General features: G+C 37.3%; 1 protein-coding gene across 2 annotated transcripts; it reads left to right on the forward strand.

The window, feature by feature from the left end:
• Window positions 1-22,308: 22,308 nt before the first annotated feature.
• Window positions 22,309-89,118, forward strand: LOC149801724 (shiftless antiviral inhibitor of ribosomal frameshifting protein homolog). 2 transcript variants are annotated; one of them, XM_089954344.1, is made up of 7 exons: window positions 22,309-22,385; window positions 29,448-29,559; window positions 33,528-33,568; window positions 64,773-64,907; window positions 65,845-65,948; window positions 67,305-67,468; window positions 88,663-89,118. In XM_089954344.1, exons 1-7 carry the CDS (start codon window positions 22,335-22,337, stop codon window positions 88,863-88,865), a joined length of 810 nt encoding a protein of 269 aa, XP_089810470.1. In that variant the 5' UTR covers window positions 22,309-22,334; the 3' UTR covers window positions 88,866-89,118. The 2 variants fall into 2 exon arrangements, with proteins under 2 accessions (XP_089810470.1, XP_089810471.1); XM_089954345.1 differs by lacking the exon at window positions 67,305-67,468 and having other exon boundaries at window positions 88,616-89,118.
• Window positions 89,119-109,345: the final 20,227 nt, after the last annotated feature.

Genomic DNA, 109,345 nt, shown 5'->3' on the forward strand with positions numbered 1-109,345 from the left:
TCATCTTTGTTTTTATTCTGATTATATTCTTTGCATTGATTATAATATTTGTTTTTATTTTATTCTGATTCTGTTTATAATATTTTCATTTTTGTTTTTATTCTGATCATATTTTTTACATTGATTATAATATTTGTTTTTATTTTTTTATTCTGACTATAATATTTATTATTATTTTAATTCTGATTGTGTAGTTCATTCAGATTCAGATTCTAATATTTATTATAGTTTTAGGAGATTTCACAAAAAATCGGTCAGGTCACGATCTCATACAAACCTATAAGTGATTCATCTCGTAAATCAAGCAAATACACGTTCTGGTCAGTAAGTCTGAAATGTATTCGTCATAATAGCGGATTATGACATCGCAGATAAACCGGATTAACAGGTATTGACACAATTAAAATTTCAGCGGGAATTCGGGGGTAAATTTGTATAGAATATATCCTTGCTGTGCCTTGATCTTTCAAGACCTACTTGGTACCTGTATTCATCGATAATATTATTAACGTTTTCTTTAGCTCGTCCACGTTAAATCATGAAAATTTAAATGTTGGTAATTCTGCCCCGGTAATTTTCCCAGGAATAATTGTTTATATAATTATATAATGCCATTATAATTCATATTCATCTATGGCTTCAATCACCGCCTGCAAAATACTTCGATGAGCAGTCTCGAAGTCCGCTGCAGCTTGGTTCAGGTACTATATTTGCTTGATGATTACCTTCCTTATAATGTCCGCGTGCGCTGCTGGGGAATACTCGTTTATATATTGCACTAATATTTGGCTTCGTTTGTCGCTCATTTGTTTGTGCTTGTGATTAATTGAATCGAATAATCTGTTGGTTTCATTTTCGGCATGTGACCCCCCGCTGGTGGGTTATTTCCAAAGCATTTCACGGGGGAGAGCTTTGCCGTCTGGAGTAATTTCAACTCTAAAACTAGTGAAATTACCACTGTCAAGGTTAGCTTATATTGATATCCACAGCAGAGAACCTATACGATAATCTGGGCCCCTTCTTTTCCAATATGCTTTCTTGTCTGTGATCAAAATCTTGTACGCAAATACCAATGAATTATTTGCTTGCAACCCACCGAATGACTTTGATCTAATATTTGGCCAGCTATAATATACTCGCATTTGTGCTAGTGTTATTACCTTAGCTGGAATTGCCGCTGCTAAGCTAACGTCAAACTCAGGCTTGGTTGACCTTGCTGATATAATCGTGGTTGTTAGTGGTGTTGAATTAGCGACGATTTGTTCTAGCAATTCTTTTGTCATTATTATTTACTTCCTGATTTTAAATACCTGTCTTTGTCGGAGTCAGCGGCGATTCTATCTTGACAGAGTCAAGAGGGTGAGCAGCAGAGAGGGTGAACAGACCACTTAGGGGAATGGTCACCCTTGTGTTTTACCAAAAAAAATAGTGACCACTCATAGAGGTCAATTACCACGTCTACGATTATTGTTTGTCCCAAACAGAATTGTAGACGCCCCTCTCTGCTGCTATCAATATTGGGAATCATCATCTGAATCATGGGAATCTTCATCTGTTTCATCTTCATCTGAATCTTCGGAATTTGTTCTATGTTTCAAGTAATATTCAAGTTCTGATGGTGGTTTTTCTATTTTGGGATTTATGTTCTTTCTGTGTTTATAATATATCATCAAACTTCTGTATTCCTCTTCTGCTGATATTAATTAAATTATTATGTTATAATAAAATGGTACATCCAGAATCTCATACTGCAAGAACAGCTCGAGAACGATTAGAAACAATTAAAAAATTTCTTCCTGTCAGAGACTCATTTAGAAAAAATCTGCAAGCGCAGCAAGAAGCAAAAGTTGAGTTTGAAGAAGACACTAAAAAACTATTTAAACCCGTCACTGCAGCTACTGAACAAGTTACAACTGTCATCAAAGAAGATCTTCTTCCGGTATCAAAACAAACTGCGGCGCAGGCTGAAAAAATAGCAAGAAGAACCAAACAAACAAAAAAGATTTTACGAGACCTTCCAACTGGCATAGCCGCAGCTCAACCTCCACCTGTTGGTGAGGAAATACTTGAAGGTATTGGAGAACTTCGTACTGAAGTCGCCGATGTGAGAAAAAAACTTGCATCTAAATCCAAACCAGCAGGAGAAAACGTAGAATTAATTGCAAAATTTAACGAAGGAGTTGTTGAGGAAATTAGAAATATTGAAAGAGAGAGATTACCTGAGATGATATTAGATAATATATCTAATAAATCTAGTATTTTAAAACCCCGTTATGAAAAAACAAATGATGATAATTTCATTAAATGGATATATCGCGTATATTACAACAAAAAACAAGCTAGAGGTCTAGAATACGAAAGACTTAATGAAGAAGTAAAAAGACTTTATAGAGAGAGACGGGAACAACCAGAACAAGGAGAGTCCTACCAGTATCAGCTTCCTCCACCTCTGCAACAAATAGAACAACAACAATCTTCTTCGCCGCAGCAAAGGTTGAAGTCGGAAATTAAAAGGACTAAAGAGCTAATTAAATTACTCCCCTCGAAGAAAATTTCTGCACCGGTTGTAACATTTACACCGACAGGTTCACCACATGGATTTCGAGAAGGTGACTCACCCCCGGCCACCACTGAAGTACTTACTCCGGTAATGCAACCACCAGTATTTAAAACACCTCAAGATGAACCTAAAACAGGATCTGGTTTATGTCCTGATAATATCATCAATGACGTATCACGGTTAGAAGTTCTCATAGGAGGAAAACGTGCCGGAAATAATTCACCAGAAATAACCAATGAAGCAGCTGATATTTGTCGGCGACTATTTCAAGGTGGTATCATGGATATTGGCGTTTACCGAGAACTTATTGATGAGCTCGTTGATGACTAGTTGTTAGATAAATGGTAAATAAAATAAGATGATTGTGCATGATAATCATCGTAAACCCACACAGGTTAGAGCGGTAAACTCACGATTACCAATCTATAGTGTTATTTACGGAAATGGACTTGGTGATGTCATTCGAGGATTATTCACGAGGATAGCTCCAAAAGTAGCACCTGTTGCAAAACAATTATCGATGAAGGCTATTGATATTGTTCGTGATAAAGCTCCTGGTGCAATTGTCAATGTTGCTGGTAAGGCGTTCTCGGCGATCAAAGAAAGACTAGCACGATTATTGCGACGAAAACAACAACCACCGGTGAAACTGGCAAGTACTGAGGTGATGCCCTCAGACGTAAGTAAAATAATAAATCAGGCTGCAAATCAAAAACTAGCGGCGATATCTGAAGAAGCAGAAAAAAATATAACAGCAAATTTAATAGCAGGGAGCGGTCTTCGTCGACGATGATCATCATTTGGAAAAATGGTAACTATAATAAAAATGTTCAGGCGCGAATCAGACCCAGCATTTGATATGGAGGCACCTGTCCTTAAGTACGAGTCAGTACGTGATTATCAATTTTATTCCTATGACGCAAGACTACCAAATCAGCGGGGGAGAATCGAATTACAGGTTCATGATACAAGTAGATATTTCTTGCCCGCTGAGGCGTTTATTGAAGTAGAAGGTAGACTTGTAACGAATGTTGTAGCTAATACGCCATATGCTGCTAATTTGCGTGTTGGTTTTGTCAACAACGGGATTATGGCATTATTTAGTGGCGCCACATACATGATTGATGGAAAAAATATTGAATCAGTTCAGAATGATGTCGACGTTGCTACAACAATAATTGGTCTGGCGAGATATTCTGACGACTTTACAAGATCAGCTGGTCCAACAATCATGTTTGCTAAGGATATCACCGACAATGCTGATCATATCAGGTATGCTAAAATACGAACACCACGAGATACTGCATCTGATCCACAACCGGTTGCTGATGGTCCTGAATACGCAGCCAGACCAGCTGCTGCTTTTGATATTGTAAAAGGTGATAGCGCGACTTTCAACTTAGGATTTGCAACACGCCAAGCAGCGCTGTCAGGAGATAATAGAAATTTTTCGTGTGCAATTCCATTATCACACATCTTTGGATTCTGCAGAAATGTTAGAAAAGTCATCTTTGGAGCTAAACACACAATTGTGCTCGTAAGAAAAGGTGATGATAATGATGCAATCTGGCGAGGTGCTGGTGTTGACGAGGGTAAAGTAAATATATCAAAACTTTCATTGTGGATGCCAGTAATGACTCCATCTATTACTGAGGAACAAAAATTACTATCTTTTATGGATCAAGGCGGTAAATCATTGCTATCATGGTTAACAGTAACCACAGATGCTGCTCAAAGCAATATTAATGGTTTATTTACATGGCATATAGCATCACAACAGGGTGTTTCTGCACCACGACATATTTTTATTGCACTACAAGATAATGCTCGGACGAATAATCAACAACGTTCACATATGATATTTGATAACCTTGGAGTTAATGAAGTTTCCTTACGGATAAATGGACATCAAGAACCAGCCGAGGATATACAACTAAATTTTGTTCAAAATCATGTAGCGCGCGCATATCATCGTTTAATGTCATTCATGGGACGTGATCAAAATATAGATACCGGCTTGCAAATATCACAACTAGATTTTACAGGTCTATATCCGATTTATTATTTTTCACTAGAACATCTTGATTTATCCAAACAATCTGTTGTTGATATACACTTTCGAGCTCATGTTACTAACCCTCCTCCTGATATACCCGGTCCACCAGTTGTTCCCGGCGCCTACAGAGCGATCGCGGTCATACTTAGCGACAAGGCCATGTTACTTGAAGGTGGTAGTGGTCGAATGAGAGTTGTTGATGCACCGGTGGAAAATCTTTAATCGTGTTATTTAGAAAAATATATTTTATATAAAAATGTCGTATAGTCATGTTAATGTTGCTCTGACCCCGGGTCAGGTAAAAAAGCTTCAATCAAAAACCGCCAACAAATGCGGAACTAAAACGAGATCATATTAGTGGTGGTCCAAACAAATTATCGTTGACAAATAATCAGATTAAACATTTCAATAAAGCCCTAGAATCAAAAACTGGAGTTCAATTCCATCTCTCCCCGAGCGCCATCAAAGACATGGTTAAAACGGGTGGTATATTTCCACTACTCGCGGCCATTCCGGCATTAATAGCTGCGGCTGCTCCAGCCGTAGCAAAAGCGGCCGCGTTAGGTGCTGTTGGAACAGCCGCTGAAATGGCACTAAAGAAAGCAACAGGGCGAGGATACAAAAAAAAGGGACGCGGTCTAAGATTGCCAGGATCTCGTTGGAGGAGAGGCCTAAGGCTTCCAGGATCATTTCGTTAGACGTTCCAGCATCAAATTTTGATTTACTTAATGCCGCTAAAAAAATTAAAAATATCCGCCTTTAGAGGTGTTTTTATGCGAGATCAATTACCGAAACAACCAAACAAACTAGAAACAGGTATTATTAATCTTGACAAACGTTCTGGACCTGGTACTCATTGGGTATCATACGCGATTGATCCGCGTGGAATTGTTTATTTTGATTCGTACGGGTTAGCTCCACCTGTTGAATTTATCAAGTATGTCGCACCACTCCATGCAACAACTAGAGGTTCCAAAGTTTGGTATTCAACGCTACCCACACAAACAATGACAGATCCGCCAATATGCGGCCGTGAAGTAATTAATGTACTCGACGCTATATCAAAATCATCCAGGCCGCCACATAAAGTCGTGCACGATTATACAAGCAACCGATTTGTTGCGCGTAAAGCATTTTAAACAACGGATCTTATTATAATGGTTGACATTTACGGAAGATCTTCTACTAGTAAGAAAATAAAATCCGACGTTGATCTGTCAAAGTATGCGACTAAAGATGACCTCGCTGATATTATGAACCTGGCTGGAGTTGATCCAGATGAAGTTGTTATTTTTCAGGATCGATATGGTAAACTAAAAACCAGCAATATCAAATGGAATGATATAGTCCGGCGAGTACTCGGTGCAGTTGCAGATAATATTCCCGTGTTTACTGACGGTGGTAGAATCAGAGATTCAAGTATGTCACTTAAAACCATCAGAGATGAAATTGCAAAAAGTGTTGCTAATCGCGTGAGAAACACCGGTGACACAATGACAGGTGAACTTAGCATGAACGGGAACAAAATAGTAGCTGTAACAGCTCCAAAATCTGACAACGACGTCGCAAACAAACTATACGTCGACGACGTGGATGGAAAACTATCCACGCTACGGGCCGAATATGATGTTCACGTAAACGCGTTCACAAATCTTCGCAGAAATTTTAGAAAAATTAATGAAACCGCAGAAGATTTTTTTGGTAATCCGTTGGCCGCTGATATAAAACTCGTTGATATCAAAACTGACCTAGACACGATCAAACAAAGACAGCAAAACATCGTAGCGGGAATTCCTGAGATTGTCAACAAAACAAATTTGATTAAAATTCCAGCTGCAATAACTCCCGGGCATATCACAAACATCGTATGCACGGTATCATCGGGATTTACAACATGGTCGCAGCAAAATAATAATATCAAATATACCGCAACAGTCACTGGCGTGTACAGGCTATCTGTGTTTAGTGCTGCAAAATTTGAAATATTTACAACGTTTCCATGGCGTCATTCCACCGACAGGTTTTCCGGGGTTGTATCTGTTGTATTAAATAGCGGAACCGAAGAAATATTTATTCTGGACGCAGCTGATAAGAAATTAACCGCAACATCCTTCTGGTGGTGTTTGGAATTTGTAGCTGAAACACCTCAATTGGTTACTGTATAAAAATATATATGGACGGTGCACAATACAGATACAATCAAGCGCGTGAATGGCAGGCTGCGCTAAAAGATCAAGTCGATCAATATACAGTAAAAGTAAAAAAATATCGACGACGATTGGTTATCGTTGATGTGATTGTTTATTCAGTATCCGCTGTTGTTGCTGGAACCGGTGTAATATTATCAGCGTTGACAACGATGGCACCAGTAGCTGTAACTATCTGTATTTCAGCAGCAACAACTATTGCAGGCGTGCTTGGTATCATCACAAAAAAAATATGTACTTGTACGAACGAAAAATTATCCGATTACAAAATAAAATTACATACAGCGACGGTAGCATACTCGAAATTATCCTCGTTGTTATCAGCGAGTCTCAGTGATGGAATTATATCTGATTTCGAATTTTCAATGATGACCAAAATATACGACGAAGGTATTAAAGATACAAGTATCAATAATGACAGAATTACTCTAGCAGATCGTGACCAACACAACTCCGCCAAAGATAACGATGATCTCGGTAAGTTCAATTAATCCTGAATTTAGTGTTAATTTTCCTACTGCAATTCCAGTAAAAGAAATAGCACTAGCGCAATTACGAGTATATTACAGCTGGCCAAATATCAGATCAAAATCATTTCATGATACACCAGCAAATAATTTGCTTGTATTTGCTAACAAGAACAAACCAGATGGAACACCTGATTGGGTTGTTGTTGGAATACCAACCGGCAGTTATGAGATCGAACAAATCAGTGAGGAATTTGCGCGTAGAATAAAATCAATAACAGGAAAAGAATCAAAAATATCAATTAATGTTCATGAGCCGACGTTGTCCTCGACGATTGAAATAAACTCGCCTGATTATGCCGTTGATATTTATAAATCTTCAATCAGATCCGTGCTAGGATGGCCTGAAATTCCCCCGGTGCATGAAGGACCACCAGAACCAAAATTAAATGATTTTATCACAGATGAAGCAAAATTTATAACAACTCCTGAATATAGAGGTAAATTTCCATGGAATAGAGCCGGTGACGCGTATCGGGTTTATAATTTCAGTGATGATATAATCTACGCGAATGTTTTTAGACTGTATACTAATCCCATTAATTTTGAGATCCAGCAATCAATCGACAAAATACAAAATCTGTTTTCATCGTTATCGCAACATTATTCTGAGGATATAAAACAACAAATTATTGAGTCAATACAGCATCTAAATCAAGTAGGATCAGATCTTAATTATATTAATAATGTTTTTTCTGAAGCAGCATATAGACATGGTCTTTCCTTCCCCCGTCCTAGAAGACCATTTCTTGATCATTATACAATATCAGAAAAAGAGTATGCAGGGGGGGATAATCTCATATTTATATTACCAAAATATAAAAAGGATGAAATAGACAGAATTATCAACGAAAACTTCCCTAAAATACTCGATGCGTGGAAAAAACTAGCACCACCTCCAACCGTTCTTAGATATGATAATGATCCACATGGCGGCGGAAGGCACGTATCCCCGGGGATCGTTAATATAACACCGACGGTCGCGGTCAATCTGGTTTGTGACGTAATCGATGGCAGCTATCAAATAGATCTCGGAAGATCAAATCAAGCTCAACAAGGATACATCCTGTACACGTTCACACCACAAGTTCCCCCTGGAAGTTTAATCGTGCAAGAACCAACTAATCCCGTGTATTTGCGGTGTCACAATAATATGTTAACACGAATCAGTTTTAAACTCACAGACCACCTTAATCGCTTGATTGACATACGTGAAGAAGAGCTTGTAATAAATCTGTATGTAAAGTCGTAAGACTTCCGTCGTAAGGACTTCCGTCGTAAGGATTTCTGTCGTAAGACTTTATCGTAGATCTTCATGTAATGGAGGGTTTTTACACGCGAGGATTTCTTAACAGTTAGAAGAACATTTGTAACAGAGATCAGACTCAAATTCGATCAACTTAAAAAAATAAAAAAAATAATATTTATTAATTTTCCTGATTTTTACTGAAATTGTACAAATTACTTGATTTTGACTACCAACTACCCCGTCAGAAACATAAAAATGCACGAACTACTTGATTTTGACTACCAACTACCCCCTCAGAAACATAAAAATGCACGAACTACTTGATTTTGACTACCAGCTACCCCGTCAAAATCAAGAAAGTTCTAACCTTGTCAAATTGTTCCTAACAAATTTTATTTATTATAAATTAATTTTATTTATTAATAATATTATTTTTACTGAGATTTTTATTTTTTTTTTTACTAAAATACAACGAAATTGCTCAATTTTCCTGATTTTGACTACCAACTACCCCGTCAGAAATCAAGTAATTCGTGCATTTTTCTTTGATTTTGACTACCAACTACCCCGTCAGAATCAAGTAATTTGTGCATTTTTCTTGATTTTAGTAAAAAAAAATAAATCCTCAGTAAATAAATAAATTAATTCAGAAATAAATAATTTGCAAAATTAAGAAATTTGTACAATTTTATGTTTTTGATGGGGTAAATGGTAGTCAAAATTAAGAAATTTGTACAATTTTATGTTTTTGATGGGGTAAATGGTATTCAAATTAAGAAATTTGTACAATTTTATGCTTTTGATGGGGTAAATGGTAGTCAAAATTAAGAAATTTGTACAAATTTGTTAAATTTCAGTAAAAAAAAACAAATTACTAACCCATCAAATTCAGAAATAATATTTCTGATCAAAGATCTCAGTCATCTTCAAAATTACTACTTTGGATCGTTTCACCAGTAACGAAGTTACCTTGGATCGTTTCACGATCTAACATTATTTTTCTTAATAGTCTTATACGGGTACTAATCGTTTTCTTTGCCTCATACTCGTGGGATAATAACGACTTAATTCTTTCTACGGCGGTAGAAAGAGGAACGAACTCCTTCACATGATCATCTTCTACGGTAGCTAGCGACTGAAACATTGCCGATTGAATCCGTTTCATGAGCCTGTATTCAGATGATAGTGTGTGTGTCCCCATGGTTTTACGTTCTTGTAAAATCTCAAAGTCAGAAACTATTTTTTCAGGATTAAGTTCATCAGATATATTAATTCCATCTTTTTTTAATTTTTTAATAGCGACAATTACATCATTGATATTTTCATGGTTCATTATATAATATATAAATCTTTAAAATAAAAAAAAAATATCCCAGAACCCCTTCGAGTTCGTCGGGATGTTTCTGGGACAGCACAAACATATAACTTAATTAAGGTACGCTCAGCAAAAACCCACCCATAATAATTAATCCAGTGGGTGATACGAAAAATAGGTATCAACCACAAGTCAATATTGTGGTTGGGAATTTGCTGAGCGGGGTGGGTTCTTGCGGTTCCCCCCACTATTATAAAAATCGCAATTATGCGCACACCGACAAATTGTCAGCCATGGGGATTCGATCCTGGACCGCGAGCGTCACAGTCCAATACCATACTGATCGAGCTATCAAACATTGTTACGAACATATGTTTCGGAAGTTAATATATAGCTAGCTATATATAGCTAGCTATATAGCTAAGGAACCAATATTTACACTAAACAGCGGTTTCTGAATAATAACAGTTTCTGTATTTAACAGTTTCTGTATTTGTAGCGGTTTCTGAATAATAACAGTTTCTGTATTTATAACAGTTTCTGAATAATAACAGTTTCTGTATTTATAACAGTTTCTGAATAATAGTTTCTGTATTTATAACAGTTTCTGAATAATAGTTTCTGTATTTGTAGCGGGTTTCCTAAGCAGACTGAAAATCAATAATAACAGTGGCATTAATGCACCAGTCAAAGAACTTTCCAGAATGTAAGTTCAGTGAACACACAACTGCAGGTCGATTACAATGAGCAACGGTTTCTGTTTCACACACAGCTTCCTACGGATCAATAACATTATCATGTGTTGTATGATGGGAAAATATTTAAAAAAACATAAATAATACTTCTACGAGTAATTAGTTACGATGTAATTAGTTACGATGTAATTAGTTAAACTGACTAATTACGATCATAAAAAACCAACCATCTACGAAGAAAACTATATATTACAAAGTAATCTCCCCTTATATAATCAAAAATTCAGTAGTGTATGGAGGACCTACTGTGACATAAATTAAAAAAATTAATTCAGTGTGGTGATGATAGTTAATAATGTGGTGATGATAGTTAATAATGTGGTGATGATAGTTAATAATGTGGTGATGATAGTTATTGATACTTAAAGATAATTTTCTGTTTATATTTTTTCGATAAAGCTGTTTTATATATATTTTCTGCCACTCTTTGTACTGATTGCGGGTGAATATCAAAATATTTCGCAGCAGAAGATATTGAACGAAACATAATTATTTTACCGGTTTCTATGTTTGAGGAAATTACCGCCCTCTTTCCGATTGTCTTACATCTTCCTGTATTACCACATGCAGAGTTCACGCCTTGCGTGACAATACGAAGGTTGGATAAATTATTGTTTTGAGGATTTCCATCAATATGATCAATAACAAGACCGTCTTTGATCAAACCCTTGTGACACTCGTACGTAAATCTATGACATAGATAATGTTTCTTTCCCCCCCCCCCGCATGTGAACATTAGATAACCAGCATTAGTAATATAACCAACTTGTTTCTTCAACTTGCAGTGTCTGATGATACCATTAATATTTGATTCATAGTTTGTTATGACAGGATGTGGGACAAATATATTTTGCTCCATTATAATAATATTATATGTTTAAATCATTGTTTGTCTGAAATCTTGATATATAATCCCTCACGGATTTTATAGCGTTTTCACCGCTATTATTTTTTTTGTCATAATATCTTTTAAGCTCTCTGAACCGTTTCCCGCCGCACTTCCCACATAATTCTGTCTTTCCTCGCACTCCAATACCACACCGTAGACATGGTATTGGTCCTAGACTTCCTCGTCGTATGTTTTGTGAGTGCATCCAACAAAATTCCTTTCTACAGGATTTGTTGCATCGATTTACTGAGCCGATCATCAACCATCTGCATTGGGACATTGTATATATAATTTTCTTTATTTAAATATTTGTTTTAATTATATGAACGAGTTTGAGAGATTATCCCAAACTAGGCCTGTTAAGCATAAATTCAACCTTGACAGATTATCTTCTGACTTGCCAGTGCGAGATCTGGTTGATCCGAAAAATAAAAGTTTGATCTCGAAAATTCACGACGCCAAGAAAGAATTTTACACGGATGGTGCATCTCATACATGGTCAACGTTCAAGATTATACGCCTTGACGGAGTCAAGAAAGCTGACTTTGTCACGGACGCTACAATGAATGACAAGCGAGCGGCAACTATCATTAACTACATCGCTGAATACGAGGGCAATCAAAAATATTTCTTCAGAGTAAAATTTATTGTATTAACAGAAACAGGTAGTTGGATTATCCGTGACAAATATGATCCTGTCCTTGGTAATAATAAAACTATCATATTAAGTAAAAATTCCAGACCGGGTCTACTGACAGGTATTGACAAACCGTATTATGAACGAGCATATCCTGTAACAGCAGTTATTTATGGAATCTATGAGATAAATAAAAAACCCAACGTTGATAAACTAGCGCCGATGAAATTTTCAAGGTTAAATTGTGTAGCTGAACGAGTAATAGAACACTTTACAAACGCGATGCGTGGAAATGGATTAACTGATTTAAGGCGTGAAAAAATAAACTCGTGGGCTAATTCAGTTAAGGATACCGGTGCTACAATAAAAGATGTTGCTGAGTTAGGAAAAATATTAAAATTTCCAATAACTGTGGCGACAATAACGGGAGAAGTACTGTACCAGTCGAAATATAAATCGAAAGGAGCTCCAATAAATATTATCGATCATAACGCGCACGCATGGACTAACGCAGTAACAATATTTCCACGTGATCGAACTGTTAGATTTTACCCCACAGATAGTATGTTTGATTTTATCAACGAAATAGGTAAAACCGATCCTGTATCGGTATGGTTATTTAAAAGTAATGAGGAGGGTGAATTTGATCAGTTTGTCAAACCGAACGGTGAAATATATCGCACAGAATCCCTCCATGACGAGATGAAAAATCTTGCGATGTTTTTACAGTGCAAGCACGCGGAAAATACTGACAAATTACTAACTAATTGTTTTACCGTTCCATCTGTTGCGGCTCATTTCGCCAGAGAACGAAATTCATGGAAACCAACACGATTTGATTTACTCGAGGACGTACGCGCAAGTTGCGTCGAATATGGACATGGCGGATTATGGAATACCAAATACAATTACAATGATGTTATTTCGGTTGATATGGTTGCATGTTATCCAGGAAGTTTTCTGGGATACGGAGATTGTTCTGTGTACTTTGAAAGATTTGGTCACCCTACAAAGGAGATGACGCGAGTGGCAATTAATGGACCATTACCTGATTTTGATCTGACTGGATTCGCCTGTATTGAATCATTCGAGTTTAACGAAAATCTTCACAAGATTTGTTATGTTTGGTTTGGCAGACATTTTTGTGAAAAACGTTGGGCACCTATAGTTTTGTTGCGATATATGCTAGATTGTGCGATACTGACATCGTTGGTGGTCAGTGAGGCAATTATATCATATCATGCACAGACCAAAGTTTGGTTGCCCATGTCAGATTCTGAAGTTATTAGCGAGTTTAAGGATGATATTCCTAATAAACTCAAAACCGCAAAAGATCTCGGTAGAAAAATTATAGGTAAATTTACTCAAGGTGGTGCATATGATTATAAAAGACATCACGCACGATTAATTTTAGATGATGCCGAGTACGATTTTATAATCGCTGATACAACGGCGAAAAATACATTTGTTATTTATCCGACGGAACAAAATTAGGTACGATCGTTAGTTACATAAATGACGTATCCCCGCAATATACTCATCTAAGATCTTCCATGTTGGCTTATGTTTCTATAAATTTATTATCGATGATTAATAGATTTCCTGAGACCGCAGTCAGAGTCGCAACGGACTCGTTTTATATTTCAAGTAAATATTTAGAACCTGTTAAGAAATTTACAAGTAATGATGAACGATGGGGTTCGTGGAGAATAAAAAAGGAACTATTACACAATTATGTAGAATCAGCAGATGTTCCAGTGAGAGATTTTTATCGTGAGGGTAATAAAATATCAGAAATGTCGAAGGCACCATCGTTGAGTGATCCAATAACCAGATATAAGACAGTATATCTCAATGGACCTGGTGGATGCGGCAAAACAACTCGAACGATTAATGTTTTTAGAAATTCAGATATAATCGTGCTGACACCCACACATAGACTTGCACGTGAGATGAAACAGCGGCAAGTACAATCGTGTACGTATCATAGTTTCTTCCGATGGCGCGGAGATACATGGACTCCTGAGCGAATGGGAGAAAAATATATACCTAAAATAATTATTTGGGATGAGATATGCACGGTGTCATTGGATACATTAAAAATGTTTCTTGATTGGTTGTTGACGAAAAATACCGCTATAATAATGTGTGGCGATCATGGTCAACCGCCGCCTTTTGTTGGACCATCTCCACATGATTGGTTAAAAAATTTCGTTGATTATTACGAGGAAATAGATGATGATCATAGAGCTCTTGATGCAAATTTGAAGGAGTTTAAAAAATTAATCAGATTACAATCAAACAAAATTCAGTGTGAAATAATACGTGGAGTGATCTCAGAGACATCAATGAGTGATTTTTTGAACTCATGGAGACCCACCGATTTGATCGTAGCAAGTAGAAAAATAATCAGAGACGCTTTACAACAACAGTTATTTCAGCTGCATAAAGAACAATATTCAGAACTACCCGTTCCGTTATGTTATAGACCATCAGATACACGAAAACAGAATATTAATGTTGATATTCCAGGACCCTTGACAGAGTCAAGGAAACAGAATATCGTATTAAATGATATTGTCGCCGTTGATATCAGTGTGGTTGAAGATGCATTACGCGCTGACAAATCTCCATGGGTGTTGGGATACGCTATGACAATCCACTCGTCTCAGGGATTAACTATTTCTGATACACGAGTCTGGATTGTAGACGATCGCATCGAGTGGTCAAATTTAGTTTATTTAGCGGTATCGAGGGTCAGAAATATATCTCAATTACGTAGAATCATAATTCCTGAAATCGTTGATAAATTTAACATCATCGATGATGATATAATAAGAAAAAAGTTAATCGGATACAAACAATCTGACAAAAAAATAAACGTGACTTTGATCTTGATGTTGAATTTATTATTGAGTTAAAACAACAGCAGAACAATCATTGCGCAAGTTGTAATTGTATAATGTTATGGCGGTATTCGAGTAATGATTCAAGACAATTTACCGTAGATAGAAAAGATAATAGTCGCGGTCATACACGAGAAAATACCATGTTAACCTGTCTTGAGTGTAATCGACGTAGAGGCGCTGGCACTAGTGCTAGTTAAGTGATCGAAATCACCGAAGTGATCGCGGCGGTAGTTGTGTATCCGCGGGAATTATTTGTAGTTGTTCACGTGTAAATCCACGTTGAGGAGCGGCCGAATCTAATCTGTAGATTGCAGGTCTAGAAACGCCTACATTTCTTCCAGTGGATCTTGTCACGGTAGATATTTTGTGTGTGGTAACACTCCAAATAGGATCAGTTGCTCTCGCTTCACCACCTTCAAGTTCACCAGGCTCATATAAATATCTGACTGTAACATCACCTAATATTTTTTGTTTTCCAGCATCTTTTCGTTGTGTTGGTATATTTTTTTTTGTGACCGCGCTAATGGGTTTCATGTTGGTTGTTCGTGTAATCTCATTATTTAATGCAGCTATCACGCCTGGTAATCTTGAAACCCATTCGCGAGATCTTTTATCCTGAATAAATTCCCTCGCGTATTGATATCCAAATAACCGTTCAGCAAGTGTTCGATTAAATCGCTCAACAATTGCTTGATCACGGTGAATTGCAGTATGACCTCGTCGTATTTTGGTATTATGTTGTTTCATCAGCGATGATACTGGACCAAGAAATTCCTTGCCAGGATCAACCTGTAGTAGCTGCGGCCATCGTAGACCACCTTGTGGTCCACCACCTCGTTGATAAATTCGTTCAAACGCATCGGCTACTTCAGATGATGTTTTCGCTGATAGCGGCTCTGCTTCTTTATATCTACTTGCAACATCAACTACGGTTAGCGCGTACTTGTAAGTTTTTCCACGCACAGTATCATGCGGTAAAAACAGAATATCAGCTTGATGAACTTCATTAGGAACACTGACATCGAAATACGCGTACTGAATTTGTTTAGGACGTGGTAGATAAATTTGCCATATTGCCTGCCTGGACAACCACGCGCTAGCAGTAGAATGTTTAACCGATGCTGCATCAGCAAGTTTACCACTTGCTGCCTTGCCTCTCCAGTATCCTCTCGGCGAATAATAAATTGATTCCATTATTAATTACCAGCCCCAATCGCTAATTTACCTTTCATCGAGGATCTTACTAACCAATTAGCTAATGATTCTCTAATATTTTTATTTTTTATAGAATTTAATGAATGAATTAATTTTACATCTGCAATATGCCTATCTTGTAGATTTTGACTTTTATAAGCTACATCATGAGCATGACAAGCTCGATCAATAGCATTTATTGGTTCCTCGCCTGGTTTTGGTTGATCTTGATTATCGAGCCTGATATCGAGTCGAGTACCAGGACCGCAATAATTATATCCTGGTAGATGTTTTTCTCCGCTGTATTTAGCCCATGGAGCACCTGGAAACTTTGACATCAAATTAGCAATATCACCACCGCGCTTATTAGGTAAAAATGAAAATTTCTTTCTACCGCATACAGAACATTTTCCACCGTACGCTATTTTTTTATTTTTTGTTGTAACCGTAGCTAAATCAGTAGTTGGAGTTTTAACTCTACAGCGTAAACAATATAAATTCATGTTATAATATATATGGATATAATTGATTTCTCAGCAACTCGGCAACGAAAGCCAGTTAAGCATCATCCTGCGCTACCGAACTCCATCAGAATGATTATCATAGGACCATCTGGATCGGGTAAGACGCAGTTATTACTTAATCTGATAATGAGATGGTTGAAATGGGATAAGTTGTATTTAGTAGCACCATCCGTTGATGATCAACGATGTTATGATGTACTTAAAGATTTCAATGAAAACGCGCGATTACTGGATGAAGATAATGATGTTATAGAGTTTATAACCGATATTGATGAAGCACCATCCGTAGATTCCATAGATGGATTTATTAATAATTTAGTTGTATACGACGCTGTGATGCTAGATAAACAATCAAATCCAGCCAGAATATTTTCCCGAGGGAGACATAAAAATACAGACGTGATCTATGTTACTCAACGATATACACAAATTCCGAAGGTGATCAGAGACAACTGCAACATTTTAGTTGTGTTTAATGGCGTAGACACACACACGTTGCGAAATATTCATCAAACTTGGTGTGGTGGTGACATGGATATAATTAAATTCAAAAATTTCTTCTCACGAGCGCAAGCTACCCCACATGGATTTATAACAATAAATTTACATGATCCAAGAACAAGATATCGTGTGGGTATTGATAAAATATTTGGGTAACAGGGGGAGCAGCAGAGAGGGGTGATGATAAAATTAAATTTAATTAAACAGATATCATTAATATAATGAACAACTGTGCGTGGCTGCGTCAAGGAACAACAGATAAATGCAACAAAAGGTGCCGTGGAGAATATTGCAAGAAACATAATTATCTTATAAAGAAAAATCCTCATGCTGGTCCACGAAGATGTGTTGGATGTAACAACGGCGTTAGAGGATTATATCAGATTTGCAAAAATTGCGGTGGAGATCGATATCGAAGTTTGATGAACTATTACAGAAAAAGAAAGAACATAAATCCCAAAATAGAAAAACCACCATCAGAACTTGAATATTACTTGAAACATAGAACAAATTCCGAAGATTCAGATGAAGATGAAACAGATGAAGATTCCCATGATTCAGATGATGATTCCCAATATTGATAGCAGCAGAGAGGGGCGTCTACAATTCTGTTTGGGACAAACAATAATCGTAGACGTGGTAATTGACCTCTATGAGTGGTCACTATTTTTTTTGGTAAAACACAAGGGTGACCATTCCCCTAAGTGGTCTGTTCACCCTCTCTGCTGCTGGGTGGGTTCCAGATGCTTCATAGTAAACCTTAATCATTTCTTCGAATTCTTGATGTGATATTATTCCATCGTTGAGACTTGATGATATCAACGATGATAATTTGGTGTGTGCTTGCGTTGCCACTGATAGCAACGTTGTATATTCGTGTAATTTATCAGCCGTGCACGTATATATCTTTTTCTGCGATGATATTAAGAATACCAGAAACACCGGTTATAACGGCAACACCAATTCCTGTTACTGGTGCTATTATATATGTGGCTGATAATGCTTCGATTATAGTTACTGTTAAAACTAATACAGCAGATGCAGAATATACAATTATGTCAGTAAAAACGATACGTCTACGATATTATTATTTTTTTTTTGGGGGGGGGACTGTATACTCATTAATGACATGTTTCACTGGTATAGATGTAAGAAGTGGAAATATACCACCTGTTTGTTTTAGGTCTTTAATGGCACCCGCAGAAAGATCAAGGCTAACACCGGTCTTTGATCGTTTGGCTTCACTGAAGTTCTTGAGTTGACGTTCTGTTAGTGATAGTGTATATGGACCACCTGCGATCTGTGCTGATTTCAGCAATATTTTTATTTCTAAATTCCTTTTTATACTGATTGTAGCTTTTCAATCTGACCAGGAGTCAGGGTAACATTAACGTGTTGATATGACATTATACCTTTGATTGTTATTCGTTTATTAAGAGTGTGTTGCAGTAGTACTTGAACCTTTGGTACACATGCCTGATATGGTGACGGCCAGTGCTTGTTAACATTATTGCGTCTTGGAACCTTAAGGATATCAATCCCTTTACTTTCACGCTTATAGTTACATGTACATCGATGGCCCTTGAAGCTATCACCCTTGCATCGAAGACGAACGTTTAGGAACATGAATCTTTAAACATCGCGAAGAGAACGTTTTGAGTTCTGCCAGTGGTGGACCAACAAATTACAGTTACCAGACCATATATATGCAAGAACAACTTGATAACACATGTAAATTAAAACGACAGACCCTGGAATATTACTCTGGCTAAGTGGTAAGCATTGGCATAAAAAAATCTTAAAGTTCTGTCAAGAATTTTGTGTTAAAATGGCGACTTTGTACAAGATTGAACATTTGTTAGATCATCAAACTGTTAGTCGACTCATGCAAAATGTGTATCAGATCGTCCATGGGAAAAGAACACGAACTCTAGATAAATTTTTACCTTACGGGCACGCCGATCTCCAGTACAAAAACGTTCCAACAAAATACAGAAATATCCTTGTGAACACATAGGTTGGTTGAGAATGATGAATTCTGAACAGAAAAAAAATATATACCCAACCAAAGGTAAACTAAGATAAACATCTTGCCGCCTAATGTAACCTGAGTGATGCTGTACCCTGCGACTTGAGCGATGCGGCATAATCTTGCCGCTCTATTATCGAAAGTGAATGTCATTCGTATGCCTATCTTGAAATCTCATCCATGCACACATAAAACCACAAACACATTGAGAAACACAAATCTGTGTAGAGTACTGGTTTCCTGTATTTGTGCCTGGCCACTGTCATTTTGAAAGTCAATTCCAGAGTTTCAAAAGGAACGAAAGGACCTAAACATCTGGAAAAAAACCACTCTTAAATCTTTAGCGCACCGACGCAGCAACACTAGGGGCGTGGGTGGTTTGTGTGAACGCTCAAAATATAGAGATTGAAAAAACTTGAAGATCGAAAGTATTTTGTGACAAGACACATCTGCGAACGCGTTATCAAACGTGCCATGTCATAACTTATGTAGACAGCAAAGAGATTACACTAATGTAGTTTTAATCTGTGAAGAAGGAAGAGTCCGAACAGATGGCTCTTCTGGAAAGAGCATTACAGAGAGTTATTCTAAAATACTCTTCACACAAAGACTTCTCGAGAAACTACAGATTACTCACCTGAAGATAAAAGTCAATATACTTTTCATATCTGTCAAGAGAAAGTCGTTGAGCTCCATAAAATCTTCCACGTCCAACAAAAGAGTAAATAGGGAGACGAACATAAAGATACTTGTTATCACTGTCAAGGAAAGGATGTTGTACTGCAGAGTGTCCCAAGAAAGTGAGAAAAAAAGGAGTAAGATTAAAAAGAAGAGGAAACAGAATATGAACCAATTTCAGCCAATACATTTGACACTAAATATGCAGACGAAGAAGAAACACCGGAAGATACCGTTGCAGTCAGGAAATTAAAAAAGAAAGACATTTAAAGACGAAAATATGGACTTGTATTAAGAGTCTTAACATTTCATTGTGATTCTTGTTCACGAGAATATACCAAAAAACCTAAGTTTCTTTATGCCTTGGTTTGTTTTTACAATATGGTTAGGATATTCAACAAAACATTTACTTTGAATGAAAGAGGATAATAGGAAAGGTAAGTTTCTGTATGCCTTTTAGGTATGGACAATACATTCAAACACACACACACACATTTTATGGATTTTATATTTGTTTGATTTGTCAGTGTTAGTTAGCATATCTTTATCAATATATCTAGTCGGATTTTAAAAATGACCTTCTGGCTGTGTAAGAATAATGGACTTGTACTGAAACTCAATTGCGGAAAGATAGGCTCAGATGGATTAATAATCAAGAAGATTCACACATACCATAAATCTACTCAGAAGCATATGTGTGTAATTTCTATAATGTACTTGTATCTGAACTATTTAAGCACAGAGCAAACATTTTTTAAGCAACATTTTAAAAAATGCAAAGAAAAGAACACTGGAGTGTGTCAAACAATAAATTAAAAGTCCAGTGGGGTTACAATAAATTTTAAATTATATTTGGAGAAAATTCAATATTGTTATCAACCAAAGGAACTGATTATACAATGGCAGTGGTTAGGTTTGAGCCCTGCTTGGAACGATTGATAACTCTCTCTCTCTCTCTCTCTCTCTCTCTCTCAGACACCCGTTAGGCTTCCAGTTGCTATGGTTTGTGTTTGTAAAAAGTAAACCAAAGTCTGTCCTTAAATGCATTCTTCTTTCGATCCTGTATTTCTTTTTTTTTCACTCTGATTATCAACATTATAGGGATTATGAGAATTATTAAAAGATAGTAATCCTGTCTTTATCGATATGGTAGGGGAAGGGGTTTTAACTTTGTTTATAAGCTAGCTAACCATACATTTGTTAAACCTACAGGGTAATATGTTAATTCCGGTTAGAGACGATGAAACGGCTTAATGTTAATTCCCGTTAGAGCCTAAAATGTCATCTCCATATTAAATTCCTGTTAGAATGTTGAGAACCCCACCGTGTTAAATTCCCATTAAATCAAGAATGTCATCCCCATGTTAAATTCCTGTTAGAATGTTGAGAACCCCACCGTGTTAAATTCCCATTAAATCAAGAGTGTCGTCCCCATGTTAAATTCCTGTTAGAATGTTGAGAACCCCGCCGTGTTAAATTCCCATTAAATCAAGAGTGTCATCCCCATGTTAAATTCCTGTTAGAATGTTGAGAACCCCACCATGTTAAATTCCCATTAAATCAAGAGTGTCGTCCCCATGTTAAATTCATGTTAGAATGTTGAGAACCCCACCGTGTTAAATTCCCATTAAATCAAGAGTGTCATCCCCATGTTAAATTTTTCTTATGCCCCAGACAGATTCACACATGTTAACCCTAGGAATATTTTTAACATACTATTTCCCATCTTGACACTGTGAACCTACCAAATGGCGGCAAACAGATATTCAGATTTACTCTTTTCGATCTAAACGCAGCAAAATCTAACGTTACTTTTCCCTTGCAGCCATACAGGCCCAAAATGTTAAACCTGAGAACTTTCTTAACACGAGATTTCCCCTCGTCCCAAGAATGTCACAAATATTTAGGCCTAATTTTAATTTCCTATTGTCCCTTAAGTATTGGAAACAAATATGACTGCCTAATGTCAACTTCCTGTTTGGATCTTAGAATCATTAGACCATTTTCAACATATGATATCCTCAACTGGCGTCCTATACTATTAACAACTGTGTCCAGTTTCATGCATATGTGTGAAATACGGTTGATAGCATAGCTATTTTTTTTTTAGTAAGCCTTGCATATGATAGGTGACGGACCATCATCAATTTTCCGATTCTATGGCAAAAGTCAGTTTCTGTTATGGAAAGGCACAATAAAAGGCACAGACAAGCAAAACCTCTCAGTTTAGTAATGATCTATTTATAGCATTTTATCTGTTCTGTCTCCATTTACAGTTTGGATAATGACGTAACAAAAGAAAATATGGCAGAAGGTGGTGGCGGTGATAGAATTAGCTGGGAAGACCTTAAACTGGTGAGCATTTAAACATCATTAATTTAAATGTATATCAGATTTTTACGGGTTTATTCAAGCCGATATAAATGTGTTTCAGCATGTGACCGTTTCAAGATCAATAACAGTAATATGTATGCCCACTGTAGTTTTAACTTTCACTAGCAAATGAATTGTCTGTCCGGGATTTTCGTGAGGCCTAAAGGCGAGAAATGTTATGCAGTAATACAAGGGTTGAGAGAGAGAGAGAGAGAGAGAGAGAAATTAGATTCTTTGTTATAAATTATTCCAATAAGGGATCAAACCCAGCAACGAGTAACGGCACCTGTAACCTAGAGCTAATACATCAGCATGGTAGATACTTTGATTAATCGAAATGCCACTCCAAATGTAGAATCCATTTTCTGCCCCTTGATTGGTCATAAAATTAATTTTTTTCCTGATTTAATTTTGGAAGTCTAGATAAATTGTGACCTCCACTGTACTTTTAAGTTATTCTTGGAAACACTTTGTAGTTTCCTTCATCTTTAATGTTGGTTTTTAATTGAAAACTCTATGCTTAGTTCACATCCAAGCACGTTGAAGGATTTACCACACAGGTGTTTGTCGGTACGACTGAACAGGACAAAGGCATTGTGAGATTATCCGCCACCTGTAGTGCCGATCCCATTTATTGCATCAATTCATCAATACAACGCACGTGGTTACTATTATTAGATTATAATAGACAATTAAAGGCTCGTGTTCAGGTCAATACATTGTTTTATCGAACCATAAAGATGATTTTGACCGATACAATGCGAGCTGAAATCACTATCAATGACACAACATGTTGTAAACTGGGGAAATTCAAAATAAATTTTTATGAAACTAATAATCCCATTTAGTGGCTGTTCGTTCCTTAGGGACAACCGAAAACTGAAGACATCAAAAAAAACAAAATTGCTAAACCTGAAATTTTACAATTGTAAAATATATTTGCCAGGGTATGTATTTATAAATGAACTTAAGTAAGCTCTCGTATGTTTAGATCTGTCCTGTAATTTTCACGCTTTCAACTTTATTAGCAATCAAGCCGACTACAGTTATTGCATGACGAGTGTTGACGGCAGTGAAAAACAATATAAACCAGATCAGAAATATTCCGTCCATATATATGATTGACACCATATCCTACCAATAATAAGATAACAGTCACTATGCGTGAACTCAATGACCTAGATCTGAATGACCTGATTTAATAGTGGCTGGTGACTGACTTGGAAATGTCAGTCCTAAATATATATAGATATATATATATATGTATGTGTGTGATGTGTGTGTGTGTGTGTGCGCGCGCGCGCGCCGGCGAATGTATGAAAGTATGAAATTGAGTGTGGAATTTAAAATAAGCGAAACAGGAGTTAATTCAAACATTTTAATGTCTTTACATTTGATCTAAATCACCATTTTGCTTTAATTTACATCACTACCGACCGTAAAATTGTTTTTATCTTACATTTCTATCTCTTTTTCCCCTTTCTGCTGGTCGGTTTGACTGTAACTTTTACCATCTTTTGCCATAATTAGTTGGTTCAGAGTCATCGTCGCATGAGACAGGCGAAAAAGTATCATGCTACGATGGGAGAGAGAGAGAGATGTTGTTTGAGGGTTAAGGGAGAATTCCATAAGGGTGTTTTATGTTATTGACAATCCCTATTTATTTGTTACTGTTGGTCGATTAGTCTGCTGACTGACCAACCAACACAGTAAGAGAAAGTTGGGGAAAGGGATGGTCTTCCGATATTTTATTGTTTGAAAATAACAGGTTTGTAAGACCTTATTAAATTTTTAGAGAGAAGAAACAAGCATTAAAAAGATGACAGTAGTATGTGACTCGTAAACAAGAAATCTACCGTATAGTGTCGACAGACTATTGCATCTTGTATCATAGATATTATGAATATTGTAGATAAATCCCATGGAAAGTGTACACATGCCGTTAAGACAAACCAGGTTCTTGTAGATTACTTAGTGTAAGTTCAATTTCAAGGATTTCATCAAGCCAAATTTCTAATCTTCTCTCACTCTAGATGTAAGCGGATTTTGTCCCTTATTCATGAGACAGACAGACAGACAGACAGAGATGGTGAGGAGACAATACGAAAAACCAAAAGGACTGCGACAAATTGTGTACCATGTTAAATTCATTTACAAAACGGGGATTATTAATAGTTATATCGTTATTTTCTAACATCACTAATGACTACTCAATGAAAATTAATCATTTCACTATATAATCAATAGCATGTACTAGAATTGTAACAATGTTAATTTATGCGTATTAATGCGCGATCACAATTTGTTATTTATGTATGTTGGTATGACACATTTCTGTATACCAACACTTTAAAAGCCATGTTGTTATTATTATTATTATTATTATTATTGTTGTTGTTGTTGTTGTTGTTGTTATTGTTGTTATTATTATTATTATTATAGATAGATTAGACACTTACCTCCAAAATTTGTACACGAGCTTTATAAATGCTTTGCTTGATTAGACAATATAAAAAAATGTTGGCTGGTCATCACTTTATGAAGACTACTGCCAGCGTTATTGTTGAGTAATCTATTGAAACCCATAACAATATAGACTAGTGCCCCTTTTGACATCAGGGCACATTTTTTCGTTTTGTTTTCGGATGGCATTAAATATCTCCTAATTTTAATTTGCTGAAACAGTTCCACAAATATGACTAAACCTTTAATGAAGAAAGTGATGTTGGTTTTCAGTTCTTTATGCGGCAAAGGTTGAAAACTGATATCATAGGTTCGTCATTCGCCCTAGTTTACAACTTCACCGCTCTTGCGCCCCTTTCCCCCAACCCCATTTCCCCTTGATGGGCATTATAACATATTTTTTAGTATATCTCACCCTTGAAGATGCGCTTAGAGTAATCGTTCTAGTAGTGGAAAATGGGCTCCATCACACGACTTCAACAGAGATGCACCTGGAGACAGTGCCTCCCCATCACCATCTTACATACACGCTAGGTACTACCAAGTAGATCATCTCGACTTCCAATCAAGTTTGGTTTTGTGGCATTTAAAGTGATTTATCAGCATATGTTAGGGTATACATGGCGGCCAATATATTTGGTTGAGGAATAAACTAGGAAAACCCATGAAATAACCACCGACCCACGGAAAGCTACTAGCAAGCTTTCTAGCTTCGAAGCAAATTTCTTTCCGAGGTTTATATTATATTTTACTCTCACTTTTCTAAATAACATTTTGCTTCTCCGTACTTCAGGACTGGTTAATTGTTTCAATGTGGTTATCTGTCTCCTTTTAAATTTAATAGACATAGAAATAGTTTGCAATGTCCTCGTAAGTATGTTACTGTGTCACTTGTGTTCAAAGTATTTAAACGTGTTGATATATATATATATATATATATATATATATATATATATATATATATATATATATATATATATATATATATATATATAGAATCTGTGTTGGAGTTTGGACCGAGACAAGGAAATCCCAGTCGCGGAGGTACATTATTTGCCTCGTGGGGAGACATATAATGTAACCCCGCGACTGGGATTTCCTTGTGTCGGTCGAAACCCAAATGTAGATTATTTTTCTCACCCAATATTTTAATATTTTCCTTTAAAGTAAAAGAACTCTTCACTAGTGTAATATAGTTCACGTGTAAATGTTTACATGAGGCTCATTAATACACATTAGTTAATAAGGGCTGTGGTATGACCGTTGCATCCGAAGTACATAGTTTATACACGTGATCAAAGAAAAATAACAACATAAAACGTGTCATATTAATCTCTAATGAGGTATTATCATATTTAATATATGGATGTTATATAAAATGGACATTAAATAATTAATATTTCTTACAAGAAACTGTTTATCAGTTCCAATTTTGAAAAGTTATAGTGTAAATAATGAAACTATACCAGGCATTCAGCTCTACTGTAGTTATACTTAGTACAAGCTGTAACGAAGAGTAACATGTTGCATTAGATTATTCATGGGTAATTAGTGATCTGTGTCACTGTCGTATATATTTCTCCTTTTCTTTGGCAGTGAAACTCTTTGTGACATGCTTGTGTTGTCCTTAATATTGATTGTAAATTATCCCCGTGTATAAAAGACCCTCCAAATACGGACCCTAGCGGATAATCATGTGCTACACTTTCAAGTTCACTGATTATTTGAAAATTTATTTTCTGTCTTGGAAATATGGCAAGTGCTATAGTGAAATTTGTTTATGGATTAATGTGTTGACGGATAAATGATTCCTTCTGGCTGGTAAGTGCATTATTTGTCATTAAATATTGTAGGTATATTTTTCGTTCAACTGTGTCACAATGGATATGCTTAACAAAATTAGAAAAATTAGAATAAAGCGTATTTGACATAACACATTTCTGACTGTTACTAAATTCTCCGTAGTTGTTAAGAGAGCTGGGATGCTATGAAGTGTATAGGTCTATAGTCTGTGTTCATGGATCAGTCTTTTTAGTCATGTTCATTTCACACAGCATTGAGAATTTTGTCCTATCTGTAGCACAGTCAATTTTCAGGTAGGCGTCATTAAATGCAACCAACAGTATATAATTTGTTTCACACGAAGTATTTAAAACTAGTTACGTAACTTTAGCTACATTTAATGATGCTGACCGGAAAATGTACTGAGCTAGGCCTGCATATAGGATAAAACTGACCATGCTGTGTGGAACAAACTAGCATAATACCTTAAAGCTCGACATCGTATGCGTGTGTGTCTTTGTCTCTCTCGAAATGTTTCTGTATGTTGTGTTCTCAAAGATTGATTGACCTTAAGTTCCTATGTTTTTGTTACATATTTGTTGTTGTTGTTGTTGTTGTTGTTGTTGTCTGATTTTAAAACAACTACGTTAGACACAGCAGACGACAACAAGGGTTTCTTTTTTTGAAAGTAGTTCTCAGCGCGTGGACACCTTGACTGAGACGACTGGTCTGATATGACTAGACTGAGATAAGAAAAGTAAGTTTAGCAAAACAGCTAGATTTCTCTGTCGCATGGGTGAGAAATTTAAAGTCATACTACAAGTGTTGCAGCCTGTTTGAATGTTATATTATTAACATAATTTTTAAGAATTGACTGTTTAGCAGTGATGAATGAACCTAGAAAACTTTGTGCAAAGCGTTGCATACTTCAATGTGCATGTTTTAGATGGGTGGGGTTATGGGAGATGGTTTCTTTTGTTTATATTGTACTAAACTTCAAAAAAGAAAGTGGTATATCCTCGTAATTAAATTACACACCTATAAAAAAACGAATAATGGGATTTCTGTCAAAATGAAATCCATTAATTATATTCATTCCGACAGCCATTTTTATGTACAAGAATTCACTAAAATAGTTAGCAATATCCTTAATTGACATTGAACCAATTAGAGAAGGCCTAGCTGTTTGCTGGCAACCTGGCATACGTTGAACCCTTGTCAGTAAAATTAAGATCATACAGCCCCCATTATAAACTTAAGTCAATCTAAACAAAATTAAATCCATGGTGGATAAACACGTAAATGATTCAAGTGCGAAATAATTTCATATTTGCTTGATTCGTGTGCCATTATTTCCCGGTGCCGAAATTAGGGATAAGCGGAACTATCTTAGAACTATTCATTACTCCTAAAAGCAAGTTATTCTTTCCTAAGTTTCATAATATGTATGCTTAATGAAAATTGTATAAGCTTATTCTCAGTATAAAGGCGATTCACACTCAGAGAGAGAGAGAGAGAGAGAGAGAGTCGACAATGCTTATGAACCTAGTCGAAAGCACAAAGTACCAAATATTCCTTGGGCTGATGAAAGCTGATAACAAGCTTCTGTAGAAGGCAATGAGCTCAAATGTCTGTGATTACAAGAATGTTCTGTTATAAAGAAGTAAAATAGAACTAAAGCAAACATGAGTGACTGATAAAATGATAAAATAAAAAGAGCATACAGTTCAGACGATTAGCTAATTAGAGGATATTTGCTTGAAACGAGTGAATAACGGATATATTTCATCGAGTGGATGAAAAACTCAGTATTTTCACCCACGAGATGAAATGTATCTGTTATTCACTCGTTTCAAGCAAATTTTCTTTTTATTTTATGCTCACATACGTTGGCTACCTAAAGTTTATGACACAGTGAATTAGCAGATTTCTTATGTCAGCTGTTTATCGTACATGTTCTGCTGTGCTATGTGTACCTGACACAAAATTAGTTCTACAGTAGATTGATAAAAATTAACTGATATTTCCAGAATAACAAACTACAAGTTTCAAGGGTAACAGACAGGGATTATTAATAAGAAAACAACCACAAGCAATTGTGAAAAAGTAGTTCACTAACAGAAAATCAAAGGAAGGTAAGTATGTTCTAACCCAAAAAAGTAGTTCCTGTAGTGAAAAAATATTGTTATTTTTTCACTGCAGTGAAATATCAATATTATTTTAATTTGAAAATCAAGTAATTCACTGCTTAGCATAAAATAAATGTATTTCTTATCAACATCTGTAAAAATGAGACAGGGTGCAGGCTGCAGCTGCGATAAAATATTGGATATACTTGCATTTTGAAAGAAACAATCAGGCTTCCATGATTTTAAGATACATATAAGATGTTTACCTGAGTCTGAGTTTAAAACCTGGCCTTTGTTTACGAGCTAAACTAGTTCTTCTGTAGGAAATATATTGCGTCGCAGGTCAAGTGAAATTGTTATAAATACAAGTTTGAAGAAAAAAAACATTTTTGTTCTTGTATCAGTTGGGATTTTGTTCGCAATATTACAAGTTGATTGTTGAATTTCACTCCAACTTTTGGTTTCGCTTCCTTTCTTTTACTTATCTTAAGACCTAGAGTCATCATCCATGCTAAGTTGCATTGAAATGGTGTTTACAATGACTAAAACTTTCAGGTATTTATTCTCCTCTTACAAACCATGTAGACTACTAATGTATGTTAATAAATGTCAAAGCTTTCCAAAAATAACGATTATCCGTTGTCTTTGATAACTAAATCCTTTATAACAGGTCAGGCGATTCACTGAACTTTTCCACGGTCGTTTCTCTGAAAGAGAGGGTGTGAAGTTATACAGACATTGCAACAAAAATATCCTAGAAGCTGTTAACTTTGTCTTTGAAGGTAAGTAACTGTTGCGAGTTTCCTTATGGCTGACTCCAATATAAATAGCATTCCATATGGATAATTCATTCATAAACTATTGATCATGTACATAGGGAGCTTTAACGGTACCGAGTCATTGTTGGCAGTCGACCATTGGCTCAGAATGGAATGGATACTTTTCTAGAAGAATGCGAAGACTGTAGCACGACAACAACATTTCTGGAAGTCTTGCTCCAAGACAGAAACCTCCATCAAAAAGCAAACAAGCGTAACCGAAGAAATTTCAGTACCACACCTCTGTTGAATATACGGTTTCTAGTGACCTCGCCGAAAATTAGCAAATATGTATGATGAAAACCATATCAAGCGCTCACAGAGACGTTAATGAGATTTTCATACGACTATTTTAAGTTCTTAATCCGTAACTGGTTAATAACAATTACTTAAACTTTAACGTTGTTATACGGAAATTATCGGTAAATAACCCGAACATTAAAATTGTGATGTTTAGGGAAGATGGAGGAATACCTCGAAATGGTATATATGTCTCTTTGGTAGGAATGAGATTGAGATTGCATAAACATTGCCTTATTTAGGTCTTGCTTTTGCTTCTGGTGGCCCGTTCTCAGAACTATATCTGGCCAGATTCAGAAAGAATTTATTATAAGTTTTTTTTTACAAATTCACCGATGCTTCTGTAACCACGTTTTGGATTCCTTTGATAAACTTGTAACTCCTATAATATGTCACGGAGCAGTAGCATTTAGATTTGTAAAAACTAACTCTATTAAAAAGGGTACTATTGCAGTTAGCGAAGAAATTATATGTTGTTAAGACAGTATAAACCAAGTGATTTTATACAACATGGTCTAGTTGGTAGAATATCTTTTATCATTGTAAAGTATGTTATGCTCATTGAATATTCATCACATATTTAGAGACAAGAAATATACAAATCCTATGTAAAATATGATGCTCACTTGAAGTACTGTTTTACCAGGAAACACGACTGAGCTACCATGATTAGACTTTGGTTTATCCAAGGAGCCGGTGAATTCATTTAATTTCTAGTTATTTTCAAACAAATGTTGTTGGATAATTGTATTCAGAACTGGAATGCTAGTTTGGCGAATTCATCATGAGCTATTTTAATAGATATTTAATACCTTTTAATAGCATTCACATTTTAAAGATATTAGTATCAGAAATTATAGAACTACGTGAACAAAATTGAAGTACTGTCAAATAGATTGTGAACTGAATCTGGAAGATGGGCTAATGCAAATATGACTCTCAGAGAAAATAGAATAAGCAATCTTTGCTTTTATATATATATATATATATATATATATATATATATATATATATATATATATATATATATATATATATATATATATATATAACGTGATACCAGTTCAATATTCTGAATATCTGGTGAATTTAGTTTGATCTGGCTTTTGCACAAAGTGCATTTCTTGCCTCTATCTGCCCGTGTTTCCTGTTCTTTACACTGTCACATTCTGTATCATTAGGGGTCATAATTAAAACCCTTAATAATGTAATTATATTATTTTAAGTTTTATATTTGGATGAGTTTCAATCAAATCTGGTTAACAGCAGTCTACCCACAAAGTCAAGAACAATACCAGTGAGCTCTTCACATATATATAGTTTGCCATGTGAAGTTTGGAGTGGCCTTCCTCTCTGTACCATTGTTTTAAAGTTAAAAGGATTAGTGAAGGAGATAAGGTAATTGCTACTTAAGTTTATGTATATGTCCTTCGATTATACTTTTGATTCTGTAACATAATTTTTCAATTCACTCAAAATCAAAATGTACAATTACCAAAGAAGGATCAAGATAAATGCATTATATATTTTCTTACTCGCGTATCTTTTAGTGTTTAATTTAATACATTCATTTTTTGGAGTATGAATTCTCTCAGAATAAAAGGCGACTTAGTGAGTTATATACTGGTGGAATGGTGGAATGGTGGATTGTTATTTATGTGGGAATCTCAATGACAGAATTACCGAAGTATGGTTTCGCGTAAATTTTAGTGAAGACAGGTCACCCTCGGATACAAGCCTTTTGTAAAATGAGATAGATTGCAGTCGTTTGGGGGTTATATATTCGAATTTCAGGGCCCAAATTATATTACATTATGGTTTCTGAAACACTGTGTGCCAGTGAAAGGTACACTGGATTTTTTGTGAATGTTGTTATTGTTATTGTTAGTATTATCATTATTATTTTTATCAGCGTTTATATCAGTTTCCTCGTGATTTTCTGGTTATATTATACCGACTTCATTACGGTTCTACACACGATAATCAAGTCCTAATGACACAGTTGTATTATATCGCATGGTCATTACCAGAGTCAAAATATATGAATAAATCTTAATGCAAGAATTATATTATTATGGATTACAGTAGATTATCGTATTATAAGAGATGGTTATATCATTATGGATTACAGTAGATTATTGTATTATATGAGATGGTCATATCATCATTGATTACAGTAGATTATCATATTATTATATGAGATGATTATATCATTATAGATTACAGTAGATTATCGTATTATATGAGATGGTTATATCATTATGGATTACAGTAGATTATTGTAATATATGAGATGGTTATATCATTATTGATTACAGTAGATTATCATATTATATGAGATGGTTATATCATTAGGGGTTGCAACCTATAACATTCAGCTCTAAATGGTATAGTTGTATTTTTTAGCCTCATCATTGTCAACGCTTATTTCTATGAATAGTCTCTACGCAGTATGTTATTATTATGATACATTGTTTCATTAGAATGGCTTCATTTTCGGGGGTTGCCACAGTGCACCGATCCATAGGCTATATTAACTATCACGTGTTGCCATTGATATGACTTTGCATTAAATCTTTTCATATTCTTCAGCATTGCACTTGTTTAATATCACCTTATGCCCTAAAATAGACAAAGGTGTGATGTCTTAGTTGTTCGAATTTAAAGTCTTCCTTGTAGATTTAGTTTCTCTTTATTTAAATAAATCCTAATATTTTGTCGTAAAAATATCTCATATTTATACTACTGTTTATATAAAATGTATCATATTCATTGAAAAATCCAGTCTGTTGTTAGTAATTGCTCGCAAGGCTAGACATTATAAATTTCTTGAAAACTATTCCTGATGCAAGATCGTCTTAATCAGTGTGTATTGAGGTACGCAATAGTATTTATATTTGGCGCTAAATCATATTATTGTGTTCTGATGAAAGGAACAAAGGTTTACTTTGACCGAATGAAGAGACATAACGCACTTACCCGTCACCTTAAAAGTGACAACCCTCAACAACGAAAATCGATAGCTCACCAACGCACTCGTCTGATTTTGAAAACGGATTATTATAAATTTGCATGCAAAAGTGTTTGGGTATTAATTCTTGGTCATAGTCTGCTTAACTGATTGGGTGTTAATTATTGGACAAAGTATAGTTTTGCTAATTCTTATACAAAGCTGCTTCGCTAACTGGATGTTAATTGTTGGGACAAAGTCTGCTTAACTAATTGGATGTAAATTGTTTATGACAAAGTCCGCTTATCTAATTGTGTGTTAATTATTTGACAAAGTCTGCTTAACAAATTGGATATTACTCGTTGGACAAATTCTGCTTAACTAATACCTCAGATAAATAAGCACAAGGTAAAGAGACATATGCAAAGGTAAACATCTGTGCTAAATAATGAGCATTCTCAGATAGTCACTCTTCCCGTGTTTAGTTAAGTAGTCAACGGTATATATCCCTAGCCTTGAACAATGTCGCTGAATATCAGCGCCACACATTAACATCAATGAAATCAGATCAACCTTATTTATATTCTGGTAAATAAATTCATGTCATGTACATAATTTACCGACATAATAAACAATATTAAAACATTACAAAATGAACGTTTCTTTCTATTTTTCCTATCAGCGGAACCTGCGGAACTACGCAACGTTATAGGCCAGGAAGAGGTGAGTAAAATACATCAAAATAATAAACAAACAATCATATAAGTAAATATGTAAATTACATGCATAAAATACAATTCTCGCGTTCACACAGAACTACATTGATTACGTCCTGCTTTGTGTCACCAATGATCGTTTTCATTGTCGTCCAAAAACTGTTACACGAAGAAGTGCGTCGTTGTTAAATAATAAGAGTTTTTGTTATTTCGTCAGCTGAGTTGTTGTTGGTTTTATATAATAGACGGAGAATTTGATCGCTGTGGATATGTTGGGCGAATACCACTTCATCGTTCTAGAGACAGTCTCTGGATAATTTCATGCCAGACGTTGTCAGAGACCGGATATTTTCACGTGCAGGTGCGAAGATTCCAAGCTGGCCTCGAATTGGCATCGTACAACAGGGTTGTCCCATTGTTAAGTTTCTATTTTGCCACTGACAGGGCTATACGTTCAGCGTATACGAGGGTTGGATCAACCCCACTCTGACGCGAGTATTCATCAACAAGCGGCAGAAATTCACCATCGATGTTGGGACGTTTTCCCAGTTGATCCGCCATCAGTAAATTCCGTATCGTCATCGCGTGGCTTTTCAGAATCCTTCACCTATATGTAATAATAAATTTTAAACAGAGTAGAAATGTACCCGTACGCTTAGATGTTGACTCCTTCAAACTGGATTTCATCTCTGGTAAATAATGATAATGATGCCATAACTTTCAAGGGATTTAGCACAATGCCGATTTAATGGAACACATCATTGATATATTATGAGGTTGGTGTTCCTTATCAACATTGCTATTGTATCCAACCTGCCATAACATCCGTTTAAGATAAACAAATATGATCCTGCCTCGCACATCTTTAGAATGTAAGATTCAGATTTATCAAAGCCATCCCCAGTATAAACGAAGATAAGTCGATTATTTGTTACATCTTTCTTTTCCACTTTCTTTCGTCGGCAAATATTCCCTGGTAAAAGCCCCATTGATTAACTACAAGTACCGGTTATGCTGATAACACTTGAGATGCCCTTACATCAACTTTTTATTTCGTTGCAGCATTGGTATCGCCGACGTATTTTTTTAATAAATCAACTAAACACCGGGGTCTTTGATTCCCTCATTCATCTGTGTTTCTCCCAGGTTTTTCGCAATGGTGACTCGCGGTTTATGTCCACGTTGGACGTTCGCAGTTTTCCGGTTCGATCTTGAAAAATCACAAACTCGCCAGGGACAGACCCAACAAAATCCCTGACTCAACCAGGCAAACCTGGTTAGATCCACATCGGCTCCACGTCAGGTCAGTGATCGCACGCGTCGGTAAATTTTAACAGGCATTTCATATATTTTCAAGTGTAAGCTTTTTTGTGACAACGCAAAATCAACAATTGCGCGTGGCGTAGGTGAACGAGCTTTGCTTTCCACGAGTGTATGCAGTGCTCCAACGAAAAGATGCACACATATCTGGCCGTATGTTCGAATTTGTAACGGCAGTATTGAATAAAACAGCGGTGGAAAAGCTTCGATTCAAGAAACGTTCTCGACGCAATCCTCTGTGTAAACAATCAACGACATCACGTGGCGGTGAAAGCCAGCCCGTACCTGTTAAAATATGGAAGATGTTGCGGCGCTACCCAGTGAGTTCCAGGACATGTTGCATATTTCAGATGGACGAAGTCAGTTTCCGACGCGAGGGGAATCAATGACACAAAATCATCCAGCATGAAGACTCCTCTGAAATTCTTGATTGATGTTGTCATCTTACGAGTCTATGCTCTTAAAATAAGTAACATAAAAGAGTGAAGACAACAAACTTTGTAAAATTTAACCAATAATTTATTTCCCTAGAATACAAAGTGAGAAATGAGAAAATAAAGAATTTACGGTATTGCGAATTAAATCAAAAAATATTCCAAGAATTAAAGACACAAGCCCTAGTAATAAAAAGTCCTGAATAAAACTCAGTTCAAGTCCCGAAGAGATTTAAAATTGAAAGCGATGACGTGTCTGTTATAGCCTACGAAGTACTGGTGTGTCAACAGTCTCTAGTTGAGTCACAAAAATATTATTCCAGGCTTGAATTCAGTATAAATTCCAATGAATGTCTTTATCCAAGAATTTTGTCAGATCACTTTTGTATTTACAGAGATTTTTTAAAACTTGAATTCAGTAATTTGAAGAAAATAAAATTTAGCCCAAACTGGACCCTACATAACACAAATTAAAGTGCTAAATGTTAAAGCACAACTGATAAAATCCTCACATTCACAAGATAATAATGTCGTCTGCTTGACCTCAGGTCACATAAGCATTTTTAAAAACAACCATAACCTAATTGAAAAATAACCTTCTAGAATGATCTAATGAGTCTTGTTTGCTTACAACACAATAACCCATAAAACTCACGTGGGAATTTCCAAATCCCTGACCCTGATCAACATATTTACCAATTCTTGTTTACCTGAATAATAATTTGGTTAATAAGCTCATACAGATGGAGAATAATGAAGCTAATTTAGTTGTTTACATAAATGAAATAATTAAAAAAATTGAAAAGTCAATCAGGTCAAGCGAAAAGGAACCCAATTTTGTACATGGTCAAGTCCAGTAAGCAATGCTACACTACAATAGCATATAATGAAATAAAAAAAAAAACTACAAAATTTAAAACTAACAGACAAACAATTAAATTAAATATACATAACAGTCATCACGAGTAAACTAAAATTGGTCAAAAGCGATGCTACAACCAAAGACCTCTTCCGTTCCTAATCCTGAGGTAGTATCGAAGATCTGCTCATGCTTTGAAGATCTGAAAGTTCCTATCCCCGCCGCCTTTTTAAAAGACATCTCAGAAGTGGCTACGAGGGTAACAAACGAAACCGCTTTTGCAACCGCGAGAGCTGAAATCGTGAACAGCGCAGGAACAGAAATATTTTACCACTCAGCCACATTTGAATCACCTCAAACTTTGACAATTGTAATGTTACCGACGTTTTCTTTCATTTGACCGATTTGAACTGATGAGATTGCGTTTGGGTTAGCCACGAAGGAACATTTTCGTTCAGGTTTGTCCAAGAAAGTATTTAGTGTAACCACATTCTCATTTTGCACTATACTCTTTATTTTCGCATGTTGGTGTGATTAAATCCCTAGTTTACGAACATCAAACGAATTTCGGCCAACAATAAATCGATCGGTCTAGTACTTGTTCGTCCAATGGCAAGAGATGGTAGAGCCTCGGTTTCCCAGGAATGTCAGTTCGGTCTCAGAGTGTAAATACATCAATTGGGATATTTTTTAAAAAAAACACAAAAGCTCAACTAGTTTTGCATTTACTGTATACAGAAAATACATCAATTGGACACACCGGGTCAATTCCACGAAGTTGCCGTTCTTACAGCTCCCCTGGGGCATACATATACCGAACCAAATTGTTTCCGAGTGAGTCTAACATACGTGGGAGTGAAATCGGCTATGTGGGAAACGGTGCACGGTCGTTTTATTGTGTTTTAGGTTTCATATAAAGTTTGTTTACATCAGAATTAGTCATTTCTAGTTAAACATCTGTCTAGTAGAATCAGTCTTTTGGTTGTATTCAGTTATAATTTGAGAGAATTTGTTTATTTAAAGTATTCGTTGGAAATACAAAGTGCTCACAGATCCTTTTTATTAATTATTTTACGATTATTTTGAATTCGTTCAAGGACATTTTAAGATTATGCCATTGTGGTACATCAAGATTGCAGGCAAATCGGCACATTTAAAACTATTGGCACCACAACACATTTAAGATTAGACATTATTCGTAACAGCACTGGAGTTCATTCGGAACGCTCTATAATTTTGGACTTGTGACAACAATTTCAGGACTGTTTGGGATTTAATTCGCAATATTGTAAATTTCTTTTTAAATTTTCACTTTGCATTCTAGGAAAAGAAATTTGTTGATTTGTACTTACCTTGATGGTTTTGTTCTTTGCCGTTGCTGAGTATAAGACCACAGAGTTGTAATAGAAAATTGGGGACTTGTCCTGGATGGAAATAACTTTAAAATATTTCCGATAAATTAAAATTGCTTTTGAAATTTAAATTAACTTTTTCTGAATTTTCTTAATTCCTAGTTTTTAATTTGACATATCTGATAAATCTTCAGTGAAACCAGCAAGCTTTGACAATGCAATCTAAAGTGGAGAACATTATTTTAAATCCCACCCAGAAAGGGTGAATATTCCTTGAAAATGGACGAGTTGTTTGAGCTTGCTAGCCAGTATGATCTTTGTGATATAATTATCCCAGTATACCCAAAAGATCGCAACAGTTGCTTTTGACTGATCGGCACTGGGAATTCAGAGGTAGCCTTGACCTTAACGTCTCTACAGGTTTAACTTGACTATGTTCCACGTTATATCCTAAAAATGTGGCATAATCATGGCAAAACTCACTTTTACATGAATTAATTGTCGATTTTGCATCACTGAGCCGATCAAGGAATATCCGAGTAGTTTCTAAATGATCTTCCAGATATGTGTATGATGATGTCATCGATGTAAGCGTCAAACGTATCTAGACCAGATCATATCATAGTCATTAAGCGCTGAAAAATTGACAGAGAACATTTCATTCCGAACGGCATCACCTTATATTGATAAAGTCAATCTGTAGTTCCAAATGCAGAAATTGCTTTTCTTCTTTCCGTGAGTGGGATATGCCAAAATCCTTTCAGAAGGTCAAACTTGGTCACATATTTTGCATTTCCAATTTTGTCGTGTGAGCTTTATTGGAACTTTCAGTTCTCGCAGACATACACAACATAGTAAAGTTCGCACCAAATATAATGATCACCTTGAGCAGAGACCCGGCAACGTGCTACAACGTTGATATAATTCTTAGACTCATTTTCCAGAAAAGCTTTACAGCGTCTTTGCCTGGTTTAATGCGTGTGGGATGATTGCTGGTAATTTTTTAAAATCACCAACGCGTTTTTCGCAACTTAAGCTCTGAGACTTGGATTTGTTGACCACCATACGCGATAGCCTCAGTGACAATAGTAGCTGTGATAGTTCGGTGATTTTCCTCGTCGGTGACCGCACGTACAAGTTATAGCCAGTGTGGCCCTTGAAGCTATTTTGATATGTACAACTCTACTGTCGTTGTACGAGGCTGATGCACAGTTGGACTCACCTCTTCCGGGGAATGTTCTAATATTGCAAGTACATCAACGTTTCTTGAAAACCTTGGTAATATTATTGCATGGTCTCGCACAAATTGCTTGAGTTGATTCGAGGTATCCATACTCTTATAATTAAAACTTTATCCTATTGCTTATTCGGCAAATAAGTTTCTGCAATATTATTGTTCATTTGACTGGATCAAAAACTGTAATCGCTTCAATCTTAGATATTATTTTATTGACTTTATCTTTTTTCCTCAACTTTCTCCACGATGGGGTTTTCCGCATTCGCATTGGGAAGTCTTTCCCAACGCGTTCTATAATACTCGTATACAGATCCAGATGGTCTGCATAGCAGATAACGCAACTTGACTCCGACACTGTATGTGGGTGTATACCCACGAGCAACTTTTGATTTCTAATTGAATTGCTTATTATTAATGTCTGTGTCGATTATCTTTCATTTCCTTCTTTACATGCTTTGGTATCCGCGAGATCACAATATAATCCAGAGGACATTTTAAGGTCATGGTACGTACAATACTTCTCATTGATGATGATGACTAATCATTGATGATGATGACTAATCATTGATGATGATGACTAATACACACATCTCACTCTGCTAAATAAACAGACCAATCTTTCTGACCCCAAAATTTGTTAGGTCTCAGCTCACAACATTTTTTCCAAGCTGGCATTGGACAAAATTAACCCAAATGTTTCATTACTAAGTGTCACACGATCGTTCCGGTGACCTACGTGGTTAGAGCGTCTGCCTTGGGTGCGTGAGGTCGCGCGTTGTAACCCCGGCTTATAAAAATGGTACCAGCAGCTGTCTCGTTTTGGCGCTCAGCATAAACAGGTTGGTGTTAGGACTGATAAGCCTGGTGTCGGGATAATGTGACTTGGTGGGACATGATGATACATGTCTGATGCATCACTATAAACTACCACTCAGTAGACATCGAAGCAATAAGACTGAAACTTTTTTAAGCTAAGTTAAAAATCCCAATCACACACACACACATAGTATCACGCCAACTATTTCACCATTTTTCTTATGTTTATATCCAAAATGCTGAATGCTTGAGACCTGTCACGTTCATATATTACTCAAAAGGACAGGCCCCAAATATGTGCATAGTTTCTATCCAAGGTAATATGACACCCCAGCCGAATGGCCCTCTGCTATCAACGTCCGAAACCCATGACTGTGTAGGCCTAAGCCTGACGAGTTCTTCCAGGCTGGTGTAAACTACTGTATGTACTTGGTTATCAGTTCACAAAATCACCAAACATGCAATTGATGAAGGTGTTTGTGACAATATGAGTGTCATTTTATACGCATTTCAGTCTACTATTTCAAGGCTTATTACTTCACGTTTTTTCCCCAGCCACATTTGAACATTTTAAATGGTGTTATGAATAGTCCATGTAAATGTTGTTACATCCCATGATGCACCTGCATTTTTTGAAATTTCAGTGACTGCATGTTAAAGCAAAAAAATCACATAATAATTTTAGAAATTCTAAGATGGTAAACACATGAACTTATGAAAAAAAAAACATTTACTATGCCACCATTGTTACATATAACTCTCTTATACTGTACCAAATATGTTTAACATCTATTGCACATGAAACTAAAAATTTAACAAATCCAATTAACGAATTTAGTTTCCTATTGATGATACGTAAATTGAACAAATTGTCAAAACGTACATAAACAGTCAATTTTGTAAATATTGAAATCCAAATCACACTCCAATTAGACTCATTATACACACACACACACACGCACACACACACACACACACACACACACACACATATATATATATATATATATATATATATATATATATATATATATATATATATATATATATATATATATATATGTGTGTGTGTGTGTGTGTGTGTGTGTGTGAGAGAGAGAGAGAGAGAGAGATGAAAATGAAGTTTATGTTAGCCAAGGAATGAGATCATACATTATATGAGATTTTTAATATCACCTTCCAGTATATGTAGCATTTACTGTATATAACTGTTTGCAGGGCCATGACAGGCTTCCACGGTAAACACACATACACACATAGTCACTTGTCACTTGACATTTGGCCATCGTTTTATTCTTATTGGGTATTATGCATGCTTCGAGAAAATAGACGAATAGACTTTTGATTTGGTACCCTTTTAAGGAAAATCAGGGTCCTTTTGACGTTTTGGAATCCACCCTTGCCCCTCAACCCCTAACCTGATCCAGCTCTGATCTGTGTTACAATACCTTTGAGACAAAGAAAAAATTTAGTGTCAAACCATGTGATAGGAGAAAAAATGTTCAGCAAAACTCACCAAGGAAAATGACTTTGGAATAAATAATAAAGAATTTGTCCTTTTCTATAATTATTCCTCCAAATTTAGAATCTACTCAGCTCTGTCTGCTATCGAATAAATGTCTAATATAATGTTTTCTATGAGTTATCTAGGATAACATGTGCTGATTCAGGCTTTAGGACACACGGTAATAATGAAACGGGCGAACATAAAATAGAGTATATATGAGTTTGGCTGACCAGGATTGATTAATAATGTAAGTTATGTTTTAAGAAAAAGAATCTTTTGAGAGCTTATCCTAGTTGTAAGTAAAAAAATAGAGACCATGTTTTGTTGCTGAAATTTCAGTCCTTTAACAATCTTGAGTTTGGAACACTCATGACTAAAATTAGCACCTGACTCTTTGGTGCGGAATTGAAAGCACATGTTTCAAACACATGCAGGTCCAGAAAATGCCGAGGCTCATATAGTTTCCTCTACACAGAAGCTGACATCCAGGTTTCATCTATACTGATAAATATATGTTTGATCATGAGCACTCAAAACTTTTAAGTTATTGAATTTTGGTGTTTGCATAGGTTTACTATAGAAACTGAATTAGTACCGTGAGTCCTTTACGCCTGTGCATATTTTTTCCATGATACCATGAATCAGCAGAGAGAGAGTACTAATTTGTTTCTTCAAATTATCTAAGTGGTAAAACTGTCAAAATGTTAGAAAACTTCTACCGGAAACCCGTAGCCTCTAAAGATCGGTTACCCCCCGACAAAGAGAAATTGTAACACTTGTGTACAAACTTGAAGTTAAGTCTACATTTTTTTAATCACACAGTATATTATAAATATCACTATCTAATGTCATCAGCGGATGCTTATTTAAAGTCTGAGCTTGAGCTTTGAAAGAAACACTCTGATCAAACAATTTGTAAAATCTATTACACGTTGCAACTGAACACGTCATTTGTTCAGCAAGATGAAATAACCACCATCTGTTACATGCCACTGTATCACAGTCGCGACTCAATCAAAGAGTTCTCACGTAGAAAAACAAGTTGTAGGATTAAGGTCAGTAATGTACAGGAAAAGACACACCTCTGCTTGGCACTGAAAAAGTATGTGTATTTAAGGTTCATTCACAAGAATTGTCAACTTGAAAACAATGTGAGTGCTGCCTTTACAAGCAATGACAGAAAACTCGTATACCATTACGATTAACGATAAATCTGGAAAACTCCGATTCAACTTAGTAAAGATGACAATTGGTATCCGGGTACTCGGGGACCCACCTATTGATAATAACCTAGGTTATAAAATGCGACATAGGGTACCCGTTTATCAGATATTTTCTTCATGAACTCGAGAAGCAGCAGAGAGGGTGAACAGACCATAGAATTCCGACAAAACAAATAAAACAAACAAATAAAACATCTCGTAGAAAGGTCAAGATTTTACAAATGAACTTTTCCTTGAGATGTTTTATTTCTGTAATGGACGATTGTACTAATGAAACCTCAGTTCGAAATAGTATCTGAAAAAATAAAGTACTCTACGTGTTTATTTATTTCTTGTTTATTTTTTTGACGACCAACGTTGGTAGGTACCCTCTCTGCTGCTATTAATTTACCACCATACCAAGTTTGATGAATATTTTTCAACGCGTTCTCGCTGTCCTTTCTCCTCATCTGTTTCATCTTCATCTGAATCTTCGGAATTTGTTCTATGTTTCAAGTAATATTCAAGTTCTGATGGTGGTTTTTCTATTTTTGGATTTATGTTCTTTCTTTTTCTGTAATAGTTCATCAAACTTCTGTATCGATCTCCACCGCAATTTTTGCAAATCTGATATAATCCTCTAACACCGTTGTTACAACCAACACAACCTCGTGGACCAGCATGAAGGTTTTTCTTTATAAGATAATTATGTTTCTTGCAATATTCTCCGCGGCACCTTTTGTTGCATTTATCTGTTGTTCCTTGACGCAGCCACGCACAGTTGTTCATTATATTAATGATATCTATTTAATTCAATTTAATTTTATCATCACCTCTCTCTGCTGCTCCTCTTCTGCTGATATTAATTAAATTATTATGTTATAATAAAATGATACATCCAGAATCTCATACTGCAAGAACGGCTCGAGAACGATTAGAAGCAATTAAAAAATTTCTTCCTGTCAAAGACTCATTTAGAAAAAATCTACAAGCGCAGCAAGAAGCACAAGTTGAGTATGAAGAAGACACTAAAAAACTGTTTAAACCCGTCACTGCAGCTACTGAGAAAGTTGCAACTGTCATCAAAGAAGATCTTCTTCCGGTATCAGAAAAAATAGCAAGAAGAACTAAACAGGCAAAGAAGATTTTACGAGACCTTCCAACTGACATAGCTGCAGCTCAACCTCCACCTGTTGGTGAGGAAATACTTGAAGGCATTGAAGAACTTCTTACTGAAGTCGCCGATGTGAGAGAAAAACTTGCATCTAAATCCAAACCAGCAGGAGAGAGCTTAAAATTAATTGCAAGATTTAACGAAGGAGTTGTTGAGGAAATTAGAAAAACTGAAAGAGAGAAATTACCTGAGATGATATCAAAAAATATATCTAATAAATCTAATTTTTTAAAACCCTTTTATGGAAAAACAACTGATGATGATTTCATTAAATGGATATATCGCGTATATTACAATAAAAAACAAGCTAGAGGTCAAGAATTTAAAAGATTTAATGAAGAAGTAAATAGACTTAGAGGGAGACGGGAACAACTAGGACAAGGAGAGTCCTCCCAGTATCAGCTTCCTCCACCTCTGCAACAAATAGAACAACAGCAATCTTCTTCGCCGCATCAAAGGTTGAAGTCGGAAATTAAAAAGGCTAAAGAGTTACTTAAATCACCCCCCTCGAAGAAAATTCCTTCACCGTTACGTAAAATTTCTGCACCGGAAACAACATTTTCACCGACAGATTCACCACATGGATTTCGAGAAGGTGACTCACCCCCGGCCACCACTGAAGTACTTACTCCGGTAATGCAACCACCAGTATTTAAAACACCTCAAGATGAACCTAAAACAGGATCTGGTTTATGTCCTGATAATATCATCAATGACGTGTCACGGTTAGAAGTTCTCATAGGAGGAAAACGTGCCGGAAATAATTCACCAGAAATAACCAATGAAGCAGCTGATATTTGTCGGCGACTATTTCAAGGTGGCATCATGGATATTGGCGTTTACCGAGAACTTATTGATGAGCTCGTTGATGACTAGTTGTTAGATAAATGGTAAATAAAATAAGATGATTGTGCATGATAATCATCGTAAACCCACACAGGTCAGAGCGGTAAACTCACGATTACCAATCTATAGTGTTATTTACGGAAATGGACTTGGTGATGTCATTCGGGGATTATTCACGAGGATAGCTCCAAAAGTAGCACCTGTTGCAAAACAATTATCGATGAAGGCTATTGATATTGTTCGTGATAAAGCTCCTGGTGCAATTGTCAATGTTGCTGGTAAGGCGTTCTCGGCGATCAAAGAAAGACTAGCACGATTATTGCGACGAAAACAACAACCACCGGTGAAACTGGCAAGTACTGAGGTGATGCCCGCAGATGTTAGTAAAATAATAAATCAGGCTGCAAATCAAAAACTAGCGGCGTTAGCAGATCAAGGACTCGGTGAATCTGGAAATAATATCTCAAGTTTGATATCCGGAGCTGGAACTTCCCGAGGTGGAACTTCCCGAAAGCGGTGATCAACGTGTTAGACGAAAAATAATTATAATAAAATGTTCAAGCGCGTATCCGACACAGCATTTGACATGGAAGCACCCGTCCTTAAGGATGAATCTGTACGTGATTATCAATTTTATTCCTATGACGCAAAACAACCAGATCAACGTGGAAGAATTGAACTACAAGTTCATGACACAAGTAGATACTTTTTACCCGCTGATGCCTTTCTTGAGGTAGAAGGTACAATTATAAAAACGGATGATACTAATTACGCATATCCAGTAAAAATTGGTTTTGTCAACAACGGGATCATGGCATTATTTAGTGGCGCCACATATATGATTGATGGAAAAAATATTGAATCAATTCAGAATGATGTCGACGTTGCTACAACAATAATAGGATTAGCAAGATATTCTGATGATTATACAAGATCAGCAGGTCCCACAATGATGTTTGTGAAAGATAACTCCGATAACCCTGAAAATGATCCGTATAATATAAGACGACCAAGAAATTTTGCCGAAACGGGTGATGCTGATGTGTGGCCAGTGGTTCATGGTTCTAGCGAAAATTTCAACTTGGGATTTGCAGCACGTAGAAATATGTTGCTAGGAGGCAATAGAGGTTTTTCATGTACAATTCCACTATCGCATATTTTTGGATTCTGCAGGAATGTTAAAAAGGTTATTTTTGGAGCTAGACACACGGTTGTTCTTGTAAGAAAGAACGATGATAATGATGCTCTGTGGAGACCCGTTGGTGATGCTGGTAAAGTAATATTATCGAAACTTTCACTGTGGATGCCGGTAATGACTCCAACGATCGCAGAAGAACATCGATTAATTTCTTTCATGGATGCAGGTGGTAAATCCTTGTTGTCATGGTTAACAACAAGCACGGATAGCATGCAAACTAACGTTAACGGTCAGTTTACATGGCATATAGCATCACAACAGGGTGTTTCTGCACCACGACATATTTTTATTGCTTTCCAGAGAACTGATCGTTTAAACTCACAAGTTCACTCTCATATGATATTTGACCAACTAGGTCTCACAGATATTTCTTTACGAATAAACGGACAACAAGAACCAACGGAGAATGTACAACTAAATTATGCATTAAATCACATAGGACGTGCATATCATCGTTTGATGTCATTTATGGGACGTGATCAAAATGTTGATACCGGGTTGCAAATATCACAACTAGATTTTAAAAACTTGTACCCGATTTATTATTTTTCATTAGAACATCTTGATCTATCAAAACAATCTGTCGTTGATATACATCTCAAAGCAACATTAAATACCGGTGGTGTTGATTACAGAGCGATCGCGGTCATACTTAGCGACAAAGCCATGTTACTTGAAGGTGGTAGTGGTCGAATGAGAGTTGTTGATGCACCGGTGGAAAATATTTAATCGTGCTATTTAGAAAAATATATTTTATATAAAAATGTCGTATAGTCATGTTAATGTTACTCTGACCCCGGGTCAGGTAAAAAAGCTTCAGTCAAAAACCGCCAACAAATGCGGAACTAAAATATCACTAAAACGAGATCATATTAGTGGTGGTCCAAACAAATTATCGCTGACAAATAATCAGATTAAACATTTCAATAAAGCCCTAGAATCAAAAACTGGAGTTCAATTTCATCTCTCCCCGAGCGCCATCAAAGACATGGTTAAAACAGGTGGTATATTTCCACTACTTGCGGCCATTCCGGCATTAATAGCTGCAGCTGCTCCAGCCGTAGCAAAAGCGGCCGCGTTAGGTGCTGTTGGAACAGCCGCTGGAATGGCACTAAAGAAAGCAACAGGGCGAGGATACAAAAAAAGGGGCGCGGCTTAAGATTGCCAGGATCTCGTTGGGGGAGAGGCCTAAGGCTTCCAGGGTCATTTCGTTAGACGTTCCAGCATCAAATTTTGATTTACTTAATGCCGCTAAAAAATTAAAAATATCCGCCTTTAGAGGTGTTTTTATGCGAGATCAATTACCGAAACAACCAAACAAACTAGAAACAGGTATTATTAATCTCGATGAACGTTCTGGACCTGGTACTCATTGGGTATCATACGCGGTTGACCCGCGTGGAATTGTTTATTTTGATTCGTACGGGTTAGCTCCACCTGTTGAATTTATCAAGTATGTCGCACCACTCCACGCAACAACCTCTGGTTATAAAGTTTGGTATTCAACGCTACCCACACAAACAATGACAGATCCGCCAATATGCGGCCGTGAAGTAATTAATGTACTCGACGCTATATCAAAATCATCCAGGCCGCCACATAAAGTCGTGCACGATTATACAAGCAACCGATTTGTTGCGCGTAAAGCATTTTAAACAACGGATCTTATTATAATGGTTGATATTTACGGAAGATCTTCTACTAGTAAGAAAATAAAATCCGACGTTGATCTGTCAAAGTATGCGACCAAGGATGACCTCGCTGATATCATGAACCTGGCTGGTGTTGACCCAGATGAAGTTGTTATTTTTCAAGATCGATATGGTAAACTAAAAACCAGCAATATCAAATGGAATGATATAGTCCGGCGAGTACTTGGTGCAGTTACGGATAATATTCCCGTGTTTACTGACGGTGGTAGAATCAGAGATTCAAGTATGTCACTTAAAACCATCAGAGATGAAATTGCAAAAAGTGTTGCTAATCGCGTGAGAAACACCGGTGACACAATGACAGGTGAACTTAGCATGAACGGGAACAAAATAGTAGCTGTAACAGCTCCAAAATCTGACAACGACGTCGCAAACAAACTATACGTCGACGACGTGGATGGAAAACTATCCACGCTGCGGGCCGAATATGATGTTCACACGGGCGCGTTTACAAGGCTTCGAAGAAATTTTCAAAAAACCGATGATGCCATAAATAAGTTCTTTGGAACTCCTTCCGTCATCGATATAAAACTTTCTGATATCAAAAGTAACCTAGACACGATCAAACGAACACAGCTAGACATCGTAGCGGGAATTCCTGAGATTATCAATAAAACCAATCTGATTAAAATTCCAGCTGAAATAACTCCCGGGCACATCACAAACATCGTATGCACGGTATCATCGGGATTTGCAACATGGTCAAAACAAAATAATACCATCAAATATACCGCAACAAGCACTGGCGTGTACAGGCTATCTGTGTTTAGTGCTGCAAAATTTGAAATATTTACAACGTTTCCATGGCGTCATTCCACCGACAGGTTTTCCGGGGTTGTATCTGTTGTATTAAATAACGGAGCCGAGGAAATATTTATTCTGGAAGCAGCTGATAAGAAATTAACCGCAACATCCTTCTGGTGGTGTTTGGAATTTGTAGCTGAAACACCTCAATTGGTTACTGCATAAAAATATATATGGACGGTGCACAATACAGATACAATCAAGCGCGTGAATGGCAGGCTGCGCTAAAAGATCAAGTCGATCAATATACAGTAAAAGTAAAAAAATATCGACGACGATTGGTTATCGTTGATGTGATTGTTTATTCAGTATCCGCTGTTGTTGCTGGAACCGGTGTAATATTATCAGCGTTGACAACGATGGCACCAGTAGCTGTAACTATTTGTATTTCAGCAGCAACAACGATTGCAGGTGTGCTTAATATCATCACAAAAAAAATATGTACTTGCACGAACGAAAAATTATCCGATTACAAAATAAAATTACATACAGCGACGGTAGCGTATTCGAAATTATCCTCGTTGTTATCAGCAAGTCTCAGTGATGGAATTATATCTGATTTCGAATTTTCAATGATAACCAAAATATACGACGAAGGTATCGGTATTAAAGATACAAGTATCAATAATGACAGAATTACTCCAGCAGATCGTGACCAACACAACTCCGCCAAAGATAACGATGATCTCGGTAAGTTCAATTAATCCTGAATTTAGTGTTAATTTTCCCACTGCAATTCCGGTAAAAGAAATAGCACTAGCACAATTACGAGTATATTACAGCTGGCCAAATATCAGATCAAAATCATTTAATGGTACACCAGCAAATAATTCGCTCGTATTTGCTAACAAGAACAAACCCGATGGAACACCTGACTGGGTTATTGTTGGAATACCAACCGGCAGTTACGAGATTGAAGAGATCAGTGAGGAATTTGCGCGTAGAATAAAATCAATAACAGGAAAAGAATCAAAAATATCAATTAATGTTCATGAACCCACCCTGTCCTCGACGATTGAAATAAACTCGCCTGATTATGCCGTTGATATTTATCAATCCACGATAAGATCCGTGCTAGGATGGCCTGAAATATCACCACCGATAACACCGATACCACCAGAACCAACTCGGGCTGATTTTATCACAGATGAAAGAAAATTTATGATAGTTCATGAATATAGAGGTAAATATCCGTGGGGCTGGAGGGCCGTTTCCATTTTTACAAGTGCTCCTGATGGTGAAAACATTCCTAGAATAATAAGTAATACACGTAATATTCATCCAGATGCTAGAGCATATCCACTCGTTGATGAAGAATTTATTAAATCATATTCTGATCCTGTTATTTTTGAATTTAAACAATCAATCAACAAACTACGAAATTTCTTTACTGATAGCTACAGCGATGACGTAAAACAAAAAATCATTGAGACGATAAAACATCTAAATCAGGTCATATCAGATATTAGATACGCTAATAAAACTATCATTGTGAACATGGTTAAATACGGTGATGAAAATATTGATAATTATAAAGCTAAACCATGGTTTCTCAATCATTACAAAATAACTGAACAACAATTACCAACATTTGTAATACCGGGGATTGATGCTGGAGAACTAGTAAAATTACTAAACGATCTTATCGACGAAAACTTCCCTAAAATACTCGATGCGTGGAAAAAACTAGCACCACCTCCAACTGTTCTCAGATATGATAATGATCCACATGGCGGCGGAAGACACGTATCTCCGGGGATCGTTAATATAACACCGACGGTCGCGGTCAATCTGGTTTGTGACGTAATCGATGGCAGCTATCAAATAGATCTCGGAAGATCAAATCAAGCTCAACAAGGATACATCCTATACACGTTCACACCACAAGTTCCCCCTGGAAGTTTAATCGTGCAAGAACCAACTAATCCTGTGTATTTGCGGTGTCACAATAATATGTTAACACGAATCAATTTTAAACTCACAGACCACCTTAATCGCTTAATTGACATACGTGAAGAAGAGCTTGTAATAAATCTGTATGAAAAGTCGTAAGACTTTTGTCGTAAGACTTTTGTCCTAAGGATTTCTGTCCTAAGGACTTTTGTCGTAGATCTTCATGTAATGGAGGGTTTTTACACGCGAGGATTTCTTAACAGTTAGAAGAACATTTGTAACAGAGATCAGACTCAAATTCGATCAACTTAAAAAAATAAATAAAAAAATATTTTATTATTACTGGCACAAATTTGTGTTTGGTACAAATTAATCGGCCCAGGCAACTAAAAAAGCTGGTCGATGAAAGTAAAAATTAAAATTTCTATCACAAAAAAAAATAGGATTTATTAATTTTCCTGATTTTTACTGAAATTGTACAAATTACTTGATTTTGACTACCAACTACCCCGTCAGAAACATAAAAATGCACCAATTACTTGATTTTGACTACCAACTACCCCGTCAGAAACATAAAAATGCACGAATTACTTGATTTTGACTACCAACTACCCCGTCAGAAATAAGAAATTCTAACCTTGTCAAATTGTTCCTAATAAATTTTATTTATTATAAATTAATTTTATTTATTAATAATATTATTTTACTGAGGATTTTTTTTTTTTTCTAAAATCAAGAAAAATGCACGAATTACTTGATTCTGACGGGGTAGTTGGTAGTCAAAATCAAAGAAAAATGCACGAATTACTTGATTTCTGACAGGGTAGTTGGTAGTCAAAATCAGGAAAATTGAGCAATTTCGTTGTATTTTAGTAAAAAATAAATAAAAATCTCAGTAAAAATAATATTATTAATAAATAAAATTAATTTATAAATGAATAAAATTTATTAGGAACAATTTGACAAGGTTAGAATTTCTTATTTCTGACGGGGTAGTTGGTAGTCAAAATCAAGTAATTGGTGCATTTTTATGTTTCTGACGGGGTAGTTGGTAGTCAAAATCAAGTAATTGGTGCATTTTTATGTTTCTGACGGGGTAGTTGGTAGTCAAAATCAAGTAATTTGTACAATTTCAGTAAAAGTCAGGAAAATTAATAAATCCTATTTTTTTTTGTGATAGAAATTTTAATTTTTACTTTCATCGACCAGCTTTTTTAGTTGCCTGGGCCGATTAATTTGTACCAAACACAAATTTGTGCCAGTAATAATAAAATATTTTTTTATTTATTTTTTTAAGTTGATCGAATTTGAGTCTGATCTCTGTTACAAATGTTCTTCTAACTGTTAAGAAATCCTCGCGTGTAAAAACCCTCCATTACATGAAGATCTACGACAAAAGTCCTTAGGACAGAAATCCTTAGGACAAAAGTCTTACGACAAAAGTCTTACGACTTTACATACAGATTTATTACAAGCTCTTCTTCACGTATGTCAATTAAGCGATTAAGGTGGTCTGTGAGTTTAAAATTGATTCGTGTTAACATATTATTGTGACACCGCAAATACACAGGATTAGTTGGTTCTTGCACGATTAAACTTCCAGGGGGAACTTGTGGTGTGAACGTGTATAGGATGTATCCTTGTTGAGCTTGATTTGATCTTCCGAGATCTATTTGATAGCTGCCATCGATTACGTCACAAACCAGATTGACCGCGACCGTCGGTGTTATATTAATGATCCCCGGAGATACGTGTCTTCCGCCGCCATGTGGATCATTATCATATCTGAGAACAGTTGGAGGTGGTGCTAGTTTTTTCCACGCATCGAGTATTTTAGGGAAGTTTTCGTCGATAAGATCGTTTAGTAATTTTACTAGTTCTCCAGCATCAATCCCCGGTATTACAAATGTTGGTAATTGTTGTTCAGTTATTTTGTAATGATTGAGAAACCATGGTTTAGCTTTATAATTATCAATATTTTCATCACCGTATTTAACCATGTTCACAATGATAGTTTTATTAGCGTATCTAATATCTGATATGACCTGATTTAGATGTTTTATCGTCTCAATGATTTTTTGTTTTACGTCATCGCTGTAGCTATCAGTAAAGAAATTTCGTAGTTTGTTGATTGATTGTTTAAATTCAAAAATAACAGGATCAGAATATGATTTAATAAATTCTTCATCAACGAGTGGATATGCTCTAGTACCTGAATGAATATTACGTGTATTACTTATTATTCTAGGAATGTTTTCACCATCAGGAGCACTTGTAAAAATGGAAACGGCCCTCCAGCCCCACGGATATTTACCTCTATATTCAGGAACTATCATAAATTTTCTTTCATCTGTGATAAAATCAGCCCGAGTTGGTTCTGGTGGTATCGGTGTTATCGGTGGTGATATTTCAGGCCATCCTAGCACGGATCTTATCGTGGATTGATAAATATCAACGGCATAATCAGGCGAGTTTATTTCAATCGTCGAGGACAGGGTGGGTTCATGAACATTAATTGATATTTTTGATTCTTTTCCTGTTATTGATTTTATTCTACGCGCAAATTCCTCACTGATCTCTTCAATCTCGTAACTGCCGGTTGGTATTCCAACAATAACCCAGTCAGGTGTTCCATCGGGTTTGTTCTTGTTAGCAAATACGAGCGAATTATTTGCTGGTGTACCATTAAATGATTTTGATCTGATATTTGGCCAGCTGTAATATACTCGTAATTGTGCTAGTGCTATTTCTTTTACCGGAATTGCAGTGGGAAAATTAACACTAAATTCAGGATTAATTGAACTTACCGAGATCATCGTTATCTTTGGCGGAGTTGTGTTGGTCACGATCTGCTGGAGTAATTCTGTCATTATTGATACTTGTATCTTTAATACCGATACCTTCGTCGTATATTTTGGTTATCATTGAAAATTCGAAATCAGATATAATTCCATCACTGAGACTTGCTGATAACAACGAGGATAATTTCGAATACGCTACCGTCGCTGTATGTAATTTTATTTTGTAATCGGATAATTTTTCGTTCGTGCAAGTACATATTTTTTTTGTGATGATATTAAGCACACCTGCAATCGTTGTTGCTGCTGAAATACAAATAGTTACAGCTACTGGTGCCATCGTTGTCAACGCTGATAATATTACACCGGTTCCAGCAACAACAGCGGATACTGAATAAACAATCACATCAACGATAACCAATCGTCGTCGATATTTTTTTACTTTTACTGTATATTGATCGACTTGATCTTTTAGCGCAGCCTGCCATTCACGCGCTTGATTGTATCTGTATTATGCACCGTCCATATATATTTTTATGCAGTAACCAATTGAGGTGTTTCAGCTACAAATTCCAAACACCACCAGAAGGATGTTGCGGTTAATTTCTTATCAGCTGCTTCCAGAATAAATATCTCCTCGGCTCCGTTATTTAATACAACAGATACAACCCCGGAAAACCTGTCGGTGGAATGACGCCATGGAAACGTTGTAAATATTTCAAATTTTGCAGCACTAAACACAGATAGCCTGTACACGCCAGTGCTTGTTGCGGTATATTTGATGGTATTATTTTGTTTTGACCATGTTGCAAATCCCGATGATACCGTGCATACGATGTTTGTGATGTGCCCGGGAGTTATTTCAGCTGGAATTTTAATCAGATTGGTTTTATTGATAATCTCAGGAATTCCCGCTACGATGTCTAGCTGTGTTCGTTTGATCGTGTCTAGGTTACTTTTGATATCAGAAAGTTTTATATCGATGACGGAAGGAGTTCCAAAGAACTTATTTATGGCATCATCGGTTTTTTGAAAATTTCTTCGAAGCCTTGTAAACGCGCCCGTGTGAACATCATATTCGGCCCGCAGCGTGGATAGTTTTCCATCCACGTCGTCGACGTATAGTTTGTTTGCGACGTCGTTGTCAGATTTTGGAGCTGTTACAGCTACTATTTTGTTCCCGTTCATGCTAAGTTCACCTGTCATTGTGTCACCGGTGTTTCTCACGCGATTAGCAACACTTTTTGCAATTTCATCTCTGATGGTTTTAAGTGACATACTTGAATCTCTGATTCTACCACCGTCAGTAAACACGGGAATATTATCCGTAACTGCACCAAGTACTCGCCGGACTATATCATTCCATTTGATATTGCTGGTTTTTAGTTTACCATATCGATCTTGAAAAATAACAACTTCATCTGCGTCAACTCCAGCCAGGTTCATGATATCAGCGAGGTCATCCTTGGTCGCATACTTTGACAGATCAACGTCGGATTTTATTTTCTTACTAGTAGAAGATCTTCCGTAAATATCAACCATTATAATAAGATCCGTTGTTTAAAATGCTTTACGCGCAACAAATCGGTTGCTTGTATAATCGTGCACGACTTTATGTGGCGGCCTGGATGATTTTGATATAGCGTCGAGTACATTAATTACTTCACGGCCGCATATTGGCGGATCTGTCATTGTTTGTGTGGGTAGCGTTGAATACCAAACTTTATAACCAGAGGTTGTTGCGTGGAGTGGTGCGACATACTTGATAAATTCAACAGGTGGAGCTAACCCGTACGAATCAAAATAAACAATTCCTCGCGGGTCAACCGCGTATGATACCCAATGAGTACCAGGTCCAGAACGTTCATCGAGATTAATAATACCTGTTTCTAGTTTGTTTGGTTGTTTCGGTAATTGATCTCGCATAAAAACACCTCTAAAGGCGGATATTTTTAATTTTTTAGCGGCATTAAGTAAATCAAAATTTGATGCTGGAACGTCTAACGAAATGACCCTGGAAGCCTTAGGCCTCTCCCCCAACGAGATCCTGGCAATCTTAAGCCGCGCCCTTTTTTTTTTGTATCCTCGCCCTGTTGCTTTCTTTAGTGCCATTCCAGCGGCTGTTCCAACAGCACCTAACGCGGCCGCTTTTGCTACGGCTGGAGCAGCTGCAGCTATTAATGCCGGAATGGCCGCAAGTAGTGGAAATATACCACCTGTTTTAACCATGTCTTTGATGGCGCTCGGGGAGAGATGAAATTGAACTCCAGTTTTTGATTCTAGGGCTTTATTGAAATGTTTAATCTGATTATTTGTCAGCGATAATTTGTTTGGACCACCACTAATATGATCTCGTTTTAGTGATATTTTAGTTCCGCATTTGTTGGCGGTTTTTGACTGAAGCTTTTTTACCTGACCCGGGGTCAGAGTAACATTAACATGACTATACGACATTTTTATATAAAATATATTTTTCTAAATAGCACGATTAAATATTTTCCACCGGTGCATCAACAACTCTCATTCGACCACTACCACCTTCAAGTAACATGGCTTTGTCGCTAAGTATGACCGCGATCGCTCTGTAATCAACACCACCGGTATTTAATGTTGCTTTGAGATGTATATCAACGACAGATTGTTTTGATAGATCAAGATGTTCTAATGAAAAATAATAAATCGGGTACAAGTTTTTAAAATCTAGTTGTGATATTTGCAACCCGGTATCAACATTTTGATCACGTCCCATAAATGACATCAAACGATGATATGCACGTCCTATGTGATTTAATGCATAATTTAGTTGTACATTCTCCGTTGGTTCTTGTTGTCCGTTTATTCGTAAAGAAATATCTGTGAGACCTAGTTGGTCAAATATCATATGAGAGTGAACTTGTGAGTTTAAACGATCAGTTCTCTGGAAAGCAATAAAAATATGTCGTGGTGCAGAAACACCCTGTTGTGATGCTATATGCCATGTAAACTGACCGTTAACGTTAGTTTGCATGCTATCCGTGCTTGTTGTTAACCATGACAACAAGGATTTACCACCTGCATCCATGAAAGAAATTAATCGATGTTCTTCTGCGATCGTTGGAGTCATTACCGGCATCCACAGTGAAAGTTTCGATAATATTACTTTACCAGCATCACCAACGGGTCTCCACAGAGCATCATTATCATCGTTCTTTCTTACAAGAACAACCGTGTGTCTAGCTCCAAAAATAACCTTTTTAACATTCCTGCAGAATCCAAAAATATGCGATAGTGGAATTGTACATGAAAAACCTCTATTGCCTCCTAGCAACATATTTCTACGTGCTGCAAATCCCAAGTTGAAATTTTCGCTAGAACCATGAACCACTGGCCACACATCAGCATCACCCGTTTCGGCAAAATTTCTTGGTCGTCTTATATTATGCGGATCATTTTCAGGGTTATCGGAGTTATCTTTCACAAACATCATTGTGGGACCTGCTGATCTTGTATAATCATCAGAATATCTTGCTAATCCTATTATTGTTGTAGCAACGTCGACATCATTCTGAATTGATTCAATATTTTTTCCATCAATCATATATGTGGCGCCACTAAATAATGCCATGATCCCGTTGTTGACAAAACCAATTTTTACTGGATTTGCGTAATTAGTATCATCCGTTTTTATAATTGTACCTTCTACCTCAAGAAAGGCATCAGCGGGTAAAAAGTATCTACTTGTGTCATGAACTTGTAGTTCAATTCTTCCACGTTGATCTGGTTGTTTTGCGTCATAGGAATAAAATTGATAATCACGTACAGATTCATCCTTAAGGACGGGTGCTTCCATGTCAAATGCTGTGTCGGATACGCGCTTGAACATTTTATTATAATTATTTTTCGTCTAACACGTTGATCACCGCTTTCGGGAAGTTCCACCTCGGGAAGTTCCAGCTCCGGATATCAAACTTGAGATATTATTTCCAGATTCACCGAGTCCTTGATCTGCTAACGCCGCTAGTTTTTGATTTGCAGCCTGATTTATTATTTTACTAACATCTGCGGGCATCACCTCAGTACTTGCCAGTTTCACCGGTGGTTGTTGTTTTCGTCGCAATAATCGTGCTAGTCTTTCTTTGATCGCCGAGAACGCCTTACCAGCAACATTGACAATTGCACCAGGAGCTTTATCACGAACAATATCAATAGCCTTCATCGATAATTGTTTTGCAACAGGTGCTACTTTTGGAGCTATCCTCGTGAATAATCCCCGAATGACATCACCAAGTCCATTTCCGTAAATAACACTATAGATTGGTAATCGTGAGTTTACCGCTCTGACCTGTGTGGGTTTACGATGATTATCATGCACAATCATCTTATTTTATTTACCATTTATCTAACAACTAGTCATCAACGAGCTCATCAATAAGTTCTCGGTAAACGCCAATATCCATGATGCCACCTTGAAATAGTCGCCGACAAATATCAGCTGCTTCATTGGTTATTTCTGGTGAATTATTTCCGGCACGTTTTCCTCCTATGAGAACTTCTAACCGTGACACGTCATTGATGATATTATCAGGACATAAACCAGATCCTGTTTTAGGTTCATCTTGAGGTGTTTTAAATACTGGTGGTTGCATTACCGGAGTAAGTACTTCAGTGGTGACCGGGGGTGAGTCACCTTCTCGAAATCCATGTGGTGAATCTATCGGTGGAAATGTTATTTCCGGTGCAGAAATTTTACGTAACGGTGAAGGAATTTTCTTCGAGGGGGGTGATTTTTTAAGTGACTCTTTAGTCCTTTTAATTTCCGACCTCAACTTTTGCTGCGGCGAAGAAGATTGCTGTTGTTCTATTTGTTGCAGAGGTGGAGGAAGCTGATACTGGGAGGACTCTCCTTGTCCTAGTTGTTCCCGTCTCCCTCTAAGTCTATTTACTTCTTCATTAAATCTTTTAAATTCTTGACCTCTAGCTTGTTTTTTATTGTAATATACGCGACATATCCATTTCATGAAATCATCATCAGTTGTTTTTCCATAAAAGGGTTTTAAAAAATTAGATTTATTAGATATATTTTTTGATATCATTTCAGGTAATTTCTCTCTTTCAGTTTTTCTAATTTCCTCAACAACTCCTTCGTTAAATCTTGCAATTAATTTTAAGCTCTCTCCTGCTGGTTTGGATTTAGATGCAAGTTTTTCTCTCACATCGGCGACTTCAGTAAGAAGTTCTTCAATGCCTTCAAGTATTTCCTCACCAACAGGTGGAGGTTGAGCTGCAGCTATGTCAGTTGGAAGGTCTCGTAAAATCTTCTTTGCCTGTTTAGTTCTTCTTGCTATTTTTTCTGATACCGGAAGAAGATCTTCTTTGATGACAGTTGCAACTTTCTCAGTAGCTGCAGTGACGGGTTTAAACAGTTTTTTAGTGTCTTCTTCATACTCAACTTGTGCTTCTTGCTGCGCTTGTAGATTTTTTCTAAATGAGTCTTTGACAGGAAGAAATTTTTTAATTGCTTCTAATCGTTCTCGAGCCGTTCTTGCAGTATGAGATTCTGGATGTATCATTTTATTATAACATAATAATTTAATTAATATCAGCAGAAGAGGAGCAGCAGAGAGAGGTGATGATAAAATTAAATTGAATTAAATAGATATCATTAATATAATGAACAACTGTGCGTGGCTGCGTCAAGGAACAACAGATAAATGCAACAAAAGGTGCCGCGGAGAATATTGCAAGAAACATAATTATCTTATAAAGAAAAACCTTCATGCTGGTCCACGAGGTTGTGTTGGTTGTAACAACGGTGTTAGAGGATTATATCAGATTTGCAAAAATTGCGGTGGAGATCGATACAGAAGTTTGATGAACTATTACAGAAAAAGAAAGAACATAAATCCAAAAATAGAAAAACCACCATCAGAACTTGAATATTACTTGAAACATAGAACAAATTCCGAAGATTCAGATGAAGATGAAACAGATGAGGAGAAAGGACAGCGAGAACGCGTTGAAAAATATTCATCAAACTTGGTATGGTGGTAAATTAATAGCAGCAGAGAGGGTACCTACCAACGTTGGTCGTCAAAAAAATAAACAAGAAATAAATAAACACGTAGAGTACTTTATTTTTTCAGATACTATTTCGAACTGAGGTTTCATTAGTACAATCGTCCATTACAGAAATAAAACATCTCAAGGAAAAGTTCATTTGTAAAATCTTGACCTTTCTACGAGATGTTTTATTTGTTTGTTTTATTTGTTTTGTCGGAATTCTATGGTCTGTTCACCCTCTCTGCTGCTCGAGAAGAGGTCATTTCACACCAGCTGATTTGTTGGTGGATAATTTTGTCCCATCTGGCTTAAAGACTGAGCACCTCTCCGGTGGACCTAGTGGTTAGAGCGTCCGCGGGATGTCGTGGGTTCGATCCCCGGCCGAGTCATACCAATGACTTACAAAAATGGTACATACAGCTGTCTCGCTTGGCGCTCAACATTAAGAGGTTAGTGTTAGGACTTGTCGGCCTGGTGTCAGAATAATGTTACTGGGTGGGACATCATGCTACATGTATGCGGCATGATGCCCCAGTGCTAGACATCACTATAAACTGTCACACTGCAGACGTCGTAGCGATATGACTGAAAAATTGTTAAAGCTACGTTAGGAATCCAAAACACCCACCCACCCACCCACCCACACACACACACACACACTTAAAGATTAACTGTCAAGTATTCATAGAAGAGCTTAGACAGTCCACAAGTCAGCAATCGTTGTCATCTTCTTCACTATCCTTTTTATTTTCTCCTCGCTTTTCTCTTTCATGCTCTTGCATGATGTAGTTTTTTGGTTCGCTTTTAGTCCTCTCGATTGTTGACCCTTTTTAAATTTTTATTCTATTAATAAGATGATTGGGTCCGTTTATGAATCCAATATTAGGAGAATCGCTAATCGTCATACCCAATAGACGCTCTCTTGCTGCATACCTGTGAATCATGAATTGTCCTATCTCTTCTGTGGTTGAATCTAACATAGCTTGCTGCACCTCTGGATTCTCCTTGTGATATACATTTCTTAGAATGGGGTCAAAACTTAATGACTTTCCCTTTATTCGATGTATCACACTAACTGTTCTTACAATATGGCCCAAGTCATTATAACTGGCTTTTTTCCCGATGTACCTTTCTGACATTTTGGATGCTATCTCTTTGTTTTTTTGTCTCATCTTGCTTAATCATTGCAGCATCCTCTCCTGAGATGACAGACTTGATTACTGTATGCGCTTGTCTCTGCTTATTTACTGTGGACATCTTTATCATTACATTGCTTAGTGTGGTCCCTGCGTCTCTGTGGTCAATCTCATCTCTCGAGCAGTGTCTAATCCAAAGCTGACAATCGCTGGGAGGTTCTGAATAGAGTATGTTTCATTTGTCTGTGAAAGTGACTTAATTTGTAATGTTCTATCAAAAGCCATGAGCAAAATCCAGCATAACTGGAAGCTCCATTTAAGAATGAGAATGGAAGTGAAGATTTCACACTGGCTAAAAGTAAGTTTTATCCATATTTTCCTCCTAGTCTTTCAGCAACGGCGAGGATACAATTTCGTCACAATGCCTCATTATATCAGTATGCAGGGAAATGTTTTATTCTCAGTGGATGTTTTCTTAATGAATTCTTTCAACATGTGTCCCCATCTCACTTCAAACTGGCTAACATAACTCCTGATCACACGATTTTTCTCAGCTCCTCCTCATGTGAATGTGGTAGCGAGTCGATGAACGTGACAAGAACCGAGATATGCAAAGCCGCTGACAATCGCCAAAAGTTTCGCGTCGCTGCCTCGATGTTCTCAATAGTTACTAATTTACTGCATTCTTTTTCAACATCATCATCTTTCATATATTTAAATATATGAATGAGGCCTGATGTTTCATAGGCTGATATTATATTTATGAATCTGGACTTTTTCAAGTACAGTACTGAAAATTCTGGAAGAAATATTGCATACTTTTTGTTCCCATCTATAAGCTTAAACAGATTTCTTGCAATCTTATAGTCAGGTGCAAACAAAACATTTTCATTTGTTTCACTCAATTCAGCCTTCTCCAAAAAATCTTCGAGAACCACTTTCAATGTGCCTATATCGTCATCCCTACCATTGGAAGGTGGAGGATGACGGCATAATAATGGCGGTCATGGTGTGTGGTGTAGATCTTGATACTCTAGTATGCTACTATCAGTACCGCAAACCACAGTTTCATCTTTGCCATAAATGGTATCTGTATTTCTTCAAGCAGGGCTTGAAAATCTTGGAGAATATCTTTATCAACTTGTATCCTAATATTACAATATTCTTCCTCCTCTTCTCCTTCTCGTTTTTCATTCATTGTATCTTCATAAATTCGTTGTACATCCTCCTCATCTATAACACTGACATTAATACATGGCAACAAATAACAATACACACTTGGATCATACTAGATGTTTTTCATATCGTCGACTACATCCCCATTGCCGTCAGCTCCTGTAATGGAGGTAACGGCTCCATCTTGAATGGCCAAGGATGAAAAGCTTTCGTCTAGATCCACGTTTTCTTGCTGAAATTCCGACTTTTCCATCGAAGCCACATGGTTTAGAACTTCTGTGAAGGACTGTAATGACGTAAGTCTTGTTGAGATATATTTTAGGCCCCATGTAGCTTGCTGCTGAAAACGTTTAAAATCACACTCTTCGTCTGAAGTCATCTTTAGAAGTACCAATTCTAGATCTTCTTTTTTCACTCGTGGTAATTCCTTGCATGCACAGCCTTCTTTTCCTTCACACAGTGGAAGATGCCATGTTAATACATTGCTTGAATCATTTAGAATGCCTTTGATTGTGATGGGCAGGGTGCATAGTTGATTTATTCTCCTTTCACTAGGTTGTGGGTCTGTTTTCATGGTTAGCTGGACAAGACTGTCCATGAAAAATACAAGATGGCAGACCCTGAGACAAACCATATGTTCAGAAGATGAGACGTCACTTCCTTTTACATAGTATAGTGTAGTACATGGTTTCAGATATGTCTTAAAGTTCTGTAACTGCTGCTTTCTTGAGACGTTTGTCTCCATTTCGCAGACTTTGGCTTATACTGGTAGCTGATGTGATGAAAAAAAAAAACGTGATGTTATAGTAGTTCATGAACAACTCATCTGTGACAATATCTAGTATGACACCACTGTAATTTCTGTTAAGTATTTCATTGATCAATCAAAATGGCAATATAAAGATGACACTTTTGATGTGTAGAAATCATCTGACGATCGACGCCTGAGGCTGTTTTTGTTCAGCAGTGTTTGTTCTAATTAACACTGGAATGGTAAAGGAATGTGCAAGTGCCATTCTCTCATTATTTTAAAGTGGTTCTCATCTAAGGGGTCCACAAGCCAATGTTTCTCCTCTTTAAAACATTGAAAGCAAAAGGAGTCAAGAATTCTGCATTCCTCTGGGAGATCTTGGTCATCCAGACAAGATGAAAGGGACACGTAATGGGGTCGGAGTTATCCAGATTTCACATGACTTCTTGCAAGAAAACGCTCACCAGGCAGAAGGCAACCTTTGGGAAAGGAGGGTATGACAGGAACATATACAATGCGACTTTCTTCCTAGAGGCACGAACTATCAGAGAGATATCATATGTTTCAACATTATGTTGCAATTCATGTAATTCGATACCAACGTGTATTCCTGCTTTTTCTGCACACATATTTGTGCACTGAAAACATATGCTATTTTGAAACTGAAGAGCAGGTATGTCTCTAAGAGCATGTTTTGTGTCGGTTTCTATTTTCTCAGGTCGATGGATACTTTCCAGCTGTATAGTAATTCCATTTATTGCATCAGCAGCACTGACAGACCTTCAAGCACAACTGACTGAGTTCTTGTCCCTTTTCTGCCAACTCGTTACATAATCCAAAGATTCCCATTTACGTTCCTGCTCATCTTCATAGCCTGACACTTCTTTCTTACAAAGGATACTATAGTGCCACTCAAACAATTTAATTTTATTCCATTCGCTGTCGGTGAACTGTTTTATAGTCATTAGTTAAAGATGGAATCTTCAACCCCTCAAATTGTAGCTTTTAAATTGTTTATTCATACAGACTCAAACTTAGAATTTCAACAGACGCTAGTTGTTGATAAAGGTTCTATGTTGATTCGTTCGATTTGTTTGAAGACATTGACTGTGTTTGTTGTTTTAGGAGTTCATCACACACCACTTTACAAACCTGGAAGTCATCATAGTGATGAAACATATATCGAAAGAAAGACGACAACGAAACCAATTTATTTTCTTTTCTTTGGATTATCCAAGTAATTCTTGTAAAATAATTTCTTTCTTCACAATATTTTTCCTGTCATAAATTTAATGGTTAGATTTAAGGAACTTTACAAGATCAGATATAGCTATGCAAGTTCCATCTTCGATTTTATTGAAAGATAGAGACTCCATTGACGGTATGCATATGGAAACCTGCTGAAGAATGAAATTATTAACTATCTTACGTCAATAATTCGGTCAAACTAGATATTTGCTTAAAATATAAAGCTAGAATTTTGGTACTGGTTTTATATATTGGAAGATAAAAGACTACATTTATGACTGATGAAGAAGATGAGAGATGGACAGAAATATAAACTACAAAACATGTGACCATTATATCAATTGCTTCAACTTGTCGCCTGTATGCATTTGTCAGTTATGATCAACTGTATGATTAAATGATTTTATAAAATTCCATGTTCATTTACAAACATGATGATTGCCATAAGCTCTGTCTATTTACTTCTAATATACATTGAGCAATAAAGTACTACTATCTAATGAGGATACACTTCTAATATACCTGCATAGTCAATATCATGTCGTAAGCACGTCTTGCTGCAATTAGTCAAATAAATGACCAACATGAGAATTAAAGTGACTATTTCAAATATATATATATATATATATATATATATATATATATATATATATATATATATATATATATATATATATATATATATATATCAAACTGTACCTCACAATAGAAGGTCTATGTATATGATACACTGAGTAAGTAATATTACAAAATACTGAATACAAATAATATAGAATTCTTACAATTTCTTCATCTTGGAATTCTTTATTATAATACATACTCCGTGTCTTCAAGATAAAACTGTAAGTATTCTTGTAAAAAGTCACAAAACTATTCAGACAATGTATTTGGCGTGCCTGTCAATCAAACACATCACAACAGACAGCTAAACTTATTTTGGTACAAAATTTAGACCTACAATCTATTATGCACAATACAATATACAAATCTCATATTTAAAGCTAGCTTTCAAACACAGGGAACTGATGTCCGCATCAGCCACGGATGGGATTTATTTCATAATAATATCTATGTCAAATGATAGTGCTTTCGGTAATATTCTATGTACTCGTTTAAATTGTTTAATATTCTCCCATTAAAAAATTCAGTTTCCGCTACATTGGTATTTCACTGATCGAAGGCACACTGCTATTATTACAGTATACGTCAAACTTGTAAACCTGTATTGTATTGTTCTAAATTATCAATGATGTAGGCTGGGAACAAGCGAGGTTCTGGCAGCTGAGGGCCTGCTTTAGGCTGCCATTTTGTTTCCTCGGGCTTAGGTTTTCTAAACTGTGCGAATTTAGTTTGTAGACACGGTTATCTGTCCGTATTTGAGTACATGCAGTGTAACCAACGAGTGACCTGGCATCACCCTAACTCGCGGGGTAATCCATTTCGTTGCACTCGTCAATGAAAATTGGGTCAAGTTTTTGGGGATACAAACTTCCAAACTTGTACTACACTGAATAATTGTATGTATAATTTTATCTGGACATTACACATCTATAGAACTACATACTAGTCACAGCTACATAATGTACATTAACCCAAATCATTATCTTTGCTTTAAAAAGCCCTTCGTAGTAACTGTCAGTGTATCTTTTCAACTGTTATGCGATGTTCCTCCATGTGTCCAGTGTGTGTTGTTTCTGTACTTTTTGCAGTGGCGAGTAGTGGAAGCCCGTAACAAAAGTGACATCAATGAGGTTCGGAAGAATGAAATCCCTGCCCAAGTTAGACAGTTTGGCTGTGAACAATGCGACCACATGTGGTGGCGGAGAGTTCCGTCTAGAAAACCAGTACGTATTTATACAGTTAGATCACTTTTAGATACTGCATCAAATATCAATCATCAAGACCGAGCATTTGCGTCCTCGACCTCTTCAAGTCTCTGCTGGCTCGCACACGGTACTTACATTCAAGAATGGTTCTTACATCAACCCTACCCCTGCCCCTTCGTGTACCGCTTTGTGTTTTACTTAGACCTGGAACTAAAATTATACAGGGATTGATATCTATCTAGCCTGTCTGACTCCATGATATTGTGCCTAAGAAGGCCCCGAGTCACAGCTTTAGTACTTGATAATAAGGGACCAGCAGCCTCCCTGTGCCTTGCTGACATTAACACGCTATTTATTATGCATAGTCGAGGTTTCCGAGGGTGAATCTAGTGTTGTGGTAGTTTGGATTTCATTTCTTTTCATCCCAAAATACAATTTTATAAGTCATTTTAATATTCATCAGTAGGAAGTCAAATCCCTCCTATACATCTTGGTATACCTTTACAACGTTTTGTTTTATCAATAAATGTACAATGGTATCAAACTTTCTTCCAGTTCTAAATTGCTGCTTCTGTTTAAAATGATGGGGGAAATGAATAAAATTTTAAAGTATATCATTACATTGTTTCATGTAGAATATACCAGTAAAAGTTTCATTCCACAAAACAAATATAGTAACCTTTGTCGTGACATAGACTATAACAAACTAAGGGGCGGATCCATAAATATTGTTTATGGTGAGAATAAACAAGAAGGTAGGGGGATGAAACACCTGGCGAGGGCCAACTAAAAGTTTCCAATTTTTACAATGTAACGGTGAATAAAACTTACTCAAAGCAACATTGCGGTTGTTTCACGCTCAGCCTATCCCTCCTCCCCCCCCCCTCCCCCGCTCAGATATGCTGGATTCGGTATGTCTGAAGTTTGCTCCAGATTTTCATACCCTTGTTTTCAGGTTTCAAAGTGTAAATTATGTATGCAGAAATTTGATGCTATCCCCAAAGAGAATGAGTGGGGCTGGGCAAAACATTCATGCGACCATTGTGGGAACGAATTTCAGTAAGTATATGTTACTTTTTTCCTGATCAACCTTTTCTGTCAGTTGATAATATATAATTATCTCAGTTTTCATATGTGGAGAATCAACAGTTTATCATATATCTCTGTAGCAAAAATGACACTTTAAAAACCAGAGGTAAATGAAACGAGTTTCATTCATATCGTAGAGTTATCGGGTAACTGTTCCAATGTCAAAACAGGTTATTGGCATGTATATGTACCTAGATAGAAAGATTGCATCATATATGCTTATCAATACGGTTGTATCACATGTGACTGCTATATACAGATACACAGAACCATAACCTGCGGAACACGTGATTGCTATATCTAGACATACAGAACCATAACTTGCTGATCACGTGACTGCTATATTAAATACATATAACCATAATCTGCACTAAGCACTGTTTCTGCGTCTATAACATGTAAAGAAATTGCAGTCACAGTACACAGAAGTAGCACAACGGTATGCCAACATTCTCTGCATTATGCATGTTCCAAATTCAAACAACTTCACACTACAGCTGTCACTGTCAAAAGTATGAATTATCTGTAGAGCGCAACCTTACCTTTCGATTTCAAGTTCTCTTAGTACCCCCTCCCCACAAAGGGCACCTAGGCCAATATCCTCAGATTTTGCGTTAAATCAAATATATTTTAAAAATATTTTAACATGCGAAAAACAGACCGCTCCGATGGTCTAAGATGCGGGAGGTCACGGGTTCGAACCCCACCCGAGTCATACCAAGACTTATAAAATGGTATAGTAGCTGCCTCGCTTGGCGCTTAGCGTTAAGAGGTTAGTATTTGGACTGGTCGGCTTGGTGTCAAGGCCGGATCGTGGAGAGGGGCCGGGGTAAACACACAAACGTACAGACACTTGTCATTTGAAATTTGACCATCGTTTTCTTCTTTCCCATGTTCATTCGGCAAATGAGCAGTTTGAATGAATAGACACAGAGACTTTTGCTTTGGTGCCCTTTAGAGAAAAGTCAGGGCCCTTTTGAAATTTTGGAGGGAAAAAAAAAAACATCCTAACACTTTACCTGATCCGGCCCTGGATTGGCACATGATGCTACAGGTCTCCGGGATGATGCCCCAGTTCTAGACATGACTATAAACTGCCACATTGTGACCAAAGTTTTTAAATCAACATGTGTCAAGGAAATGTTTGATTTTGTTAAATCTCTTGATTTTATTATTTTAACAAAGACCATACATTTTTTGATCCGCTTTAGTTTGATTATAGAATTACACCCTTTCCATATTTTCCGTCAAGTTTGATAACTCGGCCTTGCTACAAAAATCGTTCGATTGCAGAAAGTAGATACATCTTTTTCTTATCTGTGACAGCGGACATGCAGAAATGAATGGTTCGACAAGCCCGTGTTATAAATGCGGAAATCAGTGCATGCCAGAGGAGATAATCCCACCCTATGGGAGACGTCAAACAAGAACTAGAAATGTTCATAGCTGTACTGCACCAAACTGCCATAATAGAGACCTGACTGCCTTCGGTAAAGGCTTTATCTTTTATACAATATATTTTAAGTCAGAAACAGATTGTTCATTGCATCCACAGTTACATGGGTATTCATTCCTGTGATCGTAATAGCTTAGCAAATATTCTACTTACGGTCTAGATGTCGTTTACCTTTAAAGTTCAGAGCCGGATGGGGTGGGGGTACTCTCGTGTTGGAATAAATCTGTTTTAACACATGTATTCACGAGTGGTAATACATATATTTTAGCACATGTTCTCTCAAGTGGGAATAGATCTATTTTAGCACATGAATTCACGACTGGGAATAAATCTATTTTAATCCATGCACTCATGAGTGGGACTTAATCTCTTTTAGCACATGTACTCACGATTGGGAATAGCTGTATTTTAACATATTTACTATAGAGCTGGAATGAGTCTGTTTTAACTCATGTGCTCTGGGGTGGGAATAAATCTGCTTTAAAACATGTACTCACAAGTGGGAATAAATCTATTTTAGTACATGTACTCTCGAGTGAGAATAAAACTGTTTTAGCATATGCACTTACGAGCGGACTAAACCAGCAGCAGAGGGGCTGTACAGACCGAAACTTTTTGCACAATAAACCCCTCCAGGAAACTATTCCTCGATAGAGGGCTTATTTCGACGAAATAAACCCTTCTATTCAGAATACAGGACAAAAAAAAATGTCCCCCGAAAACTCGAAGAGTTTCCAGGGACAAACTCGTTGAGTTTGCACTGACAACTTGGGTTACTTCAATAAATCTGAAACAGTTTCCGTGGCGGGGTCGTTATTGAAAAATCCATGGGTCGGGTCCATCCCCTCTGCTGCTCTGGGAAATGAGTTTCCAAGGAAAAACATTTTTATGTTGCAAATAGTGTATCAAGTCCAATACGGTATCTTGTTCTGGGATCGTGTAAATTTATTGTCACAAATCCGTGAGGTTTTCTTTGAGCATGACTGAAGAAATTTTTAAATTTATTTAAATCCATATCGCCACCACACCAGGTTTGATGAATATTTCTCAGTGTATGTGTATCAACTCCATTGAATATCGCAAGAAGATTACAATTATCCCTGATTACTTTAGGAATTTGTGTATAACGCTGAGTAACATAAATCACATCAGTGTTTTTGTGACGTTCCCGGGAAAATATTCTTGCGGGATTTTTTTGCTTGTCCAACATAACATCATCATACACTACTAGGTTGTTAATTGATTCATCAAGATCCTCGACGCTGGGGGCTTCTTCGATATCAGTGATAAATTCAACAACATCCTCACCGTCTTTACTCAGCGCGCTTGCACTCTCATTAAAATCTTTTATAACGTTATAGCATCGTTGATCATCTACAGATGGAGCTATCAAATACAGTTTATCCCATTTCATCCACTTCATTATCAAGTTCAGCAACAGCTGTGTTTTACCTGAACCGGATGGCCCAATTATAATCGCGCGGATAGAGTTTGGTAGCACTGAATTATGCTTAACTGGCTCTTTCTTTTTTGTCGCAGAAAAATCTGTAATTTCCATTTGTATATAAAGAATAATAATTATGGATCTATATTGTGTGAAGTGTAAGGCACGAACCCCTACGAATGATCTAACAACCATTACAACAAAAAATAACAGACAAGCACTTTCTGGTAAGTGTACTCGATGTGGCACAAAAAAATTTAGATTTCAAAAAAAAAGCGAGAATTTAGCGGAGGTGACATTGCAGCCAAACTTGGAAAGCTCCCCGGAACTCCCTGGGCAAAGTATCCCGGAGAAAAACATCTCCCAGGATACAATTACTGCGGTCCAGGGACCCGACTAGATATCAGACTTGATGAACAATCTAAACCAAAACCGGGAGAGTATCCGATAAACGCTATCGACGCAGCGTGTCACATACATGATGTTGCTTATCGAAGTAAAGATCTACAAGACAGGCATATCGCGGATGTGAAATTAATTCATGCACTAAGCGCCATAAAAAATAAATCATTTAAGGAGTCACTCGCTAATTGGTTAGTAAGATCAGCGATGAAATCTAAATTAGTATTAGGCGCTGGATAATTAAATAAAAATGCAAGCGATTTATTATTCCCCAATCGGATACTGGAGAGGTAACTCAGCAATTAATAAACTCGCCAACGCGGCATCAGTAACACGCGAGGTTGCCAAAAATTGGCTATCAAAACAAGCAATATGGCAAATCTACTTACCACCACCTCGACAAATCAACTTTGCACATTTTGATGTTAGTGTGCCCAATGAAGTTCATCAGGCTGACATACTATTCCTGCCTCATGATACTGTCCGTAGAAAAATATACAAATACGCGCTAACAGTAGTTGATGTTGCCAGTAGATACAAAGAAGCAGAACCGTTAGCGACTAAAACAGCGTCCGAAGTCGCCTCTGCGTTTAAACGAATTTATCAACGAGGACCTCTAAACTGGCCACGATTATTACAAGTTGATCCTGGCAAGGAATTTCAGGGCGCGGTGTCATCACTGACAAAGCAGCATAACGTTACCATACGACGAGGACATACTGAAATTCATCGGGATCAGGCAATTGTTGAGCGATTTAATAGAACACTCGCTGAGAGATTATTCGGATACCAGTACGCGAGGGAATTCATTTACGATACGAGATCTCGTGAATGGGTTGCAAGACTGCCAAACGTGATAGCCGCACTGAATAATGAAATTACCAGAACAACAAACATGAGACCTGTAAATGCAATCACAAAAAAATATATACCCCGCGTCAGTGAACGCGGACAACAGCAACAAAATGTTTCAACGCAGCCAGGGACGCTAGCGTCCCCACTGCTGGGTAATGTCACCGTTAGGTATTTATACGAACCAGGCGAACTAGAAGGAGGGAAAAAAAGAGCAACCGATCCCACATGGAGTGTTACTACACATAAGATATCCAGCATAACCAGATCAACTGGGAGAAACGCAATCTACAGATTAGATTCGACTGCTCCTCAACGCGGATTTAAACGCGAGCAACTTCAGGTGATTCCCGAGGATACACAATTACCACCCCGATCACTAAAGTGATCCGCACTGAAGTGATTCAATCATTTAAATAACTGCAGCAACACCTCTGCGTCGGTTACACTCAAGACAGGTCAACATCACATTTTCACGTGTATGACCGCGACTGCTATCTATTCTATCTACGGTGAATTGCCTTGGGTCGTTTTTCGAATACTGCCACAGCAATAAACAATTACAACTCGCACAGTGATTATTCTGCTGTTGTTGTAATTGTATTACAAATTCAACATCCAAACTTTGTTTGGGATCAAACTCTCTACCATTTTTTTTGTCGCTCTGTTTGTAACCGGCTAATTTCTTTCTTATTGTGTCATCAGCGATTGAGCTGTCGTTGACAACATCATCTAATACAATTCTTCGTAACTGACCTATCCTTCTTACTCTTGACACGGCTAAATAAACTAAATTTGACCACTCGATGCGATCATCAACAATCCAAACTGTTGTATCTGAAATAGTTAGTCCCTGCGAACTGTGGATGGTCATAGCGTATCCTAGCGTCCACGGGGATTTGCTCATTTTCAGTGCCTGTTCAACAGCATCAACATCAACTGTGACAATATCATTTAATACTAAATTCTGTTTCTCCGGACCCGACGCAGTCAGGCGCCCTGGAATATCAACATCAATATTCTGCAATCGCGTATCAGCTGGTCTATAACACAACGGCACTGGCAACATGGGAAATTTCTTCTGATGTAACTGAAATAACCGCTGCTGAAGTGTGTCCCTGACTATCTTTCTACTTGCCACAATTAAATCACCTGGTTTCCACGTTTCCCAAAAGTCGCTCAGCGAAGTCTCTGGAATTATTTCACGCATTATCTCACACTGGACTTTATTGGTTTGTAGCCTGATCAGTGCCTTAAACTCTTTCAGCGTTTCATCGAGTGCTCTAACATCGTTAGTTATTTCCTCATAATAATCTACAAAAGTTTTCAGCCACTCGTGTGGAGATTCACCTGTAAATGGGGGTGGTTGACCATGATCGCCGCACATCACCACTGCGGTATTTTTCTTTAGCAGCCAATCCAGAAACTGTTTTAATGTATCCAACGGCACAGTGTCTATCTCATCCCAGATGATTTTCTCGGGAATATATTTCGTTCCCATTCGTTCAGGTGTCCACGTGCCGCCGCTGTATTTGAAAAAACTGTGATACGTGCACGCGTTAACATCCCGTTGTCTCATCTCCCTGGCAAGTCTGTGTGTGGGTGTTAGCACAATCATGTCAGAGTTTCTAAATAATTCAATCGCTCGAGTTGTTTTACCAGAACCACCAGGACCGTTCAGATAAACTGTTTTGTGTCTTGTAACAGGATCGTGCACCGGCGGCAACAACGAAGTTGCCCCCGACGAAACCATCGAAGATATTTCTGCGCTGCGATACTCATCCTCGATTTCAACATCAGCCGATTTACAATATCCGTGTAACATTTCATTCTTTATTCTCCACGAGCCCCACGATGGATCATCCGATATAACATTATCCAACAGCGCTGAGTGTTTTTTATCAATATAAAATGAATCCGTTGCAACTCTCACTGCGGCAACAGGGAATCTATTGATCATCGACAACAAATTTATGGATACATAAGCCAGCATCGAAGATCTCAAATGTATGTACTGAGATGATTCTCCGTCAATATAACTAAAAACAGTCCCTAGTTTTTCCCCGTTTGACAGAAACACATCTTTGCGGTTACAGAACATGTTGTTCGTGGCTGCATCAGCGACAATAAGATCCAATTCAGTCTTGTCCATGATTAATCGACTGTGATGTTGTTTATGATCATACGCTCCACCTTGAGTGAATTTCCCTATTATTCTTCGTCCTAGATCTTTTGCTGTGCTTTCATCATTTCTGAGTTTGCTTTTAAGTACTTCAGGAGCTTTCTTGATGATAGCGTCGATAGAAGTTTCTGGATATTCTCGTGACCAATCTTCGATGACTTCTTCTAACGTAACCGGCGTTGGAGTTGGCAACCAAACTTCGGTTTGACGACAATAACATATAATCGCTTCGCTGACCGTCAGCGACAACAGTATTCGACTGTCAAGCATGTATCGCAATAACACTATCGGTGCCCATCGCTTCTCAACGAAATGTCTGCCAAACCAAACATAACACACAGGATGTAAATCCTTAGCGAATTTAAACGACGACACACAAGCAAATCCGGTCAAGTCAAAATCGGGTAAAACACCGTTGACAGCTACTCTTGTCATGGTATTGCCAGCGTGGCCAAACCGTTTAAAATATTCGCTGCATTCTCCACGCCCAAGGAAACTTCCTGGATAACACGCCGTCATGTCCACGGATATCATACCGCGGTGATCATACTGAGTATTCCACAAACCGCCGTGTCCGTATTCGACACAGCTCTGCTGGATATCAGCAAGAAAACTTTTCGGAGTTGGTCTCCATGAATTTCGTTCCCGGGCTACATGCGCGACAACACCCGGGACAGTAAAACAGTGTGTCAGTAACGTATCAGTGTTGCCAGCATGATATTTTTCTGCGAGTTTTTTCATTTCCTGCTGTAACGTCATTGTTCTGTATATTTCCCCGTTGGGTCTCACAAACTGATCATATTCTCCATCTTCGCTACTTCTGAATAACCACACAGACACTGGATCGGTTTTACTTATCTGATAAATAAAATCAAACATGCTCCCAGAATTGCTTTGCAATTCCGGATAATACTTCACAACACGGTCTTGCGGAAATATCCTAACCGAGTCAGTCCAGGCGTGACTGTTATGATCGATAATAGTTATTGGTGTTCCACGGGAATTGTATTTACACTCATACAATACCTCACCGGTTAACGATGAAACCGTTATAGGAAATTTTAGTAATCGCTCTAGCTCAGCAACATCATTTATTGACGCTCCTTTATCCGCTACTCGTGTCGCCCACGCTGTTATTTTAGTTTGTCTTAGCGGTGTTAGGCCGTTTCCTCGCATTGCATTTTTAAAATGTTCCATTACTCGCTCAGCTACACAATTCAACACCGACACCTTCATCGGTTTGAGTTTATCAACGCGTGGTTTCTTCATCGGATAAATTCCATAAACAACTGCGGTCACAGGATACGCTCTGGCATAATATGGTATATCAATCCCAACAAGTACTCCCGGTTTTGAGTCTTTACTTAACAGAACGGTTTTTCCACGAACGCCTCTGGCATCAAGAACAGGGTCTAGTTTGTCTCTGATAATCCACGTTCCCTCGCCGACTCCAACAATAAATTTTATCTGTACGAAATATCTTCTATCGTCGAGATACCCAATTATGTTACGCGCGATTGTATCGTTCATGGTAGCATCAATGATACGGTCACGAGAAATGCTTTGCATTTCCCGAGAAACGCTCGCGTTTCCGAGGATAATTTTATACGAAGACCACGTGTGTGCGGCACCATCACGACGAAACTCTTCTTTGGCATTCTTGATAACACCAATTACCTCTGCTAACTCTCTTCGTCGTGGATCAGCGGTTAACCGGTCAAGATCGAATCTAGAACCTGATATGGGTTTTATTCTGGATAGTCTTTCAAAACCCATTATTATAATTAAGACAAATATTTAAATAGACAAATATATTATATGATGAACCAATGCAAGTGGATCAAACTAAATTCATCAGCGCCGTGTAGCAAACCCTGCAGAGGCGAATACTGTGGACAACATGCTCAACAGGTCCGCGGTGGGAGTCTAGGACCGATACCGTGTATCAGATGCGGCATTGGAGTACGAGGAAAAACGCAATTATGTTCAGCGTGTGGTGGAAAACGCTATCGAGAACTAAAACGGTATTATGATAAAAAAAATCCAGACTGTGATAACGCTCTCAAATGCGAGCGTGATTACATAAATAAGTTTTCAGACAAATTATGAATTAGACAATGATTTGCTTATAGTATAATGAATCAAGAATTCGTCCGACATCCAACTATTCCAAATTATGAGGCAAACCGAGATGGCATAGTGAGAAACTACAGGCTGAGGAAACAAGTTGGTACAGTTGATAATGCTGGTTATTTAAGATTTACTGTTAGGAAAGGGAGGTATTTATGTCATCGTTTCGTCTATGAGGTTTTTAACGGAGAGATCCCTAAAGGCCTTGTCATTGATCATATTAACGGGAACAGACTTGATAACAGTATTGAAAACCTTCAAGCGATCACTCAGAGCAAGAATACCATACGAGGAAGAGTTAAATGTAAAACAGCTATAAGAAGAGCAGTGAAATCTGTGAATGTTGAGACTCGTGAAGAAATAATATTTCAATCAATGAGCGCAGCCGGTAGGTATTTCGGTATTTGTCCACCTTCTGTACAGCATGTCGCAGATGGGATCTACAAAACAGCATTTTCAAAGAAGCTCAAACAGAAGATTTCATTCTGTTATATAACTCTTATCGTTGACACAAACGACGATAACTCCTCCGAGAGTGTGTAACGCTTTGCAGAGTTGTCGTTGCTGGTCAGAGGATTTGCTCCCCCTAAGAAAGCCACCTTGATAAAATATTTTATCGAGTTCATAACATGTAATCATTTATTTACCGTAGAATATATATTTTTTTACAAACAATATCCTCGTTTTACTGAATATATCCGACTGTTTTGCTCTTCTGTGCTTGTTATATGACCGCGCTTAAGAAAACATACAATTAAAATATTTTAAACAAGTCCCGCCCACTGCTAGAGCGAATTTCCAACTCGCAAGTAACAGTTGGGTTATATACGAAATCGCTCCCTAAGACCTTTGGGTCGATCGAAAGTCAGCACGCGCAAGCAAAACCATAAATTTAATCCGCCAATGGCGGGTGTCTTTTGTGCACCATCCAATGGTCGATTCAATGGATGGTTTTGCTCTGCTGCTGACCGTAGAAAATGACCCACCTGTGTATGTTTGTGTCGTCATAGGATAAGGTCTTAGGATAAGTTAGGATAAGATTACATGTTCATTGTGCCTTTACTTGCTGTCATACTCGAATCAGAGGTTAAAGGTTGTCTGTTCTGTACCGTCTCTTAGGATAAGATTACATGTTCATTGTACCTTTGCTTGCTGTGATACTCGAATCAGAGGTAAAGGTTGTCTGTTCTGTACCGTCTCTTAGGATAAGATTACATGTTCATTGTACCTTTGCTTGCTGTGATACTCGAATCAGAGGTAAAGGTTGTTTGTGTTGTCAAATAAATGTTTGCCGGGCCTGCTAGAGAACTCGATCCTAGAAGCCAGGGCTGTCTCGTCTTGTAAATAAATGTGCCTCTGAGTCACTTGGCAGTCAGAGGGGTCCGTCCTTAGGATAAGTTACGTGTTATATGTTTGTCCTTGTCAATTCACTAAACACGTCCTCTTGAGCCTATAGAACGTTATTTGACGATCTAGAGGCTCTTGCAGGGGATAAAGTGTTTCGTGTTACATGTTGTATTGTCATGTCGGAAGCAGTCCTCGTGGGGTTCTAGAACGTTATTTGACGATCTAGGCCCTTGCAGGGGATAAATGTTTCCGACTGTCTCGTTTTGTTTTGGAAAGCTAGCGTTTCTCATGCAAAGTGTTTCTATTAAAAATATAAAAATATATAATAATATGAATCACGAAAATATAAATACCATACTTGTTGAAATTAAAGAATTACAACAGCGAGGTTTTAATATTTTACTAGACACTGAAACAATTATGTCAGATTTTGAATCCTTGAATGAGCTATCACGCTTGGGGAAGAACAATCTCCCTGCTCGTTATAGGTTCATTAAGGGTTTGCAAGATCGTGTTTACAGATCACTTGCCGGGATAACTGAAAATCAGGTATCTGAATTTATTCCACTGTGCCGTGCAGTTGAGAAGATTCGTCTTGGATTGTCACAAGAGTATGAGACTCGAAAATTAATTAGCACCAGGGTGAGACGGTTAAAAGGTTATATAAAGAATCTAGACACGGAAATGCCTTGCATTTCTGACAAAAATACTAGTGTTTCTGACTACGAGGCCGACAAGGAAGTATAAACCGCATAGCGTGTGACTCACAGCACAAAGTGAAAGTAGAACCTGAGAACGCTAGCGCCCCCCCCCCCCCCGCTTGGAGTGTAAAGCACATTTCCACGGGTAAAAAAAAAAGTGTATTATTTTTTTTGCCCTTGGAAACTCAAAGAGTTTCTCAAGTGAAGGGCGCTTTCAGATTTTCAGGATTTGCTTAAGCGTTTCAACATCAATACAGGAATGAGAATAGTTCATAATCTGTTCTCGTTGACACCAAACTATGATCATATGATTTTGCTGTAGCTCTGTTAATTGTGACGGAGTTAACAAGAAGTCTTCGTCACCATACACGTCAATAACTATTTTAACGGGGAAATACTGTTCTGGGAATGTCTGTATTTGAAATGCGGTTTTTATTGCCTCGTAAAGAATTTGCTTATCATGAATATGAACTCGTGCATGAATGTACTCGGGTTGATACATTATACACAACCGTTTTTTTTTTAATGCGTGCTAGCACTTTCAACGATAACTTATGCTGGTTTTGATAGGGTATTTGCACGATAAAATGACGAAAATGGATCAGTGCAGAAAAAAAAACTATTATAAATATTATGGATCCCTTGACTTAGGACTTCACCAGTAAGTTTATACTAACAGTCTCGTCACGCAGGTCCAACAAATTCCCCCTCTGGTCGGTGAGTTTGAAATTTATCGTTGACAACCACGGGTTATGACACCGTAGATAGACCGGATTGATTGGTTCTTGCACAATCAGAAAACCAGGGGGGTCTCTTGGTGTGAACGTATACAGGATAAACCCCTGTTGTGCCGTCGTAGTATCTGATGCGCTGTAACTGCCATCGATGACGTCACATACAAGATTGACCGCAATAACATCTGTGATATTTACGATCCCGGGTGAGATGTGTCTGCCATCGGATGCTGTACTGTTGTCGTGCTTGAGAATAACAGGTTGTGGTTTTATTCGTTCGTACGCGGCAAGAATATCTTCGAAAGATTGATCGATGAGATCAGAGACTGATTTTCTCAGCTCGGGCACGTTATATCCAGGAAATTTAAAATCTGAAATATCATTCACTTGAATACCATATTTAATTGCAAAATCTGCTCTGGCTATCTGTCTATAATTATCATCGATATAGTCTTTAAGATCCAGTAAAGCCTGAATTATTCTTAGATTTATAGTTTCCATGGCCGATGCGAGTTTGTTTAGTTTTTCTATGGTTGTGATAATATTATCACGCGGACTTGTTAAATCAGAAATATAATCTTGGAAATATACTCGCAGGAGTTGTAGCTGTTGTTTATGTACTAGATTGATCGGAATAAATAATTCAGATTCTATATCATCTAGACGGTAAACACGGAGCTCCTGCCCCCCCTTAACACGTGGAGCTTCTATACTCCAAGTATCGGGCATTAAAGTACTTTTTCTTGCTAGTAATTGATCTGCAAGGAGTAAATAATAATTGTACTCGAGGTCGTGTAGTGCTTCTTTATAGGTCATAAAATCCGATTTTTCAGGTTTTGGTGGACGAGGTTTAACCTCGGGGGCCTTTGGCCATCCTAATAATGTTCGGATTGAGCTGTTATAAATATCCACGGCGTATCCTGGCGTTGAGATTTCAATGACCGCAGACAGCGTTGGTTCATGAGCTGTTATAGATATTTTGGCTTCCTTGCCGGTGATTCGTTTTATTTGGCGTTGTATCTCATTATTGATTTCTTCGATCTGATAACTCCCAGTGGGAAGTGTAATTGTATTCCAGTCAAGTTCACCCTGTTCGCCGGAGTCGGCTTTGCTTTTCCCGAACACGAATGAATTATTTGGCTGCAGACCACCAAATGATGCCGACCTAACATTGGGCCAGCTGTGATACACACTGAGCTTTGCTAACGCGATTTCACTCACTGGAATTGGAGTTCGAAAATTAATACCGAATTCTGGTGTCGTCGAGGACACTGAGATCATTGTGGTCCTTACCGGTGTTGTGTTTGTGACTATTTGTTGAAGCAGTTCTATTGACATTATTTATTTGTTTAGTTTTCAAATAGTCATTGTACGCATCTGACATTAGTTTGAATTCAGAATCTGATATCGTAGCGTCGCTACTTTGCACGTCTAACGATGATGATATCAGCGATGATAATTTCTGATATGCGGTCGTGGCTGTATTTAATTTTGTCGTGTAATCGTGTAATTTTGTGTTAGCACATGATGATATTTTTTTTGCTATGATGCCGAAAACTTCAGCTGTTGTTGTGGCCGCGGAAACACAGATCGTGGCGGCGACTGCTGCAGTTACCGGAGTGACCGCTGATAGTATTGCTCCGGCAGATGCAACAACGGCAGATACTGAATAAACCATAATATCCAGCACTGTTATGCGGCGCTTGTATTTTTTTACTTTTTGACTAGTTACTTCGATGACAGTTTTTAACTCAGATTGCCACTCACGGACTTGATTGTATCGATATTGTTGAGCATCTGGCGTCGTTGACATTATTCAATTACGCGGTAACCAATTGAGGCGTTGCAGCGACGAATTCCAAACAAAACCAGTAAGATGTTGCTGTTAAACTATCGTCCTCGGCTTCAAGCATAAATGTTTCCTCGGTTCCGCTGTTTAGTATTACAGTGCAAACCCCGGAATACTTATCGGTGGAATGTCTCCAAGGATATGTTGTGAAGATTTCAAATTTAGCGGCTGAAAACACAGACAACCTGTAAACACCGGTGGCTGTTGCTGTATATTTGATAGTGTTATTTTGTCGTGACCATGTTGCGAATCCCGATGATACCGTGAATACGATGTTGGTGATATGCCCCGGAGTAACTCCAGTGGGAACTTTAATCAAACTGGTTTTGTTAACGATATCAGGAATACCCGATACGATATCCTGCTGTGTTTGTTTGATCGTGTTAATGTCGGTCTTTACATCAGCGAGTTTTACATCGACGACTGGAGGAGTCCCAAAGAACTTATCCACGACCTCATCAGTTTTTACGAAGTTTCTTCGAAATCTTGTAAACGCGCCCACGTGAACATCATGCTCTGCACGCAGCGTATTTAGTTTACCGTTGACGATGTCCACGTATTGTTTGTTTGACGCATCCTGGTCGGATTCGGGATTCGCTAACGCGGTTATTTTGTTGCCGCTCATGCTGAGTTCGCCTGTCATCGTGTCACCGGCTTTTTTCACACATTTATCAACACCTTTATCAATACTGTCTTTGATGCTTGCGATTGATATATTCGAGTCCTTGATCCGGCCGCCATCACTAAATGCAACGAAGTTATCCTTGGTAGCTCCAAGAACTCTGCGAATTATATCATTCCACTTAATGTTGCTCGTTCTTAGTTTTCCTTGCCTGTCTTGGAAAATAGCAACTTCATCTGGGTCAACTCCAGCTATATTCAAAAGATTATCGACTTCATCTTTGGTCGCATATTTTGAGAGATCAGCATCTGTGCTTGGTTTACCTCCTCGTGTGAAAGGTCTTCCGTAAATATCCACCATTATTCTTATTGCTGTTTTTCAAATGCTAGCATTTCTCGATGCGGTATATTCATACACTACTTTATGAGGAGGAGTTGCTGGATTTCTTGAGATTGCATCAAGAACATTTAAAACCTCCCTCCCACAAATGGGCGGATCAATTAATGTTTGTGTTGGTAACGTCGACTGCCACACTGGAACATTAGAAAATCTGCTGACATACTTGAGAAACTCAACTGGCGGTGCTAAACCGTACGAATCAAAATAGATAATTCCACGTGGATCGATCGCGTAAGCAACCCAGTGAGTTCCCGGACCATCTTTGTTGTCGAGATTGATAATGCCAGTTTCTGGATTATTCGGTCGTTGCGGTAATTGATCTCGCATAAATACGCCTCTGAAATGTTTTACACGCAATTTTTTAACAGCATCGAGTAAATCAAAATTGCTCAACGGCGTTAGAATTTTTTTGGATACCATGATGGTGGAGTTCCTGGTAGTCTTAGACCGCGTCCCTTTTTTTTCTTGTATCCTTTTCCCGTTGCCTTTTTTAGTGCCATTCCAGCTGCAGTTCCAACTGCACCGAGTGCTGCGGCTTTTGCTACGGCTGGTGCTGCCGCGGCAATCAACGCCGGTATTGCTGCGAGAAGAGGAAATATTCCACCGGTTTTAGTCATGTCCTTGATAGCTGCAGCAGAGAAATCAAGTCGGACACCGGTTTTTGCTGTTAGTGCCTTATTAAAATGTTTAAGCTGAGTATTAGTCAACGACAATTTGTTTGGACCACCAGTAATCTGATCTCGTTTTAGTGTTATTGATGTCCCGCACGTGCTTGCGTTCTTTGATTGCAATTTCTTCGTTTGACCGGAAGTCAAGGTGACATTAACATGACTGTATGACATTATATCCTAAGTTTGATTTTAATTGCGTTACATATTCTCGATTGGAGCGTCGATGACCCTCATTCGTCCGCCAACACCTTCAAGCAGCATTGCTTTATCGGAGAGTATGACAGCAATCGCTCTGTAACCACCAGCAGGAACACCTACACGAGCTCGGAAATGTAGGTCGACAACAGATTGTTTAACCAGATCAAGATGTTCCAGCGAAAAGTAATAAATCGGATATAAACTCATAAAGTCTCGCTGTGATATTTGCAGGCCAGTGTCTACATTAAGGTCGCGCCCCATAAATGACATCAGACGATGATACGCGCGTGCGACACGATGATGTTCGAAATCTATTAATATATCCTCAGATGGCTCCTGATGCCCATTTATTCTCAACGAAACTTCAGAAACTCCAAGTGTATCAAATACCATTGGATTTCTTTCCTGGCTATCTGTTCTAGCACGGTATTGAAATGCAATGAAAATATGTCGTGGTGCTGATACTCCTTGTTGCGATGATATATGCCATGTAAACAACCCACCATTATCACCCTGAATAACGTCTGTGGTTGTTGTTTTCCAGGATAGCAGTGATTTACCGCCCGTGTCCATGAAAGACAACAGTCGTTGTTCTTCGGTGATTGACGGAGACAACACTGGCATCCACAACCACAGTTTAGTTAGTATTACCTGACCAGGGGCAACAGCAGCATCTCGCCAGATAGCGTCATTATCATCAGGTTTTCGCACAAGTACAACTGTGTGTTTGGCACCGAATATGACCTTGTGGACATCTCTGCAGAATCCAAAGATGTGAGACAATGGAATCACACCTGAGAACTCTTCATCTCCACTTAACATCGATCTACGTGTTGCAAAACCCAAATTAAAATTTTCGTTCATCGATGCAACTGCGTCACCGGCATTATTCATTGTTACATTCCTGTTCTCGGGGCTGTCGGTTATATCCTTTGCAAACATCATTGATGGTCCGGCTGATCTGGTGTAATCATCCGAGTATCTCGCCAACCCGAGAATTGTTGTGGCAACGTCGACGTTATCATGAATTGTTTCAATTTCTTTTCCATCTATCATGTAAATAGCGGATTTAAATAACGCCATGATGCCGTTGTTAACAAATCCAACTCGGTCGCCGATTCCGTAGTTAGTGTTATCATTCTTTAAAAGCCTACCTTCAACTTCGATGAAGGCCTCAGCGGGCAAGAAGTATCTACTTGTATCCTGGACCTGTAGTTCAATTCTTCCGCGTTGGTTAGGATCACGTGCTTCATAAGAATAATATTGAAAATCACGTACAGAATCATCTTTAAGTACTGGTTTGGACATATCAAACGCGTCATTGGATTTTCGTGCAAACATTATTATTATTTGTGATGATCTAATTAAAATGTTATCGTCACCGGAAACCACTACCAGCTATCAAATTAGCAGTTACACTATCTTGCAACGCTTTGGAGGTAATTCCTGCTGTTGCGATCTCAGCTAATTTCTGATTTACGGCCTTATTTACTACGCTACTAACATTTGCCGGCATAGCTTCAGTGGATGGTAGTTTTACTGGCACCAACCTCTCGACTGGGTTTTTTTTTCGTATCAGCTGTGCTAGTCGATCCTTGATTGATTGAAATGCTTTCCCGGCAAGACTACCAACAGTGCCAATGGCTTTATCCTTGACAACATCAGCGGCTTTCATCGCGAATTGTTTTGCTAACGGTCCAGCTTTCGGAGCGATTCTTGTGACTAAATCCCTAACAACATCACCGACTCCATCTCCGTAAACAACCTCGTATACTGGTAATCGTGAGTTTACTACTCTGACACTTCTTGGTCTGCGAAAAGAATCGTGTAGTATCATTTTATTTAATTATTGTTTATCTAACTGAATTTGCTAGCAAATTTAATTATTAGTCGCTGTGGTAACCGTCTGCGAGTTCATCAATGAGCCCCCGGTAGATGCTGATATCCATGATGCCACGCTGAAATAGTCTCTGACAGATATCTGCGGCTTCATTTATAATTTCCGGAGAATTGTTTCCGGCACGTCTTCCTCCGATGAGAACTTCCAACCGTGATACATCATCGATGATATTATTAGGGCAGGCAATAAAACCGGATCCTAAACCCTCCCCTGTTGATGGTACAATTCTTGGGGATAAAATGTCTTGAGGCAAACTTTCAGAAGATGTTGTTAAGCTAATTATCGGCGACCTAGTTTGTTTGAATTTTTGGCCCCGCGGACTTCCTTCAGATGCAGCCTCGTATTCACTTAACGGAGTTAGGTCAGGATCTATTGCTCTTCGCCGTGAAGGATATTGTTGTCGTTCTGTGTGTTGCAACGGTGATTTTTCTTCTTGAGGTTGCGATGGTGGAATTTCAAGTTTACGTATAGCATCTACAAGTCTATCGTATTTTGTATCGTCCCTGCTGATTTGTTTTTTATTTTCACGTATACGATACGAATATTTGATAAAATTATCATCTGTCATAGAACCGTGTTCTGGGTTTAAAGACACATCTCTTCTAATCAATCCTAACAGTATTATCTCAGGTAATTTCTCTTCTGGTACATTTTTAAGAAGTTCAATATAATCCGGCGTAAATCTTTTGGCGGGGTCAGTAATTCTCCCTGTTACTCGCTTACCAGCAGGTACTGACACAACAACTTCATCGGGTGGAGGCGGGGGTTTAAGTCCAGCTGAAATATCCTGTAAAATTTTCCTTTGCTCTATTAAAGCCTCTTTGGTAACAGCTGCGGATTTTTCAGTAGCTTTGGTCACGGGTTTAAATAATTCCTCCGTAGTCTCTGCAAAGCCTTCCCGTGCTTGCTGTCTTAGTTGTAATTTTTGTCTGACACTATCACGGACAGGAAGAAATTTCTGAATTGCTTCGAGACGTTCTCGAGCTAATCTAGTCGTATGTGCTTCTCCAATATTTGCCATTATTTATTTGTCAATGATTTAATTCCGCTAACATAAAAATGTTTTTCCTTGGAAACTCATTTCCCAGAGCAGCAGAGGGGATGGACCCGACCCATGGATTTTTCAATAACGACCCCGCCACGGAAACTGTTTCAGATTTATTGAAGTAACCCAAGTTGTCAGTGCAAACTCAACGAGTTTGTCCCTGGAAACTCTTCGAGTTTTCGGGGGACATTTTTTTTTGTCCTGTATTCTGAATAGAAGGGTTTATTTCGTCGAAATAAGCCCTCTATCGAGGAATAGTTTCCTGGAGGGGTTTATTGTGCAAAAAGTTTCGGTCTGTACAGCCCCTCTGCTGCTAAACCTGTTTTAGCACATGTACTCACGATTGGGAATAGCTCATTTTAACATATTTACTCTAGAGCTGGAATGATTCTATTTTAACTCATGTACTCTTGAGTGGAAATCAATCTATTGTATACATGTACTAACGAGTGTGAATAAATCTATTTTAACATATGTACTCTCTAGTGGGAAAAATCTATTTTAACATATATACTCGCGATTGGGAATAAGTCTATTTGACACATGTATTCTCGAGTGGGAATAAATATATTTAGCACATGTACTTGCAAATGGGAATAAATGTATTTTAGCACATGTACTTTCAAGAAGGAATAAATCTATTTTAACACATGTACTCTGGATTTTGAATAATTCTATTTTAGCACATGTACTCTCCGAATTTATATACTATGTTTAGCACACGTAGTCACAAATGGGATTAAAATCTTATTTTAACACATACATTCTCCAGTTGGAATAAAAATTGCTTTTCAACTATTCATGTTTAAAAATAGAAACAGTGGCTCGTATCGTTCCTTACAATTTACCTGTCATACATGTGCTGTATAGTAACTACAAGTAAGGACACTTATATGAGGCGCCGTAGCGGACAAAATCTGGTCCAATGAGAAAGTTGCAGTTGAAATTTTGATGTCGTATGTCGAGAACTCCAATATCACGTGTTGGATCAAACTGCATGTCCTTAAAGGTCCATTTTTTAGATCGAGATTTTAGAGTTTATATGTTGAATTTATACAGTGGTGGTTTAAAGTAATATTTCCTATGTCGACGTTTTACAGTGTATAGTTTGAATAACACAGCGATGGTTAAAATTTTAATATGATACGTTGAGAGTCCCTCATTCACACATTGTATGCAACTGTTTGTGATGAAAGTTCCATTTCTTATGGTGAGTATCTAGATTTCATCTGTTGAATTTCACAGCAACGAGAAGCAGCGTCCTTGCTTAAAAATAATGCGGTCCGTTCACGAGAGCGACCTCTAGCGAAGAAATTCATAGTAATTCTCGACCTGTGAATGATAACTTTCAAACTGTAAATGCATAAAATGTAATGGCGCCTCATAATTGAATACACGAATGATGTATCTTAATACTCGATATTATTTTGAATTGTTAAAGTGGACATTGTGTAATGTTACTTTTAACACCAACATATCATTTCGCCATATAAAAATAAACAATTCTGACAAGCACAATACACAATACAATGTCCAATCACCGCTGTGTAATTCAACTGATACAATCTCAGAACTCAACATACAAAATTGAACTTTCAGCAAAATCAATGTGATTCAATATATAACACTGAAACTCTCGACATATGATTTTAAAATTTCAACAACCGCCGTGTAATTCAGAAGATGCAATCTAAAAACTCGACATTGGACATCGAATTTTCAACCAGCGCTGTTTAGTTCAACATTTGAAATCTAAATACTCAACATATGAAATGGAATTTTCAACATAAACATTTTGAACCTATACGTAAATTAGGAATTCTCGACGTATGTCATTGAAATTTCAACCACCGCCGTGTAATTCAAACTAAACAATCTAAAACCTCGAATTAGAAAATATAACTTTCAACCACTACTGTTTAATTCAACAGATGCAATCTAAAATCTCGACCTAGAAAATGGAATTTTAAGGACCATAACCTTTTATACAACACGTGAAATTGGAATTCTGGACATATGACATTAAAATTTAAACGACAGCATTCTGATTGGACCAGCTTTTGTCGGCTACGGCACCTCATACACTTTTCTCCTTTCTCGCGCGACCTATTTAAGAATAAACGCTGATATTTCAAGCTACATTTCGCGTAGCGTAATAAATTTGGTACCGATGTTTACCTCAGGCTTTCGACTTTGCATGCGTGTCCGAAGTTTGGCATGTTGTAATACCTTTAAGGAATGCCAGACCATTTTCCCAGGCTACTGCTCGACATGGCCGTGATCTCGCCCGTTTAATATGTAACTGTTTATTGCGTTTTATGCTCACGGTTGCTGGCTTATTAAAGCGTAAAACAGACTGAAATAGCAAGCATTTTTCTTCAGGTTATATCAGTTGTTTACCGTTTGTGTTCTGTTGTATTTTTGTACATTCTCACAAAACATGTAAGTAGTAACGTAAATATGTTTCATAATTCACGGTAACAAAGCACACACTTGGAAAAACATTGAAAGGAAAATTCATTGTGGTCCTTTTGCGTGCCAGGTTGACATCCAACCACTGTACCAAGCTGTTGGATGAAATTAATTTTCTGGTCATTGAAACATTTCAGTAAGTGAAAAATATAAAATGAATTCGTTCCAGTGAATAAATTATTTCTGTTTTAAAAAATCCACAAATTCACGTAATAGCATAAAAAGAGGACTTATTCACATCGATGTTGGTCCAAATAAAACTTAAATAGCTCGAATGAAATAAAATCGCAAATATTTATTTCATTATTAGTAATATTGAATGTTTTGATTTTTTTCAAGTAGTAACAAGAATGACGATAATGATGATAATAATGAAGACTTTAAACAATACTATTTAAATAATGCTATTAATTTTCTCCTTCTCTCCGACTTTTATATGATGTTTTTGTTCTCATATTTGCATTATCCAATAGGTATTGTGCGTCATTATGATCCAGTGTAACCTGTTCAGAAGAGTATAGAAAGAAAAGTCCGTGTTCAGGCTAATTAATGTAAACACGACAGGTCATTTGAATTTTTTACCTATTTAAATAGAAATTCGACCTCTCTCTCTCTCTCTCTCTCTCTCTCTCTCTCTCTCAGGCATCACTGCACTAAATTGATTTCCTCTATGCAATTTTTGTAAAGTACATTTTTGATGAAATTCAGTGCATTAATCCATAACCGTGTAAGTTCATGTGGACCAAAACTATGTTATATCTGATAGGCACTAATAATGGACAGACCATAAACAAAATCAGCATACGTTGTGTTGCATTATATGGAAATTGTTGTATTCAAATGAAGTGACTGGAGTTTACAGCGTAAGCGACCTGTCCGGAACCGGCAGAATCATAACGGTATGTTTTGTCATCTTGCGCAAAACGAACCGCTGACAGAACTTAACAAGCTTTTTATCTTATGGTGTTTCCTATTGATTGCCTTTAACGTTCTTCATTGATTATCAAATCTTCAGGAAATCTCACAAAAATATAATAATTATTTATTTATTTTTGAGACTACAATGAAATAGTAGCTGGTTTGTTTCGTTAGTTAAGTTTTTACCTTCTAAAAAGGTTACCGACAACGATTAGGGATGCAAAGCGGTAGCAGCATCCTTCAACTCGTACCTCGTCAGACACATTTGTTGGAAAACTCGTGTATTTGGGTTCGGTTCGTGCAACAATATTTTTTTTAAATGTCTTATTCGCTCGCTTCTTTGAGTCTAACAAGGGCTAATTTCTTTAGTTGCATAGGACAGTTAATTACCGCAAACTTATTTTTGCTTGGTCGAAAAAAGAAGGTACTTCCCATTTAATTCAGATTTAAATTTCAGCCAGTCAGATGTCAGTTTCATCACCCTGAGACTTTTGACATCCGATTGGTCTATTTTAATTCAGACTTATATTTCAGCCATCAAGTCTCAGTTTCATCACCATAAGACTTTTGACATCCGATTGGTCTATTTTAAATCAAACTTAAAGTTCAGCGATTTAGCTCACTTGATTCTAGAACTTAAATTTAAGCTTGAACTTAAGTCTTGTAAGTTAAATTCAGTTTCTGTACTCGTTTCTTTGGTGGTCCAGGAAAGATTAGTATCAACACACAAACCAGGTCCGCCATGAAGGTCCTTAATTATAGTAGTGTGTGTTGATATATCCTGGTCTAGTTAGTAGGCACGCTTGATATGAAATTTGAATAGAATTAGCAGGCTTACTTTTGATATAATATTTCAAAATGAGGTGGATTTTGACCATGGTATGCTTTTTTGGTTTTATTGTAGCGAAATTGCCAACTAGTCAAAAAACTATATATAATAATCAGCTTCACTAAACTAAGGTTATATTCATATGTGACATTCTAGAGCAGAGTAACAACAGTTGTTTTGAACAAGTTTTGTCACCGATGTTATTCACCCTGATCTTCCACCAAAAAAAAGCAACATTTTGTCCTTGTGGAAAACGTTGTGTAAAGCATGTTTAGACACACTTGAACATGGTTTTGGTGTTTCAAGGCCCGGTAAATACATAAAACTGCATACATCTATTGTTCTAAGTCGACAGAAAGAACGAGTTTGATATGGCGTAGTGATACGTGGAAGCCGTCAGATCGAGACGAAGACATATACCATATAAAACCAGTTCTTTCCCCCGACTGGGTACAAAACACGAATGCGGTTTTATATTTATTACAGGTACGATTCCAGGAAATGCTCTGATTGCCAACAATATATAATTCCAGGAAACGTTCTGATAGCTAAAGTATGCGTGCATCCAAAGTCACTGGATAAAAAGGTGGTGAATCCCAGTCGACCCCACGTCAGCACGGGTTCTACGGTACAGACATTTCTGAATCAGGATGATCTCAGTAGCTTCTACGAACCCAGTGTGGTCGACATCAACGAGGAATCTGGCGATACAAGCGACGATTACAGCAGTGATTAAGGTCATCTAAACTGAACCTTTCAGTTTATAAACTTTGTTTTGACGGGATTAACGTACAGCTGGCTTTGTTCTTCTGGAATGATTTGCAAATTTGAGACATTCAAGAGAATAAAATATTTTTGGCAAATTAATTTAACAACTCATTGGTTCTTTAGATTGATGGATTTGTATTAAAAAAATGAATGAGATTCGAAGATTTTTAGCCATGCGATTTTAATTTAATCAATAAAATTCAGTAAACACCTTTTAAGAATAGTATCTATTTCAGTCAAATAGTTTATACCCGTGTAGTGTTAATACCATCCGTTTCATTGTGGTTGGCACAAGAAGAAAATGCTAGATAACATTTTAAAGGAGCAAGTAATCTAAGATATATAAAAAAATATATGTTCACGTGTGTTATATCTGGTGGTAAAATAAAATATGTACACGTGAATTTTATCTGGTGGTATAGTATACAAGTTGAAAAATATATACGTTAATATCAATTTAAAGATAGTAAACAATTGAGCTAGAAATTTGGTAGATAATGCTTCTGGTTTCAACAGAAGGCAGAATTAAAGATAAAAAATCACAAATATACATGTATAAAGTATTTTTAAACGGAAGTGACGTGTACATGATAAAACAATGCGTTATTAATGTGGGACACTGACAAATATTGTGTTCAAACTCCTTATTTTAAAAAGGTCAAATAACAGAGCAAACAGTCATTTTGTTTTCCAATTTTACACCTAACATCCCTATACACGAACACTAATGGATCACTCGTATATTTTTTAAAGGAAAAGTACTCTCAGGTCTCGGGACTTCAGTATTGGTGTTCTCTTTCGCGTTCATAATGCAGAATCAAGACTTCTAATATTCTTTTTTTAGATGCCCCATGTACCCTGGACAGTAGTAAACATTGCTGCTATTTTGCACGTTGATATGCATTAGCTTTGAAGGCAGAGTTTGTTGTTGTTGTTGTTGTTGTTGTAGGGTTTAACGCCATTTTTCAGCACACGATAGGTTATACATGGCGGCCAGTATTAATGGTGGAGGAAGAACCCGGGAAAACCCCGGAAAGAACTTCCGACCCACGAGAAGCTACTGGCAAGCTTTCTCGCATACCCACATTAGCTGAATCCGAGACTCGAACCCATGCAGACAGAGGTGAGACGGCAGTGATCCGTAACGGAGAGCGCTTTAGACCACTCAGCCACTCGTGGCCCCCGCAGAGTTTGTTCAAGACTTATTTGAATTTTTCACAGCATAATGACATCGTCCTGTATTATATCGATTTCAGTAGTATGCAGAGAGGGGATAGACATATCTCATGACCAGAAGATGAATGCAACGCTATTGGCATCAAGAGATAAGGTTCCATGACTAGAAGATGACGTCAACAGTATTGACATCAAAAGATAACGTGTACTTGTTCACAAGTTTGGATGGCATAAAAGTTAGTTGTCTTACTAAATAACACACCAAAGAATATAAATGTTTATTCATTTTGTTAAGTTTCAAACATCTAAAAATATATATGGCAATGTTTTCGAAAATATTCTGATTGACATGGAACATTTCATGATAATAACATCAACCCTGAGAACAATATCAAAAAAGTAAAGCATGCTTGATATATGAAATACAAGGTGGAAACAGAAAGTGTATTCAAAAACATCCTCAGTAAGCAATAAAATAGAACTCACGAAAAACGTGGTAAGATGGCCACTATTGACACTGTTAGGGAGATATGTAAATGACAGTAGGGAACAAAATGAAAAGAAATAGTATTCAGAACTTAAAAAGTAGATTCAAACTGCATCTCAAAAAACTTAAAAACATATAACGTGAAAGATTTAAACATAACTCGTGAGAGTTAGCAAAATAAAAGTTCTTTTTAAAACAAAAATATTTTTTTAAAATGTTGATATAAGTGTGGATACATTTAAAGTTCTCTCAAGTTTTATTCCTATAAGGTGTAACAATCGTACCAACTGTACAATCAATAAAGTGTTTTTCCTGGAAAATAAATCTTTACTATGTACTATATTTCAACATGAACAAGACCTTAAATCACAGAAAATCACCTTGAAATTAATTTAAAAAATCAACTGTGTTAGGGGAGGAGTATTCACTCCAGACGGATGTTGTATATCAGGCACACATTTAAGAGCGCGTAGATATACCGATTTTGATTATGCAGGGTTGTCTTTCAGAACCTTCATTTATTACAGCACTATACCGATTTTGATTATGCAGGGTTGTCTTTCAGAACCTTCATTTATTACAGCACTATACCGATTTGCATTATGCAGGGTTGTCTTTCAGAACCTTCATTTGTTACAGCACTATACCGATTTTGATTATGCAGGGTTGTCTTTCAGAACCTTCATTTATTACAGCACTATACAGATTTTGATTATGCAGGGTTGTCTTTCAGAACCTTCTTTTAGTACAGCACTCTAGTATCGGTCGCTTGACACACAACCAAAACAACAGTCATAATCTAAAATGTCAAGTAATAACAGCTTGTCTCTTTCATATCACAACTAACAAAGAAGATAAATGTAGAATCCAAAACGAATTATTTCGTCAATTTAATATCCACCTGGCAAAATAAATAGCGGAAGCAGTAACAGTTGTTGCTGCTGCTGCTGCATTCACGATATCCATGCACAGTGCTGATGCTTCACTTTTTGATTACGTCTGTTTTATACATTCCAGTGCGTGAAGCAATAAAGGGTTCAAGCTCGAATGCAATACACTCGTCTAACTGAAACAGAGATGGTTTGACCTTAATGACACGTTTTACAAATACACGCCAAAAGTCACTAATGGATGCAGTGTTTACATTTATCCAACTAAGAGTAAATGTTTAAATGTTTCGTGACATCAGGTGTTTGTATTGTAGAAACAATCTGATGTTTAAACGTACGCTAAGCTCGAAATTCTGAGATCAGATTGGCTAATGCCTTAGGAACACTGACCAAGCAGACGTATACATTTTTATGCATGTTCAAGGTTGAGGTTTAGTATGTTTTATAACCTGTGGCAAGAACTTGACTTTATGAAATTTTCGAGACCAAGACAAAGAAATTACTCGAAGCATTAACATAAAATGTCCCTATCTAGGAAAATTACTTCCCACTTTTAGATGTAGACAATTTGCACCTGTGAAAATATTCCATACAATAACTTAGTTCGAAGGATTTAAATTCTAGTAAGCGTCTGAATGTTCAAAGTGAGAAGTTGCATGAATTCCAAGCCAGATCATTTCCTCCATGGATGGCGATGTTTTATTTGCGAACCTTAATATTGGTATTAGCAGAAGAGTTAACGAAGGATCGACGCAATGAAACTTCTATGTATTTTTTTATATTTTCTATAGTATGCGACACTTACGTCCTACTCTTCTTTGTACTATAGCTTGCAGTCGGACTACTTTCGGGGTTTCCCTCCAATTTGCGGAGGGGGACTCAAGAGGAATTTTGTAAAAAGGATTCTGTGTTCCAGTGCTATAGTTTGAAGTAGATGCATCGCATCACACCCATCTCACAGCGTCAGAACTGAATGGCTCAAATGTGAAACTGTAATTATGTGAATAAACTATGTGCACGTGTCGCTACAGATAGCCCTAATAGGAATGTACAGTTATATAATCTTGGCACTTTTCTAATAATTAATATTATATGATTCATTGTAGGGACTTTGATAATAACGCTGATTTATAGTCATTTTACTCCTACAGTCCACTGTCGTATAATCTATGAAAAATTTTGAACACGCTCTAAGTAAAAGAAAATGGTATTATATGTGCATAAACTTTACTGGAATAAATGTGAAAATTGCACGATTTAAAGGATCGACTTAAATTTAATATTATTATTGGCATGCCTGATTTTATTGACAAAGATATTCGTTTTAAAAATTGAGAGCTGTTTCATGAATTTCAAAATCAATTAGTTTCTATAACACAACGCTAGTGTTTGATACTCGATCACGGTACGTGCAAGAGTTAGTGATGGCACTGTAAAGTCGATAGAGCACTACTTTGGCTGTTGTTATTGTTGTTGGGTGGGGGTTCTTTCAGATTCAGATTTATCCAAATCATACTTTGAGTGTTATTTGCAACATTTGCACTTTTTTGCTCTTTAGCTTCTGACTGTAGTAAGACCGTTTAAATGGTACAAAGGAATATACATAAGCACGTGAATATTTGTATAGATGTTCTATTTGTCTTGATTAAAGCTGAATTATCAAATAAGTATCGAGACACATAATGCTCAATTCAAACAGTTTATTTGCTTGCCAAATATCCGTAACTGTGTTATGTATATTTAATTTGTATTATTTGTTGTTGTTTTTTCTTAATGATTATATGTTATCTACATTTGTATTTTGCACTGGACTTTGTCCAAAATCAAGTTCATGTTGTATCTTACCAGTAACATTTATTTTGTAAACAACAGAATATATAGCTAAAATTTTCTCTATGATTGTGGATTAAATATTCAAATCATTACTAGTGAAAACATGTTTACTTGAATTTGAGTTAAAGGTAGAGTATTGTTTCTGACCTTTGAATCTTCTAGAATGGAAAATTTCATTAAATGAAAGAGTAATTTCAGAAAATGGTTACTGTGGCCTTGGTCACATAGAAGGGTATATAATTTTGTTTACCTAAGAATTAGTCGTTTTTGCCTAGCATCTAAAGCAGAATATTTTTTTGTGTTGTGTTCAGTTTTTCATTTGGTTGGATTTATTTAGTTATTTTAGTTATTTTTCACTGGAACTAAAAAGTACTATATAGTGTTCTTGGAGTGGACCTTAATTTAGCATGATAGTCAATTCAGACAAGAACATTTTGGATTATATTATTGTGATACAGCAAAATACTCTTAACACGTCGCCACAATCCAGGCCATTGGCACATTAGAACGTTCGAGACCTCGTGCACATCAGCTCATTCAGTACTGGAACTTTTTTGGAACACCACTGGAATTCAGTTGGGACTTCGTACATTTGGACTTGTGATAGAACTTTTAGGACTATGTGTGATTTAATTCACAATTTCGTAAGTTCTTTTCAAATTTACACTTTTGTATTCAAGAGAAATTAATTATTTATTGAATTGTACAAAACTTGTTAGTTTTCGCTCCTTTCTGTTACTTAGTTTAAGACCAAAAAGTCGTAACAGTTGCTTATTGTTAAGTTAAAGCAAACCAAATTTTGACACCAAAATCTTTTTCTGATGGACTTTTGTTGCACGAGTCTATATTGTGATGAAAGACCTGTATTGGACGAGACGCCAAAGACATAAATTCTAGTACAAGTTTTTCAACACACCATGGATGTGTAGACAATGTCACAAGAAAAAAAGGTTATTATTATTTTTATTATTATTATTATTATGCATGCATGCATACTTCCCTCGTCTTCATCCACAGTGGTTCCAGATTAAGATTTGTGCCGACAGCGTGCACGTCGACTGTCCGTTTCCTCCTAGTTCTGTGTTTATGGAAAGTTTCATATAGTAAATAACATTATGTGTAATCGTTCGATTTATGGTCCGATATCCTCTATATAAAAACATAAACGCAGTAGGGGGCCATCCTGTTAGTACGTACGCAAAAATCTGGCAAAGCTTAACCCCTCCCCCTCCCTGTACACATGTGTAGTTTTTTTAATTAAATAACCCCACCTACGTACGTACGCTTGACGCACTCCCACCACCGAATTCTATAGAACGACCTATATTTAATCCAAGCAGAAACGATCAAGGATTAATAATATTAACGTGTTTAATAAAACAAATAGTCCACCGACGTTGAATGTCTGGCTGCATCAAAGAAATAAACTGCGTAACTTTAAAAAGTGCGTCTAGTGTCCGCTAAAATTCAAACGCCTACTGAACCCAGTCGAACAGGTTACGTATTAGACAAATTATTATCGAGGTTTCACCACCCATCCCCCGTTTCCTACACGTATGTACATTATCAGTAGACACACACCCATACGCAAGCGTATGCATTTGGGTTAACCCCCTCCCCCTCCATGCATACGTACTAAATGGACGGCCCCTAGCTTGAACAATTTCACCACATTATGTCACGAAAGAAAGCAAACCTATTTCAATAAGTGCAGCAGTTCTAAATGTATTTTAATATGTGACTTATTATTAAAAGTGGTTTGATCCCGACACGCAGACATGTGAATCATTAGTTGAAATCATCTCCTCGAAACCGGTATAGTCCGGTAATAATAATAATATGACGTTTGTTAAACAATAAATATCATTGTAAATAGAGGGGCCCCGAGTGGCTGAGTGGTCTAAAGCGTTCACCGTTACGGATTACTGCCATCTCACCTCTGTCTGCGTGGGTTCGAGTCTCGGGCTCGGCCAATGTAGTTATGTGAGAAAGCTTGACAGTAGCTCCTCGTGGGTTGGTGGTTCTTTCCGATGTTTTCCGGGTTCTTCCTCTACCATTTATACTTGCCGCCATGTCTTGTGCTGAAAATGGCTTTAAACCGTGTAACAATAACAACAATCATTGTAAATAGACCACACCAGTACACTTTTGGACCATGTGTAGTTCCCGTCATTTTAAGTCGTCTGCTTTGCACACCCGAACCCTTTACAGTGCCCCTGTTTGCATTCAAAACTGGACTCGTAAGTTCTGTTTATTTACAATAGTATGCTTGTAGGCCTGTGTTAATTTTTAAGTCCAGAAATTGCACGTATCTCAGTTACCATAGCTGAGGTGTTTGAGAGTACAGTACTCCTTCAGGGTCGAATGTCGGTCCACAACTGGTTGACAGCACAGAGTGAAGTTAAAGCCTAACAGCAGGCTGTTACAGAGAAATAAAAACGAGCCAAGTAAAAAGCGCCTTGCTCAAGAGAAAACATCATTAACGAAGGCAGTGATCAAACTCGCGATCTCTCCATCCTAAAATCAAGACATTCAGTAAGCCTTATTACACGGACGTTTCGTCATTAAAACGGTCATGATAATACATTTACGAAAATGACAAAAGTATTTGGTGTTTTTAAAATATGTATTTATCACCTACATTATACATGAGTACATTTACCGAAACGGTCGCGGGGATAGTATTTTTCATCAAGTTCGTGCGTGGGCGTACATAAGAGGCCAGGTCCACAAGGACACAGACCATAGTAGTTTGGCGTATCAGGGGAATACTGGTGGTGGAGCTCGCACCAAGCAGCGTGCTCGTCTTTCCAGGGAAGGCAATAATGTACGTTTCCGTCAGGATCGAGGCCATCGAATTGTCTTCTTCGGCCAAGAGCGGGTGTGATGGAACAACAGAGGCGCTCGTTTCCACAGTCCGTGTTGTTAAGGCACTGGATCAAACCTGTAGGTACCCATGCACCATCCTATATAAATAAATAATTTTATATACATTAGCTGTTTCATATTTTGCTTTAATTTTTGTTGTTGTAGTTTGTTTGTTTTCTCATTTCAATATTAAAATTTAGTGTTTGTAAAACAAGTACCCCTCGTGCTTACATGTCATGAGCTTCTAAGTGGATAAGTTCCTGAAGGTAATGATGGGCTCATTAGCTAATGCTAGCTCCATAAATGCATTTTTATTTATATATGTCGCTGTAGTTTGCAATATGGCGATGAGTTAACAGTCTTTATGTATCACAATGATATAATTCAAAATGTCCTTCTGTGAATTCACAATAATCCAAATCAATATATGCAAAATATGTACATGGAAGTACAACAGTGATTTCCCTTCTTATTGTCAATGCAATAAGGCTATCATTGTCTGGTAAAAAATATAAATTAGTATTTTGACAGGATGAATTATTCAAAGATGTTTCCTTGCTTGGTTGCTTGGAGCAACTAATGAATCCATAACCTTCACCCTTTGAAAGTGGCCAATATTATCTTGTTTAAATCCTGTCAAACCACTGAAATGAAAGGTAAATGATGGATTTAACTAGCTTTTGCTGGCTCCGTACTCAGCTGGAAATCGGAACAGGCTATCTCTTGGTCGGCAGAATAAAAAGTATGCAAATTGTTATGGGAATTTGTTTGTTTGTTTGCTTGTTGTGGATTTAACCCCATTTTTCAGCACACGATAGAGTGGCCTGTATAACTGGTGGAGGGAGAACCCGGGAAAACCCATGTAAGAACCACTGACCAACGACTAACATACCCACCGAGTCCGAGCCCGAAACTCGAACCCACGCTGACATTCGAAACCAATTAAACCTTGGCATGAGTGTGTATGTAAAGTTGTATGGCAATCCTCCATGTAGCTTAGGAGAAGTAGCGAGAAAGTATTCGCACACCATCACCCCACCCCCTAAAAATTAAAAACAAAAGGCTTCAAGGACATAAAAAGGCACAAAACTTGGTCATTTCATTCCTTGTCTTATAAGTTCTAACTTGATTGCAGCTAGGTGGTCCCAAACACTGTAAGCTTGTTGGCATTTCTAATCAAACAGGAGTTTCATTATTAACACGGTCACCATATATAAGCATGAAAGTGTCTATGTAATCGAACAACAGACGTGACGTAGTTCACCGTCTTTGATAATCTCAATAATCCCATTAATTTGGGAGTTGAATCTCTTTGAACACAAAAATACAAGAGTTCCAATTTTTATTTGTTTATCGTATTTTACAGATATTAAAACTAGACGTTGCAAATATTGGACAGACAGTTCTAGAAAGAAAAAAAAACAGTGATCAGTCTTGTCTGCTTGCTTATATGGGGAGCTTCCGTTTACTTTGAAACGCCAGCAAGTCAACAATTTTAGGGCCCCCTTGGCGACAGCCAGCTTAGAAATTATAAATCATTGAATGAAAGTTTTGTACATTCTTATATTTCTGATGCTTTTCGTGTTCAAGATCAGTTAGTGTATGTCAACAAATTGAATGATGTGCGAATGCTATAACAATTTTGTGATAACGGACGGAGGGACGACGGACAACAGGTCACCCAATACGCTGTTCTGGTCTCTTAAAACGATATTCCTTCTCAATTTTGTCAAACTTATCGTACTGCGATAGTTTGATTAATAGATTCCACAAGGTACCGTCCATTTAGTACGTATGCATGGAGGTGGCGGAGGGGTTAACCCAAATGTATACGCTTGCGTATACATTGGTGGGGGGAGGGGGCCAGTGATGATGTACGCACGCATAGGAAACGGGGGGGGGGGGGGGGGGGGGAGTTGAAACCTCGATAATAATTTGTCTAATACGTAAACTGTTCGACTGGTAGGCATTTGAATTTTTAGCGGAAACTAGACAAACTTTGTAAAGTTGTGCAGCTTATTTCTTTGATGCAGCCAGACATTCAACGTCGGTGGACTATCTGTCTTATTAAACAAGTTGATATTACTAATGCTTTAGCGTTTCTGCGTGGATTAAATATAGGCCTTTCTATATAATTGGGGGGGGGGGGCGTCGTCAAGTGTACGTACGCAGGTGGGGGTGTTAAAAAAAGTACAAATGTGTACAGGGAGGGGAGAGGGGTCAAGCTTTGCCATATTTTTGCGTACATACTAAATGAATGGCCCCCAAGCGGTCGAAGAGCCAGTTTCACCTAAATGTCACCAAATTTCAACAAGAAAAGTGTGGAAAGTATTAATAATATATTGCGTCACTCAGTAACGTAAATACTAAACGCATATGATTCTGCATATGATAAAATCTACTGTTTCAGTATTCTAAAAGTAGCATGCATATACAAACATTACTGAAACATGATATGGTACATGCTCTTGGCACATTAATCAATAATAATGAAAAATGAAAGCATGTGTCTCTTCTTTTCTCAGATGCATTTATAGAACTAGGAGTATAGGACACATTTTATTTACGGCATTTTGAAGGGATCCGTGATTTGGCTTCAGTAAACACTCGGTCCTCATCCTCTATGACATCGTCCACTTTAGAACCTTATTGCAAAGCACTTACAATAACATATGCTTAAGAAATGTTTTGTTTTTTTTCTCCAAGATATTATTGAAGGATTTCTCTTTCAATATTTCAACGCAATGATGTATTATATTTCATTTCACTGACTAGAATTTTATTTCAGTACTTTGATGCACGTAAGTTAAATACAGAAGACGGAAACAAATGTCTTTACACTCCATAAAAACCTACATACTCAATAAAGGTTATGAATGTTGCGTCTTGAGTTGAGCTATCAGTTTTACTACCAACCCCATGGAAATATTGACGATTAAACCGCGTTCAAGTGGCTGACATCTACAAAACTAATTGACAACACGAGATTAAGAGCTGTAGCATCGTATCTAGGCCGAGACGGAAGGAGAAGTGAAACTTCAGAAATTATTTTGATATTTTGACTCCGCGATTACGACCATCTCTGAACATCGTCATTAGATAAGTAATAGACAGTATACTCTTTAGCAGAGTCGTAATTTTAAAGCACATACTTTGAGTATTCCGGCAAAAGGAGTTTTATTTAAATAAAAAATAAAAAAGAAGTTCAGTTTTCACGTATAATTCCGTTGTTTTGGAAACAAGCATGCTTGAAAAGCATGAAACAAGTTTAAAATATGAGAAAATACTTTATTTGTTAAAAACTTCTTTAAATTAAGACCCCGCCGTTAATTTTATCTTATATCGAGCACAGAATAAATAAAGGATCATTAGATGTACCACTGCACGCCATCAACAAACAAAAACTAAGCATAAACCCCAATACGCCATGGTTATAAAAGTTAAATGCCCAGTTAATCAAGCTCCATTACAGCATTCATAAATGTGATACCCTCGTTAGCACCTCCTATTTTATAAATAAATAAATAAATAAATAAATAAGACTCAAAGCAAAGCCTTGAAAAGTGGATTAATACCTACTGATTCAGTTATAGATCCAAGATGTGACCAAATGAATAAATGAACTACCAACTGAAGTTCGTGGACAGACGCCATCTTTTTAAATCACTTTCTGGATTCACGATCTTGCCATAACGAGATAAAGCAGGTAATGACCATCGGTTGTCTAATGTATTTACATTTATAAATATATGTATGTGTACAAGTCTCCTTATCTACCGATTAATATTCTAGGAGGGCACTAAATATATGGACATCATACGTCACTCATCTTAGAAAATGTTGACGATGCTATAAAATAATAAAGACGCACCACAATGACATCAGTCATCGCTGTAGTCGTTTTCTTGTTGTTGTCGATTATAATAAAGCTAGTAAGTATTGATTTATTCACCGATATTTTTACAACCTTCCAGCTAGTCCTAATTTGCTCTGACACCTGCCACCCGATTTTTTATATTTGGGTGTATGGTGGCGATTTGTTTATTGTTGAGATCAAGTGACTATATTACTCTGACATGTAAGTTGAGAGATGTGTGGAGTCATGTGACTACGAATTCTATGCTCGCAATTTCTGAGAAAATAAATCGCATTTATTTCGATTTCATGCTGGTATATCCATGTCCAGCCCTAGGATGTGCGGGGCCCAAGGCAGCAAGCGAAAAGCGCGGGGCCCAAGGCAGCAAGCGAAAAGCGCGGGGCCCAAGGAAGCTAGCGAAGAGCGCGGGGCCCCAAGCAAAAACATTGCATTGCCTGAACATTGCCTGAAAGCGCGGGGCCCAAGGCGGTTGCCTCCTTCGTCTGGCCCTAGGGCCGAGCCTGAGTATATCTCGATGAAAGGTCGTCCACGTTTGCTAGGCCGGCTAGAAAGCGGCTACCCATTGCCGACACCAAATGGTGTCGGCGAATTCCAACTTTTCGATAGGCAGTGCACTCTGACCCTACACCCCAACATAAAAATCCAAATATCAAAAATGGGGTGACAAGGGTGAGAGGAAATTCGGACTACCTTCCAGCTAGAGTGAGAAAAAAAAACCGGAAGCTAGATCAGTTGGACTACACCATAGTTCATTGATTTGGTCACTATGATCCATAATTTTAGATCTTTGAAGTCCATTTACGGTATGACATCTACTAAAGTATCCACTTCAAATCCGGTTTAATCAGAATTAAGACTGGGTAAGAGAGAAATAAATTTTCATTTATTAAAAGATCTGTGACCACCAATTAAATATATTACAAAAGATCACATTTTTGTCCAAGAACTTAGTCAACCAATTGTCATAAATTTTCAAACAACCCTAGACCACCATTTTCAAAACTCAAAATAATTAACCGTATATCACTATTTTAAACATTACTCCAACACTCCAACCTCCACCCCAACCCCATCATGATTTTCAACAAAATCCCCCAAAAAGCAAAAAAAAAAAAAAACAACCACCATGTTTACCATAAAAGTCTTATCAAAACTGGAAAGATTAGATCATTAAGTTATAATAAAGACGACACGCCGTGAAATATCGAAAAAAAATCGCTGATCGATCGATGAACTCAAAGCATTGCCCCTCTCTCTCTCTCACTCACACCATTCGGCATTAAGGGCCGTCCATTTAGTACGTACGCATGGAGGGGGGAGGTGGTAACCTAAATGCATACGCTTGCGTATGGGCGGGGGGAGTCTACTGATAATGTACGTACGCAGTACGCATAGAAAACGGGGGGAGGTGAAACCTCGATAATAATTTGTCTAATACGTAAACTGTTAGACTGGGTTCAGTCGGCATTTGAATTTTAGCGGACACGACAAACATTTTAAAGTTACACAGCTTATTTCTTTGATGCAGCCAGACATTCAACGTCGGTGGACTATCTGTTTTATTAAACACGTTAATATAATAAATCCTTGATCGTTTCTGCGTGGATTAAATATAGTCCGTTCTATGGAATTGGGAGGAGGGTGCGTCAAGCGTACGTACGCAGGTGGGGGTGTAAAAAAGTACGCATGTGTACAGGGAGGGGGGAGGGGTCAAGCTTTGCCAGAGTTTTGCATACGTACTAAATGGATGGCCCCCAAGCTCATTTGTTAACACCTTGTTTCGAAATGTCATCTATTGGCACAGATCTGATGTACGTGTATGATCCGTTAGATTGCCCTCGAAGTTGCAAATGTATTCGGTGATTTCATACATGCAAGCATTACAACATTTTCTCCCATTTAACAGTTTAAAACGTAGACTAATGACCTTACATGCATCTTCTGTTGCAGATTATACCAGAAGCAGGCAAGTGTATGTGTGTGTGTGTGTGTGTGAGAGAGAGAGAGAGAGAGAGAGAGAGAGTAGCACTTTTGTCGACAGTTTTAATTTATTTTTCTCAAAAAGAATCAGAATAATACAATGCGATAGTTCAAATATAAAAAATTGTCTCCATTTACAATTGTTTCTAACTGGAACTCGAAGTTTGGTACATTTTACAGTTTGAAATGTATGCGTGATGGTGTTGCTATTCTGCACCATCAAGAAGCACAGCGCGTTGAATTTTGAATATAATGCGAGTTACTTACCTGTGTAGCGGTATTTGTGCAAAGTTTATGTAGTTTAAGCTGCACTCTCTCTCTCTCTCTCTCTCTCTCTCTGATGATGATTGCGCGGATCTTATATATTTAAAAAGTTGTAAATATTTTCTTATAACTATTTGTTTAACCTGTCCATAACTTTAATACCAGGCAGGCCTGGCCCTAGGTCAAGGCGAACGAGAAAACCGCCTTGGGACCCGCGCTAACTCACAATGCAATTTCTTTTGCTTTGGGCCCATGACCAGTGGCGTCGCTAGGGGGTGCGGACCGCACCGGGTGACACCATCTCAGAGGGGTGACACCAAAATGAAAAACTGCAGATTTTACAGAGCATACACTGCTCTGTCTAGTCGGATTTCATAAGCGGATAACCGATCATAGTTAAATACATGACTGGCAGGCACAGCATTGGCGTCGCTAGGGGGATGCGGACTGCACCGGGTGACACCATCAGAGGGGGTGACACCAAAATGACATTACTAAGGATTCTGTATGGTCTGTTACGGGAAGGAGGACCATGGGGATGACACCATGACCTACCGCACTGGGTGCACCAACCCGAGTGACGCCACTGCCCATGACACGGCCCTATGATGTGCGGGGCCCAAGGCAGCAGCCGATGTGCGCGGGGCCCAAGCAAAAATATTGCATTGCGAGTTAGCGCGGGCCCAAGGCGGTTGCCTTGTTCGCCTTGCCCTGGGGCCAGGTCGGTTGGGGCCCCGCCGCTCATCGCTTGCTGCCTTGGGCCCCGCACATCCTAGGGCCGAGCCTGATATTAGGCGATAGACAAAAAAATATGAAGTGATCTGCAGCTGCAATGCAGGACAACATTTGTTGATACTTGCATGTGATGTAACATAAGTTTAAAAGAGAACAGTCACTTAAAAATGTCGTGGAAGAACATTTCTACTACTGCGCAAAGAGCATAATGTAAATTTTGGGCGCCCCTTATAGTACTCTCCCATTGATCTCAAGGCTAGCTGCGATTGGTGACCTGGTTAGTAGATGTAGTGAAGGAAGCCACTGATGAAGATGTTCGATACACTGTAGAATATATTTTTAATTGTCCTATATATTTAATTTGTATTGTTCGTTGGCTTCTCTCGATTATTATATGTTAAGTATATGTTATGCATATTTAATTTGCATTGTTTGTTAGTTAGTTATTTTTTTTATTTTTTATTTCATTACATGCTACTGTAATGTAACATTTTATGTTTGACCTGACCTTGTCCAAAACTGAGTTAATTTCTGCCTGACTTGAATTAATTTTTTAATTTTTTATTCTGTAAACAACTAATACATAGCTAAAATATTCTCTATTAATAGAAGTAAATATGTTTATTTGGATCTAGTTCAAGATTATTGGAATTTACCTGATCAACCCTGACAAAATCCAGATTATATATTGTTAATTTTAGTAATAGGTTTCTAATAATAATTAACATATCTATTTTTGTAAACATCAGGATCATTCTAGAAGGTTAGTTTCCATTAGGTACTAGTTTTTTTTTTTTTTTGTTTTTTTTTTATATTGAAAATGTTAATTGTGACCTGAGGTCAAGTAGAAGATTATATGATCTTGCCACTGAAGGGAAAATTCATTCATGTTTTAAAGATCTATAACAATCAAGTTTAATTATATGTTGTGATCAGTAATTTTGGACTGGAATTTATTTCTTAAAATTATTGAATTCAAACGATTATTTCCTCTGGAAATACAAAAGTTTTCTGATTTAAGTTCTTGGACAGAGACATTCACTTGAATTTATAGTGAATTTAAACCTGGAATTATAGTAATGTGATTCAACAAATGACTGTTTACACATCGGTATTATAAGGCTACAATAGACACATGAACACCTTCAGCTTTGGAGTTAACTTGGACTTCTACTAAATTGTATTCAGGACTTTAAATTATTAGTACTTGTGTCTGTAATTCTAGGATTATTTGGGGATTTAATTCGCAATACCAAAGTTCTTTTTCATTTTCAACTTGTATTCTCGGGAAATAAATTATTTGTTGAATTTTACAAAGCTTGTTGCTTTTCACTCTGTTCTGTTACTTATATTTAAGAGCATAGACTCGTAACATATATCTGTATTTTGTACATGACCTTTGTCAAAAATCGAGTTAATGGTGTATCTGACCAGTGACATTTATTTTGTAAACAACATAATACATATCTAATATTGCTCTAAGAGTAAAGATGCATGAGGATCATTATCAGTTGAAGTACACATGTTTACTTATGTCTGAATGTTGGATATTAGTTTTACTTGGAAATTCAAAATCTTGTAGAAACTTTGAATGTTTAAGAGAGGAGACTGAACTACGTACTGTCTCTATTATTATATCTTAGCTTTTAAATCTGGATCTTCCCACATTTGGACTTGTAATAGAATTTGTAATACTATTTGGGATTTAATTCACAATACTACAAGTTCTTTTTAAATTTTCACTTGCATCCTATAGAAATAAATTATTTGTTGAACTTTACGAAACTTGTTTGTCTTCGCTCTTTTTAGTTATTTAGTTTAAGACCACAGTCGTAACACTAATCTCACGACCAACAATTCATCACATGTTTCGAACATACTGAAGAATTATTTGAATCTAGAAAAGGTCGGTGTAAGTTGGGTCCTGCATTTGTTGACAGCTGATAGAAAAGGTCGGTGTAAGTTGGGTCCTGCATTTGTTGACAGCTAATAGAAAAGGCCGGCGTAAGTTGGGTCCTGCATTTGTTGACAGCTGATAGAAAAGCAGACACGGGTTGAAATCGCCGAACATAGAAAGGCTGAATAAAACGATGGAATGAGATAGTCATAGATGATGAATTTACTTTTTGGAACACGACTCGAGAGAAAATAATAAAATTTGCATCAGAGAAAACGAGCCGAGACAACAAATCGCTTGACTTAGTTAGACTTTCGAGATAGTTTTACGAACATTTTTTTTTTTTTGTTGTTGCAAAACACCCAATTGCCCAGGCATATGTGCCCAACTCTGCAAGTGTCATTGAAAATTGTTGTACCTTCAACGTGTTGCCAAAAATAGTGGAACACTGCCTAATCACCCTTCCGCGCAACGGTACCTGGGGTATATACGCACATGGAATTGGGGACGGGGTGGGGAGAGGGCAAATGGTCTAAAGCGTTTTCCTTTACAGATTACTGAAATCTCGCCTTTGACCGCGTGGGTTCGAGTTTCATCTCCCCCCCGCCCCCCCCCCCCCCCCCGCAAGCGTATGCATTTGGGTTAAGGCCCCCCCCCCCCCCCGGCGTACGTACTAAATGGACAGCCCCTAATAACCAACATTTATTATCATCCTCTGAAACTTTCTTTGGAGACTTCACCAGCCGATTATTGGCTGTAATCCACTGTACTCTAATAAACATATTTCAATGTATGCTTATCTGCGTTTCAACTCAGAAAATTTCAATGAATTTTTGATAACTGTAAGCATCAATAACTTGTCCACATTTAGTCCTGTAATCCCTCTCTCCATGACAAGAAATGTGTTACGTATTGCTCAAAAGAGCAAATAAGAACGTGTTCAGGCCTCTTGGTCTTTCCCATCTTCTGTACTTCTACCTCCACATTAATTTTTTAAAACGAAGGAGAAACCCTAAAATGATCCAGAACTATAATGAGCCATGCTGTATTATGCCAGAATAATATCATTTTATATATTTGATTTATTCATTGTTGTTAATACTATTATCTTTATTGATAATGAAAACTGAAATGTAAATTTTATATATAAAAAAAATGTAATATCATATTTCAAGGACAGTGAACGGTTTCCCAATTTACTCGCAAAAAGACCAGAAACTATGATGTGTTGAAGGACTAGAACGAACCAAATGATACCAGAAGTCTTTATTTACTGATTTCATATACATTATTTTATTCTTACATTGTTGTTATTTTATTCTTACATTGTTGTTATACTGTTGTTATTGTTACTACTGCTACTACTACATCTATTATTATTAGTATTATTATTAGAACGCTCCTGTGGCCTAGTAGTTAGAGCGTCCGCCTCAAATGCGGGAGGTTACGGGTTCAAACCCCGGCTGAGTCATTACCTGACTTATAAAAATGGTACTTGCAGCTGCCTCGCTAGACGCTCAGCATTAAGAGGTTAGTGTCAGGACTGGTTGGAATGGTATCAGGATAATGTGACTGGGTGGGACATCATGCTACATGTCTGCGGCATGATGCCCCAGTGCTAGACATCAATATAAACTGTCACACTGCAGACATCGTAGCGATATGGTATAACGGTACCAATTGAACAAACCCAGGTGGGCAGAGCTTCAGGTGTAGGAACATTGTATTCAGAAATAAACAACAAAACTAGCTGTGATTGGTGCATTATGTGAGAGTTATACTTTCTGTTAGGCTTTAAAAAAAGTTTAGTCTCTTGGCAACATGTGAAATTATGTTAATTCATATCTAGATCATATTTTGTATTTTTTAAGATTTTTTTAAAATGTGTATGTTGTGACTAGATAACTCTTACCCCTGTCTAGTTCCAGTAGAGTTATCTCTCTTAAATGGATTGGAGTACCTGGTTTTATCTATGTCCAATTGACAATCTAACATTGTTCTCTATGACAGTATGTGACATGCATACTCAGGTAGGATAGAAAGTATATTTATTTCACAAAACATTAGTACTGAGGTATATGGAAAAACAGTTGGTACCGTGATACCTAAAGACTGAAAAATTGTTAAAGCTACGTTAAAAACCCAAATCACACACACATTATTATTCTTACTGAAATAATCAAACCGGTGGACTTTTAAATCAAAGTAATATCATATGCAAAAAAAACAAACACAATAACCGTTGCAAATGCATGTATTATTATGAAAGTGAATGGTTAGATTTCTATATCAGTGAAAAAGTTTTCCAATTCAATTGCTAAAAGGGCTAGGACTTCCTTTAACTGAACATATGCGATTAGAAGAAGAATGTTGCATGTGCGATTATGAGATTAGGCAGGTTTTGTGGTTGTCTTTAAGAAATGAGAATAGTCTCAACAGTGAACGTGTTCTTGTCTATTGTAGCGTGAACAGAAATTAATCAACAATATGCATTATATTTACCTCAAATGACATCTGACCATTTGGTGGGGCGTAAATAACCTCCATTCTTTAATAAAGAAGGATGCCGTCTATTTAGTAAGTGCGCATGGTGGGGAGGGGCACTTAACCTAAATGCATAAGCTTGCGTATGGGGGGGGGGGTCTACTGATAATGTATGTACGCATAGGAAACGGGGGTGGGAGTGAAACCTCAATAATAATTTGTCTAATATGTAACCTGTTTGACTGGGTTCAGTCGGCGTTTGAATTTTAGCAGACACTAGACAAACTTTCTGAAGTTATGCAGCTTATTTCTTTGATGCAGCCAGACATTAAACGTCGGTGGACTATCTGTTTTATTAAACACGTTAATATTATGAATCTTTGATTGTTTCTGCATGGATTAAATATAGGCCGTTCTATAGAATGGGGGATGCATCAAGCATACGTATGCAGGTGGGGGCGTGTTAAAAAAATGTATGCATGTGTACAGGGAGGGGGAAAGGGGTCAAGCTTTGCCAGATTTTTTAGTACATACTAAATGGATGGCCCCTTACTGTCATTATCATATTATGCATTTCATGGCTGTAGAATATTTAAATAATTAGGAAAATAATTAGTGAAACCTTCATTTTTTTTTTGTCTGACAAAGAAGCCATGTGTAAACTAGATATAGTCACCTTTCAATTAAACTTACTGACACCTTTATTGATTGTGTGACAGAGAAACTATCTATAGACTATACCTAGTGACGTTTGAAGTCTACTTTGTCAAGGTGTTTAGTTAACTTATATTCCGGATATTGAACAAGGCCATAGCCTGCATGTCAAGCTCATATCAAAGTATTGTTTGTAATAAGTATCGTCTAGGATCTAGAGATAAGGGACCTGGGGAAAGATAAGCAAATGAAAAACTTACACCAAAATATAAATGCAAATTTCTATGACTGTCATCTAGCAGCAGAGGGGGCGAACCCACCTCAATTGAGGTGGGTTTGCCCCCATCTGCTGCTCATCTTGACTGCAAATTCAAACAGGCAAGCAAGCATGTTGTAGTTGTTGTTGTAGGGTTTAACGCCATTTTTCAGCACACGATAGGCTATACATGGCGGCCAGTATTAATGGAGGAGGAAGAACCCGGGAAATCCCTGGAAAGAACCACCGACCCTCGAGAAGCGACTGGCAAGCTTTCTCACATACCCACATTGGCCGAATCCGAAACTCGAACCTAAAGCATGTCGTAGAATGAGCTTCATAATGAATCACCCCTATTGATAACCAAACCAATCATGGGGTTTAGGAAATATAAGCACCCCTATTGATAACCAAACCAATCATGGGGTTTAGGAACTATAATCACCCCTATCGATAACCAAACCAATCATGGAGTTTAAGAAATATAAGCACCCCTATTGATAACCAAACCAATCATGGGGTTTAGGAAATATAATCACCCCTATTGATAACCAAACCAATCATGGAGTTTAAGAAATATAAGCACCCCTATTGATAACCAAACCAATCATGGGGTTTAGGAAATATAATCACCCTTATTGATAACCAAACCAATCATGGAGTTTAAGAAATATAAGTACCCCTATTGATAACCAAACCAATCATGGGGTTTAGGAAATATAATCACCCCTATTGATAACCAAAACAATCATGGGGTTTAGGAAATATAAGCACCCCTATTGATAACCAAACCAATCATGGGGTTTAGGAAATATAAGCACCCCTATTGATAACCAAACCAATCATGGGGTTTAGGAAATATAAGCACCCCTATTGATAACCAAACCAATCATTGGGTTTAGGAAATATAATCACCCCTATTGATAACCAAACCAATCATGGGGTTTAGGAAATATAATCACCCCTATTGATAACCAAAACAATCATGGGGTTTAGGAAATATAAGCACTTCTATTGATAACCAAACCGATCATGGGGTTTAGGAAA

The sequence above is a fragment of the Sinohyriopsis cumingii genome, chromosome 4 (genome assembly GCF_028554795.1).
Source record: "Sinohyriopsis cumingii isolate HCF-2022 chromosome 4, ASM2855479v2, whole genome shotgun sequence".
In the NCBI taxonomy this organism is placed as follows: domain Eukaryota; kingdom Metazoa; phylum Mollusca; class Bivalvia; order Unionida; family Unionidae; genus Sinohyriopsis; species Sinohyriopsis cumingii.

Excerpts from the sequence above, each read along its gene's own strand:
- LOC149801724 (XM_089954344.1), top strand. The coding sequence starts at position 22,335 with ATGGCAGAAGGTGGTGGCGGTGATAGAATTAGCTGGGAAGACCTTAAA. Across the intron at positions 64,908-65,844 it reads GAGTTCCGTCTAGAAAACCA|GTTTCAAAGTGTAAATTATG; the intron begins GTACGTATTTAT and ends CCTTGTTTTCAG. Across the intron at positions 65,949-67,304 it reads CATTGTGGGAACGAATTTCA|CGGACATGCAGAAATGAATG; the intron begins GTAAGTATATGT and ends TATCTGTGACAG.